We start from the raw sequence: 138,749 nt of genomic DNA on the forward strand, positions 1-138,749 counted from the left end.
TCAGGCCTCTGAATGCATGAAGATGCCTGACGCTGAGGACAGATCTGCATGGTGCCCTTAAATCAGGCAGTGTGGTGCAGTGGTTAAAGTGTTGGACTAGGACTGGAGAGAGCAGGGTTCGAATCCCCACTCAGCTATGAAGCTCACTGTGTGACCTTGGGCCAGCCACCATCTCTTAGTCACACCCCTTCTCAGGCCACACCCCCTCTCAGAAGGCCACACCCTTCGCCGGCCCTGTTCCGCACCCTCCTTGACTGCTTTTGCCTGGCTGGAATATGCCCTTAGCCTGTGGTCATTGCCTCTTGCTCAGCATAGTTGTCAAGTGTCCCTTATTTGAAGGGACAGTCCCTTATTCCAGCGCCATGTCCCACTGCTGTCTATTGATAGATGTCCCTTAAATGTCCCTTAAATGATGTCCCTTAAATTTCAAAGGAAGCAGCTCCTCTCCCTCCCTCCCTGCCGGCCAGGGAGGAGAGAGGCTCCAACTGTGTTGCTTGGCTGTGTTGCTCACCCAATAAGAAGTCTAAGAACGACTGGGGGGTGGAGCTTGCATGCCTTGTGTGTGGCTAGTTAATGCAAGCTGAGGGGGTTTTTGAATGCTGGGCACCATTTTGTTGCACGTGCTGCTGCAAACTTTGCAGTGCAAAGCCAGGCCGGGGAGCCATCTTAAGCTGAGGCTGCATAGGCCTTGTGGTGCATGTGATTCAGATTCTATTCAGTTGAACCAGCATGAGTTTGACCAAACTGCGGGAGGCAGTGGAAGACAGGAGGGCCTGGCGTGCTCTGGTCAAGGGGGTCACGAAGAGGTGGACACGACTAAACAACTAAACAGCAACAACAATACCCATTTAAACAGCCATAGAGTCTCCCAGAGAATTATGGGAGTTGTAGTATGAGAAGCATGCTGAGAGTTCTTAGGGGATACGCCCATTCCTCGCAAAAAGCTACAGTTCCCAGAGTTTCATGCGAAGATTGTTAAACCACTTTGAGAGACAGCATGGTGCAGTGGTTAGGGTGTCGAACTGGGAGCAGGGTTCGAATCCCTGCTCGTCCACGAAGCTCACCACCAATCACTGCATCTCAACCTGACCTCCCTCACAGGGTTCTTGTGGCGATTTCATGAGAGATAGAATCAGGCGCGCCACTTTGAGCTCCGGGGGGGGGGCTATGAATGCGAGAAATAAATCATAAATAAAAATGGTATCTGTGCTGGTCTTGAGGGTTAACCGTGCAGCGAGTTCCGAGTCCAGTCCGAGGTCAAGGGTGCGGTATGGAGGCTGTCCGTTAAGGCTGTAGCTGGGTCCAAGGCAGGGAGTTGGGTGAGGTCAGGAACTCTGGCAGAAGAGCAGGACAGGGTGCAGGCAGGAACAGGCTACTAACAATGTTGCTGCCACAACCTGGGACTGGGGCTGGCCGGGTTTTATCTGCCCTGAGGCATAGGGTGGCCCCGATCCTCAGGTGACTCGCCTCTCCTGGCTTGGAGGCGGGCACTCCTCCTGCGGGAATTTAGTTCCCTCCGCCTCTCTGCCCTGAGCCTCTGCAGCTCAGGAGAGGCTGGAGGGTTACTGGACTCAGAGGCAACCTCCTCTTCCCCTGATGGGGCTGGGAGAGGAGCACCTGCAGGCAATGGGTCCTCCATCACCTCAGGAGCCAGAGCAGACTCAGCTGGTGCCTGCACCTGAGGATCCAGCACAGGTGAGGACCCTTCAGGTTCAAGCCACAGCCCCGGCTCAGCTGGTCCTGGAGGCGGGGACTCCTGTGCAGGCTGGGATCCCTCAGGTTTAGCCTCCGAGTCTGAATCCCAGGCCATCACAGTATCTCTGTTTGAGGAATAGGTAAAGGGAGCCCTGACCATTAGGTCCAGTCGCAGACGACTCTGGGGTTGCGGCGCTCATCTCGCTTTACTGGCCGAAGGAGCCGTCGTTTGTCCTCAGACATCTTCTGGGTCATGTGACCAAGGAAATGCCATTTACCTTCCCGCTGGAGCGGTACCTATTTATCTACTTGCACTTTGAGGTGCTTTCGAACTGCTAGGTTGGCAGGAGCAGGGACTGAGCAACGGGAGCTCACTCCATTGCGGGGTTTCGAACCGCTGACCTTCCGATCGGCAAGTCCTAGGCTCTATGGTTTAACCCACAGCGCCACCTGCGTCCTTAGAGGAATAGGGGTCTCCTAAACAAGTCTCTTAGCCCCCTTAACATTTCCCAGGATGCTTTGGGGGATGCAATGACTGCTTAAAGTGGTATGATACTGCTTCAAAAGATTAGTGCAGATGGGGTCTTTAACCCACTGAAATATACTCAGAGACGCAAAGTGATTTCATGCTCTTTATTCAGCTCATAGTGGTGAGGAGGAATGAATGAAAGTCCCCTCAAAGTATCTGCTTTATATTTACACAATGGGCTGCACATGATTGGCTAATTCTGTAATTCTACTGTAAGCCAATCAGGTTGTGGATTCACTTCTATCTGGAGCATGATTGGGTGGTTCCTGCCAACCAATCATACTGCTGCATTGTTCTAGGACCAATCAGACTGCTGCAGTTTGCATCCTATTCAACTCAGTACATAAGACCCACCTTCTCACAACAGTTTCCGACTCTCCCGCTATAACCCAAACAGGAATGGCTAGGAACTTAGAAACTGGTTTTGCTGGGTTTGTTTGTCTCACAATGTCTCACATTGTCTCACAGCGGCTAATGTTAAGCTGAGATCTGTTTATCTTTGTCCTTGACATGGTGCCTGAAGTGAATATCACTTCCCTTCCTTTTGCAAAATGTGGGCTCCACAATCCATTTTTAAAACCCCTTTGAATGAGCCCATTATTTTGTACCCTCTTACAAATTTCTTGCTTCTCTCCCACCCCCAACGGCAAGTACCGAAACACTTTGTGTTGTTTAGGGTCTGAGAACCCACGTATTTATATCTCTCTGGTCCAGATCTCTGCGGCGCCCAGTCCCAGCCTAGCTAATTGCCATATGTCATGCAAACTCCTGCGCCGCGTAATCCTAACAACAGCTGAGTCGAATCTTCATTGTGTACTTCCATTCATTTTGGGGAGTGTGCCAGAGGAGGGGGGGAAATGTTGAATCCTGTTTTGTGTTAGGAGAGGGAGGGAGGAATCGAGAAGGGCAGCAAAACGGCCTTGTTCTACTACCCCAAGCAAGGGATAAATCAAACAGGAGGATTTCCTTAATTTCTCTCATGAGAGCAAGACGTAGCTGTCAACTTACAGATTTGAAAATAAGGGACCAGCAGCCTTGAAAATAAGGGACCAGCAGCCAAAATAAGGGACCTGCAGCCTCACCTGTTCCAGGCACTCCAGTCTTCCTGTCCTCCTGCAGTCTGGTCAAACTCATGCTGGGAGCTTCGAGAACACTGTCCAACCATCTCGTCCTCTGTCGTCCCCTTCTCCTTGTGCCCTCCATCTTTCCCAACATCAGGGTCTTTTCCAGGGAGTCTTCTCTTCTCATGAGGTTGAGGTGGCCCAAGTATTGGAGCCTCAGCATCAGGATCTGTCCTTCCAGTGAGCGCTCAGGGCTGATTTCCTTCAGAATGGAGAGGTTTGATCTTCTTGCAGTCCATGGGACTCTCAAGAGTCTCCTCCAGCACCAGAATTCAAAAGCATCAATTCTTCAGCGATCAGCCTTCTTTATGGTCCAGCTCTCAATTCCATACAGTTGTCCCTGTATGGACCATAAAGGGGTATAACAGTGCTTTAAACGTATACTGCAGATGGGGCCTAAATCCACCTGCCTGCTTCTCTTATGGTGCAAAAATCCCTCCGGTGTGTCCCCCCCCCCCCCCCGTTTCCTAAAGTTGTCGACCACTCGCTGGGGCGCCCCTGAGAGGCCGGCGCCCTGGCGTTACGCACCAGTAAACCCAATGGGAAAGACGGCTCTGTCTGCAGGTCGGGCTGGGAATGTCCTCTGCCTGAACTCTGAAGAGCTGCTGCCAATCAGTGTGGGAAATACTGCGCTGGATGGGCCAATGGTCTGCTTTGATATAGGGCAGCTTCCAAGATTCCTTTGTAAACCACAAACCGGCAGCATCGCCGTGTCCTCCTTGCGCTCTAACCAGGTCCTGGACACCACTGTGCCGTAATTTTGCTTTTCTGATGCTTTAGTCTGCAACGTTTTAATCCGTTCTCTTCCCACAATGCTCTTTGGCACCAGCATTGCAGTCATAAGGGAGGAGACGCAAAAAAAAATTAAAATTCCCTCTGGGTGGCCCTTAAATCACTTTCCCGCTTCTCCACTTCTCATGGGATTAATCTGTCCAGGACAGCCACCCAAACAAAACTCACAAGGACTGATGCCACCAAAAATAAACGAAACAATTTCTTGGAACAAGGTTGTCATTTCTGGATGCAGTCCATAATACTTACCCCCACCCCTTTTTGCTATCCACATTGAAAGCAGCAAACGTTTACTGGGAACCATTCATGGTGATGTATTCGGAAGAATTGGACTCGAACCCACGTCAAAAAGGCTTCGCTAATAAAACATCCCAAAATTAGAAAGAACAGGAGCTTGGAAAACGAGGTCTAAAAATAAAAGGGAGCTTGTTTTTCTCTCCTTTTCCCCTCCGGATAATTTCTGCAAAAATGCCATATTTTTGGAAACTCTATATTTAGGTATTTGTCACTCCTGAAAACAAGGTTGTTGGTTTGTTTTGTTTTCCATGTTGATTTTACAATATTTCACATCATCGAGGCTGAAATTTGTGGTTGCCCCCCCTCCCCATAGTAATTGAACAGGGACGGGGGGAATGTGAGTTGAATTTGCATTTAGGCAAATCTACTGAATTCACTATGTTTCTAAAGCAGTATGGCGGTGATGGTATAGCTGGTATTTGTATGCAAACCCAGGATAGATAGGTAGGTAGATTAGATAGATAGATAGATAGATAGATAGATAGATAGATAGATAGATAGATAGATAGATATAGATAGATAGATAGATAGATAGATAGATAGATAGATAGATAGATGATAGATAGATAGATAGATGATAGATAGATAGATAGATAGATAGATAGATGATGATAGATAGATAGATAGATAGATGATAGATAGATAGATAGATAGATAGATAGATAGATAGATGATATAGATGATAGATAGATAGATAGATAGATAGATAGATAGATAGATGATAGATGATAGATGATAGATAGATTAGATAGATAGATAGATAGATGATAGATAGATAGATAGATAGATAGATAGATAGATAGATAGATAGATAGATAGATAATCTTTATTCGCATTAGCCAACGGCCATGGCAACATAAAACAAGCAATATATACAAATAGAAAGACAACAATGGGTAAAAAGGGCAATTAAATGGCCAAGATTATCGTTCAGATGTTGTTGTTGGGAAAGTTGGAGGGCACAAGGAGAAGGGGACAACAGAGGACGAGATGGTGGGACAGTGTTCTTGAAGACTGTGGGAGGCAGTGGAAGACAGGAGTGCCTGGGTTTGCCCTGGTCCAGGGGATCATGAAGAGTCGGACATGACTAAACGACTAAACAACAACAAAAGCAAAGTTTCAAACTCTAGGAACAAAGGCAAGCAACTCTCCTTACCTAATGGATTCAGGAAAGGCACACGATTCTTCATTCGGTGAGGGCTGGACGGGGGAATGGCCTGTGAAACTCTTTGCCACAGGTTGCCACGGTACCTAGCGTAAGTGAACCTTGGGAACAGATTTGTTTTGTTTTTTAGAGACACTGATAACGCTGTATATCACCCTTTGCCAACCTAATGCCCTCCAGATGTTCTGGGCAACAGCTGTCATCGTACTCTAACCCTGACCCCAGCGGCATTAGACCTCTGAAAACCATTTGCTGGAATTTCATAGAATTGTAGAGTCATCTCTAAGGGTCATCTAGCGCAACGCCCTGCAGGAATCATAGCTAAAGAGTCCATTACCAGTGGCTATCCAACTTCTGTTTAGAATAAGATGGAGGGCAGAAGGAGAAGAAGGGGACAACAGAGGACGAGATGGTGGGACAGTGTTCTCGAAGAGACCAGCATGAGTTTGACCAAACTGCGGGAGGCAGTGGAAGACAGGAGTGCCTGGTGTGCTCTGGTCCAGGGGGTCACGAAGAGTTGGACACGACTAAAGGACTAAACAAGAAAATAAAAAAAGAAAGAAATGCAGTAGCAAGATTTACCAACCATCCAGGAGTGGCAGGTGAAGATGATAGATTTTGCGGAACTTGCCAATTTGACAGTAAGGATCCGGGACCAAGAGGACCAGAGATACAATAACAATTGGAATAAATTTATTGAATATATAAAGGAGAACAACACAAATATTAAACTCTGAAACTCTGGCTGGTTTCAGAGAGAATCTGCTCCTCAGGCCTTAAGTCTTGAAGCTTCAGGGGGTGCGAGACCCTCGGAGCAGATGTTTCGAGCTCAAGGTTGATCTGGGAGAAGCATTTAGGAGCCTGGGGCGGGAACAGATCACAGCCGTCGTCCATCGCACGCAGCAGGGATCATTTGAAGTCAACCTGAGCAGGAGGAAGCGAGATTGGATCAAGCCGGCTCGGAGGTTGCGGCTCTGATCTGCTTTCTGAAAGCCCCTTTGATGTGGAGCCAGAACATTCCCAGCTACGCAACCGTCTCCCCGCCGGCACATCTGAGATCGAGAAACGCGCCCTGACAGACCAGGCCTCGGACCTGGTTTCCATTAAGAAGTCAAACAGCTGTGAACCGGCTCGCCTGAATTAAGAGAGAAATATTAGCCCAAGGTCTCTGAAGGAGGGCCAGGAGAGGAAAGCGAAGGCTCCCTTTCGTTCTCACCGACTTGAATCGTCATTGTTACGTACTGAGTTGAATAGGATCCAAAATGCAGCAGTCTGATTGGTCCTAGAACAATAGGATTCAGAATGCAGCTGTCTGATTGGTCCTAGAACAATGCAGCAGTATGATTGGTCCACAGGAGCCACCCAATCCAGCTCCAGATGGAAGTGAATCCACAACCTGATTGGCCTACAGGAGAATCCCGGAATTAGCCATTCACATGGGGCCCATTGTGTAAATAATGTATATAAAGCAGATACTTTGGGGAAACCTTCATTCCTCCTCACCACTATGAGCTGAATAAAGAGCATGAAATCCACTCTCGACTCTGAGTATATTTCAGTCATGCTGGTTGCGGGGTTCCTATAAAACATGGCTGCCTGAGGAGAGGCCAGCCAAAGACATTTTGCTGCCTAAGGCAACCTAAGGACCATGGGCCACAAGTGGCCCACAGGGGTCGTTCAACTGGCCCACGAGCTGCCCCCGAACTGAGCCTACCTGCTCAGCGAGTCCCCACGTGCTGCGCTAAACTGGTGCAGGAAATCGTGTATGCGCAGACGCAGACCCCAGAAATTGCCGGCGCGGGCACACACACACACACACACACACACACACACACGTGATCTGGCCCACAGAGGGATCTCCGCTGGAGTGAGCCGGCCCAGGTGAGGTAAATCTTGCCAAACCCTGATGTAACCTGTCTCCTCTTTTCCTGGCTAAACACACCTAGCTCCTTCAACTGTTCCTCATAAGGCTTGGTTTTCAGACCCTTGATCATCTTGGTTCTCTTCCTTGAGGCAATTGCCTCGGGTGGCAGGATCTGGAGAGGCAGCAGATCCTGATGTAGATCGCTATTCCCTACTTGTTCCTGATGTAGACCTGCACTCACCGCTTTCCCCCTGGTGGGGAGGCAAAGCACCGTTTTGTCATTCACCTCAGGAGCCGAAATGTATTACAGTCACCTGGCAGAATCGGGAATACTTATTGCATAGTACTGGAAGACACAAGATCTACCCACCAGGGAAGAATGGCAGATGAAGGTGGTGGACTACATGGAACTGGCGGAAATGACTGGCAGAATCCGAGACCAGAGAGAAGAGTTGGTGGAAGAAAATTGGAAGAAATTTAAAGATTATTTACAAAAACATTGTAAAATTAAGGAATGTTAGAAGGATGTTGGAATGAAGTTATATGGCTTTAGCAGAAATGTTATAAAGGATGAAGTAAAAATAGATTGTTAATTGGCTAAAGGAGGAAAAGTAAAGTTAGATTATGTCAAGACAAACTATAGGGCAAAAACTGAGAAAGATGGAAAGGATTTGCTGAAATAGCTAATTGAACTAGAATACAAAAAAGGGAGGTGTGAGGAGGTCAATGAAACAAGCAAATGAAAGATAAGTTATGGGAATATTCGTTGTGCTTTTAATTTTTTTCTGTTTTTGTTTTGTTAAGATAAGTAATGTTTTCTGTTTTCCCCCCCTTTATTGTGATGTGTTGTTTTGTTTTGTATAATTTTGTGTTTTCTTGTTTTTTTCTTTCTGTAACCCTTAAATCTTTAATAAATATTACTTTTAAAAAAAAACAGAATTGGGAGGAACAGGTAGGGGAGCTACCAGCTGTCCCCCCCCCCAAAAAAAAACCTCCACATCCTTATATCTCTCTTTCTCTCTCTGCAAAAAAAAAAAATGCTGCCAATGCCTTCAAGTCACAATAAACTGCAACTCCTCCAAGCAACTTCAACAAAAGCCAAGGGTGCCTAGTGTACAGATTCTGAGAACAAGGAGATGTGAGAGATCTTATCAGCAAAAGGGACTTGCAAACATCTCCAAGTGGGAGGCCAAAGAGGAAATCTTCCAGCCTCTTTGATCTCCTAAGCACTCTTATTTCTGAGACATGTTACACAAGCTAGTCAGAGACTTGTTATGCAAGTTTTGCAGGACGGGCTAGCAGAGCTGCGCTGCATCAGGCTGCAAGTAAGGGCTGCATTTCTGAATGCCCTCCCAGATTTGAATTTATTTTTAAAAAACCCCACAAATACTCCTCTTTGCATATAGAAATCCAGCACGAGAGAGCGCGAGGTTTTGCAAAGGATTCTGGCTGATGTGCTAGCTTACCACGAATAGGCAGCTTTTTTCACATGGGTAAGAGGCAACTTAGGGACACAGGTGGTGCTGTGGGTTAAACCACAGAGCCTAGGGGTTGCCGATCAGAAGGTCAGCGGTTCGAATCCCTGCAACGGGGTGAGCTCCCGTTGCTCGGTCCCTGCTCCTGCCAACCTAACAGTTGGAAAGCACTTCAAAGTGCAAGTAGATAAATAGGTACCACTCTGGCGGGAAGGTAAACAGTGTTTCCGTGAGCTGCTCTGGTTTGCCAGAAGTGGCTTAGTCATGCTGGCCACATGACCCGGAAGCTGTACGCCGGCTTCCTCGGCCAGTAAAGCGAGATGAGTGCCACAACCCCAGAGTCGGCCACAACTGGACCTAATGGTCAGGGGTCCCTTTACCCTTTTTAAGGGACAACTGTATTGAATTGAGAGCTGGACCATAAAGAAGACTGATCACCGAAGAATTGATGCTTTTGAATTCTGGTGCTGGAAGAGACTCTTGAGAGTCCCATGGACTGCAAGAAGATCAAACCTCTCCATTCTGAAGGAAATCAGCCCTGAGTGCTCACTGGAAGGACAGATCCTAAAGCTGAGGCTCCAAGACTTTGGCCATCTCATGAGAAGAGAAGACTCCCTGGAAAAGACCCGGTGTTGGGAAAGATGGAGGGCACAAGGAGAAGGGGACGACAGAGGACGAGATGGTGGGACAGTGTTCTCAAAGCTACCAACATGAGTTTGACCAAACTGTGGGAGGCAGTGGAGGACAGAAGTGCCTGGCGTGCTCTGGTCCAGGATGTCACAAAGAGTCAGACACGACTAAACAACAACAAGAAGATTATTAACAGAAAGACTTTTGGTTTCTTTAAAAATGTTAATTTGAACATTTTTTTATCTCATCATAAAGAATATTCCAAAAATCTTGGACTTTTCTGCATGTCCACCACATGGGGATAGTGGGGGTGCAAGACAGGGCCTTCTCAGTGATGGCTCCTTCCAGAAAACTCTGGAACTCCCTCCCTAGAGAATCCATACTGGCTCCCTCCTTGCTATCTTTCTGCTGGCAGGTGAAGAAGACCGGCTTGTTCCAACAGTTTTGTGGAACTGACTGCTTTTAATAAAATGAAAGTGCTGGCACTATTTTTATTGTAATTATCTGTATGTTTTTAATATTGATTATGAATGCCGTGGTACTTTGTGACCCTTACAATATGACTTTTGTTGTAATTGTGCTGTTTAGCTTATTCTTTTCGTTGTTTTACAGAACGTCATTGTTCTGCTGATGATTTGCAATTGTTTTACTGAGAACTTGTTAATCATTCCATGCAATTTATGTTGTGTTTGCAATGTTCTATTGTTATCACTGCTTGTGAGCCGCTTCATGATTCACGAATGAATCACAATGGAAAGTGGCATAAAAATATGAGAAATGTAATGAACAAATGGGGAAATGAATTGGATGGATGAATAATAGATATTACAGCTTGCATACGAAACAGAAACAGCTAGAAACACAGAAAATAACGACAATAATTAAAAAGTGAACATTAATAGAATTAAAGCTACTTACATAGTTTTTAAAATACTGCCGTTGTTGTTTTCTACGCTTTTAGCTGTTACCTTTTTATTTGTAAGCTGGCTTGAGTCCCTGCTAGAGAAAAGGGTGAGGTATACATAGAAGAAGAAGAAGAGGGGGAGGAGGAGGAGGAGGAAGAATTTATTATTTATACCCCGCCACTCTGGGTGGCTTCCACCAAAGTAACAAAATACAGTAGTCTGTTAAACATTAAAAGCTTCTCTAAACAGGGCTGCCTTCAGATGTCTTCTAAAAGTCTGGTCATTGTTCTTCTCTTTGACATCTGGTGGGAGGGCGTTCCACAGGGCGGGTGTCACCACAGAGAAGGCCCTCTGCCTGGTTCCCTGTAGCTTGGCTTCTCGCAATGAGGGAACCGCCAAAAGGCCCTTGGAGCTGGACCTCAGCGTCCGGGCAGAACAATTGAGGTGAAGACGCTCCTTCAGGTATACTGGGCCTTTTAGGGCTTTAAAGGTCAGCACCAAGACTTTGAATTACGCTCGGAAACGTACTGGGAGCAAATGTAGGTCTTTCAAGACCGGTGTTATGTGGTCTCGGCGGCCGCTCCCAGTCACCAGTCTAGCTGCCGCATTCTGGATTAGTTGTCGTTTCCGGGTCACCTTCAAAGGTAGCCCCACGTAGAGCGCATTGCAGTAGTCCAAGCGGGAGATAACCAGAGTATGCACCACTCTGGCAAGACAGTCCGTGGGCAGATAGGGTCTCATCCTGCGTACCAGATGGAGCTGGTAAACAGCTGCCCTGGACACAGAATTGACCTGCACCTCCATGGACAGCTGTGAGTCCAAAATGACTCCCAGGCTGCGCACCTGGTCCTTCAGGGGCACAGTTATCCCATTCAGGACCAGGGAATCCTCCACACCTGCCTGCCTCCTGTCCCCCCCAAAACAGTACTTCTGTCTTGTCAGGATTCAACCTCAATCTGTAGTTGCCATCCATCCTCCAACCGCCTCCAGACACTCACACAAGACTTGCACCACCTTCACTGGTTCCGATTTAAAAGAGAGGTAGAGCTGGGTATCATCCGCATATTGATGGACACCCAGCCCAAACCCCCTGATGATCTCTCCCAGCTGCTGCATGTAGATGTTGAAAAGCATGGGGGAGAGGATGGAGCCCTGAGGCACACCACAAGTGAGAGCCCAGAGGTCTGAACACTGATCCCCCACCACCACTTTCTGAACACGGCCCAGGAGGAAGGAGCGGAACCACTGTAGGACAGTGCCCCCAGCTCCCAGCCCCTCAAGACGGTCCAGAAGGATGTTATGGTCGATGGTATCAAACGCCGCTGAGAGATCCAGCAGAACTAGGAAACAGCTCTCACCTTTGTCCCTAGCCCGCCGGAGATCATCAACCAGCGCGACCAAGGCAGTTTCAGTCCCATGATGAGGCCTGAATCCCGACTGGAAGGGATCCAAATGGTCCGCTTCTTTCAGGCGTGCCTGGAGTTGTTCAGCAACCACCTTGCCCAAGAATGGAAGATTTGAGGAGAAGAAGAAGAGGAGGAGGAGGAGGAATAGCAGGAAATATTTTTAGTTTAAGATGATATTGGAAAGCTGTTACATGCAGATACAATGAAATTCAGAAGGGAGGGATTTGGGGAAGTCAACAATGTAAATAAAATTGGGTTTTTAAGGGATACGGGATTAAGATTGCTTTTTTATTGTTGTTGTTTTGTTTTTGTTTTTTTAGTATTGTACCTTTTTCCCTTTGGGGTTTTCTTTGTTTTTTTCTATGTCTTATTTGTTATAATTGTGGAAAACGTAATAAAAAAATTTTGAAAAAAGAAGAAGAGGAGGAGGAGGAGAAGGATGGTGGAAAATCATAGAATCTTAGAACTGTATAGTTGCAGGGGACCCCAAGGGTCATCTAGTCCAACCCCATGCAGTGCAGGAATCTTTTGCCCAACATGGGGCTCGAACCCTCGACCCTGAGATTAAGAATCTCCTGCTCCACTGACTGAGCTACCGTGTTGGGCCTCCCAGGCAAGATGTGCACCTGGGAATGAGGAACCTGTTGTCCTTGTCCCCCCAAAGTTGTTGGACCACAACTCCCTCCACCCCTTGGACCCTGGGCCATGCTGTCTAGGGCTGACAAGAACCGGAGTCCATCAACATCAGGAGCGCGATGGATTTCCCCCCTTCTGTTATGCAGAAAACAGCTCTGAAGCTCTCCATCTGTCGGGATGTTAACGGAAAAATCCGAGGGCTCCCTCGGATAACTTGGAGCAAAACAGCAGCCTGTAGGCTTCGCCTTTATTGGAAACTGTCGCGACAGGACTCCCACCCGCAACAAGATGAAACAAAATGGAAGCCCAGAACAAAAGAAGACCCCAACTTTTATTAGTTACTAATCCCCCAAACTAGGGGGCGCTATGGGTTAAACCACAGAGCCTGGGACTTGCCGATCAGAAGGTCGGCGGTTCGAATCCCCGCGACGGGGTGAGCTCCCATTGCTCGGTCCCAGCTCCTGCCAACCTAGAAGTTCGAAAGAACGTCAAAGTGCAAGTAGATAAATAGGTACCACTCTGGCGGGAAGGTAAACGGCGTTTCTGTGTGCTGCTCTGGTTCGCCAGAAGCGGCTTAGTCATGCTGGCCACATGACCCAGAAGCTGTACGCTGGCTCCCTCGGCGAATAAAGCGAGATGAGCGCCGCAACCCCAGAATCGGTCACAACTGGAGCTAATGGTCAGGGGCCCCTTTACCTTTACCTAATCCCCCAAACTACACCCCTAGGACTACATCACAACTACATCACAAAAAGGAGGGGTTGAGGGAGGAGCTGTGGAAGTAACCTGAGTATCTTGTTATCTGGCTGGTTCCTCCTTTCCCCCTCCCCATGAGTACTTTCCAGGTGACAAAGGGGAGTTTGCAGTTTCCTGCCCCCAGAGGGAAGAGCTGATCATTGTTCTTTGTTCCAGTCCATGTTGAATCCACTCCCATATGCAAGTCCTTTGTGACCTTGATGGTCTTCTGCCTAGGACCATCAGGGTTGGCATAGCAAGTGGGCAGGGCTCCTGTGTATGTGCTGGTATGCTCAAGGGATTATGACTGGCCTGTCTCAAACCTTCCCCATTTTGTAGTCCTTCCTTCATGGAGTAAAATAAAAGTGGAACGGTGCAGATCCGATGTATGGTTGATTTTCTATGAATTTATAACAGAAGCGTAGCGTATGTAGTGTATGTGTGTGTGAGAGAGTGTGTGTGTGTGAAGTTTGTACAAACTGAATGATTGGGGGGGTGCGTTTCCTACGACAGGGACACAATACTGGCGGCAAAGGCGGACTCTACAAATGCCAGGCATCAATTAACCAGGCGCAGCAGGCACAGATCGCGAGGGTTAATGCGCCATTGGGTCAGCATCCTTGCACGGCAAGTATGGCTCCAGATGATCCCGGCAAAACGAGCTGCTCTCATAAAGAACTGTCTCCAATTTTCCTTTCCCTCTTCCCTGCATCTGTTTCTGTTTTGGGGTTGATATATTTCCAGCCCTGGGGCAAGAGAGGCTCTCCGAAGGAGCCCAACTTTTTAGGCCGCCAGTGGCATCCAGATCGAAAAGAGGAGGCCGGAGGTATTTGTTTAGCTCCGAAAACACAAATGCCAAGATGGCAAAGGCCACACATTCCGTGGGGATCTCCGAAGGCTTAAGGAAAAGATGAGCCAGAAAGGGATGAAATCTTTTGGCTCTCGTTCCCAATACATTGTGCAGGAGTGTTTGGCTGGGAGCGGGTTCAGGAGGAGGGAGCCATTCTAGGAAGGAATAGGGGTAGTTCGCCTTCATGCCTGGAGAGTTACCTGGATCCAGAGCCCAGAAAGGCCATAGCTATAGCTGTCAACCGTCCCTTATTTGGCGGAAAGTCCCTTATCCCAGCGCCGTGTCCCGCTGCTGTCCCTTATTGATGATGTCCCTTAAATTTCCCAGGTTTCAAAGGAAGCAGCTCCTCTCCCTCCCTTCCTGCCGGCCAGGGAGGAGGGAGGCTCCAAGTGGGTTGCTTGGCTGTGTTGCTCACCCAATAAGGAGTCTAAGAACAACTGGGGGGTGGAGCTTGCATGCTTTGTGCCGATCAAATCGGCCGCGTTGCCTGGGGACTCGCCTTTGCTCAGCGCTTCCCAGCAGAGAGGTGACGGTGGTTTTCCTTGCTGCATCCCCTTTGCCGGGTTGCTGCACTGTGGGAACCACCGCTTGAGGCTTCGTTTGGCTGCTGGCTGGGCTTTCTGCCTTTGGCTCGGAGGGGCTCAGAAGTTAAACATACCTGTGCTCTGAAAATCTCTCACTTTGGCTGCTGATCCCTTATTTTCAAGGCTGCTTGTCCCTTATTTTCAAGGCTGCTGGTCCCTTATTTTCAAATCTCTAAGTTGACAGCTACGGCCATAGCTCACTTGTAGAACATCGGCATTGCACAATAAAGGTTCCAGGTTCAAATCCTGAGGGGAAGTGTGTGGAACAGGTCTCAGTGTTCTGAATTCTGGGAATGGAGTTGAGAGACGCCCTAACCTGGGGAGAAAACAGCAAAGACCTGATGAAGAGAGCACAGCAGAGGTTATATTTTCTGAGAATCCTCCGGATTCTCTCAAAGGACCTGTTGATGGCATTTTACCCTAGTACTGTTGAGAGTGTATTAACTTATGGTCTGTGTGTGTGGTTTGGGAGCTGCACTGTCAGGGAAAAGCCAATGCTGTCCAGGGTTGTGAAGACTGCGGAGAGAATAATTGGGTGCACTCTTCCCACCTTGGATCAAATCGATGCGTCCAGGTGTCAGAAGAAAGCTGCAGAGATAGCGCAGGATCATGCACACCCCGGAAATGATCTCTTTCAGCTTCTGCCTTCTGGAAGAAGGTATAAAGACCAGGACTAGCCACCTGAGAAACAGTTTCTACCCAAATGCGATTTTGGTTTTAAACACAGTGTAAGGTAGTCAATGCGACGCGGGTGGCGCTGTGAGTTAAACCACAGAGCCTAGGACTTGCCAATCAAAAGGTTGGCGGTTCGAATCCCCGCAACAGGGTGAGCTCCCGTTGCTCAGTCCCTGCTCCTGCCAACCTAGCAGTTCGAAAGCACATCAAAGTGCAAGTAGATAAATAGGTACCACTCCAGCGGGAAGGTAAATGGTGTTTCCATGCGCTGCTCTGGTTCGCCAGAAGCGGCTTAGTCATGCTGGCCACATGACCCGGAAGCTGTACGCCGGCTCCCTCGGCCAATAAAGCGAGATGAGCACCGCAACCCCAGAGTCAGCCACGACTGGACCTCATGGTCAGGGGTCCCTTTACCTTTACCTAAGGTAGTCTCTATAGGAGTATATTGTATTTAATTATGGGGTATCAGAGTTTTTAGGAGGCTAACCAGGCTGGGATAGCAGGGATAGCCGGCTTGTTGGTTTCTGAATGTCTGATGTAGATTTTCAATTTTGTTGTTCTGTATGGTAGAATGACAATAAATATTATTGTATCGTATCATCTCCAGGTAGCAGGGAACCCGGCCTGAAACCCTTGAGAGCTGCTGCCAGTCAGTGTAGGCCATACTGAGCTAGATGGAGCAATGATCTGACTCAGGATAAGGCAGCTTCCAATGTTCTTATGGCTCCTCCTCAGCCTAGTCCCTGACACTGAGTGAGCTGACACCTACATTGTATGGCGCTAGTGGCAGAGGAGCCTCTGGTGCTGATTGGCTTATTGCAGCCAACTAATCTGCATGGATTCCATGAATGGGCAGCATGGATTCCATGAATGAGAAGCAAAGTCAGGGCTTTGGGGCGGGTGTGTTGGCAATGGGTCCCTTGGTAGGGTGCAACCCCTGGAGCTGCCTTTGAACACCTCCAGGACTTCGCCTTGGATAGCTCAGTTCATAGAATCATAGAATTGTGAGTTGGAAGGGTCCCTGGAAGTCATCTAGTCCGACCCCTACAATGCAGGAATATGCAGTTGTCCTATAAGGAGTTTTTACCTGCAACCTTGGCATTAATAGCACTGCACTCAAACCAGCTGGGCTACCCAGGCTGGTTAGAGCATGGTGCTGATAACGCCAAGGTTACAGGTTTGATCCACGTTTTGGACACCTGCGAACAGTGCCTCGCAGCCTAGGACCCTCGTACCTACGGGACCACCTCTCCTGGTCTGCCCCACGGAGGACCTTAAGGTCCATAGATAGCAACACCCTAGTGGTCCCGGGCCCTAAGGAAGTTAGATTAGCTTCAACCAGAGCCAGGGCCTTCTCAGTGATGGCTCCAGCCTGGTGGAACGCTCTGTCTCATGAGACCACGACCCTGCAGGATCTGATTTCTTTCCGCAGGAGCTGTAAGACAGAGTTGTTCCGCCTGGCCTTTGGCCTGGAGCCAATTTGATTCCCTCCCCCTCTTTCTTTTTCCTTTCTCCTCCTGTGATGAGGCTGCATTTTAATACTTTAATGTTTCAATATTTTAATGTTGTCTTTTAATCTTGTTTTTAAGTAGTATTCATTCAACTTGTTTTTATTATTGCTTGTTAGCCGCCCTGAGCCCAGCCTTGGCTGGGGAGGGTGGGGTATAAATAAAAATTATTATTATTATTATTATTATTATTATTATTATTATTATTATTATTACAGTGGTACCTCGGGTTAAGAACTTAATTCGTTCCGGAGGTCCGTTCTTAACCTGAAACTGTTCTTAACCTGAAGCACCACTTTAGCTGTTCTCATCCTGAAGCAAAGTTCTTAACCCGAGGTACTATTTCTGGGTTAGCCGAGTCTATAACCTGAAGCGTCTGTAACCTGAAGGGTCTGTAACCCGAGGTACCACTGTATTCCTGCAGAGGCTTGGACTACAATTCTGTGATTCTCCTACAACGATGTATCACAAGGGACATCTTCTGAGTGATGATGACTCTCTGCCTGCTAAGCTTCCAAGAAATTTGGGGTGGCCCTGGAAACACGGTCAGAGCAGAAACAAGATTTCAGCCAATCTGGTTTACTCACTTCCCACCCTTCACTTGTGGGTTGGGAGCCAGAGTCGGCGATCTTTATCACCAACGTTTTCAATGTATACTTGGAAAACATGTCCGTGTGACGCACTCCTTCTTTCCCTTCCCTTTTATTCTTCCTTGAGCAAGCAAACGAGCGTTTAATATCTGGTGCCGTCAGAGTTCAGCGCAGACCGCAAAGGACAAAAGCCGACAGGCTTGGAAGCCCCTAAAAATAGCACAGCTCTTCTATTGTATTTCATCTGAATACATGTCACAACTCTCTTTTTATAGCCTCGCTGAACCTGATGTTTTTGTTGGCGGTTCAAACCCTGCGGACCAGAGAAGTCAGAGGAACGGCGGCCATAAAGACACCTCCTCTCTTTCTTCTTGAGGAATCCCATCTGTCCACAAAGACCTACTCTCAGCTCTGTTTCTTGGTCACTTTAGAGCATGACAGAAAAGTTGGGAGCTGAGCTCAAACGCCAACTCCCAACCTTCCATCCCTTCCCACGCAGGAAAAATTATTTATTTATTCATTTAAGCAATTAAAATTTAACTCATTACATTACTCTGCTTGGGGAGGGGGAATAAAAGAGTTTTACGAAACCCTCAGCTCCTGACACTGGTACTCCCCATTTGTAAGAACACTTTCCTACAGAACTTTCCAAGTCAGTGCTGTGCCCATTTCACAGAAACAGGAAGCAAGGGCATCAGAATTATTTCGGGGTTTTTTAAACAAAAACACCAAGGTGCACCTATCAGAGCCTAGTGCAAAATGGTGGTTAGGGGGCGGAGCCACACCCACGAATCGTACACCAGAATGACCTGCATTCTACAAGTCCAAATCTGTATTTGACATACGACACATCAGTTAATCTGGCCCCAAACTCTTAATACAGTATTGGTTAGCAGTGATGGAATCGGGTGGGGGGAGGAATAGAACAGATCAAAAACAACCAATTAATAATACTTGCATTCTGCAGACGAGGTTGAGCCATTAAAACAAGACCAGCCACGGCAAAATTTATTTTCACTTGCTGATGTTACACTATCAGGCATCAGAAATATTAATTATATTATTTGTACCCATCCCATCTGGCTGGATTGCCCCCTCCCCAATCTTCTACAGTCCACCCAGTAGATCATAATCTACCTTCCATCTGTTGGCTCCATTCTAGACTGTGGTTAGCCACCTCCTCTCAATTCATTTTGTAGCAAGAATGCAACGTGATCCCATTTGCCGCACCACAAATCCCTCTGGGCCACAGAGAAAGCGAAAGGAAAAAGTGCATTGGAACTCCGGATTCTTCCATCAAATTAACGCTCCACCGCTCATTATCCGTTTAATCATATTTGATCAGCCACTAAGCCAAACCACCTCACCCAGACCATGCAAAGGAGAAGAAGACATGTCTACTGAAATAGCTGGAAGTCCCACTGTCCTCGGGTACGCAGACCCAAGTCCCTCAGGAGCGGTCTTCACTTGCCGGACATGATCCGCAGGAATTCCTCGTAGTTCACCTGCCCATCTCCGTCCACGTCAGCCTCCTTGATCATGTCCTCCACCTCTTCGTCCGTCAACTTCTCACCTAGCTTGGTCATGATGTGGCGCAGCTCCGCAGCGCTGACGTAGCCGTTGCCATCCTTGTCGAAGACCCGAAAGGCGTTCCGGATTTCTTCCTCCCCATCGGAGTTCTGGATCTTCCTGGCCATCAAGGACAGGAACTCTGGGAAGTCCACAGTGCCGTTCCCATCAGCGTCCAGCTTATCGATCATTTCCTTGAGCTCGGCTTCTGTTGGGTTTTGCCCAAGAGACCTCATGACGGTGCCCAACTCGTTTGTGGTGATGGCACCATCTCCATCTTTGTCGAAGATCAGGAAGGCCTCCTTGAACTCAGCGATTTGCTCTTCCGAGAGATGTTCAGCCATGGCTTCCTCCTTGCTTCTGTCAACTTCCACGGTCGCCCAGTGACTGCCTTGGCGTTCTCCGGCGCAATGAAGAAGTTCTTCTCTTCCCTTTTTTGGGAGTTGCCCAAAGAACCGCGGGTGTCTTCTCTGGCCCTCGGCCCAGGGATGAGCCACAATTTGGGGAAAGGTTAGGCAACACCCAGGTGGAGCTCCTGCTGGAGCAAAGTGAATCACGGGGAAGTAGGAGATCCACACCCTTTTAAGTTACACAACCTGCCTGTCCCGTTTGGGTAGAAGAGGCCAGAAGGTAGCGAACATTATATTATTTTATTTTGGATTCCATGTAATTGGAGGAAGGGGAATCATGAAATTAGAAGTGTGGTTTTATAGGAAGGCCTTCATTTGGGGGCAAAAGCAGTTTGCAGAATCTTGGGATGCTAGAGGTAAAAGGGTTAAATTGTAAAGGACCCCCTGGATGGTTAAGTCCAGTCGAATTTGACTAGGGGGTGCAGCGCTCATCTTGGTTTTCAGGCCAAGGGAGCTGGCGTTTGTCCTCAGACAGCTTTCCAGCTCCAAAAACATCTTGGAGGTCCCAGGCCACAGGGAGGTAAGGCTGGTCTCAACCAGAGCCAGGGCCTTTTCGGCCATGGCCCCGATCTGGTGGAATGCTCTGGTCCAAGAGACTAGGGCCTTGCGGGACTTGACATCTTTCCGCAGGGCCTGCAAGTCAGAGCTGTTCCACCAGGCCTTTGGCCAAGGCACAGCCTGACCCCTCCTTTTGTAATCCTCATAGAACTCCAGCCCAATGGTTGCCATTAATTTGATTTGAACTGATTTTATAATGAATTGATTTTAGAATGCTGTATTATTTTTCATAGGGACGTGGGTGGCGCTGTGGATTAAAACACAGAGCCTAGGGCTTGCCGATCAGAAGGTCGGCGGTTCGAATCCCCGCGACGGGGTGAGCTCCCGTTGCTCGGTCCCTGCTCCTGCCAACCTAGCAGTTCAAAAGCACATAAAAGTGCAAGTAGATAAATAGGTACCACTCCGGCGGGAAGGTAAGCGGCTTAGTCATGCTGGCCACATGACCTGGAAGCTGTACGCCGGCTCCCTCAGCCAGTAAAGCGAGATGAGCGCTGCAACCCCAGAGTCGGCCACGACTGGACCTAATGGTCAGGGGTCCCTTTACCTTTACCTTTTTTATTTTACTGTTGTTTGCAACTCTGAGCTCGGCTTCAGCTGGGAAGGGCGGGATATAAATAAAATATTCTTATTATTATTTATTATGTGGCCAGCAGGACTAAACTGCTTCTGCCACAACAGGACACCGTGATGGAAGCCTGAGCGCATGGAAACGCCATTCACCTTCCCGCCAATAGATGACATAATAAGAGTTTATAACATTCGGCATGGCATGGGTGGAGAAAGGAATTTCATAAGTCTAGAATTTATAGGCATCCAAGGACGCGGAATGTTGGAAGATTCAGGACAGATCATTTAGCTTTGGAACTCCTGGCCTATTGAGATAAAGTACGGTACGTGCTTTCCTACTGGAGTCTCTTTGGCACCTGATAAAAAGGTTCTTGTTTAGACACGTCTACCCACATGCTTAGAAAGTTGGAATAATTTCAATCTTGTTTCAGTATGTTTTAATGCATGGTTTTGAATTTTCCCAGTTTTGCTGTTTTATCTTTTTGTAAACCGCTGGGACTTTAAAAAAAAAATTAATAGGTGTATACATTTTATGAAAGAAAGAAAGAAAGAAAGAAAGAAAGAAAGAAAGAAAGAAAGAAAGAAAGAAAGAAAGAAAGAAAGATAGATCTTCTCTTTTTATGAAGATTACCCGCTCTGGGATCCCACAGCTAATTCTCCCCTGGTCTCCTCACTGGCCCAAATAGGACTAATTTAGCAAGCTAGCCCTGGGGATCATCTAATGTTTATTGGATGGATTTCCCCCTAAATTGATTTTTGAATTCTGAATTTATTGTTATTCACGTTTATACTGTATTTTATGCTGTTTTGGTTGCATCAATTAAGTGTTTTAAATTTGTTGATAGCTGCCCTGAGCCCAGTTTTCTGAACCGGGAAGGGCGGGGTATAATTAAAAATCTATTATTATTATTATTATTATTATTATTATTATTATTATTATTATTCTCATAACACTAGTACTGTACTTGCAGACATTCACTGAAGCTGACTGTTGGGAGACCCGGGACAGAGGAAGAAAGTCCTTCTTCACACAGCACAGAGTTAAACTGCGGAACTCCCTCCCACAGGAAACTGGCCACCATTGGAGAAATTTTTGGATGGCTAATGGCTTCTGAATACCAGCTGATGGAAACTTCAGGAGAGGGAGAGTTGCTCTTGCACTCAGATCATGCTTGGAGGTTTCCCTAGAGGCACAAAATTGTTAGGGGTGCAAAATTTCCACACCCGGTGCTACCTCAATACAGCTGCAAGCTTCCGTCTCCAGGCTCCGTTGCAAACCAGGAAGCAACCTCTCCAGACAATGGAATGACTCTTCTTTTATGATCTCTGTGGTTTCGGTCTCCTGGGTGACACGGGCACCCACAGGCAGTGCTCCCTCCCTTTCCCTCCCTCCCACCATCCCCTCCACAAAGCCCCGGGCACTGGCAACCCACGCTATGCCACTGACCACCAGGATAATGTCACGCCTAGACCAGTTTTCCAGTGCTTCCTCTACAGCTGATGAGCTGCTGCTGCTGAAAACATAACTAAGTATATGGAGATTAAATTTGCATTCATTCAGGTGCTGCTTTTGACCTTTAAAGCCCTTCACGGCCTAGGACCCTTGTACCTACGGGACCGCCTCTCCCGGTATGCCCCACGGAGAGCCTCAAGGTCCATAAATACACCCTAGAGGTCCTGGGCCCTAAGGAAGTTAGATTAGCTTCAACCAGAGGCAGGGCCTTCTCAGTGATGGCTCCAGCCTGGTGGAACGCTCTGTCTCATGAGACCAGGGCCCTGCGGGATCTGATTTCTTTCTGCAGGGCCTGTAAGACAGAGTTGTTCCGCCTGGCCTTTGGCTTGGAGCCAATTTGATTCCCTCCCTCTCTTTCTTTTTCCTTTTTCCTCCTGGGATGAGGCTGCATTTTAATATCTTAATGTTTCAATATTTTAATGTTGTATTTTAATTTTGTTTTTAAGTTGTATTAATTCAACTTGTTTGTATTATTGCTTGTTAGCCGCCCTGAGCCCGGCCTTAATAAATAAAAATTATTTATTAATAAATAATAATAAAAATTATTATTATTATTACTCATTGCTCAATGCACTTTTGCATTCATTGCTCAATGCACTGGCCCATACTTCGCCAGTATGCGGCCCCTAGATGGCTGCCCAACAGGGAATTGGCCCTCGGGCCCTCATCCACGTGAGTACAACAAAGCGGCCTTCCTGTTCTCTGGATCTAATGTCCTCCTTCGCTCCCTCCCTGCCTCACTTCCTGGCAGGCTGTCTGGAGAAAAGATCTGGTGGCTCAGCGTGGTGCTTCTGATCTGACCATCATTTGTCATTTTAGTTTCTGGCCCCCAGATGGGATCATCTGTCACCCTCCGTCATTTTCCGTAGGAACCCAAAGGCCCCTGACAGAACGCGAGCCATTTGCTTTTCCTCCACCCTTCTCAGGGAATGTGTGTTTGGCTCAGAACTACTCTGAGATGGTTATTTTTCTCATGCGTCAAGTTGTTTGGGGTTGTCCGATGCTCTGAAACCACCATCTTGAGACTCAGAAGTGGAGCCTTGAAGCAAAATATCTCAAGGACTGCCTCTCCACATATGTCACAGACCTTGTGATCATCATCTGGGGCCTTTCTTCAAGTGCATCTTCCACAAGAGATCAGGAGAGCGGCAACCTGAGAACGGGGCCTTTTCTGTGGCGACTCCCCGTTTGTGGAATGCTCTACCCAGGGAGATTCACCTGGAGCGATCACTACAGATCTATAGTTGCCAGGCGAAAACATCCCTCTTTTCCCAGGCCTTTGGCTAGTTAAACATGGCCTTCTGACCTGTGGGAGGGTTGTTGTTTTTGTTTGTTACTATGGTTTGTATGTATGGTACGTATGGTATGGTATGTATCGGGATGCGGGTGGCGCTGTGGTCTAAACCACTGAGCCTCTTGGGCGTGCCGATCAGAAGGTCGGCGGTTCGAATCCCCGCAACGGGGTGAGCTCCCGTTGCTCGGTCCCAGCTCCTGCCAACCTAGCAGTTCAAAAGCACGTCAAAGTGCAAGTAGATAAATAGGTACCACTCCGGCGGGAAGGTAAATGGCGTTTCCATGCGCTGCTCTGGTTTTGGTGTCCCATTACGCCAGAAGCGGTTTAGTCATGCTGGCCACATGACCCAAAAAAACTGTCTGCGGACAAACGCCGGCTCCCTCAGCCTGTAAAGCGAGATGAGCGCCGCAACCGCAGTTGTCCGCAGCTGGACTTAACTGTCAGGCATCCTTTACCTTTATGGCATGTATTTTTGTGTTTTTATACAGTCATAACTCATGTTACGTTTGCTTCATGTTACCTTTTTTCAGGTTGCATCCTGCGGCGACCCAGAACTACTGGAAAGTGTTACTTCCGGGTTTCGCCGCTTGAGCATGCGCAGACGTGCAAAATGGCGTCGCGCGCATGCGCAGAAGCGGCAAATCGCAACCCGTGTGTGTGCAGACGCGCCGCTGCAGGTTGTGTTCCTTTCATGTTGCAAACGGGTCTCTGGAACGGAGAGGTACCACTGTATTCTAAACCACCCTGTGATCTTCGGATGAAGGGCAGTATAAACATTTAATAAATCAGAATAATGATTCTCCCTGGCTGAGATGGGTCCGTGCCCTAAGTTTCACTGGAAACCAAATTGCCTGTCAATTGCCTATGACTAAAGTTTGAACTGGAACGGGTAGATCTTCTGGCAAAAGGGCCAACCCAATTGCAAGGGAGGATCAAAGCTCAAAACCTCCTTGCCCTAGCTTACAAAGGCATGGGACCCAACCCTGGGAAGGTCTACTGCACAAGCACCCCTGAACTGAATGGGAGAATCTCCCAGGGGATTGCGCCCAGAGATGGAACTGCCAGGTGTTCTCCCAGGCAGCCAGCCCTGCCAAATAATAGACTCCACAACTGAAAAGAGTACCATGGATTTATTTTCCCCTGGGGCCTGAGACGTCAACATCTGTCCCAGATCTTTATTTTGGGTGTGTCTCCTTCAACCTGGCTGTGAGGAGGAAGACGCTTGAGAATGTTCCTTTGCAAGCTCCTCCAGTTCTCAGGTTGCAGTTCGGGGTATTAAGCGTCAACGGGGATGGTGGCGAGATGAATAGCATTTTTCTACAAATTTCAGCCAGCGGGTAAACCGAAGTCTCAGCTCCGCTGCAAAGAAAAAAGGGGGGGAAGAAAGAAATGGTAAAATACAGAATACAGTGGTACCTCAGGTTACAGACACTTCAGGCTACAGATACTTCAGGTTACAGACTCTGCTAACCCAGAAATAGTACCTCGGGTTAAGAACTTTGCAGTCCATGGGACTCTCAAGAGTCTCCTCCAGCACCATAACTCAAAAGCATCCATTCTTTGGCAATCAGCCTTCTTTATGGTCCAGCTCTCACTTCCATACATCACTACGGGAAAAACCAGAGCTTGAACTATACAGTGGTACCTTGGGTTACAGATGCTTACAGGTTACAGACTCATAGAATCATAGAATCATAGAGTTGGAAGAGACTCCAAGGGCCATCGAGTCCAACCCCCTGCCAAGCAGGAAACACCATCAGAGCACTCCTGACATCTGGTTGTCAAGCCTCTGCTTAAAGACCTCCAAAGAAGGAGACTCCACCACACTCCTTGGCAGCAAATTCCACTGTCCAACAGCTCTTACTGTCAGGAAGTTCTTCCTAATGTTTAGGTGGAATCTTCTTTCTTGTAGTTTGGAACCATTGCTCCGTGTCCGCTTCTCTGGAGCAGCAGAAAACAACCTTTCTCCCTCCTCTATGTGACATCCTTCTATATATTTGAACATGGCTATCATATCACCCCTTAACCTCCTCTTCTCCAGGCTAAACATGCCCAGCTCCCTTAGCCGTTCCTCATAAGGCATCGTTTCCAGGCCTTTGACCATTTTGGTTGCCCTCCTCTGGACTCCGCTAACCCAGAAATAGTACCTCGGGTTAAGAACTTTGCTTCAGGATGAGAATAGAAATTGTGCTCCGGTGGCAGCAGGAGGCCCCATTAGCTAAAGTCGTACCTCAGGTTAAGAACAGTTTCAGGTTAGGAACGGACCTCCAGAACGAATTAAGTTCTTAACCCAAGGTACTACTGTATGGTGAGGACTATTCGCCGACCCACTTGGAGTCATTATTATTATTATTGTTATTATTTATTGAATTTATATAGCGCCCTATACCTGGGGGTCTCAGGGTGGTTCACAGAATAAAATCACGATATAAAACCACAAAATACCTAATAAATATAAAAACAACAACCCAATAGCCCCCCAAACCCCCACATAGGGTGCAAATCAGATCAGTCAAAGGCCTGGTTAAAAAGGAACCTTTTTGCCTGGCGCCTAAAGGGGTATAATGAAGGCGCCAGATGAACTTCCCTGGGCATTCCACAGACGGGGAGCCACTGCAGAGAAGGCCCTGTTCTCGTGTTGCCACCCTCTGGACCTCTCGAGGAGGAGGCACACGAAGGAGGGTCTCAGAAGATGATCTCAGGGTCTGGGTAGGTTCATATGGAAAGAGGCGGTCCTTGACATATTGCGGTCCTGAGCCGTGTAAGGAATCATGGAGTCAGAAGGTCCTCGAGCCCAATCCCTGCAATGCAGTAATCTCAACTGAAGCATCCCTGTCCGATAGCTGTCCAAGTGTCCAAGAAAAAGCTAGCAAGAGCTTTCACACCGCAGACAGTAACGGAACAGCGGGGAACCCAAAGATCATCTGTTCGGGCCTCAGGGCCATCCTATGAGAAGGATACTACCGAATTGGATGCTATATTAAAAAATGTCCTTTAACATGCGTGTTAGAGACATGTAACTAGAAGCTGCTGGAGGGGCAGATAATGATTTTAATCACAGCAGGCAGAGTGGGGGAGTTTAACCCTTTCCGTCCCTCACCGCCGCTGCAATCCTGATGAAAAGGACCCCTCTGAAGCTGCTATTTGCACAGGAAGGACACACACACACAATCGGGTGCCAATGCGAAGAAGACACGTTCCGTCTCATGCCCGGTTTCGTCCTGGTAAAGCCTTTTGTAAGGCTGGAGCCGTGAGGAGAGCTCTGCAGGGCCAAAGCCCTACAGGACCGCCTCTCCTGGAATGTCCCACGGAAGACCTTACGGTCTTCAAACAAAAACATCTTGGAGGTCCCGGGCCACAGGGAGGTTAGGCTGGCCTCAACCAGAGCCAGGGCCTTTTCAGTACTGGCCCCGATCTGGTGGAACGCTCTGTCACAAGAGACTAGGGCCCTGAGGGACTTGACATCTTTCTGCAGGGCCTGCAAGACAGAGCTGTTCCACCAGGCCTTTGGCCAAGGCACAGTCTGACCCCCTCCTTTGGTAATCCTCATAGAACTCTAGCCCACTGGTTGCCATTAATTTGATTCTGAATTGATTTTAGAATGAATTGATTTTAGAATGCTGTGTTACTTTTATTGTTGTTAGCCGCTCTGAGCCCGGCTTTGGCTGGGAAGGGTGGGATATACCGTATTTTTCACTCTATAAGTCACACCAGACAACAAGACGCACCTAGTTTTTGGAGGAGGAAAACAAGAAAAAAATTATTCTGAATCTCAGAAGCCGGAACAGCAAGAGGGATCGCTGCGCAGTGAAAGCTTCTGTAATAGCTGCGCAGCCTGCATTCGCTCCATAAGACGCACACACATTTCCCCTTACTTTTTAGGAGGGAAAAAGTGAGTCTTATAGAGCAAAAAATACGGTAAATAATCATCATCATCATCATCATCATCATTAAGCAGAGTTCATCCCTCAGCCTGCTGTGGCCGGCCAACCGGGGGGATCCAGGTAAACCCACAAGCAAGACAGGGAGGCAACCAGTGGCGTAGTGTGGGGGGTGCAGGGGGGCCCGGCCGCACCGGGCGCAACATCTGGGGGTTAGGGTTAGGGGCGCACATCCACGGTTAGGGGGCGCAAATCCACAGGTTAGGAGGCGCAAATCCACGGGTTAGGGGGTGCAAATCCACGGGTTAGGGGGCGCAAATTACTTGCCTTGCCCCGGGTGCTGACAACCCACGCTACGCCACTGGAGGCAACATTACTCCCCATCCTCTCGTCCGAAGGCTCTACTGATGAGTGTTGCTCAAGCAGATCCTTAGGACTCCAACTCCCATCAGCCCCAGCCAGGGTAAGGCTGGCTATTAACAACGTGGGACCACTTCAGCTACGAGACGCATTCGCTGAGATTCCTGCCTTGCAGGGAGCTGGAATAGAGGACTTTGGGGTCCCTTCCAGTTCTACAATTCTATGAGATCACCTTGCCCCACATGAGCCCATTCAAACGCTTTGATTGGCATGGGTGCCACATACAGTGGTACCTCGGGTTAAGTACTTAATTTGTTCCGGAAGTCCCTTTTTAACCTGAAACTGTTCTTAACCTGAAGCACCACTTTAGCTAATGGGGCCTCCTGCTCCTGTTGTGCTGCTGGAGCACGATTTCTGTTCTCATCCTGAAGCAAAGTTCTTAACCTGAAGCACTATTTCTGGGTTAGCAGAGTCTGTAACCGGAAGCGTATGTAACCCGAGGTAATACTGTAATACCTGGTCCACATTTCTAATAGCTCGATAATTCAGCATGGCAGCAACTACACTTTGGAAGTCCCTGGCTATTGATTGGTGCCTTCACTGTACTCTTTTCGGTGTCTGCTAAAAACATCCTTGTTTAGACGAGCCTAGCAGTCAAAGTGCAAGTAGATAAATAGGTACCGCTCCGGTGGGAAGGTAAACGGTGTTTCCGTGCGCTGCTCTGGTTCGCCAGAAGCGGCTTAGTCATGCTGGCCACATGACCCGGAAGTTGTATGCCGGCTCCCTCGGCCAATAAAGTGAGATGAGCGCCACAACCCCAGAGTCGGCCACGACTGGACCTAATGGTCAGGGGTCCCTTTACCTTTACCCAGATTCTTAGAAAGTTGATGTGAATTTTAACCTGTCTCATCATTTTAATTTCTTGCAGGTTTTAAGCTACTGTTGTCAATTTCCCTTGATTTTACTGTTTTACCTTTACAGGCTGTTTTTTACAGTGTATAAATCTTATGAAATAAAACAAACAAAAAAAGTTGATTTTTGTTTTGTTTTGCTGTGCCTTTTTTTTTTTAAGCGACCATTGATATTTGTGTCTGTACCTCTGATATTTACATCAGGAAAATGGCATGGGAGGGGTTAAGCCTATCCTCTCTCCCCAAACCTCCTGCTCTGGTCAAACTCAGAGCCCTCAAAAACTGCGTGTTTCGGATTGTCGCCAGCCAAGCGTTACTCAAAGCAGATGCATCAAAATTCAGAGGCCAAAGTTAGTCACATCCATACATTTCACCCTCGGTTTTGGTCGTTCTTTAAAAGCTATTCTGTGCATCTCAAATATCTTGAAATGAAAGGTAGTTTGAGAGCTGAGAATTAGGCAGAGTAAAGAAGAAAGAGAGAAGGCCAGCAAGAAACACATTTCTGATTCTGCCCAATTTTCATCCCAAAATGGGATATATAGCATATTTCCACATTTTTTCTCAGAGAAACCCATGATAAAGTGCTGACAGATATATGCCTAATACATACATTTTTGCTAAGCAACTTCTAATATAATGCATCTTTGCATCTCGTCATTTTCAGGAGTTTGCATTGCTTGGTTGGGGCAAGAAAAACAGAATGCAAAATTCGGAGAAGCGCAAATTTCAAAGAATGGTACGTATTGAATTGAATTCCTGCCCTGTCCCTAAGAGATGGCTCCCTGCCCGTGGTCACATCTCCCCTCTTCCCTCATCCTTCATTCATGCATCACTGCCAAACTCTTGAACTGGAAGTTCCTCAGGGCAGAGAACTATCCTGCAACTGTGCATTTAATGTGAGATTAACCTGTACCTAGAATGCAGGGCCTCGGGGGTCTCTGGCCACCATCAGCTTCTCAAACTCCTCGTAGGTGACTTTCCCATCCGAGTTGGCGTCCACCTGTCTCATCATCTCCTCCACCTTCTCGTCCGTGAACGTCTCCCTCAGGTGGACCAGCACATGCTCGAGGGAGCGCATGACTTCTCCCAGCTCCGACGAAGTAATCACCCCGTCGCCGTCCGTGTCAAAATGTGTGAAGGCCTCTTTGACCACGTCGAGTTCTGCTTCTGTGAACCGGTAAGCCATGGCGTGTCCGTCCTCTGCCCAGCACAACCTCTCTCTCTCGTCTCCAGGAAATCACTCTCTCGTTATCCCTGCTGAAATGGGAAAATCCAGCGTCTGTCGGAAGGAGGAGATGATGAAGGGCCGGATTGCTTCGGTCCACACCCTGGCCTGAAGAAGGATCTACTTGTTTGTGGTGAAACCAGTCAGAGGAACAGCTTTGCCCCAGTGTAGGTCGGGCTCTTATAGGGTTGGCAGACTAGGTGATGCTCCACTATTGACATCCGTCATCTCTGCAACTTCAAGGAATGCAAATCGGGTGGAGCTCTTGCACGTCGCAACTTTCATCGCATTATCCGTCCGGTTTCGTGACATCAGCACAAAGCCCTGAGGTCTCCCTAGTTGATTTTGTGGGTGTGTGGGTGTTTGTGTGATAAATGCACCGTTCGCATAGGTGTCAACCGTCCCTTATTTGGTGGGAAACTCCCTTATCCCAGCGCCGTGTCCCGCTGCTGTCCCTTATTAATGATGTCGCTTAAATTTCCTGGGTTTCAAAGGAAGCAGCTCCTTTCCCTCCCTCCCTGCCGGCCAGGGAGGAGGGAGGCTCCAGCTGTGTTGCTTGGCTACGTTGCTCGCCCAATCAGGAGTCAAAGAACGACTGGGGGGTGGAGCTTGCCTGCCTTATGCCGATCAAATCGGCCGCGTTGCCTGGGGACTCGCCTTTGCTCAGTGCTTCCCAGCGGAGAGGTGACGGTGGTTTCCCTTGCTGCATCCCCTTTGCCGGGTTGCTGTGCTGTGGGAACCACTGCTTGGGGCTTTGTTTGGCTGCTGGCTGGGTTTTCTGCCTTTGGCTCGGAGGGGCTCAGAAGTTGAACATACCTGTGTTTGGGAAATCCCTTATTTTGGCTGCTGATCCCTTATTTTCAAGGCTGCTGGTCCCTTATTTTCAAATCTGTAAGTTGACAGCTGTGATAGGAACTTAGGAGTCGAACCGACGGTATTCGTCTCAGAGAATCGCAGAATTGCATTCTTTTCTGGTGTGGAAAGAATGCAGTCTGTCACTGAGCTACGTAGGCCAAATATTAATCCTCCACACAGTGATTCTGCTGCAGATGCAACACATTTTCTCAACTCTCAAGAAGCACCGTTTTACTGACAAGGAAAACGCAGTTCCCTTTCTAGCTAGTCCATTGCTATTGCTGATCCTTCACTCACAGTTTGGTGATGGACTTGACATCAGGTGTTTGGGTTTTTTTTTAAAAGGATTGGGCAAATTCATGGAGGATTAGGCTACTGATGGTTGCTATGTGCAGAGGCAGTGTACCTCTCAGTGCCAGGTACTGATGGAATGCATTGGTTCCTTCACACCCTGAGATTCTAGGAAGCATATGAGATGAAGAACAATGGACCTCTATAATTATGTCCTTATTGTAAGGACACATAATTATTTCCTTATTATGCTTTTTATAATTGCATCCTTATTATGACCACAATGTGAAGTGTTGATCTCATCCACCCTCCTAGACCCATATTGGAAAGGGATATCACTGATGACAACTTACATTGCCCTTCCTCCTGTCTGCAATAATCTCAGACCTTTAAGAATTTAATTTTAATTAAATTTTAATTAAATTTTCTGTTTTACAATTCAAGATACTCATTTTCACACCCTTAAAATACCAGTGACTTCCCTCCTTCTCTTTCCATGGTTCATTTTACATATCATAAATCCCGGCATATTTTACAGAAACTATACCATTCAGTATTCCATTATTACATCCATCATAACTTATTTACCCTATTGAATTTATCTTAATGCTGCCAGCGTTTTCAGCCGTACACAGTCATTTCCCATATATTCAATAAACGTTTTCCAATCTTCTCTAAACATATGTTCTTCTTGTTGGGTTATTCTATATATATTCTATATTCGCTTATTCTGGGAAGCGCTGAGCAAAGGCGAGTCCCCAGGCAACGCGGCCGATTTGATTGGCAGAAGGCATGCAAGCTCCCACCCCCCAGTCGTTCTTAGTCTCCTTATTGGGTGAGCAACGCAGCCAAGCAACCCAGTTGGAGCCTCCCTCCTCCCTGGCCGGCAGGGAGGGAGGGAGAGGAGCTGCTTCCTTTGAAACCCAGGAAATTTAAGGGACATCATCAGTAAGGGACAGCAGCGGGACATGGGCGCTGGGATAAGGGAGTTTCCCACCAAATAAGGGACGCTTGACAGCTATGCGCCTGTGGCTACATCAAGACAGTGCCCCCTCTATTCTAGCATCCCGTTCCTACAGCAGCCAGCCAAAAGTGGCGCCTGAGTGCAACAGCTCTTTGGAAGTTAGTGAATGAGCAACAAGGATCCAGTGCTTGCCCTCCTCAGATTTGCCCTGTTGAAATACTTTGATTCCTGCATTACAGGGGCTGGACTAGAACGGCCCGTCCAACTCTACAATTCATTGTTTCCCATTGCTAACGGTGTCCCATTCATTTAAGTGTGTCTGCCCTGAATGCAACTTGTTGTTGTTGTTGTTGAGTTGTTTAGTCGTGTACGACTCTTCGTGACCCCCTGGACCAGAGCATGCCAGGCACTCCTGTATTCCACTGCCTCCCGCAGTTCGGTCAAACTCATGCTGGTAGCTTCGAGAACACTGTCCCACCATCTCGTCCTCTGTCATCCCCTTCTCCTTGTGCCCTCCATCTTTCCCAACAAGGGTCTTTTCCAGGGAGTCTTCTCTTCTCATGAGGTGGCCAAAGTCTTGGAGCCTCAGCTTCACGATCTGTCCTTCCAGTGAGCACTCAGGGCTGATTTCCTTCAGAATGGAGAGGTTGGATCTTCTTGCAGTCCATGGGACTCTCAAGAGTCTCCTCCAGCACCAGAATTCAAAAGCATCCATTCTTCGGTGATCAGCCTTCTTTATGGTCCAGCTCTCACTTCCATACATCACTACTGGGAAAACCATGGCTTGAACTATACGGACCTTTGTTGGCAAGGTGATGTTTCTGCTTTTTAAGATGCTGTCTAGGTTTGTCATTGCTTTTCTCCCAAGAAGCAGGCGTCTTTTAATTTCTTGGCTGCTGTCACCATCTGCTGTGATCATGGAGCCCAAGAAAGTAAAATTTCTCACTGCCTTAGAATGCAACTTAGATGGATATAAACCACAGGAAAAAAGGCAACTGAGTCCGGCTGTTGGCCCATTGAGCTTGATATTGCCCACACTGACTGGCAGAAGCTCTCCAGGGTTTCAGGCCCCAGTCCTCCCCACCCCTGCCTGGTGATGCTGGTGGAATGGAGCTGCGATCTTCTACACTCAAAGTGGATGCTCTGCTGCTTAGCTATGGAGACCTGCAGGATCAGGCCAGTGGCAGTGCAGCACCCTGTTCACGCAGCAGCCAACCAAACGCCCGTGGGAAACCCACAAGCAGGATTCGAACACAAGATCCCTCTTCAACGCTTGTTTAAATTACTGGATTGAGCCGAGATGGCAAAGCTGACATGCCTAATCAGAGAAAAGCCTTTGGCAACATTTACTAAAGATGGGGGGGGGGGGGAATCTTATTTTTTTTGCACAAAAAAGAAAAAATAAGTCATTATATTTTGGGTTGAGGATTGAAGATAATGTTGGCATATAGAAAGCAGTTTTGCTGGCTGTTTGGATGTGTTGAATAATTTTTATATACAACTGACAGATGAAGAATCGGAAGTTCTCTCTTTTTTTCTCTTTTCCTCTTGCTTTCTCTTTTCCCTTTTTTCATTTTCTCCTTCCTCTATTTCCCTATTCTCTCTCTCTCTCTCTCTCTCTCTCTCTCTCTCTCTCTCTCTCTCTCTCTCTCTCTCTCTCTCTCTCTCTTGGTTTGTGTTTTCGCTTAGATTAGGTTTCCAGTTTCAACAAAAAGAGATTTGGTCATAAACTTTGTATTCCTTTTCCCCCAGATCTTAATAAAACCGATTCAAAAATAAAATAAAAAACAGCCCTCTCCCCTCCTGTGGATTCCAGGAACTGGCATTTAGAAACACTGTTTGCTGCCTCCAGCAGTTTGAGAAGCCTCTCACATTTGCTGAGTTGCAGAGAAACGGAGTGCAGGCGGCGCTTTGTCCAGTTTAATTGTCAAATTTCTCCTGCCTGCTACACCACCACCTTCCCAGGAAGGAAGGCTTCTGGTTAGGCAAAAGAAAAAGTGAGAGCACAGAGGAGGGAAACGAATGACTACTAAGGGAAAGTGCAATTTGCGGAGCTCCACGGAGCTCCCTGCGAATTAAACAAGGAGCTCCACGAATTAGTGGTCATCGTTGGCCACCGTAAAGTCTACAGGCCTGTGCCAGTACCTGCTCATGCCCATCTCTGTATCACCCTGGCTTTTCTTATTCCTCCTTTCCCTTTGTTCTCTCTCCAATTGAGTTTTGGGACTGTAGGCACCTTGGGGCAGGGAACTGCCTCCTGCACCCCACCGCAAAGCAATGTACCGCTGTGAAAAATGCAATGGTTCGAAGCTTCTGGGAAATGATATATAACAAGATGAAAAAGACGTTGAAATATACATTTATTAAGAAACCAGAAGGCTTTTTACTTGGCATTGTAGGAGATGATATTAACAGACAGGATTGTAAGTTGTTTTTATATGCAATGACGGCGGCAAGAATATTATTGGCACAAAAATGAAAGCAAGAAGAACTACCGAAATTGATGGACTATGCAGAATTAGATAAACTAACAGGAAGGATTCGAAACCTGCGGGACCAGACATTCTTAGAAGACTGGAGTAAATATATGAGGACTATTTGAAAATATTGCAAGTAAGATTATGAGGAGAATTATTAGTTAGTGATAATTAAGAGTGACAGAGAAATTAAGAAATGCAGAAGAACGGAAAATCATCAGAGGTGTTGACAGAAGTCAAAAACATTGTATAAGAAAAGCAGTTATATTATATGAATGTTGGAAATGATATGTTAAAAAGCTAATAAGAAATATTTTTAAAAGAAAATTGCAATGGTTTGTTACCTAGGCCCTTCACTTCTCCATCATCACCCGCACAAACTCTTCATAGTTGACTCTCCCGTCTCCGTCCACATCGGCCTCCTTGATCATCTCGTCCACTTCTTCGTCCGTCAGCTTCTCCCCCAGGTTGGTCATGACATGGCGCAGCTCCGCCGTGCTGATGTAGCCGTTCCCGTCCTTGTCGAAGACCCGGAAGGCTTCCCTGATCTCCTCCTCGCTGTCGGAATCCTTTGACTGCTTGGCCATCAGCGAGAGGAACTCGGCAAAGTCCACCGTGCCGCTGCCATTGGCGTCCACCTGGTCGATCATGCTCTGCAGCTCTGCTTCGGTGGGGTTGTGGCCCAGGGAGCGCATGACGGTGCCCAGCTCCTTGGTGGTGATGGCACCGTCGCCATCTTTGTCAAAGAGCGAGAAGGCCTCTTTGTACTCGGTGAGTTGCTCCTCCGTGAGCCGCTGAGCCATGCTGCTGCCTCCAATCTCACAAGAAGCAACCTCGCTCTTTCTCTCAGTCTCAGTTGTGATCCCTGCCGAAACAGGAAAAGCTAGCATGGTGTAAGGGCGTTGAGTGATGTCAGCCCACACCCTCATTCGTGGCCTAAGGCCTGGCTTTAGATCTTGCTCCTTTCTGGAGAAACCTGCTGAGAAGATAGACTCATCAGGCGTGGTCTGGTGCCAGAGATGGAGGGTGCTCCTCAGGGAGGGGCCGTAGCTCAGTGAGAAGATCATCTGCCTAGCAAGCAGAAGGTCTAAGGTTCAGTTCCCACTGACATCTCCAGGAAGGGCTGAGAGGGACTCCTTTGAGCTAAAAGCACCGGTTCGTTACTGTGACTGGCCATAGTTCTAGGATCACAGAACTGTAGAGTTGGAACGGCCCTTGAGGGCATCTATTCCAAGCCCTTGCAGTGCAGGAATCTCAATAATAATAATAATAATAATAATAATAATAATAATAATAATAATAATAATTTATTTGTACCCCGCCCATCTGGCTGGGTTTCCCCAGCCACTCTGGGCAGCTTCCGACTAAGACCCAAAATACACTAAGATGTCACACATTAAAAACTTCCCTGAACAGGGCTGCCTTCAGATGTTTTCTGAATGTCAGGTAGTTGTTTATCTTTTTGACATCTGACGGGAGGCTGTTCCACAGGGTGGGCGCCACCACTGAGAAGGCCCTCTGCCTAGTTCCCTGTAACCTGGCTTCTTGCAGGGAGGGAACTGCCAGAAGGCCCTCAGCACTGGACCTCAGCGTCCGGGCAGAATGATAGGGGGTAGAGACGCTCTTTCAGGTATACTGGGCCGAGGCGAAGCTGAACAATATAACACAACACGATGGCTACTAACAATGGCACTAAACACTATTTATAGACTAATGCGAATGGTCAGAAATTGCAACCAAAGTCTCTAAATCTTCTTCTCCAGTCGCGGTAGAATAATTCAAAAGTTCGATATGTACGTAATCTGTCACCGAATATTGCCAGAACAGAGTTTCCAGATAACCAATCTGTTTTGCTCAGTGCTTCATGAGCCTATCTTGTCTATTCTTCATCAGCCAGACTTGTAAGAAGTAATATGAGAAGGATCCAGTTTTATTTCTTTACAAGACAATCTTGCAGTATCATATGAGCACTGATCCAGAGCATATTTTCTACAGCGTTTATATTTGCTTACATATAAGATTGGCAAAGAAGCAAAGCAGCTAGTAAGCCTGATCTTTATTGAACTGTTGCAACAGGGTGCTCCCCTCACACGCAGGAGAGGAGGAAGAACCCAGAACAAAAGTGTGCCTGCCCTTATATAGACATTTTAAATTGCCCGCCCTGGAGTCCAAGACAACCCCCAGAAACATCAAAGCTACATCACAGAAAAGGTGGTCTACAGCAGAAATCTTAGTGGGTTGTTTATCTCTTGTTTGGCAAGTTACCTGTTAATGCTTACTTGATTGGATACCCTGTGGAGCCTGGCCAGTCTTTTGTAATGATGAATACTTAGTTCCTGAGCCAGGTCATAAAGGTAAAGGGACCCCTGACCATTAGGTCCAGTCGTGGCCGACTCTGGGGTTGCGGCGCTCATCTCGCTTTATTGGCCGATGGAGCAGACGTACAGCTTCCGGGTCATGTGGCCAGCATGACTAAGCCGCTTCTGGCGAACCAGAGCAGTGCACGGAAACCCCGTTTACCTTCCTGCCGGAGCGGTACCTATTTATCTACTTGCACTATGGTCATAGGTTCACCCTATTCATACACAGACATACCCTTAAGACAGGATTTGTGAAGGAAAAGACAATGGGGAGGCTTTTCCATTTGACTTTGCAGAGCAAACATTTGGTCAGTTTGGGAGTCCAAAACGGTTCCAGGACTGTTTTCCTGTGATGCTTCAGACATGTGGTTTATATGTTTATGTAGATGTTTGCTTGGTACATTTATTATATATGCAATACATTAATTTTGTTTATTTCACAGGGGAACCTGCCCCCCCCAATTGTCTGCTACTCTTCTGATGACTTAAACATTCTGTTTTCCCAAAGCAAGAGACCTGCTCCATCAAGAGGGGGAAGAGGCAAGGAGGAACATCCGAAGGAAAACAAAGCAACTTCATATCATATGATTCCAGCGCTCCACCCCTCCGTTACACGGGGAAAACACTTTGGGCTGCGTGGAAATTTCCAGGGGTCGAGACCCCCCCCCCTGTGACGCAGTGTTTTGTTTGTTTGTCTGTTTGCTTTCCCAACCCCTCCACCTGGGAGCAAATCTCTGAAGCAAGCTGCAAAGGGTTTGTTGCAGGAATTTATGTATAGCTTGGGGGGGTTTGCCCCTCCAGCAGATATCATGCACATGCAGCCCACTACCTAAACCAGCACAATCACTTTTGTGACTTTTGTGATTTCTCCCCACAAAACACTTCATCACAGTTTCTTCCTGTCTATTCAAAGCGCCTTTGCTGCACGATACCAAATGTAAGAATTCACTGATCAATGTCTCTATGTACTGGCTTACTGGGAAAACTTCAGAAATTCATATAGACATGTGAGTTCAGCTACTCAGCAGCCCCTCTGCCTGAGGGATAATCCCTGGCATCCTGATACCTGAGTGCCAGACAGGTAGCCATTCCAGAAAGAACCAACCCAGATGAAGACAAAAGGGTGGGATGAACTTGGCTGGGAAACAGGGAAATGTAAATATCTCTTTTGTTACACTTGATGGGTGTTTAGTGGAGGGCAAGGGGAACCATGGGGCAGGGTCCAGGATGCTCAGATTACTGCCACCAGACCTCCCCTTTCATGACGTAATCATGATGTATTAGTGATGTAGTTTAGGGGGGTGTAACATGGGGATTCTCTTTTGTTCGGGGCTTTCATCTTGTTCCACCTGGTGGCAGGTGGGAGTCCTGTCACGACAGTCTTCAATAAAGACCAAGCCTACTGGCTGCTGTTTTGCTCTGGTATTCCTGGCTGGTGTCCTTGTTTTTTGTCCAAGGGAGCCCTCAAACTTCTCCGTTAACAGGTTTTAGATCAGCAACTCCTGAGGACCAGCCAGGTTCAGGCTACGGTTGCCAACTTTCAAATCAGCTTGGGCAGCTGCGTCTTTCACAGCAGTTTGAACAGCAGGGATTTCACAGCACAGGTGTTAAGTGTCTCTTGCCCCTGGGAAATTGCCTGGGAGTGAACACAACCCTCTGATAGTTTCTCCACCCAGCTTAAACAACAGTGATGGATCTCTTTCTGATAAACACCACTGTGGACTCACTCACCCTCGTGGTAGAGCTTGGGCCTGTAACTCTCTCCTTCAACAGGACTTCACATGTTCCTGGAACGGATCCTGGCACCGGACCAGTTTCCGTGGCTCAAGATCTCAATATAAGCCTTTACATACAAGCAGGATTCCCCCTGCCTCTGTGCTATTGTTTTCCATTATTACTCAGTTCTACAGTATTTCTCTCCGTAGTGTATTTTGAACCTGAACTGCGCTTGCGATTCTCCAGAGGTCTCTTTTTCAAGAAACAAAACCAAGGCGTTGTCTGTGTCGCTGACAACCCAGGAAGAACCCGCCTTTATTTCCCCGTGAAGCCTTGATGCAGAAATATCATACACGCAGCGCCTGGGTTGTTCAGTTTCACTTCTTTTCTCACCGTTCCGAGGCACTCGGAAGACGAAGATGACTCATTTCTAAACAGGATGTGACCCTTGCCAACCCAAGTTGCCTTCGGTTTCGAGTTCAGGCTCTTCGTTTCATTTTGGTGCCGTGTCCAAGGAGAAGAGGACGCTGAGATCTCCGTCGAGCTCATGCAAGCTGCTTTAAGAATTTTAAGGTCTTAGATATGTAATAAATGTTCATAAATGTACCAAGCAAACATGTACATAAATATATAAACCACATGTCTGGAGCAGCACAGGAAGACCCCCCTGAAACCATTTTGACTCCCAAACTGACCAAATGTTTTCTCTGCAAGGAGGGAGGGGGGTGAGGGAACCTTCCCATTGTCTCAGGAATTGGGTAATCACCATCTCAAAGGAATGGCCAGACTACCAGGAAAGGCAATCAGATAAGACATTATCAGCCTTCTTTATGGTCCAGCTCTCACTTCCATACATCACTACTGGGAAAACCATAGCTTGAACTATACAGTATGGACTTTTGTCGGCAATGTGATGTCTCCGCTTTTTAAGATGCTATCTAGGTTTCCACTGCGGCGGGAAGGTAAACAGCCTTTCCGTGCGCTCTGGTTTCCATCACGGTGTTCCATTACACCAGAAGCGGTTTAGTCCTGCTGGCCACATGACCCAGAAAGCTGCCTGTGGACAAATGCCGGCGCCCTCAGCCTGAAATGAGATGAGCACCGCAGTGGTGTAGCGTGGGTTGTCAGCACCCGGGGCAAGGCAAGTAATTTGCACCCCCTAACCCGTGGATTTGCGTCCCCTAACTCTAACCCCCAGATGTTGCGCCCAGTGCAGCCGGGGCCCCCTGCACCCCCCACGCTACGCCACTGGAGCACCGCAACCCCAGAGTCGCCTTTGACTTTACCTTTACCTCACTGGGTAACCAGCCATTGCCTCTCAGCCTAACCTAAGGAGTAAACCCTACACAAATCTGGAGTCCCTAAGAAGGTTGGATGACGCCTTTTATGCCTCCTTCCGGCAACTCCTGCAGCCCAGCTGGTGCCAAACATCTTGCTCTGCTTTCCTTTGGACCACACATCAGCGAGGCCGAGATGGGGGTCTCATCGTCTGGGCAGCCCAGGACCTCCAGACACACTGCCCAGGCTTGCGCCCCAGGGAGGTCACGGACGCAGCAGTTTGACTTCACCCCCAGAGGTACACTCCATTGTCTCTCAAGATAGACAGATGCCAACCACAACAAGAACTCTGAGTTGTCTACTACACATTGTTTGGGGAAACTCACACTACCTTTCTCCCTTGTGCCCTGGATTTAGGACAAAAACTGTCTTTGCCATTTCAAAGAATCCTAGAACGGCAGAGCTGGAAGGGAACCCGTGTTAAGTATAGTAGATTTAATTGACACAGAAATGGAAAATGTATGTGTATTAAAGGTAAAGGGGCCCCTGACCATTAGGTCCAGTCGCGGACGACTCTGGGGCTGCGGCGCTCATCTCGCTTTACTGGCCGAGGGAGCCGGCGTACAGCTTCTGGGTCATGTGGCCAGCAGGACTAAGCCGCTTCTGGCGAACCAGAGCAGCATACGGAAACGCCATTTACCTTCCCACTGTAGTGGTACCTATTTATCTACTTGCAGTTTTGACGTGCTTTCGAACTGCTAGGTTGTCAGGAGCAGGGACCGAGCAACGGGAGCTCACCCTGTCGCGGGGATTTGAACCACCGACCTTCTGATCGGCAAGTCCTAGGCTCTGTGGTTTAACCCACAGCACCACACCTTTATATGTGTATTAATGCAGGTTGAAAATGGAAAATGGCTGTGCGAATAAGACTTGGCTTTTGTTTGTACTGAATCTTTCAATCTTCAGCTTCACTAGATGTTCCCAATGACGATGCCATTCTATCATGAAAATAAATCATCTTATATCCCCGCAGGGTATTACTCCAACATCCCAGATGGCCTCTGAGAGAGAGAGATGGTTAGTTGTTGAGTTTCTGGGCAAGGTGATAATTGAGGACTTGGGAGCAGAGCAAAGACAGGTGAGGGAAACAGGCAGACGTCACAAATAATCGTGGGTTAGTCAACGAATTGCTTGCGGCTACTGGTCAGGTGCTTTAATTAGCCATGTGATTAATTAGCATGTAGTTCAATTATCCCTAAGATCTCATGCAGCTGGTATGTAGTGTCCTGTTTAAAAACAATAGCATCAAGCAGGTATGTCGTTTATACATTGGCACATGATATAATTGCGATAATGATAGAGGAACAATTCCATTCTTGGATATTTTGGGGTTTTTGAGTGGAAGTCACTGGGTTGGGATTAGAACTCAGTGCCATCGCCATCATGAACAGAAGAACTGAGTTCAAGTGCCACCCCAGTGAATTCCTAGGACCCCAAATTATTTACCAGTAAACAGTCAGCTGTTTGCAGTTTTGCACGATCGATCGGGGGCATGGAGTGAGGAACCTCTTAGTGACTGTGGCCTAGGAACTGCAGTAGTGCTCTGAGGCATAAATTAAATTTATATGTTCATTTCCATGCTGCGTTTTAGCATTGCCCACTCAACAAAGCTCTCTGGGCAGTTTGCAAAACGAGACAAATAAGCAATCAAGTCACATCCAAGCACATGTTAAAACTATGTTTTGTTGTTGTTGTTGTTTAGTCATTCAGTCGTGTCCGACTCTTCGTGACCCCCTGGACCAGAGCACGCCAGGCCCTCCTGTCTTCCACTGCCTCCCACAGTTTGGTCAAACTCATGCTGATCTCTTCAAGAACACTGTCCAACCATCTCTACCTCCATCGTCCCCTTCTCCTTGTGCCCTCCATCTTTCCCAACATCAGGGTCTTTTCCAGGGAGTCTTCTCTTCTCATGAGGTGGCCAAAGTCTTGGAGCCTCAGCTTCAGGATGTGTCCTTCCACTGAGCACTCAGTGCTGATTTCCTTCAGAATGGAGAGGTTTGATCTTCTTGCAGTCCATGGGACTCTCAAGAGTCTCCTCCAGCACCAGAATTCAAAAGCATCCATTCTTCGGCGATCAGCCTTCTTTATCAGCTCTCACTTCCATACATCACTACTGGCAAAACCATAGCTTGAACTATACGGATCTTTGCTGGCAAGATAATGTCTCTGCTTTTTAAGATGCTGTCTAGGTTAGTTAAGAATAAAATAAAACCGCAAGGTGGTATCCAGCATTAGGTGGTGCACACACTAGGCTGGCAACATGCACACTTTTTTCCATGTGCACCTCTGTGTGTTTGTTCGCACACAAGAGCTTTCAACTAGTGGGTGGTGACTGGTGGGGGTGTATTCAAATTTCATGTGCTGTTGTCCCTGCCCACCCCCCACCCCTGGGGAATTAGGATTTCCCTGCCCTCCCTGATTTCTGGAAACATTAAGTTCAGTCTGAACATATATTTGTTTACCTGTGTGCATGGCCAATATTATTATTATTATTATTATTATTAATAATAATAATAATAATAATAATAATAATTCTTTTAGGTACTAGTTTTCTGATACGTCAGACTTTCACAAAGCAGTGGGGTTTTGTCTTTGTTTTGTTTTTTAAAAAAGAGATCAAAGAGCCAGTGTGGTGTAGCGGTTAAGAGCGGTAGTCTCGTAATCTGGTGAACCGGGTTCGCTTCCCTGCTCCTCCACATGCAGCTGCAGGGTGACCTTGGGCCAGTCACACTTCTCTGAAGTCTCTCAGCCCCACTCACCTCACAGAGTGTTTGTTGTGGGGAGGAAGGGAAAGGAGAATGTCAGCCGCTTTGAGACTCCTTAAGGGGAGTGAAAGGCGGGATATCAAATCCAAACTCTTCTTCTTCTTCTTCTTGTGTGTTGCAGCCAGCCCAACCTGCGATCCACCAAGGAGGCCCTCACCAATGGACAGAGGGGATAGGGTGTGATTGATGTCACCCAGCAAAGGCCACTAAGAGAGCAAAGAAACAAAACAGCTGCCCAAACAATGTGCTTCGGTTACATCTGCAGTTAATAATAATAATAATAATAATAATAATAATAATAATAATAATAATAATAATAATAATAATAATATATTTATACCCCGCCCATCTGGCTGGGTTTCCCCAGCCACTCTGGGCGGCTTCCAACAGAATATTAAAATACAATACAGTGGTACCTCGGGTTACAGACGCTTCAGGTTACAGACTCCACTAACCCAGAAATAGTACCTCGGGTTAAGAACTTTGCTTCAGGATGAGAACAGAAATCGTGCGGCGGCAGCGGGAACCCCATTAGCTAAAGTGGTGCTTCAGGTTAAGTACAGTTTCAGGTTCAGAACGGACCTCCAAAACGAAATAAGTTCTTAACCCGAGGTACCACTGTAGTCTATTAAACATTAAAAGCCTCCCTAAACAGGGCTGCCTTCAGGTGTCTTCTAAAAGTCTGGTAGCTGTTTTTTCTCTTTGACATCTGCTGGGAGGGCGTTCCACAGGGCGGGCACCACCACCAAGAAGGCCCTCTGCCTGGTTCCCTGTAGCTTTCCTTCTTGCAGTGAGGGAACCGCCAGAAGGCCCTCAGCACTAGACCTCAGTGTCCGGGCAGAACGATGGGGGTGGAGACGCTCCTTCAGGTATACTGGACCGGGGCTGTTTAGGGCCTTAAAGGTCAGCACCAACACTTTGAATTGTGCTCGGAAATGTAAGAAGACCAGAAGAGGCTAGTTGCTGGATCAGGCCAAATAGATCTAGCCCAGCATCGCCTTCCCACAGAGGCCAACCAGATGTCACAAGGGGAAGCCTGCAAACAGTTACCCTGCCCTCCTGCAGTTTCTGGTATTCAGAAGCACTGCTGATTCTGCAATTGGAGGGAGGATATCACCATCAAGGTTAGTAGCCCTCAATAGCCCTCTCCTCCTTTGTGGATTTGTTGAATCCTCTTTTAAAACTATCCAAAATTGTGGCCAACCCTGCTTCTTGTGGCAGTGAGTTCCATAGTTGAACTACATTGAGACCCACGTACCTACGGGACCACCTCTCCTGGTATGCCCCGCGGAGGACCTTAAGGTCCACAAATAACAACACTTTGAAGGTCCCAAGCCTCAAGGAGGTTAGATTGGTCTCAACTAGGGCCAGGGCCTTTTCAGCACTGGCCCCGACTTGGTGGAACGCTCTGTCACAAGAGACTAGGGCCCTGTGGGACTTGACATCTTTCTGCAGGGCCTGCAAGACAGAGCTGTTCCGCCTGGCCTTTGGTTTGGACTCAGTCTGACCCTTATGTTTCCCTCCCCTTATGGTTTTGATCTATGGGCTATTATTAAAATAAGGCTGCATTTTAAACTGTATTTTTAACCTGTATTTTAAATTGTGTCCCTCCCCTTTTTCTTTTTGTAATTTTACTGGTGTTAGCTGCCCTGAGCCCGGCAGGGTATAAATAAAATTATTTGTTGTTGTTGTTGTTGTTGTTATCTGAAGGCAGCCCTGTTTAGGGAAGCCTTTAATGTTTAATAGGTTATTGTATTTTTGTGTTTTGTTGGAAGCCGCCCAGATGGGCAGGGTATAAATAATCAATTATTATTATTATTATTATTATTATTATTATTATTATTATTATTATTATTATTATTATTACATGCTGTGTGAAGGACCTTGTATCTGTCCCAAATCTTCCAGCATTCAGCTTCATGGCATGTCCACAAGCCCCAGCGTTATGCGAGAGGGAGAACAATAGCTATCATTGCTAGTTGGGCAACCTGTGGTTGTGTGCCGGATATTCCCTCTGTTACCAGAGTGGGGTTAGGGTAGGATTCAGCTGGGAGATGCAAATGGAGATCGGGGAAAAGCTGTGGCACAGCTTCAAGGAGGAACGAGCCGCAAGTGGTACCCGCAGCCTCATTACAAACCAGCTCGGCGTCTGACGTGCAGCTCAGCAGCTGGAAACAATTAGGCTTCAATTGTGTCCCCCCTCCCCCTTTTAAATAAAACGTCTCTGGACCAGATGTTTTCCAAAAGCACATCACGCACAGCGAGACACAAAAGCCAGACGCTGCTTTGAACAGAGCGTGCCGATTACAACTTGGGCAGAGGGAATAACCACGCGAGCTTTCTGGGGTTCAGAGGGCACTTTCAAACAGAAGCAAAGCCTCGTGTGCTTTCATTTCAGCTGAACGTATAAAAGGTTGGGGGATGGAGAAGTCTGGAGGTTTTCTCTTGCTCCGGGAGACCCGCTCTTCCCTTGGTGCAGGCACCCCAGACCAGCATGGAGTCAAGGAGTGGGACTGCATGTCCACCTTTCCAGTGGACAGATTTCTCTTCGAAGGGTGGTTGGGAGAGCTGTGTACAGGATTCAGCTAAAGCCAGACTGAATCAGGCCTATTTGGGAAAGCCATGCTTCAGCCAAGGATGCAGGTGACAGCTCTAGATCACTCCGAGATTGGTTGAGCCACCTGGTGTGTTCTAGGGATGTCAGGAAGCAGGGCAGACTGATACAGGAGAGACATGTTTTGTTGCAGCTGGGGCAAAGAAAGGTGTCCGGTTGTGCTGCTGTGGATGCAAGAGGGAGGATGTTGCTTCTCTCTGTGCTCCTCCCAGTGGTCATTCCTCCTCTGGTCACTGCACCACCTTTCTGCCTGTCTCCAGGCAACTGCAGTCGTCTACAAGGGATTCCCACACGGCGGAGTTGACGGAGACATTTTTGCAATGCAGTGCGCGGGTGGTGCTGTGGGTTAAACCACAGAGCCTAGGACTTGCCGATCAGAAGGTCGGTGGTTCGAATCCCCGCGACGGGGTGAGCTCCGGTTGCTCGGTCCCTGGCTCCTGCCAATCTAGCAGTTCAAAAGCACGTCCAAGTGCAAGTAGATAAAAAGGTACCACTCTGGCAGGAAGGTAAATGGCGTTTCCGTGCGCTGCTCTGGTTCGCCAGAAGCGGCTTAGTCCTGCTGGCCACATGACCCGGAAGCTGTACACCAGCTCCCTTGGCCAATAAAGCGAGATGAGCGCCGCAACCCCAGAGTTGTCCGCGACTGGACCCAATGGTCAGGGGTCCCTTTAACTTTTACCTTTAATGTTATTATGTAGGCGTCATGCCATCAGTTTCAAGCAAGAGGGATTTTAAAAAATGCCAATATTTACAGCCTTGGACTGTTTGTGTATGCAATGCTAGCTTCTTATTGTGCTGGGAATTGGGGAAGGGTGGTAGTTCAATGGTAGAACTCATGCTTTACATTTATAAGGTCCCAGAGACAGTTACCAGAATCCTCAGGTAGGACTGCAAAGGTGGACTATTGGTTTGACTCCACATAAGCCATCTTCCTATGAATGCACACATTCCCTTACTGTCAAGCATTGCTGCCACATCCAGATCACTCAGTCGAGTAGAGCATGAGACTCTTAATTTCAGGGCTCTGGGTTCGAGACTCACGCTGGGCAAAAGATTCCTGCCTTGGCAAGCGGCCTGGACTAAATGACCCTTGTGGTCCTTTCCCAACTCTATAATTCTATGGTTCATTTCCCAGCAGCAAAGCCCATATAGCTTGCAAATAGCTCATCTCGACTTTTAATTATGGATGGAGATATTTTTTGAAGTAAAACCATCAGCTAGCTGAACTTTACTACTTTGGGCCCACAAGAGGCCAATGGGCTCAGTAAAGAGACCGTAACCCAGCCTACTGTAAGGGAGTATGTTTCACAAGATAAATATGTGTGCTGTTTTCAGGTGACGCAGCCTCAAAGCTGTGTGACAGAGCTCACGTCAAGTGCCATTTTGCTTCACTATGTGTTTACCGTCAAAATACAGAAAAGGAACCCTCTCGGAAAAATGAAAGCGATAAGGATAGTACAATACGCACCAACAGGTTTGGGACAGATGTTCCCATTGGGATAGGAACCCAGATATCTGAACCACAGCTGGAGTTAAAAGATGCCAGTGAGATTTCTCTGCTTGACCGGGAGAGCTGGCGATTGATGTGCCCTGATAAACCCCTCTCACATTAAAGATGAAAGACAAGGAGATATGCAGGAAGTTTTAATTGTTCACCACACTTAACACTGTACAAAAACACACACATTTTTACAGAGTCGTTGTGCTTTGGTTGTTTTATTATTTACATTTGTTTCCAGAATTTCATCCCCATTCTAGCTTCTAGCCTGATGGTGGTTCTGCACCAGAAATTCCCCCTCGGGGAAAAAAAAAGAAAACTTGCAGAACTCGGCTAATTTTTGGAAGTGCTTCAGACGCACTACTAGAAGCGCTCAAAGTTTCTTCCTGCTAATTTGCGTTACACTAAGGTAAACTGCCCTCCTTCCTTGAAATTCAGCAGGGGGGACGACCTCAAAACTGCAAGTAAAGACTTTACCTGTTTCCTTCCTTCTCCTCGCTAACACCACCTCCTACCAAGTCTTGCAACATACACTGTGCCTCCTTTTTGCTTCCAAATGCATCTTTCTGATGCTCCCTTCTAAAGACCTCCTCCCTTTTGTGCTCACTGTAGTATAATCTCCTCTTTACCTAAACCTTCTGCGACATTCCCTAATCCTTCTGCGTCCACTGCGATCTGCTTTCAGTAGTTCGGAGTACACAAGGCACTCTACGGGCCTGTGGCCAACCCAAAATGCTACATCAAAACGGACCTCAAATCTTCCCTCCCCGTAAGATTGCCAAACTTGCGGGCCACCTAAGTTCTCCTGTACCTTTAAAAGGAAATACAGAATTCTGATTACTTAGCAACGTCTCTCTGCTGAAGTAGAGCTGTTTTAAAGGCACAGGCACCCCAGGTCAGTTTGGGGGGGATGGGGGTAAAAACTCTGTTCTCCCATTTTCCCAATGGCTCAAGAACATATGGCTTTGTTTCACCTTGAAAAGTCCTGAACTGGCTTTTAAATATACATAACATACCAACACATGCTCTCTTCTCACACACACACACCCATCAAGTACTTAAAAAAAAAAGGAAGAAAAATGCCAATTCGGATGTTGAGAAATACAATGAAATCAAAGTACAAAAGTTCTCTACAAATGTATTCAGGTAAAAATAATAATAATAATAAAACAAGATTAAATACTTGGCAGGTCATGTCAATTCACACAAGGAATGTACAACGAACAAACAAAAATTAAGTACAGAATTCCAGTCAGTAAAATGGAAACCTGTTGAACTTTGGAGTCTGTTTCTCTGAGAAATGTGGGTTGCAGGTCTCAGACCACCTTGCTTCTACAGTAAGGGCTGAAATAAACCAGATTTAACAACCTAGGGGGAACTGCATCAATCCGAATCGCTCCACAAGCCAAAGAAAACTCAAATTTTAAATAATGAGCATTTTTCCATGTGGAACTGCTGAGAGAGAAATAAAACACTCTTTTAAAGATGGGCCTGCTCTATTTTCTTTGGGAATCAAGCCTCAAAAAATTCACAGCTCCTTGGCAACAGCTGAAGCTTGCTCCAAAACGTTCCTCACAGATGCAACGTTTTCAAAACCCACTTTGTAACCCCAAAAGTCCTTGCTTTTCAGAACCAGACTCCAGTTCAACAGTGTTTGCTGAAAACCAGTAGCTGCCATCAAAGGAGAACAAAAACACAAACAAAAAGACCACAGACATTTATATTCAGAAGGAGTAAGCATCCTCACATTACAGGAAAGAAAATGTACACTTTTTATTTATAAATAAACAGGGGGGAGAAGGGCTTCTGAACCCTTCAAACGAGTGTCTCTTTCCGCTTGCCACTGAGCTGGGCTCTCTCCCTCGTCCTCCGGAGCCCAGAGTGCATCCGGTACGGCTTGGGGTTTTTGGCCTCATCCGCCGCCATGTCCAGGACTGAGCTGCACTCCACGCCGTTCTCGTCCAGCTCCATGTGGAGGCTGCCGGAGAGGGTGGACGGCCTCCTCTTGATTTTGGCGCTGGGCACAGAGGGGTTGTTCTCCTCTGCCTCTTCGCTGAGTTCCGGCAGTTCTTTGAGCTCGCAAGGCGCAGCGCTCAGCTGGTAAGGCCCAATGGCCGCCCGGATGCAGTTGAACCACTGTTGCTTGTGGAAGATGTCGTTGGCCTGCAGCGTGTGGGACTGGCCGGGAGCTGGGTCTCGGAAGCGGACCCGGAAGATGTTCTTAGCTGCAGAGGGGGGAAACAAGGGGAGGAGAGATGTCATCAGAATGGAGCTTCAAGAATGCTGATTGAGCAATAAGGACATGGGTGGCGCTGTGGCCTAAACCAGTGTTTCCCAACCTTGGGCCTCCAGCTGTTTTTGGACTACAACTCCCATCATCCCTAGCTAGCAAGACCAGTGGTCAGGGATGATGGGAATTGTAGTTCAAAAACAGCTGGAGGCCCAAGGTTGGGAAACACTGGTCTAAACCACAGAGCCTAGGGCTTGCCGATCAGAAGGTTGGTGGTTCGAATCCCCGCGATGGGGTGAGCTCCTGTTGCTTGGTCCCAGCTCCTGCCCACCTAGCTGTTCCGGTGGGAAGGTAAATGGCGTTTCCATGCGCTGCTCTGGTTTGCCAGAAGCGGCTTAGTCATGCTGGCAACATGACCTGGAAGCTGTCTGCGGACAAACGCCGGCTCCCTCGGCTAGTAAAGCAAGATGAGCGCGCAACCGCAGATTCATCCATGACTGGACTTAACAGTCAGGGGTCCCTTTACCTTTTTAACTGAGCAATGGTCATAGAGGTTCGCTTGCCCGACTACTTTGACACATGTTCCTGGGTCAGCCAAAGTCTCCCTCCCAGCTCCCTCCCCCAGAGGTTTTCATTTGCTGAAAGGGTTTCACGAATGTTTGACCTACATCCAAATCATGAGTCACATTCAGGACCAATGCTGATATGTTTTCAGGGCCTGGCAAGTCCCAATCTGGATTTGTGTGGAAGTTTATGCCAAAATCCAGGGGAAAGGGGACTACTCCTCACAAATGCCCGTTAAAGCAAAGACAGCTGCATACAAGCCGGCCTTCGGACAGAATTGCTGAAGGATGTGAGCCTATTTGCTTCATACCTTTATCGGAATTGCCAAAGGCACCTCGAAAGGAACCTCCCATTTTCACGTCGCCATCCTGCAAGTCCTCCAGCACCAGGTCCTGAGCGGGTATCGGCTGCCGGTACACTTGGTAAGAATGACGCTCGTTACGTGTCACAGGCCGAGTTAGAACCAAGATATCTTGGAAAAGGAAGACGTAGAGCTTCTGGAGGGGGAGGAAAAGCTTTGGTCAAGATCTTAAATTGGAACAAAATACACATATATACATGCTACATGCAGAATTACCGTATTTTTTGCTGTATAAGACTCACTTTTTCCCTCCTAAAAGGTAAGGGGAAATCTGTGTGCGTCTTATGGAGCGAATGCAGGCTGTGCAGCTATCCCAGAAGCCAGAACAGCAAGAGGGATTACTGCTTTCACTGCGCAGCGATCCCTCTTGCTGTTCTGGCTTCTGAGATTCGGAATATTTTTTTTTCTTGTTTTCCTCCTCCAAAAACTAGGTGTGTCTTGTGGTCTGGTGCGTCTTATAGAGCAAATAATATTAGGCACTTCTCCAGTTGAAAGGATCCAAGGGGTGCTTGCTTGAAAGACCTGCTCAAGGCACAGGAGACTGTGCTGGCAGTCAGAGAAAATGCTCAAGCAAACTGGGTCAGCGGAACAACTCCAAATAAGCACCAGACCTCCAGAGGCAGACAACCACGATAACGCTAGAGGACTTGCATTGCCAGAGCAACTAATGACGCAGGGCTGCCAGCCAGGGAGACACAAGATAGTTTTGACTACAAAATAGGTTGAGCTGACCTATGACAAGACGTTTTGCTCATAGCTGGGAGGAAGGCCAAGCAACCCCTTGCAGGTTCCAGCTTCTATTTTTGAGAAGCAGCACCGGCCAAGCTTTTCGAGAGCCGCTTTAGACTCCAAGCTGTCGTCAGTTTTCTTCAAGCCCAAAAGATTACATACTTGGAAGACTCTAAGGGATGCATTACATCACTGGCAGCCCGCAGGAAATACCTCTTGACCCCCCGGCAAAATGCATGCCGTGCTTTCTGTAGTAACCTTATGCTAATTATTTCACAACCATCTGCAACCTTGGCAGATGCCAGCCCTGCTTTCGGTGTCTAAATGTTGCCTGATGCCACTTAATGGGTTCTTTAATGACCCGGCACCAAAGTCAAGGTCTGTAAAGTGGGGGAAAAGGGGTGCCAATTCCGTCACAGCAAGATAGTCTTCTCTTTTAAAAAAGAGAGAACAAATTGAGAGGTAAAAGTGGCAGGTCCTGGACACTTATTTCTAGAGGGTTAAAAGATGCGCCGCCATCAAGAATTTGAGACAGGCCAAGTTCTGGACCATTCCACCCTTTGCTTTAAGGTGGTGCCGTTTCACTCTGCAGTTCCTTGGCAGGTTTTGTGGCTGCAGGATGGGAGCATCTGTAGCATCACCTCTGTAAAATCAGGTACTTACATGGCCGTTCTTGTTCTTCAGCTCCCCGTGGCAAAGCAGCACTTTGCTCGTTTCGATTCGTGGGTCTCTCTGCTTCTCGTCAAGGTACTCCAGCTTGTCAATGTAATACTGACATTCAGACTCCCCTTTCTTCAAGTTGATGTCAGAGAGGACTCCCTGGATTATGGAGATCTAAAAGCAAAGGGTCCACCAATTAATGCTGCTTGATAACTGAAGTCGGGCAGCGAGAGCACAGGCCTCAATACAGGCAATGGATTGAGAAGATACATGGGACAGGGCCTTACTCAACCGAGTAAAGGTAAAGGGACCCCTGATGATTACCACAACACAAAACAGAATGTTCAATTACTTGAGCCCAAGCAGGACTGCCCAAGACGTTTTGGGGCTGGGGAAGAAACTCCAGCTGGCAAGTGGAGTACAACACACAAAGCAGTTTCCTACAAAACTGCACCGCGGTGAGCAGAAGCCCTTGGAAGAGCATTGCTTTGTGCTTGCAAAGCTCCCAGCCCATTTCAACCCCCACGAATCAGACCTCTCCCTTTGCTTTTGTGCCTGGTGTTGGGCCTGCCACATTTAACAACGTATTTAAAAGAACGTCAACTAGTACTAATTGAGAGGGGCCATTTCCACCTAATCTGATCCATCATTCAACAAACTGCATTTACTTTTTATTGCAAGAAAGAGACAGTTTGTAAGGTGGGACTTGGTTTTAAAAGGGTACTTTACTATGGAAAGAAGATTCCGATTAAACATCAGGAAGAACTTTCTGACAGTAAGTGCTGTTTGACAGTGGAACAGACTCACTCGGAAGGTGATGGACTCTCCTTCACCGGAGGGTTTTAAGGAAAGTTTGGATGGCCATATGTCATGGATGTTTTAGCTGAGATTCCTGCATTGTGGGGGGCTGGATTAGATGACCCTTGGGGTTCCCTTTCAACTCTACAATCATTAATATATTAGAAGCTCTGTGCAGAGAATCCCCAGGCACTTACTGCTTCTTCCAGAATCTGAACGTCGGGGTGATCGTTGGGTGTATGCCTCAGGATTTCCTTCAGGAGGAGAGGGTACTTGACCAAGCGACTCCGAGGGATATCCAAAAAGCTCCAGAGGTCCAGCTTGCGGCTGAAAGGAGATTCAAGGCAACGCTGGAGGAAGTCCTGGACTCGGCGGTCTTGCTTCTTCTGGTCCAGGAGGGCTTTAGCTGCCAACTGGTTGCTGCAATAGGCCTTGTACGCATTCAGTCCTGGTAGCTAGAAAAGACGATGCAAGGCATTTGTAAACTGCTGAATGAGTCAGGCAATCTGCTAGGTGCTCTACAGTGTGATATGTGAATGTGAGGAATTCCAATTATGCAGCTCCCACTGTGAAGAATATAGCAGGGGGAGAAGAAAGCAAGGGGCACATTCCATAGCCAATTCCTCTGGAGTTCATAGCTGAATTTTGGTTAGGTGAAGACGTCTACCCTCCTGTGAAGATCTTCAAAAGTGCAAAACCTCAAGAGAGGACTTATGAACTCCATCATATACCGTACATTTTCAGACTAGAGTGCTAATATACCTGTCACATCTCTTTGTTCACAGTTGCAGTGTACAAAGTTTCTTTTAGCACGGTTTATTTCAAGTGTCCAGGTTACTTCATACAGGTTATCTCAGTAACCCTTACACAACAGCCCTGTAAGTTAGGTTACTATCATTCTCATGTTGTAGATGAGTAACTGAGGCTGGGAGGAGGTGAATAACGTGAGAAGCAGGCCTCAGATGTTAGTTGTCGTTGCTCATCTCAAATTAACTGGCAAGCAACCAGACAGAATTGCAAGTCAATTCGGCTTGAAAAGTTCATTATGCAAATGAAATCCGGAGCAACACACATCAGCTTAATTATAGGATCTCATGACTTTCCAAAGCCAATGTTCCCATGAATTTTGGATGGCTGATCTCCCGTAAGAAACAGAAGGAGAGAGATCCGAGGGTTACTCACCCATTTCACAAGAATGGGTCCAATTTGCTCCACTGTCCCATCTGGCCTTGTCGCTTCCCCCAGCCTTGCCAGAAAGTCTGCAAGATAAACACAAAAGGGATTGGTACCAGGACACTCTTCTCAACATACGCATTCTTTAAAAATTCACATTTAAAACAGTAATCAACACAAGTGCAGAGCGCTGGGGATGACGTTCAAAGCCTTCCACCTCTGCACCACGGAGAATGCTTCTTCTCATGTGGCTTTAGATCTGCAGAAAAACCCTGCTGCACATCGCAGAAGAGGTCTGCTGGAGGAGCTGGCCAGCCCCTCTCTGCAGTGGCACTCAGCGGCACTTTGCTGGTGGGTGTATGAAACAGCCCTCGCCACGGACAACTTACAGTCAGGTAAAAACCTGACTGGACACAGGTAGTGCTGTGGGTTAAACCCACTGGTCTAGAAGGTCAGCGGTTCGAATCGCCGCGACGGGGTAAGCTCCTGTTGCTTGGTCCCTGCTCCTGCCAACCTAGCAGTTCGAAAGCACGTCAAAGTGCAAGTAGATAAATAGATACCGCTCCGGCAGGAAGGTAAACGGCGTTTCCGTGCGCTGCTCTGGTTCGCCAGAAGCGGCTTAGTCATGCTGGCTACATGACCTGGAAGCTGTACACCGGCTCCCTCAGCCAATAAAGCAAGATGAGCGCCACAACCCCAGAGTCGGTCACGACTGGACCTAATGGTCAGGGGTCCCTTTACCTTTTAAAAACCTGAAGCTTTCAGAAAGCTTTTGCCATAGGCAGCCCTGTGCTGTCTGCACATGGAATTTTATGTGAGTATTTTATCATAGATGCGTTATGGTTTTAACATTTTATAGGCTGGTTTTTTGAGCTACTTTGATATGACGGGCAGGGAATGTGGCACGTTTACATGAATTCATGAGTGCTGGAGGGTTTTTTGTTGTTGTTTTTGGAGGTAGGGGTGGAGAAGCTCACCTTCATGCAAAGGGATATAGGAATCCAAGTCCCCAAAGATGTGAGTGAGCTCTTCTTCAGACATGATGGACAGCTTCAGCATGGGGTCATGGTAAGCCTGTCAACAAGAAAGGATGGGAAATTACAAAAAAATAAAAATAAAAAACAGCTTGACAGGGCATTGCAGTGCAGCTGCATGGTTTGGAGTGGGGGGAAAGGGTAGTGACAGAGCCGTATCTCAATGGTAGAGCACATGCGTCACACGCAGATGCTTCCAGGTTCAGTCCCCAGCACTGGTCTCCAAGGAGACCTGGGATAGACTCAAACACCAGAGCGCCACTGCCAATAAGCGGACACAAGGCCGAGGGTCTGGCTTGTTATATGGGCAGCCTCCTATGGGACTTTCCATCCAACAGGATTGCGACCTCCAGGCAGCTGAAGCAAGAGCTCCCAGAGCACTTTGTGGCTGCGGGATTCACTGCCCACAAACAGGCAGGTGCACTTGCTGACTATCGGGCTGGGAAGGGCAGGTGAGCCTATAGCTGAGTTCTCTCCTCTTACACCTTCTCCCCTCCCATATGCTATAGCTGCAATTCCTGCATTGCAGGGGGTTGGACTAGATGACCATTTCTAAACCACTTTGTGTTTTTAAGAAAAAATCTCAAAGCACCTTGCTGCACATTAATGGTATATCCTGCCACAAAGGTGCTGCTTTGAGTTTTTTTCTTAAAAACATAAAGTGGCATATTATTATTATTATTATTATTATTATTATTATTATTATTATTATTAAAATTACCATGTGGCTTATTTCAGTGAAAAACAGAAATTGGCAGGGGAACAACCAGCACAACTACTTCCACAAGGAATACATTTACGTTTCCGAGCACAATTCAAAGTGTTGGTGCTGACCTTGAAAGCCCTAAACGGCCTCGGTCCAGTATACCTGAAGGAGCGTCTCCACCCCCATCGTTCAGCCCGGACACTGAGGGTCTTCTGGCAGTTCCCTCACTGCAAGAAGCCAAGTTACAGGGAACCAGGCAGAGGGCCTTCTCGGTGGTGGCGCCCTCCCGGTGGAACGCCCTCCCATCAGATGTCAAAGAGAACAACTACCAGACTTTTAGAAGACATCTGAAGGCAGCCCTGTTTAGGGAAGCTTTTAATGTTTGATGTATTATAGTGTTTTAATATTTTTTTGGAAGCTGCCCAGAGTGGCTGGGGAAGCCCAGCCAGATGGGCGGGGTATAAATAACAATTTTTTTAAAATTATTATTATTATTATTATTATTATTATTATTATTATTATTATTATTATTATTATTAATCCAGTGACCTTTAATGGAATGAGCAAAGTCCGAAAGTCTGACGCCTAATCCAGGATATCCAGTGCATTTAACTGCTGCAAAGTGGGGGGTGGGGAGCTAACAAATATATCGATTTGCAGTGTCATCAAAGCAGAGAAAGATACTAACCTTTCTGGCAAGCTTCAGGTCCTCAATCAAATCCTGCTCGCCCCGAGACATTTCGTAGATCGCCTGTGAACAAAAAGTGGGGGAAATATCAGAACTGTCTCCATTTTATTGCCCTAGAAATAACAGCTGCTGAAGTCAAGAATGTACCACTTCCGGGTTTCGGAGGTGTTGCTGACCACAGACTATTCCACTAGCCACTTATGTTGAAGCAGAAGCAAAGCAACAGCCAATCAAGCCCCACCTGTATAGCCCAAACCATTTTGATCAAGAAGCCAGCCGCTCTGCAGCCCAAAAGGGGGGAAGCTCAGCCGTTGAGCTGCATCCGCCCACCTGGGCTTAAGGGCCAAAACGGAAGGGAAAGGCTTGAATCATTGCTGAGAAAAGTAAACTCCTTCTCATGAAAGGAGGCTTTGAAGCTGCGAGATCATGCCAAATCAAACACTGGGACGCGTTAGACTTCAGTGTGAAGGGCTGAACTCACCCAGAGGGCTGAACTTTGGCCCTCTTTTTCTCGTTTGCTGCTTCAGTCATTTGCATTAATGCATAACTTTGGTCTGGATCACCAGCTAGCATGAGTCATAAAGATGGAGTTTCAGAATTAATCATTTTTTAATGCCCAATACGAAGTATATTGTCTCCCATGTTGGGGCATCGGCCAGGGGGAATATATTATCAATCAAGATTCGGAGGGGGAATTTAATCTGCTTTTTTAAGGAATGTGGTGGGACAGAAGACCTTCTTTTTGTAGAACAGAGTTCTTCAAAACTCTTCCACCACTATTTTCTACGCACTGAACAACTGAGGCCTCCTCCCTCTCCCGTCCTCCCCCCACAAGCTGCATCACAGAAATGCAAAACCAGAGAGCACACTATTTATGTAATCTTCTTCTCATGTATCTACTTGCCCAGCTCCTTTGCCTTATTCCAGGCAGCAAAATAATGCCTTCTGCAGATCTGGGGATATGGTGGTGGCAGGAGGTTAGCTGTCATACATGGGGGGCTGGAAACATGATTGCTGCCTCCTGAACACTGGGTGCTTCTCTTTACACTGCCGACAGGTCGTCTTAACACGCCTCCGGAGACCATGAGGACTTAGAAACATATTGCTCTTTTCCCTCTCAAACAACAGCCAAGATGCTCAGAAATCCCAATTCAGTGCTGAATTGTAACAGCCCCATCCGTCTGGGGCTGGCTGTTGGGGTTGCCCCACTGGAGGCATACCTCTTGGCGCTTGATTTCTTTGGTGCTCAGCGTCTCTTTCATGTTGACATCCAACGTCTCGGACCAAAGCACACTGTTTCTTCGTTTTGGTGGCGTGGGGGCAGCTGAGCGGCTGCACAGTTTCTGCGCGCTGCCTGGAGATTTGCTCTCGCCGCGAAGAGAGAACGACTGCAGGACAACAGGGTGGGGGAAGGAGATGGTTTGCATTCGGTCGTGAACCTTAGGAACTTAGGTGTATTTTAACAGACGCTGGACAGAAAAACAGCCGCGAGGCATTTCATGTCAACCAGGGATGTTGCACAGCCCAGCAAACTGTGTGCATAAGCACAAACACCACAACAAAGTCCTGGTCAATGCAACAGCCTCTTGACGAATGCCTGTGGAAATATCCTTAAGATCAGGCCCACATAATCTGTCACAAACCCACTCATTTAAGCCAAAGGCAGCTGCATGCTAAGGAAGTGACAAATAGGTGAGTTGTCAAGTACCTAGCCGAACGCCATGCCCTGGAGGTGGAATCCAAATTGTGCAGGCCTGCCTCAAGAAACTTCACCCTTAATGGCTTCAGCAACCAGGGTGTGTGTGTAGCTAATCCAGGCACCACGGAGCCTTGAGAGATCTAATTTGCCAATGCCCTCTTTTGCTTAACCCTCCCCCTTCCCATACTAGAGATTTTGGATAGCTGGAGAGGGTTGGGGTTAAGCAGGCTGAGAATCTGGTTTCAAGTACATAAATAGTGTAATTCTACCTCTCCCAGCTCTGGTAACATTAACAAGCCATGGGAGCTGTGTTCTTTGTGGCTTGAAACAGCACTAGCATCAAGAGCAAGGAGTATTTACACAGTTGGGGTGGATGGTATATCTTACATGACAGGCTTCGCTGAGGTCACGTTTCTATTATGAACAGCCGGGTAAACTCAGACTGCAGCACATGCTGCAGTATGTCACATGCAGCCATCAAGTGTTGGCACAGGCGGCAATCTAATGCCCACCCCCCTGCACACTGGCCTGAGTTTATAGGCTGCTCCTGATAAAACTGCACCAAGGTCTTGACTGGGCAATCTCTACACAATTATCTGCAAAAGTAATCACGGTGAAAAGAATTCTGCATCCAAAAGCATGCAAATTTCATTTGTTCCAATGACTTGCTTATAGGTTTGTGCAGAGATGTGGACTACAAGGCAGTTAGGACACAAAATGCCAGTTTCGTATGTGGAAAAACTGAATTAAAATATTTGTGGGGAGGAAAAATTCTAAATCCAAGTTCTGCAACTGTGAGAACTGAGCAGGTTTCTATGTCCCCCTGCCCTGTGGTTTCACTAGAGGTGCTTGGAGAAGAGAAGGAAGACAAAGAAGCTATTGATACCCTCAAACATCCACTTCAATTTCCCCCCTCTGGACCCATGAGGACTATAAACTTGCTCACTTAAAAAAGTAAAAAGAGGAATATGAGGCTCGGCTCCGCAGGCTGCAGAAATCCTTTCTTCAGCAGAACTGTGGATAATACTTACTCCATAGTCATCCCCCTCCCAACAACTGCAACATCAAACCCACACGCTTATCTACTCTCTTACCTGTATTGTCTGTCCAAATCTTCGCACTGCACCATTTCTCACAGGAGAAATCAGGTTTGCCAAGGAGGTGACCCGAGCCAGAGGTCGGACGCGCTTATTGCTAGGCTCCTGCAAACAGATGAGAGAACAAGTTGTACTGACTGTTTACTCAATTCTTAGTGCGTTGACAGTGTCCAGACTCTCTTGGAGGAAGGGGATAAGGACTGCACAGAGCATCAAGGCACTCAATCCCAAAGCACACAAGCCCCATCAAAAGACAAATATATTTTGTTTAAACACTAAAGTCATAACCATAGTACAAACCAATTGCTCAGGTTAGCAAGAAGCAAGAATAACAAAGTCCACTATAGATGGAACAAACAAAGTTGTTTTCAGGGCCAACTTTTTTTTTTGGCCTGTCCCCCAGGGAGAATGAGGTGTGAGGTTTTTTTTCTGACTCTGCCCCTAAATCTATGCTGGGTGTTAAAATAAAAATTATCATGACAGTCTGAAGTGTCTTAGTAAGAAGAGGCCACCACAGCAAAGTACACGAATAAAGGAAGAGAGCAGCTTTCTAAAGAGAGGTGTGGAAGAAGGAAGAGTGTCTCTGCCCTGGAAGATGACTCCAGTTTGCTAGCAGCTTGCTCACACATAGGTTTGTGTGTCACTGGCAGTCACCTCCTGTGTATCACTACAGATGTGTTGCTACCACTGCCAGGCAATGTGCTGGAGGCAGAGAGCAGGGATACATCATTGCATTCCTATGCCTCTCTCAGAAAGACACTCAGATTCCCAGAGCAAGAACAAGGCACAACTGTGCATTGAGAGAGAGGTGTTCAAAGGCCTGAACTAGAGAGAAATAGGCTGCTCAAATACCTTAGGGCTGCATAGCTGAGGTCTGTGTCATTGCTAGGGCTGACTTTCAAGAGATAATGTCTTAAGGGATTGTAAAAGTCTGTCCCAAAACAGTAACTGCACTTTGAAGTTGCAAGACAGGGATTTCCCCTCCCTTGGAAATACAATCGTGATCTCATCAAACTCCCCCCCCCCTTTTTTCAGATTTAGGCTATCAATTCCAACCCAGCTTCCCTTCCCCCATTGATTTCAAGCCCTTGGGCAGGATCCTGTTGCTTTGTCAGTTTTGGTACAGCACCCATAATCGCAGTGGCCTTCTACACTTTTATTTTCGATGGGGAATTGACAGGATGCCGTAATTTTACAAGAAGCCAGAGCAGAAGCACAAGACTGTGTTGTCAGCCGGCTCTACTTCACACTAGAAAAGGGTCAAGTTCGTTTGATGTTTTGAATCCAGGAGATTTCTCCCTAGAGAAACCAGAAAGGTGGAAGCTATTGCCATGGGGATTAAAAGTGGGACCAACTTCATTCTTAGGTGCACAGATAGTAATGGTTGTTGGGGTTGGGAGATTACACATGCTGCACAGAGGAAGTGGTAGGACTAAAAAAGGAGAAGGACTGAGTCGGTCGGGCTTTACTGTCATGTCCAGGAGTGACGATTCAGAAATAGCACTGCTGGAGTCAGTAAAGCACAGCCCCAGCGAGCAACAATGCTTTGCTCTCCCCATTAAGATACCAATGAACACGGAGGAATGATGTCATGAATTCCACAGGGGGGGGGGTTGGCAGAGTGCAGGATCCACTTTCAAGGTGAAGCAAGGAACATGCACATCGACAGCCCTTCTGACAGAGGAAAGTCCCATCACTGTTTGCTTGCAGTTTCATAATGTATCTCATTTGGGGGGAGGGGGGGAATGAACACACACAAAAAATCTACAGTATGTGAAATTGTTTTATATAGGTTTTATTGTTAAATCGCTTTGAGTTGTTTCATAGGAAGCAATGCACACACAAAAATAAATAAATAAAAGTATGCCATTTTCATGTCCATGGGTGTATGCAGAACTCCTTTGATACAGACCTGCTAGGTCACCAAAACTCATGACAGATAACCATGCTTCCTGTTTTATTTGTTCTTGCGGTTAAAGCTGTGAAGCAGGGTGCTGTTATTTCCAGTTCACATATGTTGAACAGAGGCTTGGGAGCCAAGAGACTCACCAGTGAATCTAACCTGTTTACTTTGCTCAAGATGCAAGATTTCGGCTACAGCCTAAAGACCAGCTCCTCCCACCGTGTCTAGTCCAGAGAACAGCAGGTTGGGTCTGGGAGTGCTCCATTTGCCTCACTGTATAGCCTTGGGCAAGTCACTCTTCCTCATGTAAATGTTGTGTGCAACAACTATCTGAAAGGGGTACTGCCAATATAAAGCCCTCTGTAAATAAAATACTATATTAATGACTTAGGTGGATGAAGCGAACTTAAGTTTGCACTAAAAAAGAGGACATATTCCCCCACATTTGCTCAATGTGGAATGTATTACGGAGGGTGCTTTAGTTTGTGAGCCTGAAAAGGTAGACTAGACATCGATTCTTTAAAAAAAATAAGCAAAAAGTGATGATAATAAAAACAAGAATGAGTTTTTCTTGGTGGCGTCTACATTCTTTAGGCACTACAATGCATTCCACAGCTGTGCTGCAACATGATATTTCAAGTGGAGAGTAAGGAAAAGGTTTGCATGGGTATATGCTGAATTCAGCACTGAAAAATAAGGTAGAAGAGGAGCACCTAGAAGCTAGAGATCTGCAGAGGAAAAACTAAGAACTGGCAGGCAAGCTTCTTTTCTCAAGGGCCTGTTACAGGCATGTATCACAGCACCATGCTGTTGGTGTGTACATTAAGTTTTCATAGATGCCTGTATAGCACAGCACTGCCAATGTGAAGCACACACATGTGGCAAGGCTGGCAAAAAAAAATATCCCTTTTTTTACAGAGCACAAAGGATTCCACACACACATTCCCAATAGGCTTAGGTTGCCACTCAACTTCTTGGCAATTTCATTCCAAATCAGGCAGACACTGGGCAGAAACAAAACTGGTTTTCTTCAGATTGGGGGGAGAGGAACTTCTTCTAATTTTCTTTAGCCTTAAAAAAAGGAACAGCACCCCTTTTAGACAATTATTGCTCTTCTGGAAACCTCTGTGAACAGGCAGACTGCATACATTTTGAGTTCACTGTTCTCACACCGAAATAGTTCACCAAATATTTTTAAATTGTCTTTTGAGCAATTTGTTCATTGTTCCTAATGGCAGATCGGGAGGCAAGCTTTGAGTTTCGGAGTTGCTGCAATGGAGAGCATGACTGAACCAGTTTTTCAAGTTGTGAATTTTAAAGAGAGCATTATCTGACACCCCTGCCTGCTCTCGTGTAGAAAATAGCCTTCACACTTCAGCACAGAAGCAAGCAGAGAAGAGAATATAAAATATTCTTCCAGAGGCATCTTTTGCTTTAGAAAACAAATCAGTCACGTTCAGATGAAACCTTTGAACTGAACCTGAATGCCTCCCAGGCAAGTAAGTCCAAATGCTGAGAACACCTGGGAAACATAGGCTTTCAGTTAATGCCAAATGAGATGCGAGCTGAAGAGCTCAGGGGCACAGGTTTTACACCAGCTGCCTGGAAGAAGAAGCCGACACTTGATAGCCACATCTGGAAATTCACTTCTAAGACTAAAGTCTGATCCCACAATATGCTTCTGTTTGTAGTTAGATATCCATTGGAACAGACCACGTAGGTGGTTCCTCAGCACTCATCCAAAGGTGCTCATGTGACAGTCGTTTCTCTCCACCATTTGCCATATCCAGGGTAACAAAGGATTTAGGACTATGAAGCTGTTCATCTCTGAACCCAATAGAGAAACTACAAGGTTTCTCTGGAAGCAAAAACTCTTCTCTGACACAAATTTATGACTTAGACGTAAACCCTATAAACATACTGGTGAATCAATAAAGAATCTGACTTAACCTCCACTCTTCAAAACATCACCGACATCTAATTTATGGAGTCTCTTTCATCAAGTCAAGATGTTAATCCTAAGCGCCTGTGTGTACATTTCTAATGGCATTATCTGTTCAGCAAGAAGAGCAGCAGCTCACTACATCTATTAATATCCACTTTAGGAAAGTTATGGCAATATCCCAAATTAAGACAGGTTAACAAATGGCAAAGAGACACACCCTGTTGTCTTCAATTCGGCCATCTCAGGCAGTACATCCAAACTGCGTTCAAGACCTATATAACCTGTCAGGACTCACAGTACTGAACCTTCAGGTTGGCAGATAACATAAAAACGGTTTTTTGCCCTGTCCTCCTAAATTAATAAAGTCTCCTGTACATGGAACATCCAGACAGAACAAATAAAGGCAAGCTTACTGAGAAATATCCTGAAGTTTGCTTTCAGTTGGTATATTTCACCTCCACAGCTGCCAAAAATCCTTGTGTGTGTCGCACCAGAATGTTTAGACTCAATTTCCAAGTTCTGCCTTATTAAAGCCGAACTGTTGAATCATAAAGAAACCAACTATGCTTCCGGACAGGATGTCATATGTCACAAGGCCTCACTTATAGCAGTCTTGACTTTTGAGTTCTCATAATTCCCACCAGAAGACACCTTGAGGTATGCATTTCAGCAGGATTAAAGTACTTTCGTTATGCCTCATATCACCTGCTCCATACAAGCAATAATCCTGTAGGAATGTCTTGGAGACCAATTTACTCAAGAGTAAGGGAAATGCCATTAAAGTGTACAACTAAGCACCCACAATGGAGCTTAATCCCTTGAAAATGCATACCCAAACAAGTAACCCTACTGGCAGTCAATGAAGTACTGTAACTCATTTGTTGCTTACTCCATTGCAGGATACATGCACACAACATCACAAGATTGGGAGTTGGGCGGAATTAATGTAAAAGAGGAACAAGCCATGCTAAACTCAGAAGGTTAGGGGGAGAGGAGAGAATGAGCAACCAAATTCCACTGACAAATGGCTCAGTTGCTTCAGGTTCCTTAAATGGTAAACGGATGGAGGGGGGGGGAGTTTATTTCTCTTTTTTTGTAATCATTTTTATTAAGTTTCCAATTTTACATTTCAAAACAAACATTTTACAAACTTTAGAATATCCAAAGACTTCCCTTCTTCTCCTTCCATGGTTCATGTCTTTGCCAGCATGCAACTTTAGATAACATGCATAATATTTTAGGACTATACAGTCCTGGCTCCTCAACAAGCAGTCCCTCCCTCTTAATAAAGCAGGGTCAATGGCTAGACCTCAACAAATACCCAAAGGGTTTCAACACACCCCAGCAGCTTCCTTTTAACAGGAAAGGCGTGAGACACACACTTGGCACCCTAATTAAGGAGTTCAGAACTGCCTGCTGCAATTACACCTTTCCTTAACAGCGCCCAGCTGTAAGAGAAGCTTTTCCTGAAAGGGCTGTGTTAAGTCATGCTTAGCTAGCAGCTTCAAATAAAGTATGCAAGACACAAAAGTACAAATAGTACTACTCTCTACTCACTGACTCACACCTTAGCCTACGGAGAGCAACTCCGACGGTTTTCACTCTCTTTTGCACCTCTCCCAGCAAGCTGACGGCATTTCCACAGGACTTCCAGGTTTGCCTGCTACAGGTGACTTCATTTCAGTATTTTTAAACAGGCGCGTTAAGGAGCAAGGTGCCAAACAAACCAACGCTTCCAGCTCTTACACGTGCAGCGTAACCCCTTGAAGGCTTACTCTGAAGCAAACCTCCTTCTGCTGAAAAGAGCGGACTTTGGGCAACTATGCAGAACCGTGCCACTTAAGAAAACCCTCTATCGTTCTTCCGATCGCTTAAGTTTTTTTACGCACGCCTTACCTCTTGTTCCCTGAAAGACTGGTTCTGCGCATCTATCACCCGAATAGTCCTCTTAATGGGGAGCAGCCCCCCGGCGTCATCGTGCGCCACCATCGCCCCTCTTCTTTTCCAAGGCTTCCTCGTGGTTTGCGCCGACTGTAATCCGCCCTCCCCACCCCGGATACTGCGAGCGAGGCGGTTACTCGGGCACGATCTGCCCCTCGCCGCGCTCTGAGCTCTGCTGGGGCTGCAGCAACAGCTCCATCCCAGTTCCAGGTGACTCACGCAGACGCGCTCTGAGCCAGCGGCTCCGAGGAGAGCAGTCCAAGAGGCAGTGGGCGGGGCGTAAGAGCGGGCTGGTGGGCGGGGCTTCCTGGCGCCCGGGAGCCATTGGCTAGCCCGCGGCTAAGGGGCCCGCCCAGCCGTCTCAGGTTCCCCGCGGCAGGGGAGAACCGGCGCTGGACCACTGGGCTGGAGCCCTCTGTAGGAGGGATCCTGAACCGTCGCAGCACCAAGGGAGACTGGCTTTGCGTGTACAGCCCTCCCACCTTCTCTTCAGACGTTTGCATTGCACAGGAGGACGCCAAGGGAAGGCTAGCGTGTTCTCCTAACTTGCAACAAACTGGCAGTGTTAACACCCGCGCACCCTGGAAACGTAGGAAGAAACTAAACTCTAAATGCTGAGATCAGAAGCCTTTGCAAAACCGCGAAAATTGGCCGACGCGATCCCGAGCTTGCAAACACGTTTTACCGAGCAGCGCTTACTTGCAAGTAAACGGGCTTGGCTTGTGAACCGCAAAAACAAAGGCTGCGAGCCTAACCGTGTCTACTCATAAGTAAGTTATTGAATCCAGTGCGGCTCACTTCCAGGAAAACGGAATTAGGTTTGCAACCTAAGCGGCAAAATAAATGCACGGGATCGCGGCCGGGTAACCCGATCCAGTGCGTGCTTTCGCAGAAGTAAGTTCCGCCAAGATCCGTCGCACTTTACTCCCAAAGTAGGTTTCACAGGATGTTCTGCACACATACTTGAGGGTTAATTTCCGAGTTAACATGCATACGGTTGGGTTGCACGACGGCAATCCTATGCACGTTTACTTCAGAGTAAACCACGCTGACCCCCCAGCAAAAGTCAAGTTACACAGCAGCAAACGGATGCACGTATCTGGAAGTAAACCCTACCGGTGGCTGTGGGATTTGCTTCTGAGCAAACAAGCATAGGCTCAGGTCAAAGATTTATTGCTTAAACAATGAGACTTCGCAAGTAAGTAAACAAGAGTCGTGGCACTTTGCGGGAGGCGGAACTAGCTACGCAGATCGCTCTTTGCAAGAGGAATTTGCGGAGGCGTCAGGTTTCTCGCCTCTGCGCGACAAGTGACACCTGCTAAAATGCCTGCTTTTAACACGACGTTTTTGCATCCTTCACACCTGGGTTTCACACCTATTTTCCCTGCGTGGCACGTTTGATGCAGCTTTATCGGAACTGTTTGGGGGGACTCGCTAGAAATCCAGAGCGTCTCTATAAAAATGAGCTTTAATTTACTGTATGTGCAAGTATTTTTAAGAGTGCAGCAACAAACTCCGCTAGTAGCAGTGCTAATTCCAAAGCAACTGAAGTTCAAGCACAGCACTTGGGCAGCTTAGGGGAAATTTAAGACTGCAGTTTGGGGAACACTTCCTGGGGAACAACTCCACGTCAGATCAGTGGGGGGTGGGACCAGAAGCAAAAGTGGGCAAGGCAACTAATGTAAATTTTACCTTTCTCCAGGCGGCTGATTTCTGCACACACCCCTCTCTGTCTTCTACCCAGGCAGGCGAGAGGCATTATCGGAGTTCAGGATGCATCCCAGCCTGGGAAAAGAGGGATGTGGCCTGGGGAGAGGTTTAAGGACCAGGCAAAGAGGCCACATTTGTTTCCCAGGTCTCAGGTGGCCCACCCCTGGTGTATAGGGCTGGGCTGAAAGATAATCAGATGCTAAAGACAACAAGGCTTCTTCCTGTATATTTAATAGTGAAGGCTAAGTGGGAATTTTAGCAGGTGATTGATTTTTTCTCAACCTGGGGGGTGGGGCAGGGCAGCTGCACCTGCACCAATCACCTCTTCTGCCCCACCCTGACCCTTGAGACAAGCCCCGCCTTCGTTTGCATGTAAAAGGTAATGGTAAAGGGACCCCTGACCATTAGGTCAAGTCGTGGCTGACTCTGGGGTTGCGGTGCTCATCTCGCTTTACTGGCCAAGGGACCTGGCTTTTGTCCGCAGACAGCTTCCGGGTCATGTGGCCAGCATGACTAAGCCGCTTCTGGAGAACCAGAGCAGCGCACGGAAACGCCGTTTACCTTCCCACCAGAGCCTTACCTATTTATCTACTTGCACTTTGACGTGCTTTCGAACTGCTAGGTTGGCAGGAGCTGGGACAAAGCAACGGGAGCTCACCCCGTTGCAGGGATTCAAACCGCCGACCTTCTGATCGGCAAGTCCTAGGCTCTGTGGTTTAACCCACAGCGCCACCCGCATCCCTTATCCTTTGCATGTAGCAGCCCCTAAATATGTCTATGAGCCAGTGTGATGTTGCTAGACTTTGAGAAGCAAGAAGTCATGGGTTCAAATCCCTGCTAAAGTCGCAAAATTCACTATGTGATCTGCGGCCAATTGCCCAACTTAACCTAACAGGACTGTTATGAGGATTAAACAGGGGGACTGACTGGGGGGCATCATGTGGGTGGTGATGTTCCAACCACCTTAGAGGAAGGCGAGGTACAGATGCAATGGCTAAAACTGAGTTAAATAGCACAACTCTAGTGACTTAACGGAGCTTACTCCTGAGAAAGTGGTTCAAGGATTTCTTTATCAGATCTGAACCTTGTGAAGCCACACATGCATTGATCACCTGACATCAGGCAATTGAACTTGAGGACTCCTGAGTGCCCAGATTTCAAAGGCACCAGAGGCTTTGGTTTTACTGCCCATGAGGCGAAGGGCAGTAGCCAAAGCTTTCCTTAGCATAATACATATACTGTACAGTAGTATCATATCCCAATCCTCAATTTGTTGGATTAAACAGATTTTGACCCCAATCTACAGTGCCAGAGTAATTATGCACCCAGGTCTTAAAACGGAAGACGTGAAGCAACTCCCTTCACATCTCAACAGGATTTATAGCTTAGTAAAGATGCTCAAGGCTCACAATATTCAACCAACCTGTAGCTCACACCTGTGCATGATTATTCAAGGGGGAAATCCCACCGAGTTCTATGGGATTTATTCACACGTGTGTGTATTAGACTGCAGCCTTGCAACATTTTTTTCTTGTATGGACATTATCCTCTGCTGCTAGAACCCTCAGATTTGCTCTCAAAACTAGATATTTGTTTTAGATTAGACAGCTTCCTTAGGTGTTCAAATATTCAAGATTTGCAAAACCTCCATGGAATAAGAAAGAGGGCAAAACCAACTAAGATGTTGTGACATTTTCGCTTTCAGCAAAGCAGCTATGTGCTACAGTTTTTCTTAATGAAACTGGAACCCCTGATTAATATATCCTGCATTCCACATTCTTTGTTTTCAAAGCAGCCCCAGCCAGCCAGCAAACTGGATATGTTAACATCCTCTGTTTTATTTTCTGCTGTAAACAACTGTGCCTGCTGTAGGGATTAAAAAAAAAACCTACAAAAATCCAAACCTCAGGATGGTCCAAGGCAGGAAATAAATTCAGTTATTGTGGATATGTGCTAAACATTACAGCCATTCTGTGCAGATGCCCACATTTCAAACACTTTCCCCTACATTGCTCCCTTACTTGAAAATAAGAGTCAACTCCAAGCATTTTGCTTGCTTTAAGGAGTGTGGCAATGTGCATCTGTCAGATTGTTCAGGGCTGAGTGACCCATAGCTGGTCCTCAGCATCCTCTGCAAATTTAAAAGGGAACTCAAGGCAGGGGGGCAAAGTTCAGGTGAAGCAGCTGCTTCAGTGGTACCCATGGGCACAGCAAGGATTTATGTTGGGGGGCAGAACCTCAGTTAAGTGTTTTTATTGGTTTACTTGATTTGGGAGGGGCAACTGCCCCCCTGAACCCTCTTGGCTACGCCCTTGGTGGTGCCTGAAATATTTCACATGGCTTGTGAAGTTAGATTGATCCTGGACTGAATGAACTTATCTTAGTGGCTCCCTCTGGAGGCCATGGATCCACCAGAGGGGAGAATGTTGTTTCTACACTTAGGGGATACAGTGGTACCTCGGGTTAAGTACTTAATTCGTTCCGGAGGTCCGTTCTTAACCTGAAACTGTTCTTAACCTAAAGCACCGCTTTAGCTAATGGGGCCTCCTGCTGCCGCTGTGCCGCCAGAGCACGATTTCTGTTCTTATCCTGAAGCACTATTTCTGGGTTAGCAGAGGCTGTAACCTGAAGCGTATGTAACCTGAAGGGTATGTAACCCGAGGTACCACTGTACTTCCTTTCGGGTGGACACCACTTACATGGAACTGCTCTGTGACTCTTGTTCTAGAAGTCAACATGACTGCATTTGCACTACTGCTTTTGAATTAAGCAGAACTCTTCATTCTGTTTAATGAGACATGCTAGCTTCCTCCTCTGTCTCCTCTCTACAATCTAGAACAGGCTCCCCCAACCTGGTACCTCCAGATGTTTTGGACTACCATCAAATCCAGACAGCACAGAAAAAACAGCCAGAAGGCACAGGCTGGGGAAGGCTGCTCAAGAACGTATTATTTTACTCATTTTGCATCTCAAGATCACACAAGCATCGCTGTAATAACAGCTCATCTGTTTTCCAGTAATTCTCCCCACCCCTACCCCCCAACCCCATCTTCAGTGCATTCAGTTGCTAATAAAATCTGTGTCAAACAGGGTCAAAGAACTGGTCCTATATTTAAGTATTTTAAAAGGATGGAGGAAGTTCTCGTGAAACTGAGAGGGGCGGGGCAGGGGAAACACCCTAAGCATCCAGCTGGGCTCTTTTTAATTAATGAAGGTTCTCAATTTTTGGCCTTCCCCAAAGTAATGAGAAGATGTAGGGCAAGCCCTTCCAAGGTGTAAATAAACCCACATTAAAGCTTAATTAAAAGGTGGTGGACAGCAAGGGTTTAGATTATGGTCAAAATAAGGAGCACCTGATGCGATCACGGAAAAGCAAACCGCCATTGCTTTCTCGGGGATTATTTAGACAGAAGCTTGATTAGAATTTGCAGTCCACCCCTATGCATACTTGCCCAGAAGTAAATTTCACTGAATCTGTTTGTGAAGGGACTGTAGAGAATGTAAGGACACAGGAAAAAACATAGCAAGCTGCCCACTACCGAGTTAGACCATTAGTTGATCTAGCTCAGCATCACCGTATTTTTCGCTCTACAAGACACACCTAGTTTTTGGAGGAGGAAAACAAGAAAAAAAAAATATTCTGCATCTCAGAAGCCAGAACAGCAAGAGGGATCGCTGCGCAGTGAAAGCAGCAATCCCTCTTGCTGTTCTGGCTTCTGGGATAGCTGTGCAGCCTCCATTTGCTCCATAAGACGCACACACATTTCCCCTTACTTTTTAGGAGGGAAAAAGTGAGTCTTATAGAGCAAAAAATACGGTATCTACATTGGCAGCAGCTCCCCAGCATTTCAGACAAGGCTCTCTCCCAGCCTCCATGGAAGATGCCATGGATTGAACCTGGGACCTTCTGCATGTAAGGCAGATGTTCTCCCACTAAGCCATGGCCCTTGCCTGATGTAGAGGTCCTTTTAGCCGAAAGGATCTCAGCTACCATGGATGGGGAAGAACTCTGCTGGAGCCCTTGGAAAGCCACTGTCAGTCCGAGTAGACAGTACTGGGCTAGAGGACAGTGGTCCGCTGCATTAAGATGGCAGGGGCCACAAAGTAGGGCTTGCAGCTAAATAAATAGGCACAGGATTGAAGCCTTAAGCTGGGTCATCGTTCCATTTTGCCCCAGTTTACCGGTAGTTAAGTTTCTTTTTCATTTTCGGCTTTGCCAACCCCTCAGACTCCATTGCTTTGAAAAAGGGAGTGAGCAACTTGAGATTGTTTGTATAGTTGCAAAGTGTTAGGGGCTATAAATCCATTTCAATCGTATTCGCAATTATTTCAAGGAGATCAAGGGGCAGATGAATGGCACAGCTTTCACAAGTGACACAGGGTCTCACGGGTGCCATTTCTCTTTCTCTGAGGGAGTTCCATGTGATTTTTCCCCCTTGCTCTCAGGAAGATAGATTAAAGGTATGAAAATTTCAGCTTCTACTATGAAAGTTTGACAACAGGTATGAGAGAAAACACACCCATTCTCTTGAGTTACTTCAATTTCATTTATTTCAGCTTTTCATCTGTGCCATTCTGGCTTAGAGCAGGTAACAGCTTAAAAACAACAACAACAACAACATCCTTCAGAAAAGGCATTACCTAAGGAATAAGGTTCTTTCCCCCATCTTCAGGGTCACACTTTGGTAACCCTTAGGAGGAACATATAATAAGGGGATAATAGCAAATGACCTCACAGAGCAGTCATAAATATTCTCAGTAATGTATATTCTCTAAACAATCACAAGACATACAATATAACAGCTAAGTAAATAGGTTTTGGATGGAGTGCACTTGTATTGACTATATGTGCTGGTGTTGCTTTAGTTTTCAAAGGAAAATCGTTTAAGGTGGATTTGGAAATGCAATAATTTTGGAATGGAACCATATCAAACTTGGTTCCCAGTTCTGAAACACAATTACCGCCCCAGCATTCATTCCAGCATCACTCTCACTACACTTCTTTGCTAGGCTTCCCTCCCACCCACATAAATCCCTGTTCCAAGTTATCTACTTCAATCTAGTGATAGGGATGAGAGAATGAGAGAACTGAGCCTTAGACTCATACTTCTTTCTTCCTTTCTATATGACGGGAGGAGGTTAAACTCTTGTACTTCTAAGTTTGTGTCAAACCATAGCTTTGACACAAAATCATGGCTTGCCTCATGAGGACGAAATAAGCTATGGTTCAGGTCTGGTGTCTTCCCATCACATCAAAAAGAAGGGGAGCGAAGAGTGTATGAAACTAAGGTTCTTATCTGTTCATTTTTAACAAATTAGCATGGTGTATAAATTGAGCCTATTGCTAGATCCTTGCCCCCCAACCCGGCCCCACATAACAGGCCCAGTTGTACAGGAAACCAGTAGAATATCTTGTATTGGAGCCTTTTTCTATTATATAAAATACGATGTATTTTCCTTACCCCATCTCAAACTATTAACTGTTTTTAAAAAGAGCATATTACTTTAAAAACTCACTTCAAAGGACCAGGTAGACATCAAGGAGCTGTTCTAATTGTACTGGTTCTTCAGATGCTCAAGAAATCACCACATTTTCCCGTCAGCCAAAACATCCTCTGGTGGGCAGGAGATCATCACATCACAAGATCTGTACAGCTAGTCTCTAAAGAGAGTCCCAAAGATATCCACAGCACAAACATCTAGCCAACAGAAAGGCTAGCACAGCAATGTAAATGTGGTGAAGAAAAAGACAGAGCTACTAGCAGAAGAGCAGCTCTATGGAGTCACACAGGAACTTGTCATTAAGTAATTAGTGTTAATTACCTAATACAATGAACTGATGTTCTGCCTCTTAAACATGCTTGGCAATGGATTATGTAAGCGTGGGCATATTTTGTGGATGTGAAGTGTTTTCTTGTTACCAAGGGCCTTGGTATGGAAGAACTGTTCCTGACCTGGGATTTGCCAATGCTGGCCAACTTTCACCTACCCAAATGCTCCAAGCTCATACTTAAATGAAACTAGCACATGATCAATGTTAGTTGAACTGCAAAGGAGCCCGAATCTATTGTGACACAATCTTTTGCCCCTGGGAGGTATAAGAGGTGCTGAAAAATCCTTTGCAGCGTGTGAAGTGCCTTGGGAGGGGACAGCAGGTGATGATTTAATGCTGCAAGGTACACACAGGCAGGTATAAGTGGATGTGATGATTCTCTGCAAAGGCATTTATGGAACTAATCACATGTGGACAATCTCCAGGCATGAGCAAGAAGAGGCTCTTGCAAGCATGATGGTGGGGGTGGGTAATGCATCGTTCCTCCCTAGCTGTGTCTCCAATGTGCAGTCTTTTCATTTTGACTGACTATTCCACCAAGGAGTTCAGCATGGCATGTATGTTCTCTCCACCCCCGCTTATGGAGTAGGTTAGGCTGAGTAGCCCAAGATCACTTAAATAGGTTTTGGATTCTACATTTCCCAACACTAGTTTAACCACTACACACACTGACCCCTGTTTACTCAGAAACAGAGGACGAACAATCAAATGGAAGACAAGCGAGTCAGCAAATGTCCCTATTTCCATCTAAGAAATGTTGGAGGGTATGGCGTTTTCCAACCCCTGAGAAGGCTAAGGCAATCCTGTATAGGGAAGTTTTTAAATGTTTATTGTTTTATTATGTTTTTATATATGTTGGAAGCTGCCCAGAGTGCTGGGGCAACCCAGTAAGATGTGTGGGTTATAAATAGTAAAAGTATCACTAAGGAATGGGATGTCCATATTTTCATCAGAGAATCGTTGGAGGGTGTGCATTATGGGCGTACAGCATATGCTAAACTTCTCTTTGCTTCTCCCCAGTCTCTGACCCAAATGCCTGGCAATTCAGAAACAGTGTTAACTCTTAAGGGGTGGATGCACAACTACACATTATAGTGTTTGTGCAGAGCAACATCCAAATTGCATGGGGAGCATTGGCCAGCAAACCCGGTGGCTTGCTGAACTAGGACATCCATGTCGTGACCAAGTTGTAGTAGGTTCTCCCCAATTATTATTTTTTATTCCTAACTATTATTTTGTAATTTGTGTAAATTTGACTCTAAAGTAGGGTTACCAGACGTCCCCCGATTTGCAAATCTGTCCCTGGGAAACGTGACAGCGGCAGCCTCAGCAGCCCGGAGCCAGCCTGGTAGTGCAGTTGGCTCTGGCTGGCTTCAGGAGCTGCTCGCTGCTGTGGCGCCTGCCATTTTTCCTCGCCAGAAGTCCCCATATGATGTCATGCGCCATGACATCATATGTCAGGTGCCACAGCAGCAAGCAGCTCCTGAAGCCAGCCAGAGCCAACTGCGCTACCAGGCTGGCTCCAGGCTGCTAACTGCCGCTGCCACTGCCACTGCCGAAGAGGAACCAGGACGTCCAGCAGTAAAGATCTCCTGCCCCCTTCCCCCTTTGTTTTGACTGATTGGGGGAGGCTCAGAAATTGTGGCCGGCCGGCCAGCTGTTGCCCAATTTTTTGAAAACACTGTGCATTTATGTTTGACAGGGTGCGAAAGAAGGGCTTTGCACCTTGCCTGGCAGAGAAACCGTGCACCTTGTGCCCCTCCTGGGCAACGCCCACCCACCTGCGACTCCCGAGCCTCCCCCGATCTGTCAAAACAAAGGGGGAAGGGGGCAGATCATCAGGGAAGGCTCGGGATATGCATGTGTGCTTGGGCCCAGGGTCTTTTGCCTCTCCAACTCCACTACTGACTCCCTGTTGCTACTCAGCTTAAAAAAAAAGTCTCCCCGGATTCATTGAAAAAAATCTGGTAACCATACTCTAAATGTTATTAAAGTTATACCACCTTCTAAGGATCTCAAGGTAGTGTCCCTGGTTCTCTTCCTCCCCGTTTCATTCTTACAACAATCCTGTGAGGTAGGTTAGGCTAAGAGATGGTGACTGGCCCAAGGTCACCCAGTGAGCTTCATGGCTGAATGGGGATTTGAACCCAGCTCTCCCAGGTCCTAGGTCAAACACTTCATGAGTCTACCACTTTATTCTGCTTTCGGTCCTTTAAAAAATTCAATTTTATTCATTATCTACTTATTCTAGGTAGAACTTTTAAGAATTTACATTTCCTCCTAGTAGGGTTTGGGGGCCCACAGCTAGTTTAAGCTGCTGCCTTGTTCAAAGGTGTCATCTATCAAATGCTATGAGCAGAATGCACATACACTGAGAAAATTACTGCTTGCTTTAGCTCTTTGGGAAAATACACAGCTTTGTTCGAATGAGTACTTATAGGAAGTCAGCCCATATGACCTGCTTGACCACATTACTTCTTGGCTATAACCTGCTTTTAACATTCCAGCAATAGATATTTATGTCCCTGTCAAAAATGTAAAGCTGTGTTCTTGTAAGCAGACGAAGGGGTTGCTTGGCTCCTATAATGTATACATGCAGTCTGGAACACAGCATTTTATTAGGCTGATGGGATGTCTCTGCAGTTAAGATGGACTATATAAATAAAAAGCTCAGCAGCACAGATGTGTTTTTTCTACAATTCATTCCCCCACTGAAATTCAGCGGTATAGACCATCACTAGTACCATTCAAATATCAACATTCAAGATGGATGAAAGCGCAGAAAATCAAATAAAGCCTTCTCTTTATTCTTTCACATTCTGCCTGTGTTAATACAAGAGCTTTGCAATAAGCTCCTGGTGTAAAAACAAGCGAAGATTTACATGAAAGGAAGGGAGAAAAGCAGCCACCACACTACAAGTTTGAAACTACTTTATATTCTTTATTTAAACTTATATGCTAACCATACACTCATAGTTATTTTCTCCTCATGACTTGGGTGGTCCAGTTGGCAGTTCATCCTAAATGCTGATCTCCAACTAATAATTTATCTTTCAGGGCTGGCCAAGACAAATGCATGAGTTTGAACTGCCATGCCTGACTAGGGTTACTATAATTGTGGGCCCTGAAAGTGGTACCCAACACAGGAAAGGATGCTATTTTTTACAGCAGGATCTATCTGGTACAAGAGTAATGGCCATTCTTTAACGAAAGTCATATAGTCTAAAACCCACTGGTTCTAAAACTTTTTTTTCTCTTGGCTACACTTTCAGAACAAAAATCTGTTCATGGCCACACCATATTTTTTTAATCGGTAAGAAATACATTGGAAAACAAAAAGAAACAACTCCTAGCAGTGCTTGATTTATAACATAGAACACAACTACATTATAATAATATCATGGGACACCCATACAGTATAAAACAATGCAGCTACATAAGAACATGAATCATTCCCAAAATATAATTATAAACGAGCCTCTTACACATGTACTTTAAGTATGTATACAAACTCAGTGAGAGGTGTGAGCTTGCTTTTTTGCCGGGTAATCTCATATTAGTTCTGATTTGAGACAAACTCTCATCTCCTCATTGACACAAAGAAACCTTTCTCTTTTATGATCTTTCATATTTGTCAGAGTCAAAAATCCCTGTTCGCTATATGCAGTGATCAGGGATTTTCGACTCTGACAAATATGACAAATCCGTTTTTCACTATATGTAGTGGAGAATAGTAGAATAATAGCCAATGCTCCTGAAGAGAGGTATGGATAGTTTCTGGTTGAATATTTTTTTAAAAAATTACTTTGATACTATACTATATTATACTACACTGAATTGTTTAAATGTTTCTTTGATTGTCCTTGAATCTTCCTGCCACACTTGCCATCCTTTCCTGCCACACCCTTTGAGAACCACTGCTCTAACCCCATGAAAGGTTCATTTACTCCCCAAGGACTGGTTTATGTTACTACTAACAGCAACCATTTTAAACTCATCCAATTGATGCACAATCATGCACACGCTGGTCTCTGCCAACCTAGAAGTGGTCTGAAAAGGTGGGGGGGCAGAATGGGGTGGACTTAATGTGTGCTCCACTGATGCACACAGCGGCCAGGAATGGAACACCCGTGCAAAATAGTTGCCACCTGTATTTTGCTTGACTACTGCAAGTTTCATAAAGCAGCAACAGCCGAGAAGCTAGTTTACCATGCAATATAACTATCTGGATAAATCTAGAGTCATCATCTTAATATAAAAAAGAGCCCAGCTCAATCAAACAAAAAAGTCCACCTACTCCAGCACCTCATTTTCTACAGAAGTCTGCAGAAAGTTCAGGCACAGGGCGTGATGGTATTGCCCCTCTACTGTGGTCCCGTTTGGCCATCACGATTAACAGCCATAGATAAGAGATGCTGCCCATAAATTTGTCTAAACTCCTTTCAGATGGTTTAAACAACCACCTACGTTTGCGGTAGTCACATCTTGGATCAGCAAATTCCATAATGAATTATGTGCTGCGTTAAATACTGTCATCCTTAGGTCTACAGCCCATCAATTTGAATGGCCCCAAGTTCTAGAACTGTGGGCAAGGAAGGGAGAAAATCATAACCTACTTTCTCCACACAATGTCTAACTTTAGTACATTTCTCATGTCTCCTCTCATGTCGTCTTTTTTCTAAAGCAGTGGTGGGGACTCTCTAGTATGCAAACCTATTAAGGTATGGCACAGGCCCAATTTGGCCTGTGAGACTGTTCCCCACAAATTATGCCCATATGCCCCATGCCTGATGCTCTCAATTGTTCCTTTACAAGTGAGCTCCCTGTCAGTGCCCATCAGCTGATAGGTGTTGACAGGAATCCTCACTGAGATCAGATGTACTAAGGAGTTCTCCTAGAGCGGCCAAGGGAACTTTGTTAGAAGCAGAGAAAGATCTTTTGATACCGAGAGCTCACTTTTATATGGACTTGCTCTGTTTTCTTGAACTAGTTTGCATTCAAACCACTTGGCTAAAATAGTGCTTCAAGCAAATGGAGCGTGTCCCTTGGAAGATGCACTTCCAGCACCAATTAGCTGATTGGAGCTGGGAGTGCACCTTCAAAGTAGATCACCAGTTGGTTGGGGGTTTCTGGTGATTCCCACTCAACTTTGACATCATTATGACATCAAGTGATTGACAGGAAGGTGATCCTATCAAAGTAGGCCCACAAAAGGTGGGGGCATTAGGGATCCGGCCCACTGGCAGATCCAGTTCCTCACCCTGATTCTAACGCAAAAAGCCATAATGCTTTCACTTTCTCTTGTAATAAAGGTGCTCCAGCCCTTCATGTGCCAAGGGTCCTGCATTCTGTTGCACATGTAGCTTCACACAGTGGATAGTTTATGGTAAGGGCTACTGGCTCAGGTAGCTCTAAAGCAGGATTCGACAAATTCACAGAGGATGTCAATCAGTTATTAATATGCTATCTAACTGACTTTCCATGGCAAAAGGCAGTACAGTGGTACCTCGGGTTACATACGCTTCAGGTTACATACTCCGCTAACCCAGAAATAATACCTTGGGTTAAGAACTTTGCTTCAGGATGAGAACAGAAATCGTGCTCCGGTGGCGCAGCAGCAGTGGGAGGCCCCATTAGCTAAAGTGGTGCTTGGGGTTAAGAACAGTTTCAGGTTAAGAACAGACCTCCAGAATGAATTAAGTACTTAACCTGAGGTACCACTATATCTTCCTATAACAGTGATCTCAATTCCAAGTGCCGTTTTTTATGTGGTTTGCCACATTTAGTGTACTAAACTTCTTTTTAAAAAAAACAAAAAAAACCACTCACATTTTCTTGGCACAGAATTCCTATTTCTTTCACATAAGTTATTCTCACAGTACTCCATACCAGGCTTTTGAGGACCTAGAGCACAGACTAGACTGGAGATTACTAACTATAGCTTCATCATGCCCTTTGCAAGCTGAACTGTACTTCTCTTCAACTCAGCGCTGGATACTGAGGCCCCCACAATCTTGTTGCTAATAAACATTGGGCCCACACCTTCTGAACATACACACACCTTGGGCTTCACCTGGCATGAATCATTAGTTTGCAATTTACATAATAGCAGAGCTTAGCATTGTAGCACAGTATACACAATGAAGACTTTATCTTACGCCAAGTCAGAGTTGCTAATAAGTGCCAGTCCACTTAATTAATGAGATCCCTCAAAGAAGCCTAGTGTTGTGACAGTGCACATTAAGAACATAAGACAAGCTTGCTGGATCAGGCCAATGGCCCATCTAATCTAGTATCCTGTTCTCACAATGGCCAGTCAGATGTCTGTGGGAAGCCAGCAAGATGGACATGAGAACAACAGCACGCTGCCCATTTGGGAGTCCCAGAAACTGGCACCTAGAGGGACAATGCCTCCAGCAATGGAAGCAGAATGGAGCCATCACGGGTAGTAGCCACTGACAGCCTTGCCCTCCATGAATTTGGGTAATCCTCTTTTAAAGCCATCCAAGTTGGTGGCTATATCACCATAAGGTTAGCAAGACAAGCTATGGCACGTCAGAGGCAGTTTTACTGCAAGTACAGTAGAGTGAAATGAGAATGCAGTGGAAAGATACACATACACGGGTTCAAGTACACAGTTTTGCAAAGATTCCTGCCAGCTTCACTTAACTACATTTCCTGTGTAGTGGTTAAGAGTGGTAGTCTCGTAATCTGGGGAACTGGGTTTGCATCTCCACTCCTCCACATGCAGCTGCTGGGTGACCTTGGGCCAGTCACACTTCTCTGAAGTCTCTCAGCCTCACTCACCTCACAGAGTGTTTGTTGTGGGGGAGGAAGAGAAAGGAGAATGTTAGCCGCTTTGAGACTCCTTTGGGTAGTGATAAAGCGGGATATCAAATCCAAACTCTTCTTCCTAAGAGAAAGTTAAGCATCTAAAGCATACAATTTATCTTTCGCAGTGCAGCTGTAAGCACAGCTATGCTTACAAATTTGGCAGACTACTGAAGCTTGTCAAATAGTGTGGACTGGGATCCCCATGAGTTGAAGAGGAGTTCACCAAGCAGTAGAAAGTTCTCTCATGAAAGCAGGGGAGAATTAGGAAGCAGACAGCCTGTATTTCTCAGTTTTAGTAATAAAGAGAGAACCCCCCCCCCCCCGAGTGAAGTGTGACACTAAGAATGTATCCCAACCTTTCATAGTTTCAAGACCAGGGTCTGCATCAAATATGCTTTACCACCTTTATCAATCTGAGGAAGAATTCACAACGCCACAAGAAGTTCAAAACTTCCAAAGTCAACTGAATCTAAAATGGCCATGCATTCTTGTCCCTTCAATCCACCTGCAGTGCTGCAGCTGTCTCCACAGCCTCACTCTTCACCGCTCAGAACAGCTGCTCATTTATTGAATTCTAGGCTCTTGGCCATTCACCAGCATTTATGAAGAACATTTCTGGATACTGGCCCCAACCAGGATGAGGCTTCTGGAAAAGTAGTGGGACAAACAGGGCCATCATGGGTCACCATGCAACCTTCACCCATTACCCTTAAAGGCAAAGGGAGCAAACGCTTGAAAGATAGTGTCATCAGCTTAAAATAGACAATATATTTTACCATTGATCAACATTTGTTGGCACAGACCTTCACCAACCTCATGCTCTAATAAAAATAGTTTCTGTCTCTTTGTTTCTCTCTTTTTCTCCAAATGTGTCAGCTTGAATGCTGGAGGAAGGTCAGGGATTTTTACAATCCTACAGTGACGTAAGCAAGACAAACTTGACCTGCTGAAAACTAAGATCTAACCTTCCACCTTTTTGGCTTTGAATGTTAACAGTTGTGCATGTTCAGAAGCAAATGTCATTCAGACAGGACCTTTGCAATAATTCGTACCAGCTGCAAGAGAGATGGAACCCAGTTATCGTGGGGTGTATGAGCAACGTGCTACTGAAAATAGCAGCATTTTTGCTTAAATGAGTCAAAATGAAACAATGCCATCTTAATGTAGACAGCCACACCTTTTCAAAACAAATATTGAATTATAACCACTAAGCATATATATTTGGTTTGGTAGTACCATTGCACTTAACTGTGTGCGACAGAACACAAAGCCATTTCAATTAATTAAAAGCACACTCTGTTGGATGCTATCAAGCCAATTAATACTGATGTCTACCCTTTTGGTATTAAGACTACACTAAGCCTTATGCAGAACATACAAATGGTTCACTTAGACCAAGGCTGGAGACCTGGGAATCCTTTAGATATTGTTGGACTCTCATCTCCCATCAGACCCAGCCAGCACAACCAATTATTACAGATGATATGAGTTGTAGTTCCACAGCATCTACAGGGCCTCAGGTTCCTCATCCTTGAATCAGTTGGACAAGCCAGGAGAGGTGAGAAGACACGAGACCAGCAGCAGCAGGACAAGCCAGAGAAGTTGTTGTTGTTGTTTAGTCGTGTCCGCCTCTTTGTGACCCCCTGGACCAGAGCACGCCAAGCACTCCTGTCTTCCACTGCCTTCTGCAGTTTGGTCAAACTCATGCTGGTTGCTTCGAAACACTGTCCAACCATCTCATCCTCTGTCGTCCCCGTCTCCTTGTGCCCTCCATCTTTCCCAACATCAGGGTCTTTTCCAGGGAGTCTTCTCTTCTCATGAGGTGGCCAAAGTCTTGGAGTCTCAGCTTCAGGATCTGTCCTTCCAGTGAGCACTCAGGGCTGATTTCCTTCAGAATGGAGAGGTTTGATCTTCTTGCAGTCCATGGGACTCTCAAGTGTCTCCTCCAGCACCAGAATTCAAAAGCATCCATTCTTTGGCGATCAGCCTTCTTTATGGTCCAGCTCTCACTTCCATACATCACTACTGGGAAAACCAGGGCTTGAACTATACGGACCTTTGTCGGCAAGGTGATGTCTCTGCGTTTTAAGATGCTGTCTAGGTTTGTCATTGCTTTTCTCCCAAGAAGTAGGAGTCGTTTAATTTCGTGGCTGCTGTCACCATCTGCAGTGATCATGGAACCCAAGAAAGTAAAATCTCTCACTGCCTCCATTTCTTAGCCAGAGAAGTACCAATTAGCAAATAGGTACAGTGAGAATATGCTGATTCAGCAAGGCTTTGTTGCCTTCAGAGTGACAGGAGGATAAAGTTTTGATGAGGAGAGCAGGGAGATTTATTTCTTTATTGACAAAAATAGTTATAGACCACCCTCTGCATATAAAATATCCGAGTGGCAGACAACAACATTTATAAGTGAAATAAAATACATAATGCAATTAAAACTATGCAAAATAATCATTAAAATGAAATGCAAACTAAATGACTGGCTCACATTGAATAAGTTTAAACAACTGAATAGGCCTGCTGGCATAAAAGGGTTTTAAGAGACATCTGAAAATTAGTTGCAAGGCTGACTGCTGAATCCCCACTGAAGAATATTCTACAGTATGGGACCCATGACACTAAACAGCCAACTTCTAGCTGAAGCCAGTCAGGCTTTTGAAAGACAGGGACAATTAACCGTGCTCCCCAGGACTATCTCAGTGACCAAGCTAGGATGTGAGTGCTCAGGTGATCCTTAATGCATCCTGGACTCAGGTTGTGCAAAGCTTTGTATAACAATTCAAGAACCTTGAACCTAGCCTGGAGGTGTAAGGGCAGGCAGTGCAGAAGTTTTAGCTGAAGTGTCTACACTTTAGCTGGAGTGAGTGCTAAGTACAACAGCAGCATCAGTGGGTGAAGGCAGTAAAAGTGGTAGATTATTATCCACCTGAGAAGAGGCACGTATTTCTTTCAGTGGTTATCTCTGGATACTTGTATATTTACTGAGCTGATACTAAGCCTCATTTCTTCCAAGGTTTTGGGGAGCCCGATGAACAGGGAGATTTGTGCAATCCGATATGAAGCAATCACTGAAGAGGGCAACAATTGTGTTGTCTGAGCCTGCTCTGATACCCACTTGTTCTGAGCTGAAGGAACCTACACGTGAAGCTTAGATAAAAAAAAAGTCATGACCATTCACAGGTCAGTGAATCCACTTTTGAGAAATAATAAAATTGAGGCTGATAAAAAGAACAAACAATAGAACCATTAATTAACAAAGGAGGCAATGACTGGGGAACCCATAAATCAGAATTAGCATGTCTCAGTTTCATAGTGTTTACTTCAGGAAAAGATAAAGCCACATACAGGAAAAGTACTGCATATACTCTTAATGCCAGTTACACTCAAGGGGCAGTGCATTGCAAGCTTTCACCTTTGCAAACCTTTCACCATTGCTACGTTCTTGCTTTTGGCAGTGGGAGGTGTTCTTTCATTTATAAAATGTCTAAGTTACCTTTCCATTTTGTGCTCAGGATGCTACGCGGCATACATTTCAAATTGCCAGTATTTATTTTTAAATACACACATTAGAATTAAGATTACAAAACCAACAAAAGGAAGCAATTTTGAGCAGCACAGTCTTAAAATACTCTCTTCATCTTCTGGAAAAACATAACAGTCGAAGAGCCTGGTGGGTCTTCCCAGGGAAACGTTATTCTGCAGCAGGAATAGCCAATGTGGTACTACAACTCCCGTCAGCTTCACCAGCAGAACTAATGGTCGGGGCTGATGGAAGTTGTAGTTCAATAACATCTGGAGGGCACCATGTTGGCTACACCTGCTCTACAGCATGGATGCCATTAAAAAGCCCAGAGAAATGAAGCCCATCCTAGGAAAACAGATGGCATTTTACAGTCCCTGCTAGAAAAACAGGGGGGAAAGGGTGGTATTCAACTAAGTTTACTCAGAGTACACCCACTGAAATTGATGGAGATGACTAGGTTAGGTCCATGAATTTCTATGCATCTAGATCAAGCAAAACTTAGTGAAATATTATTCCCCAATGTCAGGCAGTGGGAAATTGGTTGCTGATGGGTAGGGAAAAGCTTGAAGGGAGGACAGTTGGATACACTGTGGGATGTCTGTTGATAAATTATATTAGTTGTGGAAGGTACAGAAATAATTATTCAGAAAAACTGCCCCCTTATGACATTTTACTAGAAGAATGCAAAAAAGCAGGTATTGAGAATCTTCCATCCTACTGTGTATCTTGAAGGGAAACCATTTTTATAGCACAGTTTCTTATTCTTGCCTCTTGTAATTGCTCAATAAAGTTAGAATTCTGTAATAAAAAAGCGAAGGAGCAACATTCTAGGTTTCACGGTCATTCTAGGTTTGGAAATAAACAAAAAATCTTCAGGTAGTATAGCCTCTTGTGATATCCAATGCTCACCATACTAAGGGCAGACTCAATGAAATCACTGGGCTTAAGTCCATCGCTTTCAACTATGAGGACAGAGAAAGATACCACCCTCCAGGTCTGGAGGTCTCAATTATCAGAGACGATAATTTTGGGTTCTTCCAGGTGTTGGATTTGTCAGCATTGGCAAGTAGGTAGATGTGCTGAGCCTGAAGCTGGGCAGCTGAAGTTCAAATGCCAGTTTAGCTGGAGACTTGGTGGGTGGAGCCTTTGGAAAGTTGCAATCTCTCAGTCCCCATTTCCCATAAATTAAATGGAAACAGGAATATCCTCTCAACTACCTTGGATGGTTGGTCAACAGAAGAAGGAAAACAATAAAACCCACCACAAGCCTTCAATATAAGGTGGACCAGAAACCTCAATGAATGCAGCACCTTTGCTTATCAGTACAATCATGCGAAAAATGTTTTAATTACCTTAAGATCGAGGCTACAAATACTGACAACATCGTCATCTCTCTCTCTCCGCTTCCTCTTCTATAAGGAAAGAAAACACTAGTTATACGAGTTACGTGGCTGGCTTTGATATCCTTGAAAGGAACCAGCTTCCCCAAGTGTTACGTGCCCCAAAGCTGCCCTCCTTTTTACAACTATGATGTAAACAAGCTGGAGGAATTTCATTCTGGCAATTAACGTCATTTGACTTGACATACAAGCAATTCGCCTAGAAGTTATTGCCTCCTTTGTGCTCCTATGAGAAACAGATTAAAAAGAGAACAATGAAAATCCAGAAGGAAGGAGAGCAACTTGCATTAATGTCGCTATTGACACCTGGAATTCTTTCAAGAATTTACTTAATGAAACAAGAAACCTGTTTGGATTCCACAGTTCTCGGTTATGCTTACCATTATATAAGAGCCAATGTGTGCCATCTCCCACTTCTAAGTTCTACACATCACAACTATCCCATAATAACGTCCTTCCCAGTTCACCTCTGGTAGTGGCAAGTAAAATTTCCTCCCAGTGACCAGGCAAGTCCCCTTTGTCAGAGGAATACAGGCATGTGTCCCACCACCAGAGCATGGCCTTGTGTTCATAAAGGACCATGCTCTGAGAACAACATATATGGCTCTCATTTCCCCTTCTAAACTTAAAAATATTTTAGCCTCATGTGGGATCCCTGTAGCACAGCGCTCTTTAACACAAGACTTGTTATTGTGGTTGCGCCCACAGTTCTATCACCACAACACAGGACTGTGTTGCAGAGGCTGCATGTGGCACTGTTTCTCTCCCTGACAGAATCATGCTTTGGAGATCAAATGTGAGTCTCCTGTTCATGCATGCATTGTGGGTTGGGGTTGGGGGGGGTGGACGGAGTGAAGCATGCAGGAGAAGCAAAGCTTGAAAGATACCATATTTTTCGCTCTATAGGATGCACTTTTTGTTATTCTAAAGCAGCAATGCGGCAGCAAGCAAAGGCTATAGCAGCCAAGACTGCTGCTTGTGGCTGGAAAGCCAAACAGGAAGTTTGTGACTGTTGCCATGGGAACAAAGGGGCAGTCCATTCTGTACTGAGCACCGGATGTTAGCTCAGTGGGTTTGTCATATGACCTGTGCTGGAAGTACTTGGGTGGAGTTTATTCTAACTGCTGATGAGTGCAGACATGTTTTCTCTGTACTGAAGTAAAAGACAGGAATAAAAGATGTAAATAGATTTCTGTCTGCTTCTTTCCCCTCCCTGGGGACACCAAAGGGGAGAGAGAAGCAGTTGGTGTGTTTTCCTCACAGCCTGAGGAAAATCGCCGGAACGGACCTCGCATATGTTTTATCCTGCCGGGAGTCGCCGGAGGGAGGTCTAAGGAATTCAGCCGGTGCCTGAACAGATAGGCACATACCTCAGGACGGGCCAGAATTCCAACAGTGGTAGCAGACGCCGGTTGCTGTTTTCATCGACCTCTGCATCAAGAAGTGGCCTCCATGGAAGCCTGAGGTGAGCAAGCTGATCCTCTGCAGCCAGAAGCTGACCAGAGGGAAAGACAGCCAAAGCAACGGAGCCCAGGTATGAGATTTTCGGGCTTAGAAGTGTGAATGCAGATTGAGTTATTCTCTGCTTCACGGGGAGCAGTAGATGGGAGAAACAGCTCCAGTCAAAAGAGAAACCGCATTCCAAACATTCCTGTGGTTAATCCTGTCCAAGGGATGGAATGCACTGTTGCTAAGCGACGCCCTTCAGTGAAGGCCATGCCTTAGAGAGGAGAAGTGAAAGTTAAAATGGAATGTTTTGACTACACAGTCTGAAGAGCTCTTGGAAATTTCCAACGCAGCCAGCGTTCAGAGCTGCCAGGTGCACAGAGTGTAAACAAGCCAGCTATTGGATTTTAGAGGCTTGTGTTTGAGAGTCAATGCAAGGACTCAAGATGGATGCAAAGAAGGGAGCTTTGCCTTCTCCGCCCCTTTTGACCAGTGACAATTATGCATCTTGGTCTATCAAGATGAAGGCCCTGCTGCAGAATCAGAGACTGTTTGGGGTGATTGAAAACCCCATTCCAGCAGCACCAACGCGTGCTTGGGAGTCACAGGATGTGAAGGCCAGAACTGCTATAATTCTGTGCGTGTCAGATTCGCAGCTGATCCACATACAAGATTTAGACCACGCGAAAGATGTTTGGGACACGCTGAGAAGGACACATCAGAGAGATGCAGGTTCTTCAGCGCTGCTGTATTTTGAGAAGCTGACCAACCTGAGGCTTGCGCCTGATGGAGATGTTCAATCGCACCTGACGGAAATGAAGTTTCTGCGTCAACAGATGGTGGAACGTAATTTCCGTCTGCAGGAGGAAGTGTTTTGCTTCATGGTGATCAACAGTCTGAATCGGACTTACAAAACAGTTGCCAGTCAGCTGGGGTCTCTCCCAGCAGCGGATCTCACTTCGGAGAGGGTCTTTGCCGTGGTTCTTTGTGAACATGACAGACTTGCCGCCCTGGAAGTGAAGGACAGGGGGAGACAAGAACGGAGTTCTAACACCCCCACTGCTGTTGCTACTGGAGGAAACGCCGAAGCTTTAAACGTTGTCCAATGCTACAATTGTGACCAAACTGGGCATCTTCAGCGCTACTGTAAGAAGCCACGTCGGAACAGAGGAGCTAAGGCGAGCTCCACAAAGTCTGAGGCGTCAGACAAAGGTCACACCAAGCCAAAGGCAAAGACTGCAAAGGCTTTGATGTCGCTAAAAGCCACACCAGAGGTGGGAAACTTCTTTGTCCTAGACACTGGAGCCACAGTTCACATGACAGGACACAGAGGACTATTTTCTACGTTTAAGAAGCAAAGCTTCGCGGTGCAACTAGCCAACGGTCAAAAGCTGGAAGCGACCGGAATTGGGACTGTGTATCTTAAAAGTCTGAACTTGACTATAAGCAATGTTTACTTGGTTCCAGATTTGAAGTTTAATCTGCTCAGTGTTTCGCAGATTGCCAAGAAGGGACTAAAACTGTCCTATGATGATCAGAACTGTGAGATCTACAAAGATGGAGAGCTGTATCTTTCTGCCAAAGAGAAAGATGGACTGTATTTGCTGACTTTTGATCAAAGTGATTACATGAAATGTAATTCTTGTGATTCTAACATGATCTCTTTTACAGGTGTAGCCAAGAAGAACACCAAGCAGGTCACCTCGAGGGTCGACAAGGCTTTTCAGCGGGTGTATGCTGATGTGATTGGTCCTTTAGCACCATCTAGAGGCAATGCAAAGTATTACCTAATATGTGTTGATTCTTTCACAGGTTTTGTCTGGATTTATCTTTTGGAGAGACCGAAAGAAGCCTTAGAAAGGTTTAAAGAGTTTTGTGACAAGGTTAAAAACATGCATGATGCTGACATAGATTGTCTTTGCACAGATGAGAAGCCAATTTTTCTTTTACAGGAGTTCCAGAGGTTCCTGAAGAAGAAAGGGATTAGACACAAAACTGCTAGTTCCGAAGAAGCTTGGAACAAATGTGTTTGTGTTAGGGTGAACAAAGAATTGCAAAAGGGAATGGAAGCGCAATTGCTTAGTTCACATCTGCCACATGAGTACTGGGCTGAGTCGCTAATGTCATTTTGTTACACGTGGTTGAGAACGTTTTCAAAAGAGTTGGGATGTTCTCCTTTTGAGAAACTGTTCCACAGAAAACCTTCTGTTGCCCATTTCAAGGTTTTTGGGTCTCATGTGAGAACAGAAGCTCCAGGTGGGGTAAAGAATGCCAGAGGCATTTTTGTGGGTTATGAAAAGGGTCTCTACAGAGTAATTTTGTCTGAATCTGGAAAGGTGATTCTCACAAAATTTCTAGAGAGTGCTCCTGAACAGGAGAGAGTGATTGTTCACACATTTCCCACAGGTGATGATGATTCTGATGATGATGATGATGATTTTGATCTTATTGAGTTCAGTAGTACTGATGATGACAGCAATAGCTCAGACAGCTCAGTTGTCACAGTCATTGAGAGGAAATCTCACATAATGTCTAGATCCTCAGAAGAGGAGGATGAACCACTGATTAAGCTTAGTACTGGTTCTCCAGAGAGTCCAAAGGCTGAACCAGAAAGCAAAGAAGAGCAGCACCTCTTACGTCTCTTAGGTCTGAGAGAGCAACGAAGGGTGTACCACCCAAGAGGTATTCAAAAGAGTTTGCAAACCTGGCTATTGCATGTGTTGCTGTTGTAAACGACCAAGGTCAGATTGAAGCTGTGTCTGAGTCAGAGACAAAGGCACAACAGAGAGTTGCTAACCAAGGTAATGCAGATGCACTCATTCCTTGGAAGTCACACAGCCAGAGAGGTACATTGGTAAAACCAGTGGCGGGTAGTTCCAAGGGTGGAACTGAAACAACAGGGGAATGTTATAAGTATAACAACTGTTTGTTTTCTTCTCTGGATGACGCTTTGCTCGCAGCACGCATTGATACTTTAGGGGGAGTATGTTATTCTAAAGCAGCAATGCAGCAGCAAGCAAAGGCTATAGCAGCCAAGACTGCTGCTTGTGGCTGGAAAGCCAAACAGGAAGTTTGTGACTGTTGCCATGGGAACAAAGGGGCAGTCCATTCTGTACTGAGCACCGGATGTTAGCTCAGTGGGTTTGTCATATGACCTGTGCTGGAAGTACTTGGGTGGAGTTTATTCTAACTGCTGATGAGTGCAGACATGTTTTCTCTGTACTGAAGTAAAAGACAGGAATAAAAGATGTAAATAGATTTCTGTCTGCTTCTTTCCCCTCCCTGGGGACACCAAAGGGGAGAGAGAAGCAGTTGGTGTGTTTTCCTCACAGCCTGAGGAAAATCGCCGGAACGGACCTCGCGTATGTTTTATCCTGCCGGGAGTCGCCGGAGGGAGGTCTAAGGAATTCAGCCGGTGCCTGAACAGATAGGCACATACCTCAGGACGGGCCAGAATTCCAACACTTTTTCCCCTCCAAAAATTGAGGGGAAATGTGTGTGCGTCCTATGGAGCGAATGCAGGCTCCTTGGCTTCAGCGATAGCGCTCCAAAGGCTTCACTTTGCTTTCGCTGAAGCCTGGAGAACGAGAGGCGTTGGTGCGCACCGACCACTCTCGCTCTCCAGGCTTCAGGAATAGCCGCGCGCATCCCCTCCGGCAGAGAGAGGCTGCACGGGGCTATGGCTTCCTCTTTAGCCCCGTGCAGCCTCTCCAGGCAGGGAGAGGTTGCGTGGGGCTAAAGAGGAAGCCAAAACAGCGAGCGGGATTCATCCCGCTCGCTGCCTTGGCTTGTGCCATAGCCGTGCGCAACCCCTCCGGCAGGGAGACTGCTCAGGGCTATGGCTTCTTTAGCCCCGCGCAGCCTCTCCTGGCTGGAGAGGTTGCGCACAGCTAAAGAGGAAGCCAAGACAGCGCTGTCTTGGCTTGTGCCATAGCCACGTGCAACCCCTCCGGAAGGGAGAAGTTGCGTGCAGCCTGTACGCTGCTCTTTGGGGCTGGGGTGGGGGTTAAGATTTTTTTTCTTGATTTCCCCCCCCTAAAAACTAGGTGCACCCTATGGTCCGGTGCGCTCTATGGAGCAAAAAATACGGTACTCCTTTCTCCACCAAATGACTTTCTAAAACATTATTCAAAAACATTATAATACCACAATATTATGAACAACATGGAAATGAGTGTTTTTGCACCTCAAAGTATTTCTAACCATATCTATTACATATCTGCAAATTATTCAAAGGAACAATTTGCAAATTAACTTTACAGACTTGGTCAGACTACCATTAAAAACAGACATTGTTTTCTTTTTATTAATCTTGCAACGCTACCAAGAATTTCAGATTCTGCTTTTTACTCAGAAACCCTAGTTTCTGCAATTCAGCTTTACTCCCTGCTTATAGCCAACCTATAGGCTTTAGTCTCATCCAACTCCAGACTCTAAAGGAAGTCCAGAGGTTTGTTTTTAAGACTGGCTAGACTAGTTTTAATAGGTCTTGCCTTGGCTGGGCCCTTCATTTTTCTCAGCCCAGTTGCGATTCATACAGACAGCAGACATCTGACAGCAAAGCCAGCTGTTTTACATCTGCTAAATCAGATGCAGACTCTTAAAAAAAAACTTGCACTTGAATGGCTCAGAGAAACAAAGGGCTATCCGGATTGATATGTTCTTCTCAGACTGGATGACCCTTTTAAACCCTCCTGAGATCAGTTCATGTGGAAAAGTACTTCTGAGAGTGCACCAGACTGAAAAAAGCAGGATGTCTAAAGACTCAGCAAAAAGTGTTCATTGCCTTTTTATAAAACAGAAAAACCCTTAATTAGAAAGAAAACCCATCTTTCTAAAATGAGTGATTCAATGATTGTATCAGATAAGGAGAGAAACGTCCTTTGGGCGAGGTTGGCTTTTCTATTTCCACACCAAATATTATTTTAAAATAGGCTCTCCCCTCCAGAAATAGGCTCTCCCCTCCAGAACTCAAAAGTGCGCACATATCACACACATGCCACATTTTGTCCTCACAATTTGGAGGTAGGTAGGCTGAAAAATGGTTTCTAGCCCAAGGTCATCCAGTGAGCTTCACGGCTGAGCAGGGATTTGAACCCAGGTCCAAGTCTGACAGTTCCTCACTTGATAAATCCAGGGACCAGGAGATGCCAAGGTCAGGTTAATGGTTCCCTTTTATGATTTACAGGCTCATCTTGCTACAAGCTTAAAATCAGCTTGTCCTAATCTCCCAAATCAGGAAACCCTAGGAGCTGTACTACCCAGGTGAGGTCAGGATTCTTGGCAGCCTCATGTCATTGGGGACAATTCATGTCTGTTAAACTTGTATAAATACAGTTTCAGGTTTGTAATATATAGCATCTAATCTTGTTATCCTCTTCTACTGGAACTAGCCTCTATTAAAAAACATTTACTTACCCTAAGCCTTAATAACATAATGAACAGAGCAAAAAGTATACAAAAGCAGCTCCTCAAGAGATTAGGAGTGGAGAAATAGTGTCATTTTGAGAAGTATCACCTATCGGAAGTTATTACCAAGGGGCTGGCTGGAATTAAAAGCAAAGGAATATTTCTACAGCCATATTTCTAGGTTTATAGCACACAGACTTCTGTCAAACAGCACTTATTACTGCTAGGGGTGCTCTAGCTCTGATTCAGCATCAGTAGCCTGAAGGCAAGGGGATTTTCTGATACATAGAAGTGTGGGATGAGCCAGTGTACTCCATTTACCTTATGGCTAATTTCTGTCACTTCCACTAATCCCATACAAGCAAACTGAGCAGCAAAATTTAATAGACCAGACAGGCACCAACTTTTGCTTCTCGATTTCATACTTAAGGGAGACTTGGCACTTCTTTTTTTTTATGTGTTCTGCATGGGTGCATATGCAGATATGCATTCATCAAGTTTCAAAAATCTTGCTTACAATCCTCACCAGCTCAAAACAGGGAAAAAATCAGGTACTTCCATGACCTCATGCTGCATTTGAAACACGGCACAAGGTTGGGACCAGTACCATAAAGTAAGAGAAAACTGCTTAGACCAGGCTCCCTCAACCTCGGCCCTCCAGATGTTTTGAGACTACAATTCCCACCATCCCTGACCACTAGTCCTGCTAGCTAGGGATCATGGGAGTTCTAGGCCAAAAACATCTGGAGGGCTGAGGTTGAGGAAGCCTGGCTTAGACTACGGGTGGCTAACCTATGGAACTCCAAAAGCTGCTGAACTCCCATTAAAGGTAAAGGGACCCCTGACCATTAGGTCCAGTCGCGGACGACTCTGGGGTTGCGGCGCTCATCTTGCTTTACTGGCCAAGGGAGCCGGCATACAGTTTCCGAGTCATGTGGCCAGCATGACTAAGCCGCTTCTGGCGAACCAGAGCAGCGCACGGAAACGCTGTTTACCTGCCTGCCGGAGTGGTACCTATTTATCTACTTGCACTTTGATGTGCTTTCGAACTGCTGGGTTGGCAGGAGCAGGGACCAAGCAACAGGAGATTCAAGCCGCCGACCTTCTGATCAGCAAGCCCTAGGCTCTGTGGTTTAACCCACAGCGCTACCCACGTCCCCACAACTCCCATTACCCTTGACTATTAGCTATCCCAGGCTGGAGCTCATGGGAGCTGGAGGCACATCTTAACTTACTTTAGTTAGGGTAAGGCCTGCAGGGCTTCTCCTGCCTCAACCATTTTTTCACATAAAAAGATAAAAAGGCATATATAGTGAATAGGGAAAACACAAATTAAAATAAATATTGCTGCCCATATTCCTATCTACTTTCACTCCTTTGCTTTTAGGACAATAAAAAATAATGGCCTTATTGTACTATCATCATTTTCTTGTACCGCAATCAACCTTAAAACTTAACTTATGTGGCTTCATTGCACAGGGACAGCCAGATCGCTAGTCCATCCAACCAAGTACTCTATTAATTGGCAGCTGCTCTCCAGTCTTTTCTAGCCTTGGTACCTCATGACCTTTCGGGTGAAGATATCAGGGATTGAATCTGGAACCTTATGCATGCACACGTGTCCTACCACTACAGCTGTTTCCTAGTATTTGGTTGAAAAAAGTGAATACGAGCTATTAAAACCCCAGTGGACAAGTGCCCCATGCCTCAAAGCAAGAAGAACTTGAGTGTGATCCAGCTCATTATCCAGTCAATGCTCTGTACAGGCCTCCATTCCACAAGATCCAAAATAATTTGAATTGTATCCAAAGTTCCTCCTACTCAGAGCAGACCCACTGAACTCAATGGGTGTGGCTAACCTAGTGCCATTTAAGTTCAGTGGGTCTACTTTGAGTAGAACATGGCTGCCTGAGTAGAACATTGCTGGATATATAACCCTTAGCATCCCTATCTAGCTTCTGCAATTCATGAAGAAATAGAAGTGGTGGGGAGACGAGGTTCAAGTAGGTAGAGCTAGAGCATAGCTTTGTAATCATTTTTTTGGTTGTTGCCTTGAAGGAATGACCGGTCTTAGCTAGTCACTGCAGGATCAAAACTGAGACAACAGTGAAGATCGTAATAGTCAGTCACCCTTGAGAAGCACATTTCCCCCTAGATAAACAGCATGAACTTCCGCTTAATGAGCAGGTCTGTAAGGCCTTGTTCTTGTGATTGCTTGAACATGAATATAAATCTCCATGGGGACACTGATAAAGGATAACATGTATGGAGACATTAGGGGCAAGACGTGCGTGTATGCCCCTGCCTCCCACCACAGATACAGCATTCACATGTTCAGACAAAGGCCTAAACATGCCTTCTGTGTTCTAAGTTTGAAATGCACTATCTCCAATAAGCAAGATGAAAAAAAAATACTATTTTCTCCAATGATGCCAATAGTCCCAGGCAAGAAACAAATGTGTAAGCAGAAAGTGCCATTGGAAGAAAAAATTACCGTATTTTTCGCTCTATAAGACACACCAGACCACAAGACGCACCTAATTTTTGGAGGAGGAAAACAAGAAAAAAAAAAATTCTGAATCTCAGAAGCCAGAACAGCAAGAGGGATTGCTGTGCAGTGAAAGCAGCAATCCCTCTTGCTGTTCTGGCTTCTGGGATAGCTGCACAGCCTGCATTCACTTCATAAGACGCACACACATTTCCCCTTACTTTTTAGGAGGGAAAAAGTGAGTCTTATAGAGCAAAAAATACAGTACTTTAGCTGTCTAGCCCCACAGTGTTCCTGCTAACAGCAATATGCTTTTCTGTGCTGCACGAGTGGAAGTAGCTTCTACATGTAAGGAAATCAAGACACAATGGGCACACACATTTTGAGACGGGAAATATCTTTTTACTGGATGATTTTTTTGGAAATCAGTTCCTGACTGTAGATACTGTATATGTCATATTGACTTCAGCAGGTCTTGTTTAAATTCTACTCAATCCACAGCTGGTCAAATTATTCTGTTACAGTATGCAAAAAGAAGAAATTAATGGCAGACGTTGTTCTAGCACATGGAAATACACTGCTGCACATCATGTAAGTCTCACAAGGCAGATCAGGTACACTGACTACCATCTGAGAGCTAGCAAAGCTGGTTTAACCACCAGCAGCATACAGAAAGTAAAAAACTGTAGCTGTCTGTCTGGGCACAGAACAAACTTTTAGTTGAGAGAGGAAGAACATGAACTGTTTCTTTGTTCATTATTCCAATTGTGAATTAATACGCTGTTTGCTTTACTCACCAGGGTAAAATCCCAATGTGGCCCAGGAGTTAGAAATGTGAATGAGCTTCCTCGCCGGAGAGAGTACCTGTGGACAGAAAATGTTTTCTTGTTTATGACAGCAGTTACAAGGAAAACCCTGAAGCTCTTACAGAGTTCCAGGCTGCTTTGCTATCAAGAACATTTAGCACAAGATATACGTACACATGTGTGCATGTGCCAGTGTGCCAAGTGAGCCTTGGCCCCATGCAAGGCAGGGAGCTTTTAAGCAGAGTTACGTGTCATCAGCATTTTCTGACAACCTACTCCAAAACTCTAAATGATCCCACTCAGCAGTTTCATGTCGATGTTAAGCAGCATAGGGAATAAAATTGAAGCCTGGGAAACTCCACACCGATGGTTCCCCAAGCACCACCCTCTGGAAAAGACCATCCAAGTAGGACAGGAACCACTGCAAAGTGCGGCCACCCACCCTAACTCGGACAGCCATTCTAGAAGGATACCATGACTGATGGTATCAAAAGCCAGTGAGAGGTTGAGACTTAACAGGGACACATTTTCTCTGTCTCTTTCCCAACAGAGGTCATCATACAGGGTGACCAAAGCAGTTTCTGTTCCAAAACCAGACCTAAACCCTGGTTGAAATGAATCTATAAAGTGAGTTCCCTCCAAGTACACCTGGACCTGGTCCTTGACCACCCACTCAAGAACCTTACTCAAGAAGGGGAGATAGGTAACTGGCCGGTAAGTTACATAAATGTTTCTCTATAACCAAGCCTTTGGTTAATTAACATTCTATGGCACTTTGTGGGAAGGGGGTTACTGGTTTGTTTTTGTTTTATTATGTATTCTGTGTTCTCATTTTGAATGTTTATGTTGTGAAATGCCCTATGATCTTCAAATAAAGGATGATATACAAATTTTAATAAATAATAATATCATGAAACTGCAGCCCACTAAAATGCCCTCACAAGTAATTCCAGGCCAAGAACTGAGAAGGGAACACTCCATTCCTAACAACTTCCATCTCAGCACCAGTGCTTAGTTTCCAAAATTAGATCTGACTCTGCTCAGGTCTCTGCATGCTTGCTTTCATCAGAACAGAACAGCTGTTTCTGGCTTTCGAGTGCAAGAGAATGGAAAATCTCTTATTTCTTTGCATGATCACTACCTGAATTTTCATAAAGGTACAAAGTAAAATAAATAAATATTGTTATTCTTTCTGTGCTTCTGAACATCTGCCATATGTCAGTGATTTCCATGGAAATTGCAGGTTCTGAGGAAGCCATAGGTTTCTGACAAATTTTCCAACTGCAATGTTGTCTCAGTATTTCAGTGGCCAAATCAGCCTTACAGAGAATGGAACAGTGCCAGGGAGTATTTCATACAATACCACAGTTGTGTGACATACACCTTTTAAGGGTGTTAAATCCACTGCCTTAAGTCATTCTCCAGGACTAGAACAGGCTTAAGCAAATACATTCACTTCCAAGTTTCACTGTCTAATAAGCTTGAGGCACAGACCTTTTCATTTATTTTGGACTCCGTAGCTTTTATCCAAAACTCAGATTTTTAATATCTCAGAAGAGTAGTTTTTATATAATTGGCCAATGACAACACCTAATTTGATCAAATAATGGATTTTTTATTACATGAAGCTCCAACAACTAGCAGGCTATAATGTTTCCACTCTGTGCTTCAGTTTACATCATAGTATTTGGGTGGGTGGAAGTCCTATGAATGCTGTAAACTGTATAACTTCAATCAGTGCTCTGCTGAATCAGTCTGAAACACATGCCTGTTCTACATCATTTACACAGGAGACATGCAGAAACCTGTGCAGGTACAATCTTTAAAAACTGGGAAGAGAAGTCATAGATGGGAGATCTGTGGGGGATGTGGAGACGATTCTGAGAAGAAAAAAAAATCTACCATTTAGCATGTACATTGATGTTGCTGTTACAATGCAGAAGAAAATATTTGTTCTAGCCACCATGGCCAGTAAGATGCTAGTTACTGAACCTGGCTCCTCTCTTGCTACTTCTGCTGGGTAGAATTCAGAGGGCCAGGGCATTGTTCTGTTCCTTTGTATTTACTGATGCTCAGAGCTCTTTGGTGCTATTTGACAAGCCATTTGAGCATACTAGAAACTCTTAAATATTTACTTGAGGAAGACTGAACAATGGCACGACTTCCTCCAGCAAATAGCTGCAATCACTCTGGGATTTGACAGGAAGCTCGTGAGCCTCTCCATTTGTCTATATCAATATGCTAATTCGTCAGTTGCTCACTCCCCCCCCTCCCCGCGCAGAAAAATTGTTGGAGTCACCGACCTCCAAACTGGTGCGGAGGAACTGGATAACTTTTACATCTCTCAACTGCACAGACGAGTTGTTCTTAAGACCGTCCGGGAATACACTATTCAGCCAGCCATAATTTGCAGTTACCATCATCCCAGCCTCTCCTCCAGATCAAGGGAAGTAATAGTGCCACTGTATTCTGCTCTGGTCAGACCTCACCTGGAGTACTGTGTCCAGTTCTGGGCACCACAGTTCAAGAAGGACACTGACAAACTGGAACGTGTCCAGAGGAGGGCAACCAAAATGGTCAAAGGCCTGGAAACGATGCCTTATGAGGAACGGCTAAGGGAGCTGGGCATATTTAGCCTGGAGAAGAGGAGGTTAAGGGGTGATATGATAGCCATGTTCAAATATATAAAAGGATGTCACATAGAGGAGGGAGAAAGGTTGTTTTCTGCTGCTCCAGAGAAGCGGACACGGAGCAATGGATCCAAACTACAAGAAAGAAGATTCCACCTAAACATTAGGAAGAACTTCCTGACAGTAAGAGCTGTTGGACAGTGGAATTTGCTGTCAAGGAGTGTGGTGGAGTCTCCTTCTTTGGAGGTCTTTAAGCAGAGGCTTGACAACCATATGTCAGGAGTGCTCTGATGGCGTTTCCTGCTTGGCAGGGGGTTGGACTCGATGGCCCTTGTGGTCTCTTCCAACTCTATGATTCTATGATTCCAATTTGGAGGTGAGTCAGGTTTTCATCCCTAGGAACATAATACAAGCCAGCTTTCTGAGTTATTGCTCCGCCTAGCTCAATACTGTTTACATTGATTAGTAGCAGCTCTCCAGGGTTCCACAGAGATCTCTACCAGCTGGGACATTTTGCATACAAAACACATACCAGGTCTAGGTCATCCCTAGGAAGCCCTATTACTTTCCAAGTGTCTTTCCAAGGTTCTTAACCAACTTGGGTCCAGGACACCTCATGGAACACCTGATGCCTTATATTCTGTGCTCAATCCCAGCTGTCTTCAGGGGCGTCACTGTTAGTGGTCCCCTATGGCTCAGATGTACAGATGCACTGGCCCCCAGTGGAGTACAGGATCAGGTTTAAGGTGCTGGTTTTAACCTTTAAAGCCCTATACGACCTAGGACCCTCGTACCTATGGGACCGCCTCTTCTGATATGTCCCATGGAGGACCTTGCGGTCTTCAAACAAAAACATCTTGGAGGTCCCGGGCCACAGAGAGGTTACGCTGGCCTTAACCAGAGCCAGAGCTTTTTCGGCTGTGACTCCGATCTGATGGAATGCTCTGTCCCAAGAGACTAGAGCCCTGTGGGACTTGACATCTTTCCACAGAGCCTGCAAGACAGAGCTGTTCCACCAGGCCTTTGGCCAAGGAACAGCCTGACCCCCTCCTTTGGTAATTCTTCACAGAACTCTAGCCCAATGGTTGCCATTAATTTGATTTGAACTGATTTTGTAATGAATTGATTTTAGAATACTGTATTATTTTACTGTTGTTAGCCACTCTGAGCCCGGCTTCGGCTGGGGAGGGCGGGATATAAATATTTTATTTTTATTATTATTATTTCCAAGCAAGAGCCATTGTGGGCCCAATTTTATGGAACTCACTTCCAATTTAATTAAGACAGGCCCCCTTCCCTGTTGAACTTCTGGCACTTACTGAAGACTTATTTAATCCAGCAAGCTTTTAATTGGGATCTGATTTTATTGTTTTAACTCATCTTTAGCCTCCTGTACATCACTTAGAGACAACTGTGATTAAGCGGTAGACAAGCTGTTGAAATAAATATAAATATGTTAATAAATTGTAGGTGTCTTGCTCCATAGTCACAACTTGCACAAGTGCAGTGGTATGAGGTCTCCCTTATCCACATTTGGTCTCATCCAGCAGACCATGGGTAGGTAGGGTAACGCAGCGAACTGAATCCTGTCATTGGCAAATCCGTCATGGAGCAGCAGTCCACGCCATCCACTTGGACAGAACAGAACAGGATATTCTCCTGTTGAGGTTGGATGGTGCCTTTGCTTTGCAAGCAGCCAGGAGTCTGGCCAGCATATCTCAATGTTTATGCCATCTGGTTCTTTTTCTAATTTCTGCTTTGCCTCTCCAAAGATGCTTTGACAGCAAGTTCCTTTTGGCTGCCTGGCTGGAAGCTCAGCTTGTTTGCTTAACCTTCCCCACCCTCTCTCCTTCCAGAATTAATCTGCACCAAGGGAGGTAAACTGAAGAAGGAAAAACAAGAGTGTTTCCCTTCAGCCAAATATACTGGACCCTTGTGGTAGGTTTCCTGTTCTGCCTGCTTAACTCAAAGGAAAGCCTGCTACCCATTCCCACTATATGCATATCTTGTCAATCTATTGTTGTGGAGGAAGCATGCTGGGAACATCAAACAGAACAATAAGCTTGGATTCTTCCCAAAATATAGATAAGAGGACCCTTTGAAGGTCCCAAAAGATGCAGATGTAAAAAAAAATAATAGCAGAGCTGTCAGGTATTCAAAACATTTTTAGTTATGCATCAGTCATCTGCCTTTAAAACAGATGGATCAATTTTAATAAGTCTGCATATTACTAAAAACTAAATATGAATGTCTTATAATTCAACAGAACTAAGTTTCCTTCTTCATTCCTTGCTTGAGCAACACACACTGGTCCATTCAGCCTGAACATTACAGTCCGGATACCTAACACTATTAGACGAGAGACATAGATACTCCCCTTAGGTAGCAGTATATCTTCCAGTCCAGCTTGTCTTCCTCCAAGTCACCTAAATTACTGCAAGTCTCAAAAGATTCCATCAGCATATTCTACTTTGGTAGCTGTTCTGTTTGAGGGTTTGTCCAGAGAGTTTAATCTAGTAACCCTGTTAACTTTAAAACACCCTTCAATGTCCAAAATAAATTGGGTAGCAATTCTCTATTTCCTTCCTCTTTGGCTTCTAACCAGCTTTGTTTTTCCAGTTTTAAAAGACTGGCGCACAGCTCTATTCAGTGATATTAAATGCATATTAAATAATGCATTTTCAGGCAGCTAGATTATGCTAATGACAATTTACAATTACAACAAGGAAATAACCTTCAGCACCCTCTAACTAACAGTTGTAAACAAGGCAGAAACCGAGTAAGCATTTTTAACTCCTAGGTTGGAAAGCGAGTTCTTTCAGCCCAATATATTTGTATCTAGTTTACATCTTTTAAAGCCACAATTCTACATGTTTACTAAAAAGTAAACCCCACTGCACACAGCTTATACTGTTACCCTACTTTTGTTGTTTCTTAAAATATATATACTGTATACAGCTTTTCACATACAGTAAACATAATGTTAAAATTCTTAAATCCTTAGGAGTGGGAAAGGTAGAAATCTCAAATCTAAGCGGAAATTCTACCCTCCGAGAGAAGCAACTCCCAAAACACTCTGGCTGAGCCACTATTTGGCAATCTGCAACTCTGAATCAATTAGCAATTCTAGTGGCTGCTTCTTAATGCAGCAAAACCATGAAAGTGGCACAACTGGGTGGAAAAGTTTAAATAGCAATTGGTGGGTGGGTCTGTGTGCAAAACAATATCTGACCACTGAAACCAAGTGGATCGGACACAGACTGCTACTGTTGATTTCAGGACTTCTTGTACTTTTCAGACAGTCTACAGCAGCCACTACTTTGATCTTTTTATATCCTTTGGGGTTTCTGGGGAAAGTGGCTTTAGACACCTCAGACAGATTTCAGCAATATGGTGCATGTGCTTCCCCCACCTCCTTTTAAATAGCAAAAACAATGGCTGTAATCATAAACACGCCAGCTTTTGAACAAGTCCCATGGCGTAGTGGGACAGACTTCTAAGAACATTTGCCCTCAACTTCTTTGTCCAGCTTGCAAAGGTGAAGCAACACAGCTGAGCTAATCAGAGAATATTAACGAAGTGTCATTATCCACAAGTAATTTATATGATGGGCAGTGGTGATCTGGCATGCTTCCCACATCATCATAGCAGCATGCATGCATCAACCCCGAATTCACCATTTAACTCCTCCACTATCTCCCAACAGCAGACTTCCTATATTGGCAAAGGACCTTCCTTTCATGTTCTCTCCGGATTTTCCTCCCATGGGACTTCTGGTCCAAGTCCAACCTGTAATAGGTTCGGGCCAAGCTACTCTGCAAAGGAAATTAACTCTGGACAACATTCCAAGCTTGCAAAGAGTCACTCATTTGAATCTCTGGATAGAATATGAGCCACCTACAGGTAGAATATGAGCCATCTACAGCATGCACTTGCTTGGGGGTGTCTGCTTCAGTGGCTTAAGGTTCTCACAGTGCCAGAGTCCAGCATACTATTTCAAACCACAAAATGTACTCAAAAGATATTCTAGGCAAAGTGTTATGACGGTGTGACCTCTGCAAGACTCACCGTATTTTTCGCCCTATAGGACGCACCTAGTTTTTTTTGGGGGGGGGAGAAAGAAAAAAATATTATTTTCCCCCCCCAGCCGCGGGGGAAGCCCGAGCTTTTAAAAACGCACCTACCATAGTTTTTAGAGGAGAAAAGGATATCTTCCCGAAGCGCGGGGCGCTCTGCTTCAGAGCGCCCAGGGCTCCAGGCGGCAGGCTGCTATCCGCAGCCTAGGGAGCCCTGCGGGAACTCCCGTGGGCTCCCCAGGCTTGCTGATAGCTGCCTGAAGCCTGGAGAGGAAGAGGGGTCGGTACGCACCAACCCCTCTCGCTCTCCAAGCTTCAGCGAAAGCCTGCATTCGCCCCATAGGACGCACACACATTTCCTCTTCATTTTTGGAGGGGGAAAAGTGTGTCCTATAGGGCGAAAAATACAGTAATTCTGAGTATATCCACTGAGGACTTCCCATCCTGTCTCCCACCTGCACCCACCCTATGCACTGAAATTACGACTTCAAAGGACCTTTCTATTTGAGTCGAAGGCAGCTTTATCCAAACCTAATTGTGGCACATGAGTAGCTGTGTGGTACATGCATATGCCTCTGTTTCCGAGCACAATTGAAAGTGTTGGTACTGACTTTTAAAGCCCTAAATGGCCTCGGTCCTGTATACCTGAAGGAGCGTCTCCACCCCCAACGGTGCACATGCGCTGTACATAGCGGTTTGCCGCCGGCGCCGGGATCCTCTGCTCGCAGCTGCAGCCGTGAATGGAGGATCCTCCACATGCCTCAGTCCTGTATACCTGAAGGAGCGTCTCCACCCCCATCGTCCTGCCCAGACACTGAGGTCCAGCACCGAGGGCCTTCTGGCGGTTCCCTCCCTGTGAGAGGCTACAGGGAACCAGGCAGAGGGCCTTCTCAGTGGTGGCGCCCACCCTGTGAAACGCCCTCCCAGCAGATGTCAAAGCAATAAACAACTATTTTACTTTTAAAAGACAACTGTTTAGGGAAGTTTTTAATGTCTGATACTGTATTGTTTTTAATATTCAGTTGGAAGCCGCCCAGAGTTGCTAGGGAAACCCAGCCAGATGGGTGGGGTATAAATAATAAATTATTAATTATTATTATTAATTATTTATTATTATTATTATTATTATTATTATTATTATTATTATTATTATTATTATTATTGTATATATTGTGGCATGAGGGCAGTGCCAACAGCCCCCCCCCCAATACTTGGGAAATCCTCCTGTACAGGTTTTGGAATGGGTAGCAGACTTGCAAATCCATGCGGCTGTATCTAACTGCATCCTACTCTGAGTAGACCCATTTAAATAAATAAAACAAAATAATTCAGTAGGATTACTCTGAGTAGGATTGTGCTGAATACCCCTCACAGTGATACCTCTAAACCAGAGAGGAAAACAAACCAAGTTTGGGAGAAATATCAGATACTTTGTAGCCTGCATCAAATCTCCAAGAGTCCAAAAACACTCCTGGCTCTGCTCCCAGTTATCCCCATTTTACAGACAGGGAAGCAAGCAGAAAAACTGCAACGGAATCAAAGACATCTATCTAGTGAGTCAACAGCAGAACACACCACAAGACTTCACAGGTCCAAGTCCAACACACTCTTGGTGCTGGCTTATCAGTTAGGACGTGTTATCTCTTGCCTCCTACTCTTAAAAAAAAAAAAAGCAAGCAAGCCTGGGCACACAACTGAAAAATGAAGGTAGACAGTTAGGACCAACAAAACCCAAGACCTAGCACTAAGCAGCAGTTACAGCCTCAGCAATAAATAGGATTTATATATGGCCAATGCTCAAGGAAAAAAGTGAACTCTAATTCCAAAGCAGAACAGCAAACAACAGTGTTGATGGGAAAGGGCAGATTGTGCTGTACTCATTCCTGCAGAAAGACGCACACCACGTTGTTTCCACGTGGACCGTGGCACAGCCCACGATTCCTTGCTGCCACCCACCAGCCCCTTGGGATTTGCTCTGCCTCCTTTTTAAGTAAGCTTTCCAGCTCACTTAATAGACTAGAATAGAATTCCAGACTAATAGCATGTTTCCAGTTAGCAGGCAAGAGGCCAATTCTAAGGCTAGCTGAACTTGATGCACATTTTTTCCTACCTATTTCAAGTGCTCCCACAGACGAACAGCAAAGATCAAATAAAGGCACTGGGCCAAATCCATGAGCAAAAATCCCACTTGCAGATTATGCCAGCTCAAAAGAATTGCCAGTTGTGGGGTGGGGGTGGGGGTGAAGTTCAAGAGACATTTAAAGTTCTTGTGGGAAATTATGCCCAACTAGGATCAGCAGAAGTCGTGGCATGAGATTTGTCACAAAACACATTTCCCATGATTAAGACACTGTTTTTCGTTAGCTACTTATTTTAGATGATCACCTTGTTTATGAGACAAGTATTCCTTTAGTTTCAAGCAGTGTTTGTTACGGGAGTATACAGTGGTAGCTTGGGTTACAGACGCTTCAGGTTACAGATTTCGCTAACCCAGAAATAGTACCTCAGGTTAAGAACTTTGCTTCAGGATGAGAACAGAAATCGCGCGGCAGCGGCCCCATTAGCTAAACTGGTGCTTCAGGATAAGAACAGTTTCAGGTTAAGAACGGACCTCCAGAATGAATTAAGTTCTTAAGCCGAGGTACCACTATATAGCGGATGGATGCAAAGAGATCAACTGTATTCTGTACAGTAAACAAGTGTCCATATTTTTATCTTTGGGAAATAAATCCATACATAATAGGCTAAACTTTGTCTACTGTTGGTAGGAACATACTGCCAATCCTTTCTAGACACTGCAAAGTTATGGAGTGTTCACTCATATGGAGTGATGAGATGGATAGTCACAACCAGTTTACATACTTAAAAGGAGACAATTATGGGCAAGCAGTTGTGTTTGACTGGGAAAAGCCCCACAGAAAAAATAGAAAGAGCTTGTGCTCAGGGCAAGCAGGTGGGAGAGAGGGGGAGACTGAGAGCTTGGAAACAGAGAGCAAATTAATGAATTAGTAGTAGTAGTACCACCACCTTGAAGATCCCAGGGTGGTTTACAACATAAAAATGCAGAATGAGAACACAAAATACATAATATTTTTTAAAAACCAATAGCAGCCTCCAAACACATTTAAAAGGCCACAGAACTTTTAATCAGCTAAAGGGCCTAGTTATAGAGAAACACTTTCATATAACACATAAAGATATGTAATGAAGGCAGGAGGCGAGCCTCTATGGGGAGAGCAGTCTATAAATGGGGAGCCACCGCAGAAAATGTATTTTCTCATGTTTCCACTGTCCAGAACTCTTGAGGAGGGGGCACATGAAGGAAAAGCCTCAGATGATGATCTGTAGACAATGAGTTCAAGCACATGGGCCTAAAATATATCTTGTTTGCAGAATGTACAGGCCTGAAAGAAAGAGGGCAAATAGAAGCTGGTCGAGCCTTTAAAGCATCCCATAGTCGCCTTGGACTGGTCTTAACCATCCAGGGGTCCTTTACCTCTTTTTACCATTTACTGGCATATTGGAATAGCCAAGAAATAAACTTTCGGGTCAGAGAAGAGAAATAATTTCACAAGTATTCAGATCTGAGTGGGACAGAGGAGAAAAGCAGGAACAAGACAAATACTAGGCATTTAGGAGAGATAAGTGGGAACTGCAAGAGGAAAAGGAGTCTTCCAGGAAAAGGCTGAGGCAGCAGAGACAGGCAGCTTGGGGAATGAACACAACTGGGCTGGGTCTGCTAGGAGGAATGCCTATATCATTTAGCAAACCTTAAAAAAACCCAAAAACCATTGTGTGGGGGTGGCCAAGCTATGTTCATGGATCTTTCATTTTAAAGGTTCACAGTGCTTATAAAAGAACAGCCATATCTGTGTCTACTGTATGTCTCCACCCTCTCTTCTTAACCAACAACCAGGTAGTTTGCAAATTGCTAGTGACACAAAGCCCTCAACTTTTGGTCTGCACAGGGATCTGTGGTCAAGTAATAATAATAATTTATTATTTATACCGCATCCATCTGGCTGGGTTTCCCCAGCCACTCTGGGAGGCTTCCAACCAAATATTAAAAACAATACAGCATCAGAAAACAGGTGTGCTGAATTGGCTATCAAATTTCAAACAAGCCATTTTTTTAATGGAGCAGTAAAAAAGCCAAATGTTCAGCACCTAATTTCTCCCCTTACCCAACAGTCTTTTCTCATACCTAGCATTTTGCCGTGGGCCTTTGTGCAGATACCCTCCTCAGGCACTGAAAAGTCGAGTCAGAAATAATTTTTCCTTTTTACCAAACAACCATATTAGGACCATGAAGAGGCTTTAATGTTAAACTACAGCTTATGGCAATATGAGGCAATGGAAAATTAAAATTCCTGGGACAACAGAGGTGTAACATCTAGTGTGGCATGAGACACTAAATTTGTCTGTTTGAAGATAAAAGTTTAAAAGGGAGCAGCCAAAACCGAAGATGAGGAAGTTCTGTGCCTCATCTCCAGTAGCTCATTTTGAAATTGAATAGCATGAAGAGCTGGTAATAGTCTTCCCTTATTCCAGTTCCTGTCTCAACTGCAGGCCACTTTGGGACCCAAATGAGGAAATGCAGGGTGTCAATTCTCTGCTAAATAAATAAGCAAGCCTCTAGATGCAGCTTACTGTGGAGAACCTAGCAAGTGATAATGTAGGTCTTTTTGCCATGCATAGCTCCTCCTGCTAATTCCTACATATCACCCTGCTTGTAAAACACATAGCTAGATGAGATGACTGAAAAGCTAGCAACCACATCCCATTGTCCCACACATTCTGCTTCATTACCACAGCCTTTAACATTTCAAGAGCTGATTTGAGGCATAGACACCCTTTCACCATAGCCAGCTTGCTAATTTCCTTCTGTGAGAAAAAAGGGTAGTTTCTGAACTTGCATAACCCTATTTTAGTCTCTTCCTTCATTTCCTTTTTCATGCCACATCAAAATCTCTGCTGAAAGGATAGTTGTACAGGTGTAATTGTGCACATTCAGAAAGGTTTATTTTACTATTTGATATGAAGTATATTAGATGTACATCCAAGAAGTTATGTTGTTCTGGGGGGAGGGTGAGAGAACAACATGCAGGTCAACAGTGTTTCAAGTCAAAGTTATAGCATACAGTATCCCCTTTCGTATTCACATATACATCGGGTGTCACATTGTATCCATTTATGAATTGTGGTGGCTTTTTGGCATGGCCATAAGCAAAAAAGTTTGTGTGTGCATTTTATTAATTAAAGACAACAAAAATGGTAAAAGCAGGCCTCCGGTTTTGAGTTAATCTACACAAATCTCTGACCAAGCAGCCAGATTGCATTTTCATGTAAACACCAAGCTGATGGTACTGTGGCCTTCCCAAGGAATAGTAATCCCTGTTTCTACACTGTGTTCGGATCAAGGACAAGATGAACCTACATTCCGTAGTGTGCAAGAACGCTGTTTATTACCGGTAAGTCAGTTGTGAAGGAGCTGTTTTCCATGCGCTTGGAACCATACAATTGTAGAATCAGAAGGGACTGCAAGGGTCATCTAGTCCAGCCCCCTGAAATATGGGAATCTTTTGCCCAATGTGGGGCTCAAACCCATGACCCTTAGATATACGATACCTTTATTGTCATTGTCCCATACAGAACAATGAAATTGAAACTCTATTGACTGAAGTATCCTGAGTTATGTTGATGTGCAAAGTGTCTTCTAAACACTTTGGGATTAGAAGAGAAGGAAGAAGGGCATTTATTTCCATCTGAACACATTACAGAAAATAGCTTGCAGCTTTGCAATACATTAAGAGTGCAGAGTGCTTCCCACCCCCCACCATACCCCCAGGTTTATTAAGCCAACACAATCCAGTTAAACACAACCAGAGCATAACCATCTGCACAATTCACTGTTTTCATGTTACCTGCAAGTCTACTAAAACAACAGTCCTCAACAATAGATTGTTGTGAGAGTGATCAATTCAAGTATTCTGTGGCTGCAACCCAAGCATACTATCAGAGAATAATCACCACTCAACACAGTGGGATTCATTTCCAGGTAACCATACATAAGAACCCCTGACCGTTAACTCCAGTCGTGGCCGACTCTGGGGTTGCGGTGCTGATCTCACTTTATTGGCCGAGGGAGCCGGCGTACAGCTTCCGGGTCATGTGGCCAGCATGACTAAGCCGCTTCTGGCGAACCAGAGCAGCGCACGAAAACGCTGTTTACCTTCCCGCCACAGCAGTACCTATTTATCTACTTGCACTTTGACATGCTTTTGAACTGCTAGGTGGGCAGGAGCAGGGACCGAGCAACAGGAGCTCACCCTGTCGCGGGGATTCGAACCGCCGACCTTCAGATCGGCAAGTCCTAGGCTCTGTGGTTTAACCCACAGCGCCACCCGCATCCCTTTAACCATACATAAGATTGAACTATAAAAACTTTTCTGTTCTGAAACAGATGCAGAACTATTGCTGCAACACAACCTGTTAGGTTGACGCTTCAAGAATGCTTCCGAATAACATGTCAAGAAGCTTTTACTATAGGGGAGAAGCTGGAGAGGGAAGAATGCACACTTTTCTATTCAAAAGGGAAATGGCCTGTGGTCAGGAAGAAAAAATATTGTACAGCCAAACACAGAACAACCTTTGCAAACACTCACATTGTTCTAGGTACTGAAAACTGAAAGACTTTCCATACAGAACAAGTTACAGTGTATCTGAAGAAGTGTGCATGCACACGAAAGCTCATACCAAGAACTGACTTAGTTGGTCTTTAAGGTGCTACTGAAAGGATTTTTTTTTGTTTTGCATACAGAACAAAATATGCTGTTTTCCACAACACTGTCCAAAAGCAGCTCCATTCTAGGACCAAGTTGGTCAAAATACAAAAGCAGCATCATTTGCGCCACCTTGTGCTCATGCATATACAGCATGTTAAGATACAGCATGCCATAATCAGCTTTAGTGGCATTCTCTTTAAGAACTGGGAAAAGATGTGTAATATAAAATGATATGTTTAAGCGATTAATTCTAATGCCAGTAACTAAAAAGATGGGGCCTTTTCTGATAAGAGGGGGAAAGAAACGGCAACAACAAAACACATCCTTTCAGACCAAGATAGAACCAAATACAGTGGTACTTCTGGTTAACAACCTAATTTGTTCTGGAGGTCCATTCTTAACCTGAAACTGTTCTTAACCTGAGGTACCACTTTAGCTAATGGGGCCTGCCGCTGCCGTGCGATTTCTGTTCTCATCCTGAAGCAAAGTTCTTAACCTGAGGTACTATTTCTGGGTTAGCAGAGTCTGTAACCTGAAGCGTCTGTAACCTGAGGTACCACTGTATAGTGTGCCCCCCAAGCAATGGATAGTTGGCTTTTCAAGCAATGACAAGCTTTTGGGGCGGGGGGGGGGCGGGATTCCCTGATAGGGAACATTAGAAAATCAGCATCAACAGTAAAATCTGGTGCACTGTTTGGAATCATCATTTGTATTCATGAAGTCCACATGGCTTCCTGGAAAGCATGGCGCTTGCTCTTCGTTCCCCACTTGCATCATCAGTCGTAGCCATACGGGGGAAGCCTTGTTAATTTCACTTGTTCTGCATGGCTTGCAAATCACGCCGACAAAGCTTTTCCTTTCACTTTCTACTCCTGGCTCCCACCACCAATCAACCCATTCCTGTGTTTCATTGTTATACTGTGTTATGAACCATAGAGTAAAAAAAAAAGAAAATAAAAAGGGAGAAACTGAAAGGAAAACATTTGCTATAGTATAGATTCAGAGTCTACCTTGGTGCATCTAGCTCAGTGCTGTCTACATGGATTGGTAGCTCTCTCTCAGTCCTCCCCAGAGATGCCAGGGATTGAACCTGGCACATTTTATAAGCAAAGTATGTAATTTGCCTCTGAGTTGCAACCTTTTCCCAATTATCTGTTTACTTTTCTCTCCCATCTGTACATGTTCTCTTGAGACCTGGAGGGAAAGCTCAAACCCAGAACTTAATTTCTTTAAAAAAGCAAGAAAGGAGGTAGGACACTCTATCACACTACAGGCCAAAACCAAAGTGAAGGGATCATTTTTTATTGTGTAGGGGGAAGCATTCATCCTCAAGAATACCTAGAAACACCAGACCCAATATATAGTTATGTTGTACTCACAGTTAGAATCATGGAACTGTAGAGTTGGAAGGGATCCTCAGGGTCATCCAGTCCAACCCACAGCATGCAAGAATCTCAGCTAAAGAACCTAAGGGATGGTCACCCAAAACTACTACTGCTAGCCAGGGGAAAGAGCAGAATTTCCCTTTGAAATCCACAAACATGTGTGAACACCTGTTTGTTAATAGTAATATTTTCTGTGAGTGATCTGAGTGTATTTCCCTCATCTAGTCTTTGACATTCAGATCACAGCTTGCATTTCTGGGAAATGCTGTCAACACTTTAAAGGAAGAAGCACAGTTCTTGGTGGTTCAGGCCACAGGTACCCAGGAGTCTTACTATCAGAAGACATACCGTACTTTTTGCTCTACAAGACTCACTTTTTCCCTCCTAAAAAGTAAGGGGAAATGTGTGTGCGTCTTATGGAGCGAATGCAGGCTGCGCAGCTATCCCAGAAGCCAGAACAGCAAGAGGGATCGCTGCTTTTGCTGCGCAGCGATCCCTCTTGCTGTTCTGGCTTCTGGGATTCAGAATATTTTTTTTTTCTTGTTTTCCTCCTCCAAAAACTAGGTGTGTCTTGTGGTCTGGTGTGTCTTATAGAGCAAAAAATACAGTACTTTCCTTGTAATAATTTGTGGTTTTTAGTATATTTTCTCTCCTTTGCTTTTTACTAGCCAAGAGGTGGGAAACCTGTGGCCCTCAAGGTGTTGCTGGACTCCCGCATTCCTAGGAAGCATGGTGAATAGTAAGGGGTGACAGGTGTGGGAATCCTACAATCTTTTAAGAGGCCCAAGTTCCCCATCTTTTAGGAGTTCAGCACCCAATTCTGCTTTGTTCTGCATCCAGCCTTCCCAAACCATGTCTGCCTTACCTAGTTTACACTGCAAACTGCAGGCAGGGGCTGCTAACATTACAGCTAATTTTTACAGCGCCTAGTCTCTATAATTATCACTATCATCTACTGGCATCTAGTGGACAGGAGCTGACTTACAGTCAACATTCTACAGCTAGGCTGGCACTGTTACGTGTCTCAAGAACTGTATTTACAGAGTCATCAAGGATTAGTTAAATCTAAGCCTATGACACATATGTCTGCTTATCAGGCCTCACTTCCTAGATCTAAAAAGAACAACTTGCACCCCATGCTTTCCTGTTGGAAGTCATTTTCACACCTTACATTAGGTAGGAGAGACCGAATAGCTAAGGAAGTCCAGACTATAAAAACCAAATCAGTTATGCTGAAACAATCACCTAGAGCACTTAAGGGCCAAATAAAGCTATATTTTGTAATTTTACACCCTAATTAAGGCTCCTGGGACTAATCCCCAATGAATACCATGGGACATATACTTCCAACTAAGCATGCTTCGTATTGTGTTGCATGAAATGTCCTTAAGGGAAGGATTGCAACCACTCACCCTGCCTTGCCTTGTTAATTTCTGTAAGGAGTTTTGTGCCCTTGAGCTTGAGGTTGTAAGGAGTGCCTAAATGTGAGAGCCTGAGTGTATAAAAAAAACTTCTCTGCATCATTACAACAGACATTCAGTTGGGATAAACAGAAGCAGCAGCAGCAGCAGCAGCAAGTGGGTATTTCAAAATGCAATTGAAGGGATGGGCTGATTTCTTAACCTATACCCAAAGTGAATTTACAAAGAGGCCTACAACTGGTTTGAATCTCTCTGAAATATTATGATAAAATTTGTATTGTGGAGTTCTGGGCAGTGGCAACTCTATTCCATGACATTGGAACAGTGCTTCATCTTACGATGTTTCAACAACCAACTAACCAGCCTCATTTTAAACTTAGTATTGACTCACTTTAAACCTGGGATTCAGAAAAATGGGTAAAATGCAGACTCAAGAATGCATGTTTTTGAGAGTTCCACAGACTGATACTCAAAATCCCAGTAACCTGTATTTGGAAAGTAAAGCACATGTGGTACACATATCAGAGCCACCTTTAAACATTCTGCCATTAGTAAACTTGTACAGGATTGCTCCAAAAGTGGCTGGCAGAATGCTAAACCTGTTTTGTCACTTTCTCTCACCCTAGAACAGTTTTGCTATAAAATGGATGAGTGGTTTCTATGTTCTCCTAGCCTACACAAAGAGGACACAAGCACTGCAACCCATAAATGCTAATACAGAACTGGTGTAAAATAACTTTATACCAGCTTTGACCTACCTTTAGTAATGACAAATGTTTCATCCCATTTCAACACTGCCAGTTGGCACTCCATCCGCAGAGTAGGGCTGGGATGCTGGTCAATTGGCTGCCTATTTGATTGGGGCCAAATATTATGTGAAGTTGAGAATACCCTGGCATAAGTGGCAGCTAACCTTTATTATTACATCATGGAATCATTCAATAGGAATGGCAGGAGGGCACCTTCCTTTACCTTAGAGGCAGCACCTGAACTCTCCACCTGTCTCTCACACATTCTGTATTAAGGGGAAGCCAGCATTGCACTTAAACTCCTAGAGAGCTTCTGCTCTCCTCACTTTCCAATTAATGGACATGATTTAAAGTTTCCCAGGACCTCTGAAAAGGTACGTAAGAATTCAAGAGAAAGGATGTCATAGCCATCACTGGCTCCAATAATGGAGACCAACTCTATCAATTCAATTTTTACCCTCCCTTAAGCCAGCTATTGGTATAAAGTACTGTGCAATGGGAGCAATCTTGGCCAGGGCAGAAATGCTTGAAAACAACCCTGTTTGTCCTTGTATACCTCAAGAAAACTTGACCTACTTGAAATAAGTAAAAGTATGTTGCTAGTTGCTGAATTTTGACTGGCGTTACAATAAAAGGTTAGTAGAAGGCCATCTAGCAATAAAAGAAATGTTGCATGTTGAAGGCTTCATCTGCACGTTGCAACATTATGAGGTCAAGGTTAGCAGTGGTAAAATGTACTGCACAACTTTAGGCTGTGGGGAGGGGGGGGGGTTGTCAGATTTTGAATGTGACCTGGTTTTAAAAATAAAAAAAAACAACTCCACCCCACTAGCAGACAACTAGCACAACAGCAGGGAGAAGGCTGGGTTAGAACTTCTCTCCTTAGTGTGCTAGTGTGTTTGCTTAACAAGCAAGTACTCAAGTAACACTTGATTACTCCCTCATCTGCAATTACACAGTCTATTTTATCCTATCATGATTCTGCCACCTCATTCTGCTGCATAGGTAGACCAGACCTAAGGTCGGATTTAGACATAATATCAGGTCTACAAGAAAAACGTATCCCGTGCATCGTTCCACACAACGAGCTTCCCTAAACTGAGAAGAGAAGGAGCCTAGGGCAGCAAGCGCAAATTCTATCAGTTCCCACTTAGCATGAGAGAAATATGTCAAACTTCATTTTATATAATGCAGCCATTTTAGTGCTAAACTTGAAAACAACCTGGGCAGAAAAGCAGTATATAAATCCAAAAAATGAATAATGAACTGTTTTGAATGGAATGTGAGTTAACGCTTGCCTGGGTCATTGATGGAATCACAGAATTGCAGAGATGGAAGAGAACCCCAAGGGTCATCTAGTCCAACCCTCTGCAATGCAGGAATCACAGCTAAGGAATCCCTGACAGAAGGCTAACCAACCTCCATTTAAAAACCTCCAAGAAAAGAGAGTCCACAGCCTTCCATGGTAGTCCGTTCCACTGTCAAATAGCTCTTACTGTCAGAAAGTTCTTCCTGATGGTTGTCAGAATATCCTTTCTTGTCATCTGAATCCATTGGTTTGAGTTCTACACTCTGGAGCAGCTGAAAACAACTTCACTCCATCTTCCATGTGACAGCCCTTCAGATAATCTGAAGATGGCTCTCATGTTACCTGTCTCTTCTTTTTCAGGCTAGTATACCCAACTCTTCCTCATAAGGCTTGGTTTCCAGACCCTTGATCATCTTGATCGCCCTCCTCTGCACACATTCCTGCTTGTCAATATCCTTCTTAAATTCCGGCACCCAGAACTGGACCCAGTATTCCAAGTGTGGTCTGACCAAGGCAGAATAGAGTGGTACCATGACTTCCCTTGATCTGGACAGTGTACTTCTGTCGATGCAGCCTAGAATAGCATTCACTTTTTGTGATGCTGCATGACCCTGTTGACTCACATTAAGCTCATGGTCCACTAAGATCCCCAGATCCTTTTCACATATAAATGTACAGTGGTACCTACACACACGCTTCAGGTTACAGACTTCGCTAACCCTTCCATGGTACAGTGGTACCTCGGGTTACATACGCTTCAGGTTACAGACTTTGCTTACCCAGAAATAGTGCTTCAGGTTAAGAACTTTGCTTCAGGATGAGAACAGAAATCGTGCTCTGGTGGCGCGGCAGCAGCCCCCATTAGCTAAAGTGGTGCTTCAGGTTAAGAACAGTTTCAGGTTAAGTACGGACCTCCAGAACGAATTAAGTACTTAACCTGAGGTACCGCTGTACTTACACAGCTCAGGACCTCAATACCTTAAGGACCACCTCTCCCCATACAAACTGGCCCAGACCCTGCAATCGTCATCTGAGGCCCTTCTCTATGTCCCCTCTCCCAGAGGGGTTCAGAGGGTGGCAACAAGAAAACAGGTCTTTTCTGTGATGGCTCACCATCTGTGGAATGCTCTCCCCAGAGAGGCTCGGCTGGTGCATCATTACATGTCTTTAGACACCAGGCAAAAGCATTCTTCTTTACCCAGGCCTATGGTTATTAAAAAATCTATGGCCTGCAAAAGTGTTGGGGATAGGACTCTTGTTATTATTATTTTACTTTTTATTATGATTTTATCATTGATATTGTGTAATATGTTTCTAATGTTGTACACCACCCTGATCTTTTGATAAAGGGTGGTATATAAATTGAATTAATAGTAATAACAACAATAGTACAGTGGCACCTCGGGTTACATACGCTCCAGGTTACATACACTTCAGGTTACAGACTCCGCTGACCCAGAAATAGTGCTTCAGGTTAAGAACTTTGCTTCAGGATGAGAACAGAAATCATGCTCCGGCAGCACGGCGGCAGCAGGAGGCCCCATTAGCTAAAGTGGGGCTTCAGGTTAAGAACAGTTTCAGGTTAAGAATGGACCTCCGGAACAAATTAAGTACTTAACCCGAGGTACCACTGTACTGGTAAGTCAGGTGTCCCCTATCTTATATTTGTGCAGCTGGTTCTTCCTGCTTAAGTGTAGAGCCTTACATTTGTCCCTATTGAAATTCATCTTGTTAGCTTGGGCACAGTTCTGCAATCTGTTACGGTCATCTTGAATCCCGATTCTGTCTTCTGCGGCATTAACTACCCCTCACTGGGCACACATCTTGAGGGGAAGGGAAAAGACTTGCACCCTGAACACACTGCATAAACAGCTTCTGTGTCATAGGGAAAGGTCCCTTGGGCATTAATCTAAAACATGCAGTTTTGCCAGTTGCCGGGGAGCAATACTATTGAGTTTATGCCCTCTTTCTGACCTTCCCATGGGTGGGACGGGACAGATTTGGCTGGCTTTTGTGGGTGACAGGATGCAGAATGAGATGGATTTCTGCTGTAATCCAGCAGCGCTCTTGTGTTCTTACGGATGCCTGCTGTGTCAATGTTTTTTTTAAACCACACACATCACATATCAAGTGCCCACTTCAAAGATCCGGATGAAATATACAAAAGAGCTGGCTGGCTACGTCGCTCTGATTTTAGGATTTTTGCCATACTGCTATGGGTGGTGCAATAGGGGACGGTCGCATTTGCTCTGCTTCTTCACCCGCCATTCATTTTCTTTTATTTGAGTGCAGTGGCGGCTGGAAATCCTTTTAGATGAGGGCAGGGGTGTGTGTGTGTGTGTGTGTGTGTGTGTGTGTGTGTGATAATAACGATACAACAATACAATACAAATAGTTTGCACTCAACTCATGACGATACAAGGATATAATACAAATAGGGGCTCATCCCTTTAACAAGTGGGGGGGGCTGTAGGTTCTCACACTTTATCTCAGACTCCCTCCGTCCCCTTTTCAGGTAGAAAGCTGGGGCTGGGCATCAATAACACTACTACTACTACTAATAATAATAATAATGGTAATCTTCTTTTGCGATCACTCGTAGCTGAGTAAGATTGTCTTCCATACAGCAATGCGAATCAGATTGTACTGGACTCATCCCCTTAACAGGTGTGCCGTGGGAGGGGGGACCCCTCTGCAGGTTCTCAGCTTTTTCTCAGACCCCCGCCATCCCCTTTTCAGGTAGAAAGCTGGGGCTGGGCATCAATAACACTAATAATAATAATAATAATAATAATAATAATAATAATAAAATTGTACTGGACTCATCCCTTTAACAGGTGTGCCGTGGGGGAGGGGAGACCCCTCTGCAGGTTCTCAGCTTTATCTCAGACCCCCCTCCATCCCCTTTTCAGGTAGAAAGCTGGGGCTGGGCATCAATAACACTAATATTACTAAAAATAATAATAATGGTAATCTTCTTTGGCGATCACTCGTAGCTGAGTAAGACTGTTTTCCATACAGCAATGCAAATAAATTGTACTGGACTCATCCCTTTAACAGGTGTGACTTGGGGAGGGGAGACCCCTCTGCAGGTTCTCAGCTTTATCTCAGACCCCCGCCATCCCCTTTTCAGGTAGAAAGCTGGGGCTGGGCATCAATAACAGTACTACTAATACTAATACTACTACTACTAATAATAATAATAATGGTAATCTTCTTTGGCAATCACTCGTAGCTGAGTAAGGTTGTCTTCCATACAGCAATGCGAATGAGATTGTACTGGACTCATCCCCTTAACAGGTGTGCCGTGGAGGATGGGTGACCCCTCTGCAGATTCTCAGCTTTATCTCAGACGCCCCTCCATCCCCTTTTCAGGTAGAAAGCTGGGGCTGGGCATCAATAACAGTAATACTACTAATAATAATAATGGCATACAGCAATGCGAATAAAATTGTATTGGACTCATCCCTTTAACAGGTGTGCCGCGGGGGAGGGGAGACCCCTCTGCAGGTTCTCAGCTTTATCTCAGACCCACGCCATCCCCTTTTCAGGTAGAAAGCTGGGGCTGGGCATCAATAACACTACTACTAATACTACTACTACTACTAATAATAATAATGGTAATCTTCTTTGGGGATCACTCGTAGCTGAGAAAGATTGTCTTCCATACAGCAATGCGAATCAGATTGTACTGGACTCATCCCTTTAACAGGTGTGCCGTGGGAGGGGGGACTCCTCTGCAGGTTCTCAGCTTTATCTCAGACGCCCCTCCATCCCCTTTTCAGGTAGAAAGCTGGGGCTGGGCATCAATAACAGTAATACTACTAATAATAATAATGGCATACAGCAATGCGAATAAAATTGTATTGGACTCATCCCTTTAACAGGTGTGCCGCGGGGGAGGGGAGACCCCTCTGCAGGTTCTCAGCTTTATCTCAGACCCCCGCCATCCCCTTTTCAGGTAGAAAGCTGGGGCTGGGCATCAATAACACTACTACTAATACTACTACTACTACTAATAATAATAATGGTAATCTTCTTTGGGGATCACTCGTAGCTGAGAAAGATTGTCTTCCATACAGCAATGCGAATCAGATTGTACTGGACTCATCCCTTTAACAGGTGTGCCGTGGGAGGGGGGACTCCTCTGCAGGTTCTCAGCTTTATCTCAGACGCCCCTCCATCCCCTTTTCAGGTAGAAAGCTGGGGCTGGGCATCAATAACAGTAATACTACTAATAATAATAATGGCATACAGCAATGCGAATAAAATTGTATTGGACTCATCCCTTTAACAGGTGTGCCGCGGGGGAGGGGAGACCCCTCTGCAGGTTCTCAGCTTTATCTCAGACCCCCTCCATCCCCTTTTCAGGTAGAAAGCTGGGGCTGGGCATCAATAACAGTACTACTAATACTACTACTACTACTAATAATAATAATAATGGTAATCTTCTTTGGCAATCACTCGTAGCTGAGTAAGGTTGTCTTCCATACAGCAATGCGAATGAGATTGTACTGGACTCATCCCCTTAACAGGTGTGCCGTGGAGGATGGGTGACCCCTCTGCAGATTCTCAGCTTTATCTCAGACGCCCCTCCATCCCCTTTTCAGGTAGAAAGCTGGGGCTGGGCATCAATAACAGTAATACTACTGATAATAATAATAGCATACAGCAATGCGAATAAAATTGTATTGGACTCATCCCTTTAACAGGTGTGCCGAGGGGGAGGGGAGACCCCTCTGCAGGTTCTCAGCTTTATCTCAGACCACCCCCCTCCCCTTTTCAGGGAGAAAACTGGGCCTGGGGTTCAATAGTACAATAGTAATCAATAATGGTGATGATGATGCAATCGGATCGTCCCTGTGACGAGGAGGGGGCTGAAGGCTCTTAAAGCCCCCCGACTTTTTGAAGGGAATAATATTGGGGAGGGGGTCAGCACCCCCAGCACCTCATACCGCCAGGCCTCCCCCCCCCCCCGTCGATTATTATTATTCCTATTACCGTGAATTTATTTGTCACCCGCCCCTCACCCTAAGGATCCAGGGCGGGGGTGGGAGGGGGCACTTACCGCCCGCAGGAAGCTGAGGAGGCGGCTGAGGAGAAGGAGGAGGAGGCCTGCCGGGCCCCTCCGGGGGTCTCGAGGAGAGGCGCGCCTCCGTCGCTTCGCCTCACAGGCGCTCCCCCCGCGGCGGCGGGCCTCGCCGCTTGCTGCTGCTGCTGCCGCCGCCTCCCCTTCCTCCTCAGAGGGGGCTTCTCAGCCAAGGGGCCGCTCTCCATGCCGGGCGAGACCAGACTCGCCTCCGCTGAAGCCCGGGACGAGAATGGTTAATGGCGGCGGCTGAGGGAGGAGGGCCGCCCGGCCGCCTCGCCACAAAAAAAGCCGTTTGAAAATGGCGGCGGGAGCCGCGCCGGCCAATCAGCGCCGCCGACGGCCGGTTGCTAGGAGACGGCGCGAGGGGGGAATGAGGCCTAGCTGCCAGGCCTGAGGCCTTCTTCGCTTTGGGGATTATTATTTTTTCAAAAGAATGAGGGTGCGGGGTTTTCTTTCCCCCTCCTTCCTTCCTCGTATCTGTCCCGTCTCGGGGAACGTGAAAGGAGTAGGATTAGGCTCCAGGAATGAACGGAGCGGCTTCCTACGGGTTTCAGTGGGTCTACTCCCGAGTATGGTGTATTATGTAGTTGTTTGTGCACGTCTGGCGGCTTACAGATAAAAGACCAGAACACAGATAAAATCATCAGAAAAAGACTAATATAATATAATATACAATACGATACAATACACACAGACATATTTTGTGTCTGTATTTATTTCCCCCCCATAAAATAACTCATTTGAGAATTCAACTCGCATTATGGCAGCATCCATGGTTTCCATCTCCACTAGTGTCCAGTTTACTACAACAACAACAACAACAACAACAACAACAACAATAATTTATTTGTACCCCACCCATCTGGCTGTGTTACCCCAGCCACTCCTGGCAGCTTCCAGCATATATTAAAAAAATGTTTTACTATAACATTAAGGACAGGTCGTGAAGCTGAGGCTCCAGGACTTTGGCCACCTCATGAGAAGAGAAGACTCCCTGGAAAAGACCCTGATGTTGGGAAAGATGGAGGGCACAAGGAGAAGGGGACAGCAGAGGACGAGATGGTGGGACAGTGTTCTCGAAGACACCAGCATGAGTTTGACCAAACTGCGGGAGGCAGTGGAAGACAGGAGGGCCTGGCATGCTCAGGTCCATGGGGTCACGAAGAGTCGGACACAACTAAACGACTAAACAACAACAACATAACATTAAACCTTAAAAAGCTTCTCTATACAGCACTGCCTACAGATGTCTCCTAAAATATAGAACTACTCAAAGAAATGAATGCTGGTCCGGGAAAACCTTTGTTAGGATAAACCTGTTGACAAGTTTATTCTCTTAGTTGCTTAATGCATTTATATTTCACCTCTACTGCAAGGAGTTCAAGGTGGTGTACGTTGTTCTCATGTTGCATGCAATATTATATATTGCATCTATTGTCAGCATATAACTAGTGCTCGGAGATGGGCAGTGTTCAAGATGTTACTATTTTGGACCAGTTTACCTGCAAGTTCGCCTTAGACCATAACATGCCCATCTGACCACTTGGATCTGCACAACTGGCGCTGCTTAGATTCAGTTCTCCACATCTGCACACCAGTTGGCGATATATTTATTTTTTAAGTCCTAATATCCAGTTTTGCCTAACGTTTTTTTTTGCCAAGCAATTTCCCCAACATTTATACTCGCACTTTACCCTGCTGTGTGCATCTTAGTACACACGACTTGGCTGGAGAACTGCCAAAAAGTGTGGATTTTGGAGGATGGCTGCATTGCGGTTTGGACATTGCTTAAGAAGCTATGGTTTTCCCAGTAGAGATGTATGGAAGTGAGAGCTGGACCATAAAGAAGGCTGATTGCCGAAGAATGGATGCTTTTGAATTCTGGTGCTGGAGGAGACTCTTGAGAGTCCCATGGACTGCAAGAAGATCCATTCTGAAGGACAAGTGTGAACTGAATCAATTTCCCCCCACATCCCTGTCTCACTATGGAGCTATGGTCTGCCCCTCACCCCGTCACCTGTGAGGCAGGCCTGTGTCAGGTCTGCATTTGGTACAGAATACCCCTTTCTTTGGAGGCGGGCTGGTAAGGTGGTCTTTAGAACTGCTTCGTGCTCTGTTTCTGCAATTTTCGCCTACTCCACCCCCATGTGTTACATGTCTGGCCAAAGTCTGAAGGCTCCTTTCAGGTACGGGAGCAAATCTCTCTTGCTGGAGTGAACAGCTTTGGCAAAGAACCACCTGACTCTGGTTTCATTTCTCCACAAAAGGGCAAGGAGTGGAGGGGGGAAGCAGTAAATGAATGTCATCTGGTGCAAAGCGGTTTTGACTGGTTCAGTTATTTTAAGCCAAAGTGTACAGTTTAGAATCTCTGTACCAATGCTAATGAGTTTTGTTTATTGCTTGTCATGCACACAGGGCCATTCTAACTACTCAGAACACATTTCTGCAAAGAAACTCCACTGCAATCTTGTACTGGGTTGACATGTTTGGCTGACTTACCGTCTTACCGGCTAATATTTCCCATTTTCCCACTGTAAACATTTGCATCTGCAGCCTCAAGGAGCCCCAAAAGTGATGTCTATACAGTGGTACCTCTGGGTGCAAACGGGATTCGTAGCATTTTAAAATCTCGGGTTGCTGGCAGGGCTGGTGGTTTCATAAGTTGCTTTCAGAAGGTAGTGCTGCTCAAACTATTCAGATGCCCGGGGTCCAGCAACAAGAAACATGCAGAGATTACTTCATCTGGTGAGCATGGAAGCTGGTCCATTAGGGCAAATCGGACGCTGTTCCTACCAACAGCCTGCCCTCACTTGCCTGCTTCCATTTTTAATAGATGGGGAGTGGCTTTGCCTGCTGTTGGCTCTGGCTTCAAATGCATGCTGGTAGCTTTGAGAACACTGTCCAGCCATCTTCTCCTCTATCATCCCCTTTTTCCGTTAACTAAACAGAACTCCTGTGTTGGTGGCTACAGAGGTGTACCATTTCAAAAAGACAAATTGAGTATGGCACTGTGGCTTGTCAGACAATGGTACCCATTGAGACGCCTGCTTCTTGGGAGAAAAGTAGTGACAAACCTAGACAGCACCTTATGAGAAGAGAAGACTCCCTGGAAAAGACCCTGATGTTGGGAAAGATGGAGGGCACAAGGAGAAGGGGATGACAGAGGATGAGATGGTTGGACAGTGTTCTCGAAGCTCCCAGCATGAGTTTGACCAAACTGCGGGAGGCAGTGGAAGACAGGAGGACCTGGAGTGCTCTGGTCCAAGGGGTCACGAAGAGTCGGACATGACTAAACGCATAAACAACAACAAAGTAATCATTAATCACTCTTAAAACATTGCTCTCTAATACCTCTTGAATAACACCTTGCCTGAGAAAAACAAATCTGACTCCCTCCCAAATCTACACAACACACAAGGAATACATACTCTGGATGGATCAGAACTAAACGACCCAACCAGCTCAGCACCGACTAACCAGAAGCTCTTTAGACACTCATAGCCCAGATATAAAAGTTCTAGTCTTTTCTCGTTCTCTCTTCCTGCACCTGATACTCAGGTATACTACCTCTGAAAACTGAGGTGCTTTTAGCAATCACAGCTAAATCCACTGGCTCAGAGGCACCCCAAGGTCAGGTTAATCTGGCCCCACGATTTGCAGGATGGTCTGATGCTGCTTTAAATGCCCACAGAGGGGGAAAAAGAGGTTTAATCCGCAGGCATGCTGGCAACTGCTGGATGACGAGTAACAGCCCCCAGTCCAAAGGGGGAAGAATGTGCACCAAGATCTAACTTCAAACATTCTGCAGTTATTGTTTACATAGCGCCATTGGCGCGCCTGCTTCTTTGACATGTTTCAGCCTTGGCACCAAGGCAAGTTGTGAGGATCGGGCCCTGGCTTGAGCTAAACCATAAGCACAGTCTGTTTCAGCTCCTTTCGGACAGCGCATTTAGACTCTGTTGCCTGTTTGGAGTAGAGATTATAGCATTTGGTGCATGCTTCTAGCTGCACGCTGCACCACCAAGCCCTTTTCAGCTCTGCTTTAATGGAAAAGCATTGGAAGTTAAAGTCACGGGAATCTTGCAGATACAGCTCTAAACTTTCAACTCCCCCTCCTCCTCCCTGCTATGGCGTCCAGATTAGGATGCTGTTAACCCTCTGCTTCATCAAGCCATTTTACTTACCGCTAATAACATCTGAAAGGGATGCGGGTGGAGCTGTGGGTTAAACCAAAGAGCATAGGGCTTACCAATCAGAAGGTTGGTGGTTCGAATCCCTGCGACGGGGTGAGCTCCCGTTGCTCAGTCCCTGCTCCTGCCCACCTAGCAGTTCGAAAGCACATCAAATTGCAAGTAGATAAATAGGTACCACTCCGGTGGGAAGGTAAACAGCGTTTCCGTGCGCTGCTCTGGTTCGCCAGAAGCGGCTTAGTCATGCTGGCCACATGACCCGGAAGCTGTACACTGGCTCCCTCGGCCAATAAAGCGAGATGAGCGCCACAACCCCAGAGTCGATCACAACTGGACCTAATGGTCAGGGGTCCCTTTACCTTTTAATAACTTCTGAAGGGCTGCTGGATCAGGCCAATGGGATATCTAGCCCAGCATCCTGTACTCACAGCGGCTAACCAAAACCCAAAAGCAGGATTCGAGCATAAGAGCATTCTCCCCTCCTATGGTTTCAAGCAACAGATATTCAGAAGTTTCACTGCCTCTAACTGAGATACTGGGGTAGGAGATCTGAAAATAATACCAATATATTTCATATCTGGCAATCAATGCGTCTCTTGGGTTTCAGATGGATGGTACATGGGTAGACAAGTCCCAAAAGCCTGGGACACAAATTTTCACAGCCCTCTTGCAGCTATGGTGGCCCATTTACCAGAACTAATGTACTTAGTGTTAACTCTGGAAATGTGTACTCTATTCTGACCAAATAAGCCCCCTAGAGCCCAATATACATCATGGGAGATGCAACATCAGTGCCGGGTTTACGTATAAGCTAAACAAGCTATAGCTTAGGGCCCCACTCTCTTGGGGGCCCCCAAAAAAATTAAAGGAAAAAAACCTGGATGTACATTTCCAAAATATAAGATAAAAAACAAATAAAATAAAGCCTACATATATACAGCAACAGTGTTTTGTGTTGTGTAGGCTTCTATGATGTAAGTCATGGCCCCCGCCTGCTAGCCTGCTCCCTAAAATATCACTGCTTTGCTCCTTTCTATATATAGGGTGCCTACATTCTGCATGGACTGGTTGCGTGGCAACATGTGCAAATGGCTTTAGATACCTACTAGGTCCATAAATTACCGTATAGCATATATTCAACACAAAAACCAGCAGGAATTTGTTGTTGACAAAAGACAGCTGGACATATAAAGGGCCCCATTACCTTCAGTAGCTTAGGGCCTCATCAAACCAAAATCCAGCCCTGTACAACATGCCCAGCAAGCTGTGATGTGGAAGGCATAGCTGTCAACCGTCCCTTATTTGGCGGGAAACTCCCTTATCCCAGCACCGTGTCCCGCTGCTGTCCCTTATTGATGATGTCCCTTAAATTTCCCAGGTTTCAAAGGAAGCAGCTCCTCTCCCTCCCTCCCTGCCGGCCAGGGAGGAGGGAGGCTCCAACTGTGTTGCTTGGCTGTGTTGCTCACCCAATAAGAAGTCTGAGAACGACTGGAGGGTGGAGCTTGCATGCTTTGTGCCGATCAAATCGGCCACATTGCCTGGGGACTCGCCTTTGCTCAGCACTTCCCAGCGGAGAGGTGACGGTGGTTTTCCTTGCTGCATCCCCTTTGCCAGGTTGCTGCGCTGTAGGAACCACCGCTTGAGGCTTCGGTTGGCTGCTGGCTGGGCTTTCTGCCTTTGGCTCGGAGGGGCTCAGAAGTTGAACATACCTGTGCCCAGATAATCCCTTATTTTGGCTGCTGATCCCTTATTTTCAAGGCTGCTGGTCCCTTATTTTCAAATCTGTAAGTTGACAGCTATGGTGTTAATTGGGTGACGGGAAGAATCTGTGCAGTAATTTGCACCCAGCTCCTGCAGGACTGAAGATGGCAAGTTGCACACAGTGTCTTCTTAAGCAACTTTTTTAAAAAGGAGCATAAAAAGTACAAAAAAAGAAAAGAGAATCGACATTACAAGACAGTTTCTTTTAAGACGTGCTTTAATATTTAGCATTTATACAAACCCGGGGTGTGCAAAGCTTCGGGATCCTTGCAAGAAGCCAGGAAGATTATCCTTTGATGGCAGATATGTGAGGGTTAGAGCAGAAGAAGGTGGAACGTTTAATGTCTTACCCAAAGCCCCCACTATGAGTTTGTGGCAATAAAGGCAGCGTTAGGACCGGGGGCTGCCCGATTCACCGCTCAACCTTCCTGCAAAAAGGCAGCGCCTTTCCAAGCTTCAAAACAGATGGTTTTAACTTAATCCTTGGAAAGAAATTTTCTGGCTAGATGCCGTTCAAATTGACAAGAACAGCGGGGGCTGGCTCAATGGTTTTGACTCATACGAAAGAATCTTTCGGTTGGGAAAGCCATTACTCCCTTATAAGTACTTGTAATCAGAGTCCTTTTACTATATACAATCTGCGCTTATGCATGCTTACTCATGAGCAGCAAACTCCTATACATGTCTGCTCAGAAGGGAATGCCATGGAGTTTGATGGGATGCACTCCTAGGTTATTGTTATTGTAATTGTACAGAGAACTGCTGTCCAGTGGCGTAGCGTGGGGGGTGCAGGGGGGCCCGGCCGCACCAGGCGCAACATCTGGGGGGGGGCACGCTCACACTCGCAGCTCTCTAACTCGAGTGCTAAAATCCACGGGTTAGGGGGTGCAAATTACATGCCTTGCCCCGGGTGCTGACAACCCACGCTACGCCACTGCTGCTGTCTTTTATTGCAGCCTGATTATTGCGGTTGTGTGGTTGTCAGTACAAGCGATGGCAGGCTTTTTTAGAAAATCTTGGGTCAGCACTGCCTCAGAGAGAGTCCCTCCAAAAGGTTTTCATCTCATTATATAGAAGAGAAGACGAGTTTTGGATTTGATATCCCACTTTATCACTACCCGAAGGAGTCTCAAAGCGGCTAACATTTTCCTTTCCCTTCCTCCCCCCAACAAACACTCTGTGGGGTGAGTGGGGCTGAGAGACTTCCGAGAAGTGTGACTGGCCCAAGGTCACCCAGCAGCTGCATGTGGAGGAGCGGGGAAGCGAACCCGGTTCACCAGATTACGAGACTACCGCTCTTAACCACTACAACACACTGGCTCTATAGCTGCAGAGTCGCCCCATCCATGAAGCACTTTCCTCAGGCAGCGGAAGTGCAAGGCGCAGCGCTCTGCCCGCCCCACCACTGTTGGCAGAACTATTTAGTTCTGTGTAACTCACTTTTGACAAACCTAGACAGCATCTTACAAAGCAGAGACATCACCTTGCCAACAAAGGTCCGTCTAGTCAAAGCTCTGGTTTTCCCAGTAGTGATGTATGGAAGTGAGAGCTGGACCATCAAGAAGGCTGATGGTCTTGAATGGATGCTTTTGAATTCTGGTGCTGGAGGAGACTCTTGAGAGTCCCATGGACTGCAAGAAGACCAAACCTCTCCATTCTGAAGGAAATCAGCCCGGAGTGCTCACTGGAAGGACAGATCCTGAAGCTGAGGCTCCAAGACTTTGGCCACCTCATGAGAAGGGAAGACTCCCTGGAAAAGACCCTGATGTTGGGAAAGATGGAGGGCACAAGGAGAAGGGGACGACAGAGGACGAGGTGGTGGGACAGTGTTCTCCAACCTACCAGCATGAGTTTGAGCAAACTGCGGGAGGCAGTGAAAGACAGGAGTGCCTGGCGTGCTCTGGTCCAGGGGGTCACAAAGAGTCGGACACGACTAAACGACTAAACAACAACAACCACAAGAACAACAACAACTCACTTTTGATGCCATTTAAACAAGTGGCCGTCTCTGCTTGACAAGCTAATGAATGTACACTTTGCGGAGACCTAATGACTAGCTTGCTTGCTTATGTGATAGCTACATACAAAGAGAGAGAGAGCTAGCTATAGAACAGCTGTTTGTATAACACAGGAAGAAGGTGGTTTCTTCATAGGAAGTTGCTGCAAACAGGAAGAGACCAAGCTGCATGGTGGGGGGGGGGGAGGGAATGCAGAACTGCAAGCAGGAAGGAAATGTCCATGCCAGAAGGACAACAAGTGCCTGAGAGGCTGTCCAGGATCGTACTCCTGTTTCTGATAGATGCTCTGCTGAATCTGTACATTCGCAGCCTTTCATCTGCATCCAAGAGGGAGCATAGGAAGATCTCTGTTGGATCAGAACAAAGGTTCTCATCGTCCTATGAGCCTGGCTGCAGGATCCGACCAAAGGAGGTCCATCTAGCCCAGCACCCTGTTCTCAGCGTGGACAAATGTCTCTGGGAAACCTGCAAGCAAGGCCTGAAAACCTGTAGACAGTGAGAGACAACAGGACTGCTCAAGGTGCCCCAACTATAAAATTGGAGAAATCGAGAGAGATATAGCCGCACCAGCAGCATATCTCTTCTTTTTCGTATCCAAAAATGCAAGAAGGGCTTTTACACTCGCCAGAAGCTCAGCTCTGCCCTCGCCGGTCCTGGAAGAGACCTTTAAAAAAGTCCCATATGCTCAGAGACTTTGTGCCTGTTCATTGGGGAAAATAGGAAGCCCAGAGCACTTGTTCTTCAGATGTCCCTTTTATGAAGAGGCACGTTGTGAGACCATTGATCCCCCGCTTGTGAGGCTCGCTGACCTCCCGGAAAAGCAAAAAATTGACCTTTTCCTGTTAGGCAAAGATCCGAAGACGACCCGGATGGTCACCAGATTCTGTGTACAGATCTGTAGGCTCAGACCACCCCCCGACCCAAACTAATTTGTTAAGAAAATCCCCAAACTCGGCTCCATTGGAGACTCTGGGTCATCTCTCTGCGGTAGCTTATCTTAAAGTTTTAAGTGTCTATACGCTTATCACATTTATAAATTTTAAATTTATTGTTGCACATTGTTTTAAATGTTTGCTTTCCTTCTGGGATTGTACCCTAAGTGTGTTTTATAAGCTGGTCTCCGACGGTAATAAATTATCTATCTATCTATCTATCTATCTATCTATCTATCTATCTATCTATCTATCTATCATCATCTATCCATCTATCTATCTATTTATCTATCTATCTATCATCTATCTATCTATCTATCATCTATCTAATCTATCTATCTAGCCATTGAGGCTAGCACCCCATTACTCTCCAGCATTCCTCGGATGAAAATAGGGCCATTTCTCACTCCCTGCAACTGACCCGCCTCAATCCCCCATTTTTGGTGCCCCCCCCGGAGCATTTCCTATCAGAAGAAGGGCAAGTGTGATGCGGCAGCTTAAAAAAGCCAATGCAATTCTGGGCTGCATCAATAGGAGTATAGCATCTAGATCAAGGGAAGTAATAGTGCCACTGTATTCTGCTCTGGTCAGACCTCACCTGGAGTACTGTGTCCAGTTCTGGGCACCACAGTTCAAGAAGGACACTGACAAACTGGAACGTGTCCAGAGGAGGGCAACCAAAATGGTCAAAGGCCTGGAAACGATGCCTTATGAGGAACGGCTAAGGGAGTTGGGCATGTTTAGCCTGGAGAAGAGGAGGTTAAGGGGTGATATGATAGCCATGTTCAAATATATAAAAGGATGTCACATAGAGGAGGGAGAAAGGTTGTTTTCTGCTGCTCCAGAGAAGCGGACACGGAGCAATGGATCCAAACTACAAGAAAGAAGATTCCACCTAAACATTAGGAAGAACTTCCTGACAGTAAGAGCTGTTTGACAGTGGAATTTGCTGCCAAGGAGTGTGGTGGAGTCTCCTTCTTTGGAGGTCTTTAAGCAGAGGCTTGACAACCATATGTCAGGAGTGCTCTGATGGTGTTTCCTGCTTGGCAGGGGGTTGGACTCGATGGCCCTTGGGGTCTCTTCCAACTCTATGATGCTATGATTCTATGATTCTAAGTGTCATCATCGTTACACCAGTGGGACACAGCAGCCACTACAAGCTACCCAAGGGAGGAGGCTGGCAGCGAAGGCCATGGGGAGGCAATAGGATGGCTCCATTGCAGCTGCCACAACCGCCGTTGCTCGGGACAAGTGCCAGCTCCTCCTTCTCCTTGTGCTCCAGTGGGGGGAATAAGGACATTCCGGGATCAAATCAGAATCTGAGATGGCTTCCGTAATTCCAGGACTATCTCTGGGGAAAAGGGACACTTGGAGGGTACGGGACGCATTCCTAGCCTTTTGAGCCTCCATAAATTTCTCTAGCCCTATGCGGCCTCGGACCCTCGTACCTACGGGACCGCCTCTCCTGGTATGCCCCGTGGAGGACCTTAAGGTCCACAAATGACAACACTTTGGAGGTCCCAAGTCTCAAGGTAGTTAGAGTGGTCTCAACTAGGGCCAGGGCCTTTTCAGTACTGGCCCCGACTTGGTGGAACGCTCTGTCACAAGAGACTAGGGCCCTAGGGACTGGCATATCATATCTGGCAACCAATGAGTCTCTTGGGTTTCAGATGGATGGTACATCCTTCCGCAGGGCCTGCAAGACAGAACTGTTCTGCCTGGCTTTTGGCTTGGACTCAGTTTGACCCTTATGTTTCCCTCCCCTTATGATTGATTTATGGGCTACTTTTAAAATGAGGCTGCATTTTAAATTGTATTTTAATCTTCCATGTGACAACCCTTCAGATATTAGAAGATGGCTATCGCTTTTGAATTCTGGTGCTGCAGGAGACTCTGGAGAGTCGCATGGACTGCAAGAAGATCAAACCTCTCCATTCTGAAGGAAATCAGCCCTGAGTGCTCACTGGAAGGACAGATCCTGAAGCTGAGGCTCCAATACTTTGGCCACCTCATGAGAAGAGAAGACTCCCTGGAAAAGACCCTGATGTTGGGAAAGATGGAGGGCACAAGGAGAAGGGGATGACAGAGGACGAGATGGTGGGACAGTGTTCTCGAAGCTACCAGCATGAGTTTGACCAAACTGTGGGAGGCAGTGGAAGACAGGAGGGCCTGGCTGCTCTGGTCCAGGGGGTCACGAAGAGTCGGACAAGACTAAACAACAACAATCATATCATCTGTCTCCTGTTCTCCAGGTTAAATACCCAACTGCCTCAACTGTTCCTCATGCAGCTTGGTTTCCAGACCCTTGATCTGCAAGGATCAATATCCTTCTTAAACTGTGGTGCACAGGACTCTAGGTGGGATCAGACACGAGCAATACATGTTTTTATACTGCTGTTCTTTTTTATGTGTAAAATAATTTAATTTTATTTTTAATTCCCCCCTTCCTTTAATTTATTATTAAATTCATATTACACGTTAGTTACTGTACAATTTCAGCACTGTACATAACATAGGTAAAGGTAAAGGGACCCCTGACCGTTAGGTCCAGTCGCGGACAACTCTGGGGTTGCAGCGCTCATCTCGCTCTATAGGCCTGACTAAGCTGCTTCTGGAGAACCAGAGCAGCGCACGGAAACGCCGTTCACCTTCCCGCTGGAGTGGTACCTATTTATCTACTTGCACTTTGACGTGCTTTCGAACTGCTATGTTGGCAGGTGCAGGGACCGAGCAACGGGAGCTCACCCCATCACGGGGATTCGAGCCAACAACCTTCTGATCGGCAAGCCCTAGGCTCAGGGGTTTAACCCACAGCGCCACCCGCGTCCCTTGTACGTATCATATTAAATATACGGATTCGTCACATCTAACCCTATACCGTATTCACCATTTACCCAAATACACGTGACTTCCCTCACCCACGTCCATGATGTCCTTCTTGCTACATTAAAACTCTATCATATCACTGTGCTTGTATTTATTCATCACATTAATCAATCCTCTATTCCAGAATCATTGCATCTTAGCTTAATGAACTCAATCAGTACTTACCCAAAGATTTCCATTGAACTAATACAGTATTGTACCATATATTCTTGAACACACTTCCATTCCTTTCTTAATTCTTGTTTAGATTGCATTCTAATTAGAATTTATACTGCTGTTCTATTGGTTCTGGTCTATATTTATATTTTAAGGATATATTTTGTCTTTTATATGGCACACCACTTAGACTATTAGAGCAGCTTGACAGTGGAATGGTAGTGGATTCTCCCTCAATGGAGTTTTTTAAGCAGAGGTTGGATGGTGTCCTAGACTGGCTGGATGGAGTTAATATTTAAATCTTAGAATAGCTTTGGAAGTGGATATAGGCTGTAGGGTTAGAAGTAGAAGATAGTGTATTTTAAAACAGTATTATTTGTAAGTGATAAAATGTGAAGTTTTTTATGGTTAAAGTAAGTGTGATTTTAAAAAATATTTAGAAATTATGATATATGTAAACTGCTAAAGATGAAGTACAGTGGTACCTCGGGTTAAGTACTTAATTTGTTCCGGAGGTCTGTTCTTAACCTGAAACTGTTCTTAACCTGAAGCACTACTTTAGCTAATGGGGCCTCCTGCTGCCGCCGCGCCGCCAGAGCACGATTTCTGTTCTCATCCTGAAGCAAAGTTCTTAACCTGAAGCACTATTTCTGGGTTAGCGGAGTCTGTAACCTGAAGCGTATGGAACCTGAAGCATATATAACCTGAGGTACCACTGTAAAATGAAAATCAGATAGGTGGTACGTGGGGAAGCCCACCTAACAATGTTTAGAAAAATAAAGATAAGAGAAGAATCTGTTGGTATTGTTTGTTTTTCTGTTTGTGTTCTTTATTTGTGTTATAAAATGAATTTAAAAATTTGGAAAAAAATTAATAGACTGGCTGGATGCAGAGGAATGGTGGGAGGCAGCAACTGAGGAAGAAGGTTCAGACCTTGGGGATTGGTGGTGGGGCGACGATGAGTGGTCAGACGGAGCAGATTGAGAGGAGGAGAAGGAGGTGTCAGAAGCTGAAGAGGTAACAGGGTTTAGTGTGCAGGAAGAGGCTGTGGCAGAGAAGTCCAGAATCGGAGGCAGAGGTAGAGAATGGAGAGGACTGAGGGAATCCAGAGGCAGAGATGAGGCAGGTTGGTGAAGAAGCCAGGGTGTCTCCCCCGCCTGCTGCAACCAGCTCCCCTCTTTTCTGGTCTGCCGGAACCAGAAGAGATAAGAAGAGAGAGGAGCAAAGGCAGGCATGCTGGCGTAGTCTCAAATTGCTTGGGAACAACCCAGAGGAGGAGGAGACTTAGACAACTGTTGGAAGGTGGGGAACTTCAGTCCCTACAACTGCCTCATCATCATCATCATTTTATTTGTAGGCCGCCTTTCCATAGTGAAAAAAATGCTCAAGGCGTGAAGAAGATCCGCAGAAGGGACTTGGAAAAGAATTAAGAGCCTCGGACATAAGATCTCCAGGTTGATGGACTATATGGAAAGGACTGGCAGAATCCGAAACCAGGGAGAGGAGAGGGTGGAAGATGATTGGGAAGTTCAAGCTTATATTTAGAAATTGTGTAAAATTAATGACTGTTAGAAAAATCGTGGAATGATATTATATGGATTTAGTAGAAATGTTAGAAGAAGTTAAGAATAGATAAGTACCGTAATTTAGTCTTAAGATGGAAAGGATTTGCTGAAACAATTAGAAGAACTGGAATACAAACAGGGAGGTGTGAGGAAGTCGAGGAAACAAGGAAATGAAGGATAGAATATGGAAAAGGAGAGATGTATTTTAAACCATTTTTGTTTTGATTTATTTATGTGTTTAGTTTAATGTGTATTTGTATACTGTATTGTACTGTGGTGTTTTTTCACTTTTTTGTTTTCTTTCTTTTTTGTCTCTATTTTTTCTTTTTTCTTCTTTTTCTGTAACTTTTAAAAGTAATAAATATTATTTTTTTAAAAAAAACAATGCTCAAGGTGGCTTACAGCACGACAAGATTTACAGTCACACCTCGGGTTACAGCTGTTTCAGGTTGCGTTTTTTCGGGTTGCGGACTGCCGAAACCCGGAAGTACCAGAACGGGTTACCTCCGGGTTTCGGCGGTCACACATGCGCAGATGCGCTAAATCACACTTTATACAGGACTGAGGCATGTGGAGGATCCATTCGCAGCTCTAGCCGTGAGCAGAGGATCCCGGCGCTGGCGGCAAACCGCTATGTACAGTGTATGTGCACTGTCGCATGCATGCGCTGTATGTAGCGACGCGCACATGCGCTGTACATAGCGGTTTGCCGCCACGCCGCTCAAGCACCGTACAGATGGCAGTGGGATCCCTCTATCGCTGCTATAGCCGCATGTAGAGGATCCTCTGTTCGCGGCTGCAGCTGCAAGCAGAGGATCCCAGCACCGTTCGTACGGCACTGGAGCGCCGGCAAACAGTGCATGTGCGGCATTTCTACGTATGGTGCATGCGTCGTGTTTAGCGATGCCCCGCCCTGGGTGTCACGACGCCTTCGTTCACCCCTGGTGTTCCGTGTTCACGATCTGCTGCTATAGTCCAACAATTGGGGGAGGCAAGCGTCTTGTTTGTGGGAGGGTTCTTGCCCCCCAGCCCCCAATCTGGGGCAAACCATAGCTGCAGCTTTGAAACCAAGGGCAGCCCTGCACAGAGAGCATTGCAGTAACCCAGTCTCATGGTAGCCAACGCCTGCATAGCATACTGTCGCTAAGCTAAGAGCAAGAAGGCAGGAAGTGCAATATGTTCCTAGATGTAAAAGAAACAAAAAGTTTTCCCTGTCCTGACAAGACAGAAGTACTGTTTTGGGGGGACAGGGGGCGGGCGGGTGAGGAGGCCTCCCTGGTCCTGAATGGGGTAGCTGTGCCCCTGAAGGACCAGGTACGCAGCCTGGGAGTCATTCTGGACTCACAGCTGTCCATGGAGGCGCAGGTCAATTCTGTGTCTGGGGCAGCTGTCTACCAGCTCAATCTGGTATGCAGGATGAAACCCTCCCTGCCCATGGACTGTCTGGCCAGAGTGGTGCATGCTCTGGTTATCTCCCGCTTGGACTACTGCAATGCGTTCTGCGTGGGGCTACCTTTGAAGGTGACCTGGAAACTGCAATTAATCCAGAATGCGGCAGCTAGACTGGTGATTGGGAGCGGCCACCAAGACCACATAACACCGGTCTTAAAAGACCTACATTGTCTCCCGGTACGTTTGCGAGCACAATTCAAAGTGTTGGTGCTGACCTTGAAAGCCCTAAACAGCCTTGGTCCTGTATACCTGAAGGAGCGTCTCCACCCCCATCGTCCTGCCCGGACACTGAGGTCCAGCGCTGAGGGCCTTCTGGCGGTTCCCTCCCTGCAAGAAGTGAGGTTACAGGGAACCAGGCAGAGGGCCTTCTCAGCAGTGGCACCCGCCCTCTGGAACGCCCTCCCATCAGATGTCAAGGCAATAGACAACTATTTTACTTTTAAAAGACAACTGAAGGCGGCCCTGTTTAGGGAAGCTTTTAATGTCTGATGCTGTATTGTTTTTAATATTCAGTTGGAAGCTGCCCTGAGTGGCTGGGGAAACCCAGCCAGATGGGCGGAATATAAATAATAATATTAATAAAAATAATAATATCACCACATTGGCAGTATTGGAAAACCGACACCTGTGGGTTCCCCACCACCACCAAAAGTGTGCACAGTGCAGGATCCTTCCTGGGGGGGTCGGGACTCTCTCAGAAAGGATGTGAGGATTTCTCAGCAGCCGTTTCACTCCGAACCTGACAGCAAGCAGAGGCATAAGCCAGTAGCAAACTATTGCAGCCGATTCCAGCCTTTTCCTGGCATTTTTTGAAAAAGCGCCTCTGTTGCTTTAAATGAGGAGAGGACTTCATCTTCAGGTGGAGTCAATTCTTGCTGGGTTATAAATTTGCTGGGAGCCGAGAAAGCAGCTGGTTGTTGTTTTTTTGCTGGAATCTTAGCAAGCGTATAGAACCAGTATGGTAAGCTGATGGCATTGTAGTTTCTCGTTTGGATTTGAAACTGTCGCTTGAGTGCTGTATGTATTGATTTTATCTGGGCTGTGGATCTTTTTGATAACTTTCAGTTAACTTTTCTGGAAGGGTTATTGATGAATACTTTAAGCTCATTTGGGCTGGGGTTTGCTCCTTATAAGGTAAAAGCTAGGCTGTAGCAAAAGGGAGGTTTAGAGGGAGGGGGGGTCTTTTCCGCACACCCCTCCCCTTAGTTTTTCTCTGTTCAGGGACTTAGCTGATCTTCTTGCAAAGTTGTGGGTCTCCTTTCTGACAGCTGAGATCTCTTTTCCCTCTGGATCTTTAGAGGCATAAAATGTGTTGTTCTGCTGTATAAAGTCCCGCTCTCATTTTTTTCCACCTCCCCTTTCCTCCTGCCCTTTCCCCTACATTATTTCACACTTCAGTTATGAGCATGGTTTAGGTAGGAGATTACTGTACTTTTGCAGATTTCTTGCCCTTATTCCCCTCCCCTGTATAAGAGGAAACTGCCATATTGCCTTTGTCTACTGTAATCCCAAGGGTTGATATGCTAAAAGAATAGAGCTGTTCCCCCTTTCCAGAAAAAGAAAAATTATATATATTATTTGTGAATGTTTCAAAACTATAGACTCTCGGACAACCTCAAAAAAAGTTTAACGAAACTTCTGGGAAGCTCTTCCAAAGGACTGCTGCTTGCATTTCATTTATTTATGCTGATCTTAATGGATTTTAATTAAGATAGCTGCTTAGGGGGTGTAGGGGGAGTCCAAAAATCTAGAGTGCTTTATCCCAAAAAGGAGATCCATTGTTGGTCTTTACTCATGAGTAGGCCCAGGTCCACAGACAGGGCAGTTCTGGAAGTCTATATTGCATGAGCTGAATTTCTGAGCTGTGACTTCACTCCTTAACCCAGCAAAAATTTGGATTCAAAGACCTATTGTTCTCTTGTTATCAAGTTGCCCAGTTGAGTATTTGCATGGAAGTTTAAATAGGAAAACCTGCCAGTCCAACAGTGTTCACTTGGAATTCCTGGAAGGGAGAAAAAACCTTGTACAATTTTGATCTTGTTTGGTCCTGGAGCAGAAACGGATCAAGCTTTTTTTTTATTATTTTAATTTTTTTAAGTTGGGGGTTGGTATGCTTTAACAGTTGCACGTGGAAGCCAAGAGACGGCTGTCTCCGACTGAGGAAATCTTCTGCAATTCCCGACTGGCTTCCTTGCTCTGTGGTTGCGTCGAGAGCAGGTGCTACCACTTGGCAAACTGTTGAGAGAGAGGAAAAAGGGGAGTGGGGACTTCTCTTCTTTGCTGGCCGCAAGGAATGTCCCGAGTGACTCCAGCAAATTGGGGCAGAAGAGCTACAATTAGAACTCCCATCATAGATAGATGGACGGGGACTGTGGCATGTTGTGGAGGGCGGTGTGAAAAGCAGCTGTCAGATCTGATGAGCAGAAGCTGGTGTGGTCATCTCGCATTTTGATCGCCTGTAGGCTTCCCGGGGCTGACCGTTGTAGGATGTGGGAGGGAGCGAGCGAAGGACTGGATAAACTCTCCTCTGATCCTTCGCGTTGTGTTCTTGACACATGACTCATAATCTCGCCGCAGTTGGAAGAACGCGGATCAGGCTGTGGCTGACCGTAGTCATCTCACTGGGATAAAGCTTTTCTTAAAAAATTAATTCCTCTTCTGCTTTATTTCTCCGCCCCAAAAGCACGCATGTGTCATGGTCGTGGCATCTCAAATATGCTGAACAGATTTCGCCGGGTTTTACACCTGTTCTTGAGGCGCTCTTGTCTCTCGGGCCATTTCTGGGCTCTGAACCAAAGTCTTGCCACAACTCCCTCTTAAAAAAACAAAACCAAAAGGGAAGGCGCTGTGTGGAGTCATCGAAAGTAACTGCGGGAGTTCAGGACAGCTGAATGGAAGCGGTACTGCATTTATGGTCAACCAGGATGATCGGCCTGCTTCCATCAGTTTGGGGAGCTTCCAGGATGTTCCTAGTTTGGGGTAGGATTCCATTGCATTGCAGCCAATTCAGGTGGCGCAGTGATAGTCGATCCGAGAGCTCGAGCCGCAAACCTGCTTTGGCGAAAGCTTGGGATTTTTTGCAAGAAGGAAAATGTCAGGAAGATGTGCTTGCTTTGATGCAACATCGTCTGGCCTCTCCCTGCAAACAAGCCAGGATGAATGCACACCAACTAGCCAATGTTATCCAATCTCCTTGCAAACAAATCAGGATAGATGCTCAATGTAACAGCGATATCTGTAAGTGAAGTGCCCTTACTTTGAAAAACACAGAGCTCTTCAACCAAATGTTTATTATCTGCCCTTCATCCTGAGATCCCAAGGGTGGGTTGTTGTTGTTTAGTTGTGTCCAACTCTTCGTGACCCCTTGGACTAGAGCACGCCAGGCACTCCTGTCTTCCACTGCCTCCTGCAGTTTGGTCAAACTCATGCTGGTAGCTTCGAGAACACTATCCAACCATCTAGTCTTCTGTCGTCCCCTTCTCCTTGGGCTCTCCATCTTTCCCAACATCAGCGTCTTTTCCAGGGAGTCTTCTCTTGTGGTGTGGTGTGTGGTGTAGTGGTGAAGGGCAGTGGACTCGTAATCTAGTGAACTGGGTTCGCGTCTCCGCTCCTCCACATGCAGCTGCTGGGTGACCTTGGGCTAGTTACACTTCTTTGAAGTCTCTCAGCCCCACTCACCTCACAGAGTGTTTGTTGTGGGGGAGGAAGGGAAAGGAGAATGTTAGCCGCTTTGAGACTCCTTAGGGTAGTGATAAAGTGGGTATCAAATCCAAACTCTTCTTCTTCTCTTCTCATGAGGTGGTCAAAGTCTTGGAGCCTCAGCTTCAGGATCTGTCCTTCCAGTGAGCACTCAGGGCTGATTTCCTTCAGAATGGAGAGGTTGGATCTTCTTGCAGTCCATGGGACTCTCAAGAGTCTCCTCCAGCACCAGAATTCAAAAGCATCCATTCTTCGGCGATCAGCCTTCTTTATGGTCCAGCTCTCACTTCCATACATCACTACTGGGAAAACCATAGCTTGAACTATATGGACCTTGGTTGGCAAGGTGAAGTCTCTGCTTTTTAAGATGCTGTCTAGGGTGGGTTACAACAATTTACAATTACAACCCAGGGTGGGTTACAACAATTTAAAATACATCTTTTAGCAACGATTTAAAGCAAATGGTTAATGTTGCTGGCTATGAAATGACCCAGAGCCAGCAATCCCCTGAGGCCCTTCTTTGTGTGGCTCCTCTTCGAGGCGTCTGGAGGATGGCAACACTAGAACGGGGCCTTTTCAACGGTGGCTCCCCGGTTGTGGAATGCTTTCCCCAGCCAGGCTTGTCTGCAGCCTTCCTTAAATATCTTTTTGCACCAGGCAAAAATGTTTCTCTAGAACAGCTATTCTCAACCTGTGGGTGGCCAGATGTTGTTGGACTCCAACTCCCATCATGCTTGAGCTCTGGCCTTGCTAGCTAGGGATGATGGGAGTTGTAGTTCAACAACATCTGGGAACCCACAGGTTGAGAAAGGCTGCTCTATAACCAAGCTTTTTGGCTGATTTACATTCTATGGCTTCCATCTGTATCGCGAGACAATACAATACACCTCTGGGGGCTGAAGTCAAGATGTGGGAAGGTTGCAGCACCTGCTGGGGCTTCGGAGACAGATGTGGGAGAGATTACTGGTTTGCTTGTGTTTTATTACGTATTTTGAATCCTCGTTTTCTATTTTTATGTTGTGAGCCACCCTATGTATTTGGAGGAAGGGCAGTATACAGATTTAATACATACCGTACTTTTCCGTGTATAAGACTATCTTTTTTTTTCTGTAAAAAAAGCATGCTAAAAAGTGGGGGTCGTCTTATGCATGGGTAGTGCATAGGGTGGACGTTTGATTGGTTGCTGCCGAGGCTGTAAGGCTATTGTGCATTTTATTGGTTGCTGCGTTAATGGGTGGTGTTGATTGGCTGATGCTTCAGCAGTTGGGTGTGCGACTGGCAGCTTCTGCTGGCGATGGGGCAGACGGGAGGCGGATTTAGCGAGACGTGTGGGTGAGTCCCCCCTAAAAAAGCTCAACAACTCTGGGTAATTCCCCCTAAAAAGCTCAACAGTTTTGCGGCATCTTCCCCCATTTTCTTAAATTTGAGTTCCCAAAGATAGGGGGCGTCTTATAGACAGAAAAGTACGGTAATATTTGGTATGTAAACCTGAATTTTGCTCAGCTATGCCTGATTCCACACGTATGTGTGTGTATGTGTATTTCTGTCTGTGTCTCTCCCTCTGGCAATCGTTTCTCCTCCTCTGGATTATGTTGTCTTTTGGACGCGTTAGTCCTCCTCACCATCAACACAAAATACAACTCATCTTTAGCCTTCTGCCCCAGACTCCTGCCTTCTCCTTTCTTAGACTCTCTGATTTGAGCAGCGCAGGCAACAGTAGTTAAGTTTCTCCCAGGGACGGGGGATAAATTTGATTCCGTTCACATTTAAAGACAGGCTTGCTGGATCTCCATTTGCTTTGCAAAAATGCAACTAGTAGGCAAAATTGCATCGAAAAATGTGTATGGTACAGTGTTTTTCAATCTTTTTTGGGCAAAGGCACACGTGTTTCATGAAAAAAATCACGAGGCACACCACCATTAGAAAATGTTAAAAAATTTAACTCTGTGCCTATATTGATTATATATAAAGCAATTCTCTTGAATAGGAATCAAATAAACACAAGGAAGTATTTTATAATTACTTTATTATGAAATAGTAAGTAAACAGAAATATGAAAAAATAAAAAATACTTTATTTTTAAATCTTTCGAATTTTTCAATTTTTCCCACAGCACACCAGGCAACAGTGGTTGAAAAACACTGGTATAGTAGGAGAAAGTCACACGAAACTCTGGCAAATTTCCCCGAAGACTTTTTTTTTACACCATATTTTTCGTTCTAGAAGATGCACCAGACCACAAGACACACCTAGTTTTGGGAGGAGGAAAACAAGAAAAAAGAATATTCTGAATCTCAGAAGCCAGAACAGAAAGAGGGATCGCTGTGCAGTGAAAGCAGCAATCCCTCTTGCTGTTCTGGCTTCTGGGATAGCTGCGCAGCCTGCATTCGCTCCATAAGACGCACACAAATTTCCCCTTACTTTTTAGGAGGGAAAAAGTGAGCCTTATAGAGCAAAAAATATGGTATTTCACAAACTGGGTGTAGAAATGAGGATTGGTAAAAATGAAAAGCCAAGGTAGCGAAACACACACATTTTCCAATCCCTGTCTCTCCTGGCTGCCCTGTCCCTCTGTGACATCACAGAAGCTCATCCAATCCGGGCCGGAGGCTCCTCCCACAAAGCGTCTCTGGCACAGCACACTGCAGCATGGATTTTTATTGCAGTTAAGGTCTATTATTGATTGCTGGCCACAAAAGATAAGGATGGAATCTCTTTAGGAATAAAGGGGTTGTTTTAAACACGTGGCTATCATAAGACCAAAGGTTTATCAGCCGAGCTGGGGGAGGGGAATCACATCTGGCAACCAATGTGCCCCTTTGGTTTCAGATAGTACACAGGTAGACGAGTCTAAAAAGCCTGGGATACAAATTTTCACGGCCCTCTAGCGACTATGGTGGCTCATTTACCAGGACGAAGGTATTTAGCATTAACAATGGAAGTTTGCACACTATTCTGACCAAACGAAGCCTCCTGGTGTATCTTTTGCTCTAGGATACAGCTGAATAGAAGGACGCGGGTGGCGCTGTGGTCTAAACCA

The 138,749-nt window shown here is 45.9% G+C and overlaps 3 protein-coding genes and 1 pseudogene across 5 annotated transcripts in view; 1 reads left to right on the plus strand and 3 right to left on the minus strand.

Moving 5' to 3' along the window:
- Nucleotides 1-18,426: 18,426 nt before the first annotated feature.
- On the minus strand, nucleotides 18,427-19,507 carry LOC309378822 (calmodulin pseudogene; annotated as a pseudogene). The gene has a single exon. The product of its transcript is annotated as a calmodulin pseudogene (transcript).
- Nucleotides 19,508-24,479: 4,972 nt separating this feature from the next.
- On the minus strand, nucleotides 24,480-35,181 carry LOC309378820 (neo-calmodulin). Its single transcript, XM_081927525.1, has 2 exons — nucleotides 34,677-35,181; nucleotides 24,480-24,727 (listed from the first exon to the last, which is right to left on the minus strand). Exon 1 carries the CDS (start codon nucleotides 35,133-35,135, stop codon nucleotides 34,686-34,688), a length of 450 nt encoding a protein of 149 aa, XP_081783651.1. The 5' UTR covers nucleotides 35,136-35,181; the 3' UTR covers nucleotides 24,480-24,727; nucleotides 34,677-34,685.
- Nucleotides 35,182-46,756: 11,575 nt separating this feature from the next.
- On the minus strand, nucleotides 46,757-117,306 carry NET1 (neuroepithelial cell transforming 1). Of its 2 annotated transcripts, XM_081927054.1 has the most exons (12): nucleotides 117,027-117,306; nucleotides 93,595-93,661; nucleotides 83,407-83,466; nucleotides 58,360-58,467; nucleotides 56,787-56,954; nucleotides 55,567-55,629; nucleotides 54,116-54,212; nucleotides 53,148-53,224; nucleotides 52,163-52,420; nucleotides 51,171-51,341; nucleotides 49,728-49,914; nucleotides 46,757-48,848 (listed from the first exon to the last, which is right to left on the minus strand). In XM_081927054.1, exons 1-12 carry the CDS (start codon nucleotides 117,233-117,235, stop codon nucleotides 48,439-48,441), a joined length of 1,875 nt encoding a protein of 624 aa, XP_081783180.1. In that variant the 5' UTR covers nucleotides 117,236-117,306; the 3' UTR covers nucleotides 46,757-48,438. The 2 variants fall into 2 exon arrangements, with proteins under 2 accessions (XP_081783180.1, XP_081783181.1); XM_081927055.1 differs by lacking the exons at nucleotides 83,407-83,466; nucleotides 93,595-93,661; nucleotides 117,027-117,306 and adding an exon at nucleotides 64,107-64,386.
- Nucleotides 117,307-132,777: 15,471 nt separating this feature from the next.
- TUBAL3 (tubulin alpha like 3) overlaps nucleotides 132,778-138,749 on the plus strand; it is a 13,845-nt gene continuing 7,873 nt past the window's right edge. Inside the window, exon 1 of the mRNA XM_081927229.1 lies at nucleotides 132,778-132,971. Within this exon, the coding sequence (XP_081783355.1) occupies nucleotides 132,969-132,971 (3 nt within the window). The 5' untranslated portion in view covers nucleotides 132,778-132,968. The remainder of the gene's footprint in view (nucleotides 132,972-138,749) is intronic.

The sequence above is a fragment of the Podarcis melisellensis genome, assembly GCF_964234715.1.
Source record: "Podarcis melisellensis genome assembly, chromosome: 10".
NCBI lineage: Eukaryota > Metazoa > Chordata > Lepidosauria > Squamata > Lacertidae > Podarcis > Podarcis melisellensis.

Coding starts and splice junctions, on each gene's coding strand:
- LOC309378820 (XM_081927525.1), bottom strand. CDS start 35,135: ATGGCTCAGCGGCTCACGGAGGAGCAACTCACCGAGTACAAAGAGGCC.
- NET1 (XM_081927054.1), bottom strand. CDS start 117,235: ATGGAGAGCGGCCCCTTGGCTGAGAAGCCCCCTCTGAGGAGGAAGGGG. Junction 93,662..117,026: donor TCCTCAGCTTCCTGCGGGCG/GTAAGTGCCCCC, acceptor TTCTGTCCACAG/GTACTCTCTCCGGCGAGGAA. Junction 48,849..49,727: donor CTTTGGCAATTCCGATAAAG/GTATGAAGCAAA, acceptor CCCCCTCTGCAG/CTAAGAACATCTTCCGGGTC.